Genomic DNA, 144,179 nt, shown 5'->3' with positions numbered 1-144,179 from the left:
CAGAAGTGAGCAGAGGCAAAGGACCAGTGTTAGGAGCTCTCAGAACCAAGGAGAGAGACAGGCCTCTAAGAAAGCTAATGGGGCCCCAGGAAAAGAGATAAGAGTTTGCAGGAAACAATAAAGGATTTGGACTTTAACTCTTGGCTGCATCTAGAGTGATAACTCTGAACTGAAACTAAGGATGCCTCCAGAGATCCGAAAGAAACCTGCTCCCAGAGACCATTACATGTTAGAGAAGAATATTACATATACATATACAAAATTATATATATGTGTGTGTGTGTGTGTGTGTGTGTGTGTGTGTGTGTGTGTGTGTGCGTATCTATTTGTCTATATGGTATATGCATTTATATTCAGAATAATTTCTCTTTTCTTCAAAAAATATTTTTAAAAACTAAATTAAACTAAATAGCCTTTGCTACAAACTGAAAATACTTAAAAATTCTCTTTTAGATATAACCAATTAAAAAAAAAAGTTTCTAAAGATATTTTAGGTTAATAGAAAGGATGTGATTCCTTTAGTATTTGATAATACTTCCGAAAGATCTTTATATTCATTAATTAGTAATTTATTATGAAATTCTTCAGAACCATTTATGCTGTGTCCTTCTCCTTAGGGCCCTAGCCCAATCCTGACCAATCTGATTTTACCATCTTTTACAGATATTTTAGAAATTTTCTTAATATTCCATGCATGATTTTTGTTTCTTCTATAAAATTTTCTTTGTTTGTCTTTATTTTCCATTATTCTACAAACATGTACTAGTCCATCATTTTAATCAATCCAATTTCCTTTATTAACTCCTTTAAATATCCTACTAAGGGGACAGCTAGGTGGCACAGTAGATAGGACACCAGCCCTGAATTCAGGACACTTCCTAGCTGTGTAACCCTGGGCAAGTCACTTAACCCTAGCTTCAGAAAAAAAGAAAAGAAAAGAAAAAAAAAAAACAAACCCTAATAAGTCTTATCTTTGAACCTTTGCTTATGCTATTTAAATGATATCTTTTTTTCCTACCTATTCAAATAATGTCTTTTCAGACCTAGCTCAAGGCTCATCTCTTTATAAAACCTTTATTTATAGAGAACTTCCTGTTTTTTGAGGTTTTGTGATACCTTAAAATCAAGACCATACCCTTCAGCACTCAATCCTTACATTTGTTATGTTTTTTCCCCCACTTTCATTTTAACACTAGGGTTTATTTAACATTTAAAAAGAATGTTACCCATGATAAAATTAACAAAACAAAATAAAACAAACTTCCAAATACTTTTATGAAGCTTTCCTATAGTAATTCTGTATGGGGGGAGGGGAAGAAACTCAAGCTATAGAATTTTTGGTGATATAATTGTTATTTGTTGCTTTTAATTTTACCATTAGTGACACAAAAATATGGGGTGTTAGAAACATGAGTCAGGACAAAAAAAAAAGAATAAATTAGAAATAAGGAAGTAGTATGTATATCATATGTCTTCATCTCCCTGCTTGTTGGACATCTCCATATTAAGAATTATATGGACAAATAATGCTCACTGAGATGAAGCATACATAGAGGAACTTGGATACATGATGAAAGTCTGGGGTTAAATCAGATAATATTGTGGGTAATGAGAGACCATCATTGTTAATCTGAACAAGTAAATCCTTAACATTCACACAACACCAACTAAGGCTCATTTTAAAGATCATAGTGTAGAACTAGAGAGGTTTAGGTTAACTTTGTCCCTCAGATTATTTGGGTCCCACCTACTGATCATTAGGTCAAGAACATAAAATTAGAGTTGAGAAGATAATGGTATTTTAATGGACTGAATTTATGTAAATAAAGAAAAGTGGCTAAATGCAAGAGATGTTGTTATAGAAATAACAAACTTGGCAAGTGATTGAATTTACGGAAGAAGAGCAATAGCTAGAATTGAATATAATGTAAAGATTATGAACTTGAAGTAACAGAATGATTATGCCTAGACAGATGAGTTTTTTAAAAATTATTATTATTTAAAGGGGAGGGTTTGAGGGTATAATTCATTCATAGGGGGAAAGGTCAAAAATAATTTAACTAATTAGAGACTTGAGATAATATATTTTTTTAATTTTTTTAATTTTTTTTAGAATTTTTTTCTCAGTATATATGCATGAGTAATTTTTTAATAATATTATCCCTTGTATTCATTTTTCCAAATTATCCCCCCCTTCCTCCATTCCCTCCCCCCAATGACAGGCAATCCCATACATTTTACATGTGTTACAATAAAACCTAGGTACAATATATGTGTGTAAATACCATTTTCTTGTTGCACATTAAGTATTAGATTCCGAAGGTATAAGTAACCTGGGTAGATAGACAGTAGTGCTAACAATTTACATTCACTTCCCAGTGTTCCTTCTCTGGGTGTAGTTATTTCTGTCCATCATTGATCAACTGGAAGTGGGTTGGATCTTCTTTATGTTGGAGATATCCACTTCCATCAGAATATATCTTCATACAGCATTGAAGTATATAGTGATCTTCTGGTTCTGTTCTTTTCACTCAGCATTAGTTGATTTAAGTCTCTCCAAGCCTCTCTGTATTATTCCGGCTGGTCATTTCTTACAGAGGAATAGTATTCCATAATCTTCATATACCATAATTTACCCAACCATTCCCCAATTGATGGGCATCCATTCAACTTCCAGTTTCTAGCTACAACAAAAAGAGCTGCCACAAACATTTTGGCACATACAGGTCCCTTTCCCTTCTTTGGTAATTCTTTGGGATATAAGCCCAGTAGTAGTATGGCTGGGTCAAAGGGTATGCACAGTTTGATAACTTTTTGGGCATAGTTCCAAATTGCTCTCCAGAATGGCTGGATTCTTTCACAACTCCACCAACAATGTATTAGTGTCCCAGTTTTCCCACATCCCCTCCAACATTCATCATTATTTGTTCCTGTCATCTTAGCCAATCTGACAGGTGTATAGTGGTATCTCAGAGTTGTCTTAATTTGTATTTCTCTAATCAGTAGTGATTTGGAACACTCTTTCCTATGAGTGGATATAGTTTCAATTTCATCATCTGAGAATTGTCTGTTCATATCCTTTGACCATTTATCAATTGGAGAATGGTTTGATTTCTTATAATTTATTTATTTATTTATTTATTTATTTTTTTAGCCACAGTGGGGAATAGAAGAACAATGGGGAACTCTAACCACAGACCATGGATAAGTAATCTATTTATTACTTTGTTGATATAGTTTTAGCAAATTGCCTGGGATTTACTGAATTTAAATAACCAAGATTAAATTGCTAATGAATGTCAAGCCTTAACAAGGTGAATTATAGATCACCTTAATATAAGCACAACACTCTATTACACTACATGTAAAGAACTCCAATTTTTACCAGATCATTCAAACAAAAACAATAAAACCAAATAATAATAACAAAATGTATGTGAAGCTGGAAGAAAAAACAAGCATAAATGAAATGGAAAAGATTTTCTGATAGATCTGTGAGAATTTATTCTGAGTAAGCATAATAGTGCAATATTTATATTTGCCACTTTGCTACCAGATACTAGAAAATACTAACAAAACCTAAAGGTAAGATCACAAAAATCTGTCATATCTGATAAAATATAGAATAGAAATTAATGCTTGGGAAAAAAATAAATACCCAGTAAGTAATTTTCAAGATATCTCAAAAGAGGAAAAGAGTTCAAAGAATGGAAAATATTACAGATGTTGCTTTCATTTAAGAAGTGAATTAAGTTAAATACTTATAATGGGAAATGTATTGTTCTGGGAGCTGAAAGCCAAAAATAAAACAGTTCCTACATTCAAGAAACTTACATTCTATTGGGTTGCATTATCATTTGATATAATATCATTTGGAAAGGGAGAGGGCAAAGACACTCAGGAAAACTTCAGTTAGTGCATCTTCCAGTGGTCAAAGTTGGGTAGTAAAGAAACCTACTCTGAAACAAATGGGCCTTGTTTGTCTTTATTTATTTGTTTATTATTTATTTTGTAAATAAACCCTAGTGCCTCACCAAGATTCCTAAATTATCAGAATACCCTTTCTTTGTAACATCATTTTAGTTCCAAATATCTTTCTCACTTAGTCTTAAGTCTTTCCTCACTTACCCTAGAGTAGATTTCAGGAGTTCTATAAACTTGTGTGTGTGTGTGTGTGAGAGAGAGAGAGAGAGAAAGAGAGACAGAGAGAATGAGAGACAGAGAGAGAGAGAGACAAAGAGAGAATATATTTACACACTCATACCCACATATATAAAAATATACACATATACATATGGATATATGCTTATATTAATAAATTTCTAATTAAATTTTAATATCTCCTTCAATTATTGTTGTCTCAAATCGTGCTCAAATCAGTGACATATGCTTCTACTACAAGACAACTTAAGGGAATCAGGAGAGGTCAGCACAAGCAGATTGAAGCTTACCTAGACACCAAATAATGAAACATCAGTCAATGAAACACCAGTCAGTGGACTTGGTGGTATGACCAGCAGACTCAGAATTCTCAAACCAGAGACAGTAACAGAATCTGGCAACTGATCAGAAAAAGTTTAACTGGGATACTTGTGCTAGCCCATGCAATACTGATGATATTTGGCAACCCCATTGCTTATAACAGAGGCTCTTTCTAGATAAAGCTAATGCCCAGCCCATGAGAGTGCAATACCTCTTACTTATTCCCAACATCTCAGAAGCACAGAAAACTTCCAAATCTGCAGAATTTACTCTAAAAACCACAGTGCAAAATAACCTGAAACTTGGGAACCTCATATCAGTAAGAAAACCTAATTTTAACATAACTCACAAAGTCAAGAAATAGGTTTTTAAAATGAGCAAATAATAAAAATATGTGCAAATAATAAAAAAGCTAATATGGTGATAGGGAAGATAAAAACAATACATACAAAAGAAACCAATGATTCCAAAAGAGCTAAAAGTCTCAGGACAAAAAAGTAAATTGGACATAAGACAAACATGTGTTTCTGGAGGAATCAAAAATTATTTTCAAAATCAAATAAGAGAGGTAGGTGGAAGATGGAACAATGAAATGAAACAACGGAACATCATTAAAAGATAATTAATAGCTTACTAAAAGGCAAAAAAAATGCTGGAAAAAAACTTAAAAAAAACAGAGCTGGCAAAATGATTGAAGAGGTAGAAAAATATAATCATAAATTACCTAAATGGAAAATAAAAGACATACACAATCTCACCGAAGAAAATAATTCCTTAAAAATTAGGATTGAGTAAATGGAATTTTGTGACTACATAAAACATCAAGAAGCAATAGAAGTCAAAATAATACAAGAAAACAGAAGAAAATATGAAATATATCATTGGAAAAACAATTAACTAGGAAAATGGATTGAGGAGGGATAATTTAAGAATTTTTGGACTATCTGAAATCTATGAATAACAACAACAAAAAAAACCTAGACATATTATAAGAAATTATAAAAGAAAAACTGTCCTGATATCCTAGAACTAAAGGATAAAATGAAAATTAAAAGAAACCCCCCCAGATATATGGGGATGCCAAAATGTTAGAGTGAAGTCAGGAAACTGCTTTAGTTCTCCCAGTTTCCTTCAAAAAACCACATGAAACCAAGCCTCTGAACAGTCTGATGGAATGAAATAACTCCAATTCAAGATAGATTGGAAAGACTTCAAGAAATGTGAAAGGAGTGTTCAGCTTACTTCACACAGAATCTGGAAAAATCAGTGAGAGGGTCTTAAACATAGCAGATCAGCAACTAAGATGCTCAGTTCTAACCCATATCAGAGAAAACCCCAGGGCTAGCCCCAGTGTCAGCTCCAAAGGCAAATTCTGAGAAAGCAGGCTGTTTTCTGGAAAGAGCAGGTATAAAGCTACCCACTGCTAGGAACAAGACATCAAACATGAGGTACCCCTGTGCTGAAAGCCTAGACTTAGAATGTCACAGGACGCTTCAGACAGCCTTAAGAAGAAAGACAAAAAGAAAAGGAAAAAAAAATGAGCAAGTGGAAAAGAATTTTGATCATAGGAAGCTACGAAGGTGACATCAACTGAGACAAGTACAAATTGTCCAAAAGGAAATCTCAAAAAGGGATATGAATTGGTCCCACACACAAAAAGCAAGTGATCATAAAAGATTTTAAAAGGCAAATAAGAGAAGGAGATGAACAAAATGAGAAAGAAAATGAGAGGTATGCAAGAGGGAGTCAATAGCCTGGAAAATGAAGGCTATTCTTTAAAAAATACAATTGACCACATATAAAAAAATTCCACTGAAGATAACAACATCTAGAAAAGTAGAATTAACCCAATTGAAAAAGAGATAGTAAAGTTAACTGAAGAAAATCACATATTAAAAGCAAGAATGAGACAAATGGAAGCGAATGAACCTATGAGACATCACATATCAATCAAACAAAAGAAAACGAAAGAAAAAAATGTAAGAAAATGTAAAATACTTCATTGAAACAACAGATAACCCGGAAAATATATCCAGGACAGACAATTTAAAAATCATTGTTCTACCAAAACAAAAAACAAAAAAAAAATCCTGAAAATCATTCTTCAAGAGATCATCAAGGAAAATTGTCCCCAGATTCTAGAAAGAAAGATATAGCTATTGAAAGAATCCATTTGTTACCTTTGGAAAGAGATCCAAGAAACCATAAGAAACACTGTCACAAAACTCCAGAATTACAATCTCAAAAAAATGGCTTAGGGACCTGAAGTTACAATCAAGAATTAACTAATCAGAGAGCTTGAGCATCATCTTTCAGGGGAGGAGATGGATCTTCAATAAAGTAAAATACTTTCATCACTTTTATTGCAAAAAAGAGAACTAAAGAGAAAATATAATCTTCAAACACAGTACTTAAGAGAAACATAGGTAAACAGAGGGAAAATATATATTATCAAAAGGTTAAATTGTTTATATCCTTAGATATTACTGAGAACAGTACCTGTTACAGGGGCAGTTAGAGGAGGCATCACATGGACAAAGGTATAAGGAGCTGAAATTCTTGAGTTAATACACTGAGGTCGGAAAATCACACACTTAAGGCTAATTACCAATTGGACAATATTCTATAAGAATATTCTTGGAAAATGGCCCTCCCCACTATCCTGTGCTGGCCCTATCTTTTGGTGTGTACAGAAAATTGTAGGAGGAACTAGGGGGTGGAGTAAGACTAGCCAGAGTCACTTCTGGGTGGGACACAAAAAGGTGAGGTCTTGGACATCATACGTGGCCATTCCCTTGACTTCTACTGCTAAACACCAAGAATAATGACTTTTGCTTATCTTGACTATGGCTGATTCTAAGGTATCTAGGGTGCTAACACGGTCATTACAAAAAGGTATGGTTGTAAATGGACTCTGATATGAAAATATCAAAGAAAAATATAATAAGGGGTGGGAAAAGGAATGTGCTGGAAGAAGAGAAAAAAGAGCTCTAATAGGACAAATTAGATTCCATGAAGAGGCACAAAAGACTCTTACAATAGAGGGAAAGAAAGGAAGGGGTGAGCATTATCTAAAGCTTGATTTCATCAGTATTAGCTCAAAGGAGGAATAACTTGCTCATTCAATTGAGTATGGAAATTTATCTTGTCCTTTAAAAATAGGAAGGTAAAGGGGAAAGAAAAGGGAGGAGCTAGAAGGAAGAACAGAAACAGTATCACAAAGGAGTAAGAGATGGGAGGAGGGATGATAGAAAAAGGTAGGGCAGGTAGAAGATGGGTCTGTTAAAAACAAAACTACTAAGGAGGGACAAGATGGAAAGTGGAAATAAAAATATATATAAGAGAGAAAATGGGATAGAGGGAAATACAGAGCTGGTAATCATAACTATGAATGTGAATGGTATGATCTCTTCATAAAATTAAAATGAAGAGTGGAGTGGATTAAAATACAGAATCCTACAATATATTGTTTGCAAGAAACACATTTGAAACAAAGTAAATGTTCAGGGTTGGAGCAGAGTTTGTGATGCTTCAGCTGAAGAAAAAAAATAAAAACAGGTGCAATCACTCTGATCTAAGATAAAGCAAAGTAAAAATAGATCTAATGAAAAGAGATAAGGAAGGAAATTATATCTTGTTAAAAGATATCATAAACAATGAAGTAGTGTCAGTATTCAGTGTATAAACATCAATTGATGAAGCATCCAAATTCTTAAAAAAAAAGATATAGTAAGCAAATTATAGGAAGTAAAAGAGAGCAAAACTATTTTAGTGGGAGAAGTCAACCTTCCTCTCCCAGAATCAGACAAATCAAACCATAAAATAAACAAGAAACTAGGGAGGTTAATAGAACCCTAAAAAAAAAAAAAAAAAAAAAACTAGAAATAAGAGATCTCTGAGGAAAATTAATAGGGACAGAAAGGAATATTTCTTTTTCTCAGCAGTGCATGACACCTACACAAAAAATGACCATGTATTAGGGCATAAAAATCTCACAAATGCAGAAAGTCAGAAATGGTAACTATTTCCTTTTTAGATCACAATGCAATAAAAATTATTTTCAATAAAGAGCCAAGGAGAGATACACTAAAATTCAGATGGAAATTAAATAATTTAATTCTAAATAATGAGTGGGTCTAACAACAAATTACTAAAACAATTCATAATTTCATCCAAGAGAATGAAAATAATAAGACAAATTTCCAAAACCTTTGGGATACAACCATAGAAATGTTATATCTTTAAATAGTTACATGAATAAAATAGAGAAAGGGGACATCAATGAATTGATGTGCAACTAAAACAATTAGAAAAAAAAAAAACAAACAAATTAAATACCAAATTAGAAATTCTGAAATTCAAAAGGAGATTAATAAAATTAAATTAAAAAAAAAACTACTGAACTAATTAATAAAACTAAGAGTTGGTTTTATGAAAACAAACAAAATAGATAAATCTTTGGTTAATTTGATTAGAAAAAAAAAATCACCAGCATTGGAAATGAAAAGGCTGAACTTACCTCCAATAAAAAAGAAATAAAAGCAATAATTAAGAAATGTTTTGTCCAAATGTATGGCAGTAAATCTGATAATATAAACAAAGTGAATGAATGTTATATTTAGCATATAGAAATGTTGTATTTAGCAATAAAAAAAGAAAAATAAATTCAAGAAATTAGAACAGGCAATGAGGAGATAAAACTGTCACTTTTTGCAGTTAATATGTTGATATACTTAAAGGATCCTAGAATTTCAAACAAAAATTTACATGAAACAACTAACAACTTTAGCAATCACAGGATTTAAGATAAACACACAAAAAAAATATCAGTATTTTCTATATATTGCTGACAAAGTCCAGCAGCTTTGTCACTAATGGTAAAAGAATAGTAAGAGAAATTCTATTTAAATAACTGTAGGAAAAAAAAAAATATATATATATATATATATATAGTTGTTGTTTTTTTTTTTTTTCAAGACAAACCCAGTAACTACTAAAAACTCCTTTCACAAATAAAGTCAGTTCTAAACAACTGTAAAAATATCAATTGGTCATGGGGAAGCCAAGCTAATATAATCAAAATGACAATTATACCTAAATTGATCTACTCATTCAGTGCCATAACAATGAAACTGCCAAAAATATTTTATAGAACTAGAAAAAAAGAATTTAAAAATTCATCTGGAAGAAAAAAAGGTAAGAATATGAAAGGAATTGATGCAAAAGAAAATATAAAGAATAATGGCCTAGCAGTACCACACTTATTAAGCTGCAGTCAACAAAATCATTTTGCTGCTGACTAAGAAATAGAGTTGTGTATCAATGGAATAGGTTAAATACACAGAACACAATAATCAATGGCTGCAGTAATCTAGTATTTGATAAACCCCCAAACTCCACCTTTTAAGAACTCATTATTTCATAACAATTGCTGAGAAAACAGGAAAATAATATATCAGAAATTTGGCATTGATTTATATATCTCACACTCCATGCCAAAATAAGGTCAAAATAGGTAGATAATTTGGATGTTAAAGGTGACAACTTAAGCAAATTAGGAGAGCAAGGGATAATTTATCTATCAGATCTTTGGAGAAGGGAGGAATTAATGACTGAAGAAAAGTAAAGAACATTATGAAATGCAAAATAGACAGTGCTGATTACATGAAATTAAAAAGATTTTGCACAAAGCCAACACAAACAAGATTAAAAGGGGAGTACAAGCTGGGAAAAACAAACAAACAAAAATTTGCAACCAATGTTTCTGATAAAGGTCTTATTTCTAAAATATATTTAAAAACTATCAAATTTATAAAAGTCATCCAAATAAATAAATTGTCAAAAGATCTGAACATACAATTTTCAAATGATGAAATTAAAGCCAGTTATAGTCATATGAAAAAATACTCTAAATAACCATTGATTAGAGAAATGCAAATTAAAGCAACTCTGAGGTACCACCTCACACCAATCAGATTGGCCAAGATGACAGGCAAAGATAAATTTTGGGGGTGGTTGTGACAAATCTGGCCCACATGCATTACTGTTGAAGTTGTGAAATGTTCCAATTATTATGGAGAGCAAACTGGAACTATGCCCAAAGGGTTAATCAACTATGCATGTATACTTTTTGACCCAGCCATGCCATTACTGGGTCTGTATCCCAAGGAAATTATAAAGGAGGAAAAAGGACCTACATGCCTAAAAAATGTTTGTAGCAGCTCTTTTTGTCATAGCTAAGAATTTGAAAATGAGTAGATATCCATCAACTGGGGAATGGCTGAGTAAGCTATAGTATATGATAGTAGTGAAATATAACTCTTCTATAAAAATGATGAACAAGCTAATTTTAGAAAGGCCTGAGAAGTTTTACATGAACTGATGCTGAGTGAAACAAGCAGAAGCAGGAATATAATGTGCATAGTAACAGCATGATTGTGCAATGATCTACTATGAAAGATTTGATTTTTCTCAATGTTTCATTGATCTAAGGCAATTCCAAAGAACTTAGGATAGAAACACCATTGGTGTCCAGAAAAACAACAATAGAGATTGAATGTAAATCCTTACATGCTATGTTCACTTCTTTTTTCTACATTTTTTCCTCTCATAGTTTTTCTTTTTGTCCTGATTTTTCTTTCCCAACATGATTCATAAAAACTTTAAAAAGTTAAAATATATGTATAATCAGAACAGAAAAATGAAGCAATTAAATATTAAAAATGTTTTTATATGTAGCTGGGGAGAAAATGAAATACTAAATAAAGAAAACAAAAACAGTATCTCATCTTGATGTAGCAAAGGTATAGAAAAGCAATGGGAGCCACTTAATAACAGGGGTCTTAATTAGAATAAGGCTGGAAGCTGAAATCAAGACTTTTGTTAGAAAATTTTCTGAGGTCTTCTAATTCTTTACTTAAGTGCAAAAAAATCAACTACTCTTCCCCCTAATGCATGGTTTTCTATAATAAGATGCAAGAAAATGTTACAATAAGTATTCCGAAGTAGTCTGTTCTGTATTAATCTGCCAAATTTTGGGGGGTAGGTTTTTTTTTGTGTGTGTGTGTGTGTGTGTGTGTGTGTGTGTGTGTGTGTGTGTGTGTATCTGTGCTATGAATGTCTGTTTATGATTGTCTGGGTATATACTTATTTAACCTTCTAGGAATCTTATGGAAGGCATTCTTCTCTTCATTAATTTTTTATATTTTCTTTTGCAGTTTTTATACTCTCTCTCTTTCTTGATTTTCAGTATGTATTTTGAGCTCTTCCATGGCCTGAGACCAATTCTTATTTTTCTTGATATTTTTGAATGTAGATTTAACTTTGCTATCTTCTGAATATATATTTTGATCTTCCTTGTCACCATAGCAATGTTTTGTTATCAGATTTTTTTTTTCTGTTGCTTACTCATTTTTCTAGTCTGTTTCTTAGCTTTTGACTCTTTGTTTAAATAGGGATTTGTTTCCAGGGTGGAGGACATAAAGTCCCAAACTTCAGGGATTTTGTGCAGCTGTTTTCAGAGATTCTTCTAGAGATTTGACTAAGCACTCTTTTCTGTCCTGGAACTACACTGTTGCTGTAATTTATAGTGCACTAAAGCAACAAAGCCTTTTCTCCGTGCTAGTAAATAGACTTCCTATGAGCTGAGGCCTCTCAATGCTGCCACTTCCACCACTCACTCCTGCTTTGCTATTTACTAAGGCCCTTTCATACTAGTTGAGACAAACCTTTTCTGCTGACCTTCTAAGTCCACATTGGTGTCTCTTGGCTGGGAGGTCTGGAAACTACCAGTTCTGATGCTGATTCAGAAGCCCCTGATATTTAATAGTATAATAGAATATGTTGGTGTGCAATGAAAATGAACTGAACCAGAGCAGAGCAAGTGGACATAGTTTAAAAATATGCATCATTCATAATCTAAATTCTAATACATAAATTCTAGAGTCTCTCCTTCTGTATAGTTTGCATGTTTCCATTGTATAAACACGCCCTTAAACAAGTCCAACAGTAAAATAGCATGCTGTATTGGTAAGAATACTAGAGTTTGTTCTGGAGTCTGTGTTGCCTAACTCATAGTTGGCTTAAGGAAAATAATTTTTGTTGCTTATCTTTAAAAATCCTTTCCTATCCTTTTCAAACATTTTATGATATGATTTTTCAGTAGCACTTCCCCGCTGCTACCTGGTCAATACATGAGAGGCACTGTGAAAAAAATACTCGATTGTAAATCAGAGAAGCTGAACACAAATTCATCATCTGCCAATTACCTTATCTTTGGAAAAATAATTTGATCTATCTGTGATTTAGTGTCTTCATTTGTAAATTAATATGTCTGGCATGCGATCTTTTAAAGTGAGATGATCACTAAGTTCTGTACAGCTCTAAACTTAGAAGCTTCATAGATCTCTTATGTGAATGAAGAAATCTGAGACAGTTAAAGTTAAACCCAATCTTTTATAATCACACTATCTGTTCCCATTTGTTTTTGGTTTTCTGCCCTCACTGAAGTCGTACAAGCTTCAGTCATGTATAAAAAAAAGTGATAAAATTTGGATGTACATTGAATACTATCCTTTCAAATAGGCTTGTTAACAATTGAACCATCTGGCAAAACATAATTTTTCACCAAGAAGTGAGAAACCCAACTCCACTTTTTAATGTTTTTTTTTCCTAGTTAGAATCCAGGTATTTTCATATTTTGGGAAAAGTCAAATATTCATATTTAAGAATAAAACATTAAATAGATTTTGATGACAGAAAATAATATTGAGGAGAGTGGAAATAATTTCCATTAATTTTATACTTTCCCTGAATTAGTAAATATTTAGTTTAGTGTTTCTAATGTCTAACTGGCTTACTGATATTTTAAATGAAAAGACTGTTCTTGCATAGACTGTGGTTAATATCTAATAACCATAGTTAATCAATTTTACTCACTGTTTAGCTCAATTAAATTCATTTATATTCACGCATTCAAAGAGATCCATTCAACAAACATTTCTTCAGTGTCTATTCTGTATTAGATGCTGAATGGAGGATAGCTGAATAAGAGAGAACTTAGCCTACAAAAACCATCCATTATTTTGAAGATTAACAGGACAGGTACACACTAGCACTGAGAAAGGACATTGGTGCTTTACATTAGAAAGTACATACATAGCAAAAATAATTCTTAAAATTTAAGTATATAAGGGTTGAGAGTATTATCTTTAAGTTAATTAGTATTTCCTTGCTAATAAATTTAATGTAGCACTTGGTTTTATCTTATTTAATCTAAATATAAGGGATTTTTTTTAGCTTGCTCACATTTTTACCAAATTTTATAGATGAGGAAATAGAGAGTTTTAGTCATTTAAAAAAGGTAAAATAATGTCATGATTCAAGCAGTTATTTTTAACCAAACCTAAGACATTTTCTATTGTCATAGTCTGTCATAAATGTTCTTCCTGAAACCTTCTAGCAGCATTTCCCTCAGTCTTTCTCAAGACAAATCATCCATTATAAAAATGATATATTTGGCCTTGCACAAACTACTTAGTCTCTCAGATACCATTTTCTCATTTGTAAAATGAAAAGTTGGGCTAGATGATTATTTACTAAATTTAAATTCTTGCCTTAACAATTGCAAGGGACAATAAACTATTATGTTAAATGAAATTTTCTCTTCAAATAATATCTATCAATTGATCATATTACTAAAAAGAAAAGACAAACATAAAGAAAAGAAGAAAAAAAGTAAGGAAGGAAAACTGAAAGAAGAAAAAAGAAGGGAAGAAGGGAGGTTAAAAAGAAAAAGAAGAAAAGAAACAAGAAAGAAAGGAAAGAGTCTCTGCTACACCAATACTCAAATTCTTGAAATATTTGAAAATTGTTTGCATGTAATTCTTTTCTGAAAATATTTTAATAATTTTGCCATTAAAATAATCACTTTTTAAGTTTTTAAATTATATTAATATTGATTATACATGTGAAATTATGCACAAATAATTCCATGTTGAAAAGAAAAAAAGATAAATATTGTTACCAAAAGTATACTTCAATCAACACTAAACTTATTTGTTCCCTCTAGGTGAATATCATTTTTCATCATGGATCCTTAGGAATTACCTTGGATCACTGTCTAAGTCAGAGTAGCTAAATTGTTCATAGTTGGTCATTATTGTTATAGTGTACAATGTTCTCCTGCCTTTGCTCACTTCAATTTGAATCAATTATTATGTTTCCCATATTTTTATAGTTAAAGGTTCTGATAAAGGCCTCCTCTCCAAAATATATAGATAATTGACTCTAATTTATAAGAAATCAAGCCATTTTCCAATTGATAACTGGTCAAAGGATATGAACAGACAATTTTCAGATGATGAAATTGTAACTATTTCCACTCATATGAAAGAGTGTTCCAAATCACTATTGATCAGAGAAATGCAAATTAAGAGAACTCTGAGATACCACTACACACCTGTCAGATTGGCTAAAATGACAGGAACAAATAATGATGAATGTTGGAAGGGGATGTGGGAAAACAGGGACACTGATGCATTGTTGGTGGAGTTGTGAAAGAATCCAGACATTCTGGAGAGCAATCTGGAATTATGCCCCAAAAGTTATCAAACTGTGCATACCCATTGCTACTACTGGGCTTATATCCCAAGGAAATACTAAAGAAGGGAAAGGGACCCGTATTGCCAAGATGTTTGTGGCAGCCCTTTTTGTGTTAGCTAGAACCTGGAAAATGAATGGATTCCCATCGTTTGGAGAATGGTTGGGTAAATTATGGCATATGAATGTTATGGAATATTAATGGTCTGTAAGAAATGACCAACAGGATGAATACAGAGAAGCTTGGAGAGACTTACATCAACTGATGCTGAGTGAAACGAGCAGAACTAGGAGATCATTATACACTTCAACAATGATACTTTAGGAGGATGTATTCTGATGGTAGTGGATATCTTCAACATAGAGAAGAGCTAATCCAATTCCAATTGATGGACAGAATCAGCTACACCCAGAAAAGGAACACTGGGAAATGAATGCAAACTGTTAGCATTTTTTTTTTTTTTTGTTTTTCTCCCCAGATTATTTTTACTTTCCGAATCCAATTCTTCCTTTGCAACAACAACACAATTCGGTTCTACACACATATATTGTACCTAGGATATACTGAAACATATTTAACATGTTTGGGAATGCCTGCCATCTAGGGGAGAGGGGAGAGGGAAGGAGGGGAAAAATTCAGAACAGAAGGGAGTACAAGGTATAATGTTGTAAAAAATTACCTATGCATATGTACTGTCAAAAATGTTATAATTATGAAATTAATTTTAAAAAGGAATTTCTAAATTGGTGTTTAGAAGTTTTTAATTTGTTGCTCTTCAATTTTTTCTCTGTTACATGTCTAATTTGTTTATCTGCTTTTTTCTCTTTTATTGTCATATGCATGTAATAATAAATACTGTTTTATTTAAAAATATTATTTAAAAATTGTTTCCCAAGTTTTTAAAAGTTTTTAAAAACTATCCTACTATTCATCATTTCTTATAATAAAATATAGTATTCTCTCAAATGATAGTATTCTATCAAACTGTAACGTGCTCTCCTGGCAGTTACAATTACTAGCTTAATAACCGGTAGCGCACTCAAGAACAATCATGTGTAATCTTAAAAGCCTTTATTATACCTACTCACATAATGCCCTAACTGATGCCCTGACTTGTTGGTTCCTGAGTGAACACCTGGTCAGAAGACCCATGTGTTCACTACCAAAACCCTTACCTCTTTTGGCTATCCATCTTGGCTTGGCCACCCAGGCTAGGGAGCCAGGGTGAAGAGCGCCAGATTAAAGAGGGCCGCCTGCTGCCTGCAGTGGGCTTACATAGGGCCTGTGAGGTCACACACACAGCCAATCAGCGAGAGAGTCACCCATTACGAAGCTATCTCAATATGGCCAGGATCCCGCCCAATGGCAGTCCTAATATCCACAGAAATTACTTCCGGGCCTCAATCTCCCGATGCGCTGTGGCACCCATTTAAATTGGATTTACACACATATATTTTATCTACGTTATACTGTAACACATTTAATATATATGGAATTGCCTGTCACCTAGGGGAGGGAGTAGAGGGAGGAAAGGGAAAATTTGGAAAAATGAATACAAGGGATAATGTGGTAAAAAAAAAAATACTCATGCATATGTACTGTCAAAAATTATAATTATAAAATTAATAAAAAAGAAGTGGCAGAGAAATAAAAAAGAATATGGATGCTATAATATTTGTTGTATATGTATGTACTTATAAAAATTATACCTATATTTCTTTGTTTATGGTGTCTTTTAGCTTCCTTATCTCTTTAAAGTAGGTCTATTTTTGCTTTTACTTTGTCTGAGATCATGATTTCTACTCTTGTCCTTTTTACTTCACATGAAATAGGATAGATTCTACTATTTATTTTAACTCTTGTATTTGTCTCTTTTTTGTTATGAACTATTTGTTGGATTCTGGTTTCTAATCAATTTTGCTATCAGGTTTTATTATACATAAGAATTTATCCCATTACTTTCATAGTTATGATTAATAACTGCATTTCCTTTATTCCTATTTTCTTGGAGTTTATCCTTCTCTTTTCCTTTTTATCCTGTTTCTCCTTCAAAATTTGTTTTGCTTCTAACCACTGTCATCCTTTTCCTAATCAATATTTGAATTAATTCCCTTTTTCTTTTATCCTTTTCTCACTTACTTCCCTGTTAAGAAAGATTTCTATATCTTATTGAGTATTTGTATATACACATTCATATACATACTCACTATGTTTGTGTGTGTATACCAATTTATATGAGAGTAAGTTCCAAGCATTCCCTACCCAGCTTCCAGCATTTTCTCTTTCAATGTAAAAGCTCTTCCTTTAGTGACACTTGTATGTGAGATGATTTTTCTCATCCTCCTTCTCCTTCCCTCTTCTCACCTTCATTTTTTAGATCCTTGACATATAATCAACTCAGTTCAATTTTTCTGTGTAGGATCCTTCTAAATGTCCTAATAATGAAACATTTTAAGTTACATGCATTAAAAGTTGAGTTTTAATTTTTTTTTTTTACTTTTATGTCTACCTGCTTTGTGCTTCTCCTAATCCTTATATTTGAAAGCCATATTTTCTATTCATTCCTAAGCTTTCCTTTATAAATGGTTAAAAATTCAAAATTCATTAAATATCCAATTTCCCCAAAAAGGATTGGATGCAGTTTTGCTTAATCTTTGTTCTAAATGAAGTTCATTTGACACCCTGAACATCATATTTCAAGATTTCTTATCCTTTAAATCCTTTAACATTGTGGCCTCTAAATTTTGTGTTATTCTCAAACTGGATCCATGATGATTGAATTGTTTTTCTGTCTATTTTTATACATATGTATTAATGTTTTAAATACACATTTCCTTATGAGTCCTGTTGAAAAAGAAAAATCATAATAAAAGGGAAAAGCCATGAGAGAGAAAAAAAAAGCAAACAAACAAACAAAAAGAAGTGAACATAACATATACTGATTTACAATAAATCTCCATAGTTCTTTTCCATGCAGATGTCATTTTCTATCCAAAGTCTACTGGGATTGCCTTGGGTCACTTAACCACTGAAAACAGTCAAATCTTATATAGATGATTATCCCACAATCTTGCTGATCCACTGATAATGTTACTTTATTTCTTAGCCAATACCAAATGTTTTTGTTGACTAAGATACCAAACTTTGCACTTTTAAAATTATTCCCCTTGATATTCTTGAACTTTTGTTCTTACAGATGAATTTTATTATTATTTTTTAGCTCTATAAAATAATTTTTGATGGCTTGATTGGTATGACATTGAACAACTAGATCAATTTGGCAGAATTGTCATTTTTATTTTATGCCTATCTATAAGCAATTGATATCTTTTCATTATTTAGAGCTGATTTTATTTGTGTGAGAAGTGTTTTGTAATTTTGTTCATAAAGTTCTTCAGATGTCTTGGCAGGAAGACACCCACATATTATACTTTGTCTACAATTATTTTAAGAGGAATTTCTCTTTCCCTGTCTTTCTACTAGGCATTGTCAGTAATACATAGAAATGCTGATAATTTGTGTGGGCTTATTTTATAACATGCAACTTTGCAAAAAATGTTAACTATTTAAAGTATGTTTTTATTTGGTTTTCTAGGATTCTTTAAGTATATCATCATATTTTCTACAAAGAATGACAGTTTTATCTCATTACCTATTGTAATTCTTTTAAGTTATTTTAGTACAATATTGAATAATAGTAGTGATAATGGGCTTCCTTGTTTCACTCCTGATCATATTGGGAATGGATCCAGTATCTCTCCATAGCAAATGCTTGCTAATGGTTTTAGGAAGAAACTGCAAATTATTTAAGGAAACCTCCATTTATTCCTATATTCTCTAATGTTTTTAATACAAATAGGTGTTTTTTCTGCATCTATTGAGATTATCATATGATTTTATGATCAATTATGTCAATAGTTTTTGTTTTTGTTTTTGTTTTTTTTTTTTTTTTGGTATTGAATCAGCTCTGCATTTCTGGATTTCTGGTATAAATCTCACTTGGTCATAGTATATTATCCTCCTGATAAGTTCTTTAATCTCTTTGCTAATATTTTATTTAAATGTTTAGTGTAATATTCATTAGTGAGATTGGTCTGTAATTTTTTTTTTTTTGGCTCTTCCTAGCTTAGCACAGCAAGCACAGTAAGGCAGGCAGCTCACAGCTGAGCAGACCAGAGTAGGGTGGGGTGTGATCTCAGCCTTTCTGTGAAGAGAGCTTTAACACAGTATGGGCTACTTTGTCCTGGCAGCAAGCCAGTAGACAAGAGAGAAGCTAAAACACAGGGGTAAAGACTATAACCCAGAAAAGCTAGGTTCTCTTGGGACCTGACCATACCCACCCAGAATATCTCAACACACTCTCAGAGTCTCAGAGCTCAGAGGCAGCACAGCCATTGCTGTCCTGTTACTGGCAGAACTATCAGACAAAGGAAAAAATACTTCAAGCTGCTAGAAAAAAATCAATTCAAATATAGAGAAGCCACAATAAGGATTACTCAGGATCTAGCAGCGTCCACATTAAAGGATCAAAGGGCCTGGAATATGATATTCCAAGAGGCTAAGGAACTTGGTATGCAGCCAAAAATAATTTATCCAGCCAAAATGAGCATCTTTTTCCAAGGAAGAAGATGGACATTCAACAAAATAAGTGAATTTCATCTAATTTTTTATGAAAAAAAAAAACAAACAGATGTAAACAAAAAGTTTGATCTACAAATATAAAACTCAAAAGAAACCTAAAAAGGTAAAAATAAATCTTGAGAACTATATTTCTACTATAAAGATATATAAAGAACACATGTATACTTCGTTCTAGAAACTAGAGGAGGAAAAGAAATTGTACCCAGAAAAGGGTACTTCTCACAAAGAAGTAAAGGAAACCTATTAAATCAGAGAGAAAGATTGGAGGGGGATCAACATAATGTGTATCTTATTGCCATCAGAATTGGCTTAAAGAGAAAAATATTAGACATATTCAATTTATGGTTAAACTTCTCCCACCTCATTGAAAAATGGGAGGGGAAAAGTGAAAAGGGAAGGAGTAAGCTAAGCTGAAGGAAATACAGAAATTGTGAGGAAAAGGGGCAAGATAGGGGGAGGATCTTTAAGGTGAGGGGAGGGATACTAAAAAGGGAGGGCTGTAAGAAGCAAGTGGTGCTCACAAGTTTAATACTGGGGAGGGGTTAAAGGGGAAAGAAAGGAGAAAAGCATAAGCAAGGGTTAACAAGATGGCAAGTAATACAGAATTGGACATTTTAACCATAAATGTGAATGAGGTAAACTTCCCCATAAAGAGGAAGCAGTTAGCAGACCTGATTAAAAACCAGAATCCTACAATATATTGTTTACAGGAAACATACTTGAAAAGGCACTATACAGCAGAGTAAAAGTAAAAGGGTGGAGCAGAACCTACTATGTTTCAGGTAAAGTCAAAAAAAGCAGGGGTAGCCATCCTTATCTTAGATCAAGCAAAAGTAATAATTGATCTAATTAAAAGAGATAAGGAAGGACACTATATCTTGCTAAAGGGAAGGATAGAAAATGTAGCAATATATACATAAGAGAAGATGGCGGTGTGGAGGCAGACAGCTTCTTGAGCTCCTCGTTTTCTCTCAGAACTTACTTCATGACAAGCCTCTGACTTAATGCTTGACCCAGAAAGAAATCCACAAATAATCACCAAGAGAAGAGATCCTTGAAAGTCGCCAGAAAAGGTCTGTGTTTGCTCGGGGGAGGGTCAATCAGACTGGGCGCAGACTGAGGGCAGGCAGCCAGAGCAAGACAGGCAGCTCACACAGCTCAGACCAGAGGGGGAGGGGTGTGATCTCTGCCCTTTCTGTGAAAGGGCTTTTGCCCCAGTGTGGATGCTCCGTCTTGGCAGCAAGCCAGGAGCAGCAGAGAGGTGAAGATTAGAACCCCAGAAAGCCAGCGTCTCTCAGAGCCCGGCCACCCCCAACCCCCACCTGGACTGACTCGGTGCATTCTCGGAGCCTCAGAGCGAAGACTCAGTACAGTCATTGCTGTTCTGTTAGTGGCTCTCTGCTGCCCTACCCCCAGTCTGTAGAGGAAGCCCATTAATACCATCCAGCCCCATCCCCCGCAAAACAGACCAATTGTTTCTCTTGTCAGTTTGTTTTCTTCGATTCCTACTCTGACAAAATGAACAAAAAATTCAAAAGGGCTCTAACCATTGACAGCTTTTGTATGGAGAGAGAGCAGACTTCAAACACTGAGGAGACTAAAAACAGACTGTCCCCAGAGGAATCCCCTAAGGGGGATATGAGCTGCTCCTCAATACAAAAGAACCTCATAGAGGAAATCAAAAAGGCTCTCACAAGAGAGCTGGAAGAGAAATGGGAAAAGGAAAGGGAAGCTTGGCAAGAGAGCCTGGAGAAGTCATCCCATGCATTCAAAGACAGAGTGGATAAAGAAATCAAATCATTGAGAAACAAGATTAGTGAGCTGGAAAAGGTAAACAACTCCAAGGAAAACAGGATTAGTGAGCTGGAAAAAGAAATCAGCTCTCTAAAAAATAAAATGGATAAAATGGAAAAACATTCCATAGAAGATAAAAACTCAATTGGACAATTACAAAGAGATATAAAAAAAGTAAGTGAAGAAAATACATCATTGAAAATTAGACTGGAAAAAGTAGAAATGAATGACTCAAGGAGAAACCAAGAGGTAGTTAAGCAAAACCAGAGAAATGAAACAATTGAAAAGAATGTCAAGTACCTTACCAGAAAGACAACAGACCTGGAAAACAGATCCAGGAGAGACAATTTGAGAATAATCGGACTCCCTGAAAAATGGGAGGAAAAATGAGCTTGGACACCATTTTCGAGGAAATTATCTTTTTTTTTTTTTTTTTTTTTTTTTTTTTTGAGGCTGGGGTTAAGTGACTTGCCCAGGGTCACACAGCTAGGCAGTGTTAAGTGTCTGAGACCAGATTTGAACTCCTGTCCTCCTGAATTCAAGGCTGGTGCTCTATCCACTGCGCCACCTAGCTGCCCCCTTTTTTCGAGGAAATTATCAAAGAGAACTGCCCAAACATCCTGGAAACAGAGGGTAAAATAGACATTGAAAAAATTCATCGATCACCTACTGAAAGGGACCCTAAAATCAAAACGCCAAGAAATATAGTGGCCAAGTTCAAGAACCATCAGACAAAGGAAAAGATATTGGAAGCTGCTAGAAAAAAGCAATTCATATATGGAGGATCCACAATAAGGATAACCCAGGATCTAGCAGCGTCCACATTAAAAGAACGCAGGGCCTGGAACATGATATTCCGAAAGGCTAAGGAACTTGGTATGCAGCCAAGAATAACTTACCCAGCAAGAATAAGCATCGTTTTCCAGGGAAGAAGATGGACATTTAACGAAATAAATGAATTCTATCTATTTTTGATGAAAAAAACCAGACCTACATAAAAGGTTTGATCTTCAAATACAGAACTCAAGAGATTTCTAAAAAGGTAAAAAGATATCTTGAGAACTATACTTCTGTCAAAAAAAATATGTAAAGAACATATGTACAATTTGTCTTAGAAACTAGAGGTGGAAAGGAGATTATATCATAAAAAAGTATAAAGTGGTGGTACTATATCTCATGAAGAGGCAAAGGTAACCTATTATATCTGAGAGAAAGAAAGGAGGGAGATGAACATAGTGTGCATCAATAGACAAATTCGATTTATGGTGAAACTTCTTCCACTTCATTGAAAAGTGAAAGGGAAGGAGTAAGCTAAGGGGAAGGGAATACAGTAATTTCGAGGAAAGGGGGTAAAATAAGGGGAGGATCTTTAAGGTGGGGGAGGGATCCTAAAAAGGGAGGGCTGTGAAAAGCAAGTGGTGTTCACCAGTTTAATACTGGATAGGAGGGTAAAAGGGAAGGAAAGGGGAAAAGCATAAGCAGGGGTTAATAGGATGGCAAGCCATATAGAATTAGTCCTTCTAACCATAAATGTGAATGGGGCAAACTGCCTCATAAAGAGGAAGCAGTTAGCAGACTGGATTAAAAGTCAGAATAATACTATATGTTGTTTACAGGAAACACACCTGAAACAGGGTGATACATTCAAACTAAAAGTAAAAGGGTGGAGCAGAATCTATTATGCTTCAGGCAAAACCAAAAAAGCAGGAGTAGCCATCCTCATCTCAGATCAAGCAAAAACAAAAATTGATCTAATTAAAAGAGATAAGGAAGGGCATTATATCCTGCTAAAGGGCAGCATCAATAATGAAGCAGTATCAATATTAAACATATATGCACCAAGTGGTGTAGCATCTAAGTTCTTAAAAGAGAAATTAAGAGAGCTGCAAGAGGAAATAGATAGCAAAACTATAATAGTGGGAGATCTCAACCTTGCACTCTCAGAATTAGATAAACCACAAAATAAATAAGAAAGAAGTCAAAGAGGTAAATAGAATACTAGAAAAGTTTGATATGATAGATCTTTGGAGAAAGCTAAATGGAGACAGAAAGGAATATACTTTCTTCTCAGCAGTTCATGGAACCTATACAAAAATTGATCATATACTAGGGCATAAAAACCTCAAAATCAAATGCAGTAAGGCAGAAATAGTAAATGCATCCTTTTCAGACCATAATGCAATCAAAATAACATTTAATAAAAAGCCAGGGGAAAATAGACCAAAAAATAATTGGAAATTAAATAATCTTATACTAAAGAATGATTGGGTAAAACAGCAAATCATAGACATAATTAATAACTTTACCCAAGAAAATGACAATAATGAGACATCATACCAAAATGTGTGGGATACAGCCAAAGCAGTAATAAGGGGAAGTTTTATATCTCTACAGGCCTACTTGCATAAAATAGAGAAAGAGAGGGCCAACGAATTGGGCTTACAACTAAAATTGCTAGAAAAGGAACAAATTAAAAACCCCTAGACAAACACAAAACTTGAAATTCAAAAAATAAAAGGTGAGATTAATAAAATTGAAAGTAAAAAAACTATTGAATTAATTAATAAAACTAAGAGTTGGTTTTATGAAAAAACCAACAAAATAGACAAACCCTTAGTAAACCTGATTAAAAAAAGGAAAGAGAAAAAGCAAATTGATAGTCTTGAAAATGAAAAGGGTAAACTCACCACTAATGAAGAGGAAATTAGAACAATAGTTAGGAGCTACTTTGCTCAACTTTATGCCGATAAATTTGATAACTTAAATGAAATGGAAGAATACCTTCAAAAATATAGCTTGCCCAGATTAACAGAGGAAGAAGTAAGTAGTCTAAATAGTCCCATCTCAGAAAAAGAAATAGACCAAGCTATTAACCAACTTCCTAAGAAAAAGTCCCCAGGACCAGATGGATTTACAGGTGAATTCTACCAAACATTTAAAGAACAACTAACTCCAATGCTATGTAAACTATTTGAAAAAATAGGGATTGAAGGGGTCCTACCAAATTCCTTCTATGACACAGACATGGTACTGATACCTAAACCAGGTAGATCGAAAACAGAGAAAGAAAACTATAGACCAATTTCCTTAATGAATATTGATGCTAAAATCTTAAATAAGATATTAGCAAATAGACTTCAGAAAATCATCTCCAGGATAATACACTATGACCAAGTGGGATTTATACCAGGAATGCAGGGCTGGTTTAATGTTAGGAAAACTATTAGTATAATTGACCATATTAATAATCAAATTAATAAAAACCATATGATCATCTCAATAGATGCAGAAAAGGCATTTGATAAAATCCAACATCCATTCCTACTAAAAACGCTTGAGAGTATAGGAATAAATGGACTATTCCTTAAAATAATAAGGAGCATATATTTAAAACCTTCAGTAAACATCATATGTAATGGTGATAAACTAGAACCTTTCCCTGTAAGATCAGGAGTGAAACAAGGTTGCCCACTATCACCATTACTATTCAATATAGTACTAGAAACTCTAGCCTTGGCAATAAGAGCCGAGAAAGAGATTCAAGGAATTAGAGTAGGAAATGAAGAAATCAAATTGTCACTTTTCGCAGATGACATGATGGTATACTTAGAGAATCCCAAAGACTCTGCTAAAAAGCTATTAGAAATAATTCAGAATTTTAGAAAAGTCGCAGGATACAAAATAAATCCACATAAATCCTCAGGATTTTTATACATTACCAACACAATCCAACAGCAAGAGATAGAAAGAGAAATTCCATTCAAAATAACAGTCGATAGTATAAAATATTTGGGAATATATCTACCAAAGGAGAGTCAGGAATTATATGAGCAAAATTACAAAACACTTGCCACAAAAATAAAGTCAGATTTAAATAATTGGAAAGACATTCAGTGTTCTTGGATAGGCCGAGCGAATATAATAAAGATGACAATACTCCCCAAACTAATCTATTTATTTAGTGCTATACCAATCAGACTCCCAAGAAACTATTTTAATGACCTAGAAAAAATAACAACAAAATTCATATGGAAGAATAAAAGGTCGAGAATTGCAAGGGAACTAATGAAAAAAAAAGTCAGAGGAAGGTGGTCTAAGTGTACCTGATTTAAAGCTATATTATAAAGCAACAGTCACCAAAACCATTTGGTATTGGCTAAGAAATAGACTAGTTGATCAGTGGCATAGGTTAGGTTCACAGGGCAAGATAGTGAATAAAAATAGCAATCTAATCTTTGACAAACGCAAAGATCTCAAATTTTGGGATAAGAATTCATTATTTGACAAAAACTGCTGGGAAAACTGGAAATTAGTATGGCAGAAACTAGGCATGGACCCACATTTAACATCACATACTAAGATACGATCAAAATGGGTCCAAGATTTAGGCATAAAGAACAAAACCATAAATAAATTGGAGGAACATGGGATGGTTTACCTCTCAGACTTGTGGAGGAGGAAGGAGTTTGTGTCCAAGGGAGAACTAGAGACCATTATTGATCACAAAATAGAACATTTTGATTACACCAAATTAAAAAGTTTCTGCACAAACAAAACTAATGCAAACAAAATTAGAAGGGAAGTAACAAATTGGGAAAAAATTTTTACAGTTAAAGGTTCTGATAAAGGCCTCATCTCCAAAATATACAGAGAATTGACTTTAATTTATAAGAAATCAAGCCATTCTCCAATTGATAAATGGTCAAAGGATATGAACAGACAATTTTCAGATGATGAAATTAAAACTATTTCCACTCATATGAAAGAGTGTTCCAGATCACTATTGATCAGAGAAATGCAAATTAAGACAACTCTGAGGTATCATTACACACCTGTCAGATTGGCTAAGATGACAGGAAGAAATAACGATGAATGTTGGAGGGGCTGTGGGAAAACTGGGACACTGATGCATTGTTGGTGGAGTTGTGAAAGAATCCAACCATTCTGGAGAGCAATCTGGAATTATGCCCAAAAAGTTATCAAAATGTGCATACCCTTTGACCCAGCCATACTACTACTGGGCTTATACCCCAAGGAACTACTAAAGAAGGGAAAGGGACCTGTATGTGCCAAAATGTTTGTGGCAGCCCTTTTCATAGTGGCTAGAAGCTGGAAGATGAATGGATGTCCATCAATTGGAGAATGTTTGGGTACACTATGGTATATGAATGTTATGGAATATTATTGTTCTATAAGAAATGACCAACAGGAGAAATACAGAGAGGCTTGGAGAGCCTTACATCAACTGATGCTGAGTGAAATGAGCAGAACCAGAAGATCATTATACACTTCAACAATGCTACTGTACGAGGATGTATGCTGATGGAAGTGGATTTCTTCAACATAGAGAAGAGCTAATCCAATTCCAATTGATTAATGATGGACAGAACCAGCTACATCCAGAAAAGGAACACTGGGAAATGAATGTAAACTGTTAGTTTTACCTTCTGAATCCAATTCTTCCTGTGCAACACAAAATTCGGTTCTACACACATATATTGTATCTAGAATATACTGTAATATATTTAACATATATAAGACTGCTTGCCATCTGGGGGAGGGGGTTGGGGGAGGAAGGGAAAAAATCTGAATAGAAGTAAGTGCAAGGGATAATGTTGTAAAAAATTACCCATGCATATGTACTGTCAAAAAAAATGTTATAATTATAAAATAAAATAAAAATTAAAAAAAAAATAAAATGTAGCAATATCAATACTAAACATATATGCACCAAGTGGTATAGCATCTAAATTCTTAAAAGAGAAATTAAGAAAGCTGGAAGAAGAAATAGAATGCAAAACTATAATAATAGGAGATCTTAATCTTGCACTCTTAGAATTAGATAAATCAAAAGACAAAATAAATAAGAAAGAAGTCAAAGAGATAAATAGAATACTAGAAAAGTGAGATATTATAGGTCCTTGCAGAAAACTAAATGGAGACAGAAAGGAGTTACACTTTCTTCTCAGCAGTTCATGGAACATACACAAAAATTGACTATATATTAGGACATAAAAACCTCAAAATCAAATGCAGTAAGGAAGAAATAATAAATGCATCCTTTTCAGATTATGATGGAATGAAAATTACATTCAATAAAAAGCCAGTAGAAAATAGACCAAAAAAATATTGGAAACTAAGTAATCTTATGCTAAAAAATGATTGGGTGAAAAAGCAAATCATAGTCATAATTAATAACTTCACCCAAGAAAATGACATTAATGAGATGTTAAACCAAAATGGGTGGGATGCAGCCAAAGTGGTAATAAGGAGAAATTTTATATCTCTACAGGGCTACTTGCACAAAATAGAGAAAGAAAAGGTCAATGAATTGGGCTTGCAACTAAAAATGCTAGAAAAGGAACAAATTAAAACCCCCCAGTCAAACACTAAACTTGAAATTCTAAAAATAAAAGGAGAGATTGATAAAATTGAAAGTAAAAAAAAAAAAAAAAAATTGGATTAATTAATAAAACGAAGACTTAATTCTATGAAAAAACTAGCAAAATAGATAAACCTTAAGTAAATCTGATTAAAAAAAGGAAAGAGGAAAATCAAATTGTTAGTCTTAAAAATGAAAAGGGAGAACTTGCCGCTAATAAAAAGGAAATTAGAGCAATAATTCGGGATTACTTTGCCCAGCTTTATGCCAATAAATTTGATAATTTAAGTGAAATGGAATACCTACAAAAATATAGCTTGCCCAGATTAACAGAGGAAGAAGTGCATTGGTTAAACTGTCCCATCTGAGAAAAAAAAATAGAGCAAGGCATTAATCAACTCCCTAAGAAAAAATCCCCAGGACCATATGGATTTACATGTGAATTTTACTAAACATTTAAAGAACAATTAACTCCAATGCTATAAAAACTATTTGAAAAAATAGGGATTGAAGGAGTCCTACCAAATTTCTTTTATGACACAAACATGGTAATACCTACATCAGGGAGGTTGAAAACAGAGAAAGAAAATTATAGACCAACCTACCTAATGAATATTGATGGTAAAATTGTAAATAAAATATTAGAAAAAAGATTACAGAAAATCATCCCCAGGACAATACACCATGATCAAGTAGGATTTATACCAGGAATGCAAAGCTTGTTCAACATTAGGAAAACTATTAGCATAATTGACTATATCAATAAGCTAATTAGCAAAAACCATATGATTGTTTCAATAGATGCAGAAAAATCATTTGATGTCATCCAACATCCATTCCTAATAAAAACACTTGAGAGAACAGGAATGTATGGACTTTTCCTTAAAATATTTAGGAAAATTATTTAAAACTATCAATTAAGCATCATATGTAATGGGGATAAACTGGAACCATTCCAAGTAAGATCAGAAGTGAAACAATGTTGCCCACTATTACCATTATTATTCAGTATTGTATTAGAAATGCTAGCCTTGGCAATAAGAGTTGAGAAAGACATTAAAGGAATTAGAGTAGGTAGTGAGGAAACAAAACTCTTTGCAGATGATATGATGGTATACTTAGAGAATCCCAGAGATTCTACTAAAAAGCTATTAGAAATAATTCAGAACTTTAGCAAAGTAGCATGATACAAAATAAATCCACATAAATCCTCAGCATTTTTATACCTCACCAACAAAATACAACAGCAAGAGATACAAAAAGAAATTCAATTCAAAACAGTTGGTGATAGCATAAAATATTTTGGAATCTTCCTACCAAAGGAAAGTCAGGAATTATATGAGCAAAATATACAAAACAATTTCACTACAAATAAAGTCAGATCTAACCAATTGGAAAAATATTAAATGTTCTTGGAAAGGCCAAGTGAATATAATAAAAATGACAATACTCCCTAAACTAATCTGTTTATTTAGTGCTATACCAATCAGAATCCCAAGAAACTTTTTTAATGACCTTGAATAAATAACAACAAAATTCATATTGAAGAACAAAAGGTCAAGAATTTCAAGGGAATAATGAAAAAAAAATCAAGTGAAAGTGGCCTAGCTATATTTGTTTTAAAACTATATTATAAAGCAGCAGTCACCAAAACCATTTGGTATTGGCTAAGAAATAGACCAATTGATCAGTGAAATAGATTAGATTCACAGGGCAAAATAGTCAATAACTATAGCAGTCTTTTGACAAACCCAAAGAACCCAACTTTTCAGATAAGAATTCATTGTTTGACAAAAACTGCTGGGAAAATTAGCAATTAGTAGGGCAGAAATTAGGCATGTACCCACAATTAACACCATACACGAAGATAAGATCAAAATGGGTCCATGAATTAAATAGATTAGAGGAACAGAGGATAGTCTACCTCTCAGACCTGTGGAGGAAGAAAGAATTTATAACTAGAGAAGAACTAGAGATCATTACTGATCACAAAATAGAAGATTTTGATTACCTCAAACTAAAAAGTTTCTGTACAAACAATACTAATTCAAACAAGATTAGAAGAGAAGTAACAAATTGGGAAAACATTTTTTTAGTTAAAAGTTCTGATAAAGGTCTCATTTCCAAAATATATAGAGAATTGATCCTAATTTATAAGAAATCAAGCCAATTGATAAATGGTCAAAGGATATGAACAGATAATTCTCAGATAATGAAATTGAAACTATATCAACTCATATGAAAGTGTTCCAAATCACTACTGATCAGAGAAATGCAAATTAAGACAACTCTGAGATATCACTACACACCTGTTAGATTGGCTAAGATGACAGGAACAAATAATGATGAATGTTGGAGGGGATGTGGGAAAACTGGGACACTAATACATTGTTGGTGGAGTTGTGAAAGAATCCGGCCATTTTGGAGAGCAATCTGGAACTATGCCCAAAAAGTTATCAAACTGTGCAAACCCTTTGATCCAGCAGTGCTTCTACTGGGCTTATATCCCAAAGAAATACTAAAGAGGGGAAAGGGACCTGTGTATGCCAAAATGTTTGTAAGCAGCTCTTTTCATAGTGGCTAGAAATTAGAAGATGAATGTTTGTCCATCAATTGGAGAATGGTTGGGTAAATTATGGTATATCAAGGCTATGGAATATTATTGCTCTGTAAGAAATGACCAGCAAAATGAATTCAGAAAGGCTTGGAGAGACTTGCATGAACTGATACTGAGTGAAATTAGCAAAATCAGAAGATCACTATACACTTCAACAACAATTCTGTATAAAGATGTATTCTGGTAGAAGTGGATATCTTCAATATAAAGAAGATCCAACTCACTTCCAGCTGATCAATGATGGACAGAAACAACTACACCCAGAGAAGGAACACTGAGAATTGAATGTAAAATATTACCCAGGTTACTTATACCTTCGGAATCCAATACTTAACATGCAACAAGAAAATTGGATTTACACACATATATTATATCTAGGTTATACTGTAACACACGTAAAATGTATGGGATTTCCTGTCATCTAGAGGAGAGAGTAGAGGGAGGAAGGGGGAAATCTGGAAAAATGAATGCAAGGGATAATGTTATAAAAAATTACTCATGCATATATACTGTCAAAAATGTATAATTATAAAATTAATAAAAAATGGGTCCATGATTTAGGCATAAAGAACAAGATTATAAATAAATTAGATGGACATAGTATAGTTTACCTCTCAGACTTGTGGAAGTGGAAGGAATTTGTGACCAAAGACAAACTAAAAATCATTACTGATTACAAAATAGAAAAATTTGAATATATCAAATTAAAAAGCCTTTTTACAAAGAAAACTAATGTAAACAAGATTCGAAGGGAAGCAACAAACTGGGAAAACATATATAGAGAATTGACTCAAATTTATAAGAAATCAAGCCATTCTCCAATTGATAAACGGTCAAAGGATATGGACAATTTTCAGATGATGAAATTATTTCCATTCATATGAAAGAGTGTTCCAAATTGAGAAGAGAAATGCAAATTAAGACAATTCTGAGATACCATTGTACACCTGTTAGATTGTCTACAATGACCGGAAAAAATAATGATAAATGTTGGAGGGGACGTGGGAAAACTGGGACACTGATGCATTGTTGGTGAAGTTGTGAATGAATCCAACCATTCTGGAGAGCAATCTGGAATTATGCCCAGAAAGTTATCAAACTGTGCATATCCATTGATCCAGCAGTGCTACTACTAAGATTACATCCCAAAGAAATACTTTGAAGAAGTATTATTTGAAGAAGGGAAAGGGAACTACATGTGCCAAAATGTTTGTGGCAGCCCTTTTTGTGTTAGCTAGAACTTGGAAAAGGAATGGATGCCCATAAATTGGAGCAGGGGTTCTCAAACTACGGCCCTTGGGCCAGATACAGCCCACTGAGGACAGTTATGCAGCCTGTTGGGTTATGTCAAATGGGCTGAGGGGTGGAGACAGAGTGTGAGGTTTTGCTTTTACCATAGTCCGGCCCTCCAACAGTCTGAGGGACAATGAACTGGCCCTATATTTAAAAAGTTTAAGGAACACTGAATTGGAGAATGGTTGGGTAAATTGTGGTTATGGAATATTATTGTTCTGTAAGAAATGATCAGCAGGATGAATACAGAGAGGCTTGGAAAGACTTACATGATCTGTTGCTGAGTGAAATGAGCAGAACCAGGAGATCATTATACACTTCAACAACAATTCTGTATGAGGATATATTCTGATGGAAGTGGATATCTTTAACAAAGAGAAAATCTAATTCAGTTCCAATTGATGAATGATGGAAAGAATCATCTATACCCAAAGAAGGAACACTGGGAAATGAGTGTGAACTGTTTGCATTTTTGTTTTCCTTCTCAGGTTATTTTTACCTTCTGAATCCAATTATTCCTATGCAACAAGGGAACTGTTTTATATGTATATATATATATATATATATATATATATATATATATATATATATATACAGTATCTAGGATATATTATAACATATTTAACATGTATAAGACTACCTGCCATCTAAGACAGGGTATGGAAGGAGGGAAAGGAAAAGTCAGAACAAAATTGAGTGCAAGGAATAAAATTGTAAAAAAATTACCCATGCATATGTACTGTCAATAAAAAGTTATCAAAAAAATCATACTTGCCCAGCAAGGTCTAATTCAAAAAAATAATATAATGTTGAATGCTTTAAATTAAATATTTTATTTGTGGTTGTATGTCTTATCATTATATAGATGAAATGATTCAGTTAAACATTTTACTTGAATACATGAACAATCCCATCATTAATTAGATGTATAGTTATATTTAAAATCTAAAACACTTCTTTAAAATAAGTAGAGCTTTTTAATATTTTCTGTGTGAAGCAGAAACATAGTATCATCTGATATAAAACATAAATAGGTATATTTAAAATTGACATTAAGCATTGACACTGATATTACACTTGCTAGCATGGTATTTTCCACACCATTTCATTTAATCTCTTGAATTATTATGGATGTAGATCCAGATAGCTCGAGCATCAACTATAAAAAAAAAACTTGAGATAAATGCTTTATTTATTTATCTATGCTACACTTAGTAAGAAATATGCCTTCTGTTTCAATAATATTTGCATAGCAGGTTAAGTCTCAGAAATAATCAAAATCTAACATGAACCAGTTTTGGATTGAATTCATATAGTTGGAAAATTTCATATTGAATTTATATTTTACTTTGCTAAAGCATAGTTATGTAGTTTCATAATGTATATTATTGCTTTTTTAAGCTTTTAGTTTCAATTTTATTTCATTTTACCTTTTAATTATGCAAACCTGAAACAATGCCTTATCTTTTGATTTCTAGGAGTCTTGTAGAAAATATAAACAACAAAAATTTGCTTATAAAATTAAGTAGGGTTGAATACTTCTCATAATTTGTTCTTCCAACTATGAAAATATTTTAAAAGGTATTTTATAAATGTAATTTGATTGCAATTATAAATGCTAGATTTGTCATTCTATGCCAAATTCATGTATCATAAATCACAATATTTACACACAATAAATCAGTATTGTCAATTTGGAAAAAAAATCTTTATGAGCACTTCTAAGAAGAAATTTTGGGTTTCAGATCAATTCATATTATTCTTTGAGATTTTTTCTGTGAATATTTTGTCCTTGTCTGAGCTGGTGTTTTGGTCTTCCCTATCACCATAGTAGCTTTTCCTATTTCTTACTTTTTTTTTTTTTTCTTTCATGGTCAGGTTGTGTTTGGGGGGCAAAGAGAGTGCTTTCCCAAGTTTCTTTTTTTTTTTTTTTCTTTTTTCTTTTTTTTTTTTTTTTGTGAAGCTCTGAGCCTTGCCTTTGATTACAAAGGCTTCTTTTGCTTTCAGGGGGTAGCTTTACCTGCTCCTTTCTAGAAACTTTATGATTTCCCAGAATTTGTCTTCTAAAATGGTAGTCTGGTCCATTCCTCTACTGCCTCAGGTTGAAGAGTCTTAATTGCTGCTCTGCTATGTTTAAGATCCTTTCACTTTCTTTCCAAAAGTCCATCTGAGCTGGGCTGATCACCCCTTTTATCCTAGGGATACTGACCTTTACTGAAGTCCTTTCAGTCTATTTTCAGCTAGAGAGAGGTTTCCTTACATCAGACTCTGTTCAGAGGTTTAGTTTCACAAGGTTTGTGAGGGGAAAAAAAAAAGAAAGAAAGAAAGAGCTAGAGCAGCTTCCTGTCTTCACTCTTTCATCTTGGCTCCACCCCTGGAAGTAAACTTTTTTTTTTTAAAACATTGACTTCCTGATTATCTCCCTTCCTCACTCTTTCCCTCCCAACACACTGTTCATCAAGACGACAAGAAATTAATTATAAGCTATACATTTCCATAGCAGTCATGTTGTAAAAGAAAATATAGACAAAAACCAAAAAAACAAAAACAAAAACATAGACACACACACTCTGTGTGTGTGTGTGTGTGTGTGTGTGCGCGCATGTGTGTATTTACATATAGGAGTTTTTCTTTCTAAAAAAAATCTCGTTTGAGCTATAGACCTAATAGTGGTTTTGCTAAGTCAGAGGTTATGTATGCTTCTTTTTCATATAGCTTTTTATTTACAAGATATATGCATGGGTAATTTTTTTCAGCATTGACAATTGCCAAATCTTTTGTTCCAATTTTTCCTCTCCTTTTCCTCATCCCCTCCCCCAGATGGCAAATAGACCAATACATGTTAAATAGGTTAAAGTATATGTTAAATACAATATATATATACATGTATACAATACATGTATACAATATATGTAAATACAATATATATGTATGCATGTATATATATATATATATATATATATATATATATATATATATATATATATATATATATATGTGTGTGTGTGTGTGTGTGTGTGTGCATGTATATATATATTGGATTGGAGGGATTGGAAATGCTATGTAGTGGTTCACACTCATTTCCCAGAGGTTTTTCCCTGGGTGTAGCTTGTTCTATTCATTATTGAACAATTGGAACTGATTTAATTCATCTTATTGTTGAAGAAAGCCAAATCCATCAGAATTGATCATCATATGGACAGAAATAACTACACCCAGAGAAGGAACACTGGGAAGTGAATGTAAATTGTTAGCACTACTGTCTATCTACCCAGGTTACTTATACCTTCAGAATCTAATACTTAATGTGCAACAAGAAAATGGTATTTACACACATATATTGTATCTAGGTTATATTGTAACACATGTAAAATGTATGGGATTGCCTGTCATCAGGGGGAGGGAGTGGAGGGAGGGGGGGATAATTTGGAAAAATGAATACAAGGGAATAAAAAAAATTGATCATAATATAGTATGGTGGTTGAAGTATACAATGATCTCCTGGTCCTGCTCATTTCACTCAACATCAGTTCATATAAATCTCCCCAGGCCTTTTGAAATCATCCAGCTGGTCATTTCTTACAGAACAATAATATTCCATAATGTTCATATACCAAAATTTATTCAGCCATTCTCCAATAGATGGACATCCACTCGGTTTGGCTCTATGAAGAGTGCTGCCACAAACATTTTTGCACACACAGGTCCCTTTCTGTTCTTTAAGATATTTTTTTGGATATAAGCCCAGTAGTAACACTGCTGGATGAAAGGGTATGCGCCATTTGATAATTTTTGAGCATTGTTCATAATCACTCTCCAGAATGGCTGGATGTATTCACAATTCCACCAACAATGCATCAGTCCCAAATTTCCCACATCCCTACCAACAATGAGCATTATTTTTTCCTGTCATTTTAGCCAATGTGACTATATATTTTGGAAATGAGACCTTTATCAGAACCTTTGATTTTAAAAATCTTTTCCCATTTATTGCTTCCCTTCTAATCTTGTCTGCATTAGTTTTGTTTGTGCAAAAACTTTTCAATTTGATATAATCAAAATTTTCTATTTTGTGATCAATAATGATCTCTATTTCTTCTTTAGTCATAAATTCCTTTCTCTTTCATAGTTTTGAGAGGTAAACTATCCTATGTTCTTCTAATTTATTTATAATCTCATTCTTTATGCCTAGGTCATGAACCCATTTTGACCTTATCTTGTTGTACAGTGTTAAGTGTGGGTCAATGCCTTGTTTCTGCCAAGCTAATTTCTAATTTTCCCTGTAGTTTTTATCAAACAGTGAGTTCTTATCACAAAAGTTGGGATCTTTGGGTTTGTCAAACCCTCGATTGCTATAGTTATTGGACTATTTTGTCCTTTGAACCTAACCTATTCCACTGATCAACTAGTCTATTTCTTAGCCAATACCAAAAGATTTTGGTAACCCCTGTTTTATAATATAATTTTAGATCTGGTACAGCTAGGCCACTTTCATTTGATTTTTTTTTTAATAGTTCCCTTGAAATTCTTGACCTTTTGTTTTTCCATATGAATGTTGTTGTTATTTCTTCTAGATCTTTAAAATAGTTTTTTTGGGGAGTCCGGTTGGTATAGTGCAAAATAAATAGATTAGTTTAGATAGTATGGTCATCTTTATTATATTTGCTCACCCTATCCAAGCACATTTAATATTTTTTTCCAATTGGTTAGATCTGACTTTATTTGTGTGGAATGTGTTTTGTAGTTTTGCTCATATAGTTTATGATTTTCCCTTGGTAGATAGATTTCTAAATATTTTATATTATTGGTAGTTACTTTAAATGGAATTTCTCTTTGTAACTCTAAGTATTGGATTTTATTTGTGAAATATAAGAATGCTGATGACTTATGTGGGTTTAATTTGTATCCTGCAACTTTGCTAAAGGTGTAGATTATCTCTAATAGTTTTTTAGTAGACTATCTGAGGTTCTCTGAGTATAACATCACATTATCAGCAAAAAGTGATAATTTGGTTTCCTCATTACCTACTCTAATTCCTTTAATCTCTTTCTCAATTCTTATTGCCAAAGCTAACATTTCTAGTGCAATATTAAATAGTAATGGTGATAGTGGGCAACCTTGTTTCACTCCTGATCTTATTGGGAATAGTTCCAGTTTATGCCTTTACATATGATGTTTACTGATCGTTTTAAATAGATGCTACTGGTTATTTTAAGGAAAAGTCCATTTATTCCTATACTCTCAAGTTTTTTAATAGGAATGGATTTTGGATTTTATCAAATGCTTTTTCTGCATCTATTGAGATGATCATATGGATTTTGTTAATTTGGTTATTAATATGGTTAATTATACTAATATTTTTCCTAATATTGAACCAGCTCTGTATTTCTGGTATAAGTCCTACTTGGTCGTAGTGAATTATCTTCTGGATCATTTTCTGTAATCTTTTTGCTAATATCCTATTTAAGATTTTAGCATCAATATTCATTAGGGAGATTGGTCTATAATTTTCTTTCTCTGTTTTCAAGCTATTTTTTTGGAGGTAGTCCAATCTTAACATGTCTCAAGGATTCCAAAGATTCATGAGGGTTTTCAAGTCCTACAACAGTCTTATCATGTCCAATGAGAGTAAAGTTCACTTATTCCAATTTATGTCCTTTCTCCTCCTCTGTAGAAGCTCATTTCTTTCTTTTTATGTGAGATAATAACTCAATCTTATCTCTGTATATTCCTATCTCACTACTTATTTTTATTTTTTAAAAATACCATTCTTTCACATTCAGTTCATGTGTGCCCTTTGTGTATGTGTGTGTGTGTGTGTGTATGTGTATGTGTGTGTGTGTGTGTGTGTGTGTGTGTGTGTGTGTGTGTGTGTGTGTTGTTTTTCTTGAAAGTTGTCTGAAATCTTTTTTTTTTTTTAATCATGGCTCTCTGGTAGTGCAATTTTTTTTTATTAATTTTATACTTATAATTTTTGACAGTACATATGCATGAGTATTTTTTTACAACATTGTATTCATTTTTCCAAATTTTCCCCTCCCTCCCACTACTCGCTCCCCTAGATGACAGGCAATCCCATACATATTAAATGTGTTATAGTATAACCTAGATACAATATATGTGTGTAAATTCAATTTTCTTGTTGCACGGTAAGAATTGGATTTCGAAAGTATAAGTAACCTGGGTAGAAAGACAGTAATACAAACAGTTTACCTTCAATTCCCAGTGTTCCTTCTCTGGGTGTAGTTGTTTCTGTCCATCATTGATCAACTAGAAGTGAATTGGATCTTCTTTATGTTGAAGATATCCACTTTAATCAGAATATGTCTTCATACAGTATTGTGTTGAAATGTATAATGATCTCCTGGTTCTGCTCATTTCACTCAGCATCAGTTCATGCAAGTCTCTCCAGACCTCTCTGTATTCATCCTGCTATTCATTTCTTACAGAGCTGTTTGTGGCAGCTCTTTCTGTAGTGGCTAGAAACTGGAAAATGAATGGGTCCATCAATTGGGGAATGGTTGGGTAACTTATAGTATATGAACGTTATGGAATATTATTGCTCTGTAAGAAATGAACAGGAGGATGAATACAGAGAGATCTGGTAGTCCAATGATTTTTAAATCATTTTTCCTGAATCTATTTTCTAGGTCTCCAAAGAATTCACATTATTTTCTATTTTTAGTTTAGTTTATTTTTTTCTTGATTTCTTAAAGTCATTATCATTCATCTGCTCAATTTTGAACCTCATTTTCCATTTGTCCTATTGTACTTTTTAACACGTATTGTTTTTCCTTCAGTGAATTTTTTTTGTCTCTCTTTCCATTTGGCCAGTTCTGTTTTTAAGACATTCTTATTGATTGTTTGCATTTTCTTTTTGGCTGAATTTGTTGTTAAGGTGTTTTTGTCTGTATCTTTTATGTCTCCTTTACTAAGCTATTGATTCGTTTTTCATGATTTGTTCACATAATTCTCATGGCTCTTCCTGATTTTTCCTTTGTCTCTCTTACTTGATTTTCAGAGTTGAGCACTTTCCTAGCCTGAGATTAATTCATATTTTTCCTTGAGGCTTTGGATGTAGGAGTTTTGACTTTGTTGTTTTCATAGTGTGAGTTTTGATCTTCCTTGTTAACATAGTAACTTTCTATGGTCAGAATCTTTTTCTGTTGCTTGCCTAATTTTTGACTTTTAATTCTTTGTTAAAGTAGGGCTTTGCTTCCAGGGTGGATGCTTCTCTATTCTAAACTTCAAGGATTTTGTATACCTATTTTTAGAGACACTTCTAGGAGCTAGTAAATTTTCAGTTCTTCAGAACACTATCACTTGATAGCTCATATTAGTAGTTCTAAAAGCCCAATATATTTGGGGCTTCAGTATTTCTATACCCCAAAAGTACAACACTGACATACATGATCTGCATAGGACATTGCTCCACTCTCAAGCAGGTAAGGTAGGCTTATCTTGCTGACCTTCTTAGTTGCCTTTGGAGTTTATAGGCTGAGTGATCTGGAAACTACAATGGCTGCCACTGATTTATTTGTCTCAAGGTATACTCCTGGTTGTTTTGGGCTTGCTCTATACTAAGGAGGAAGTGTTGGACTGTGTTCCATTCTCACGCTGGTGCAATGGATCTTTTCTACCAATCTTCTAAGTTGTCCTGCATGAAAAATTGTTTCACTTTGTCTTTTTGTTTAGTCTGCTCTTCTAGAATTTGTTTAGAAACATTATTAATGGTATTTGGTAAGGTTTGGGAAAGACTCTGGTGAATCTCTGACTTTACTCCACCATCTTGGCTCTACCTCCCTTGACACTTATCTGAATAAATAACATGAAAAATTCAACAAATGTAATCTATCATTTTTTTAATACACAAGTAAAAATAAAGCAAGTATGAGATTTTGATCACCCTTTTCACCTATGTGGTATTTTTTCAGCATTTTAGCTACTGGAATGTGAGCACTCCCACAGAAACTATCTATACTTAACACTTCTTTGCATGTTTGTGAAGAAGTCATCTCTAAGGACTGAATTGGAGGTCCCAGCTTTGAAAGAATATACTGATGTCTTCATTTTTCCTTTTCTCTTATTCCCTCTTCACATTCTCCAAAGTTTACCTTCAGTCAAAAATTGAACACACCCTCCTTTTATTTAAATTCAAAAGCTCATTTGGAGTAAACTTCCTCTCTTCCAAAACTGGGAAGAAGTACAACTCCCAAGGGGCTTTGCAGCCAAATTTTCTTTTTCTCTAGGTGGCTATTTTTGCATTTTGTGAAAATCTCTACATAACATCCTCAGAGTACTGATCTGGAGTTGGTTTCTTAACTTCCGAAGATGGGGAAAACTATGTGGTTGTACTTATATACTTAAGAAAATGAATTTTCAACTGCTGCCATCTAAATGAAAAATTGGTGAATAAATAAACAACCAAATTATTTGGTTGATATCTAAGAGATTAGATCATAGAATTATAGATTTTTTATCTAGAAAGAATCCTAGAAGTCTTCAATATAATCTCCTTATTTTATATATGATGAAACTTAGGCACAGTGAGATTAAAGAATTTGTTCACAGTTATATAACTAGAAAATATCTGAGAAGTCTTTCACATTTCTAAGTCCACTACTCAATCTGTTATACCATGGGGCCTCTTCTCAAGTAGTTTTCAAAATATTTATTCTCAACAACATTCTTTTTACAAATATTCTTACTGATATGTTTCAAATAGTTTTCTATACCTTCTCCAATATATACATACATATATATATATATATACACATATATATATATATATACATATATATATATACATACATATATATATACATATATACATATATATACATATATATACATATATATATATATATATATATATATATATATATATATATATATATATATATACATACATGATGTGTTTAGGGTGTGTTCCCACTCCCAAAATTCAATAATATGGAGCTATCTCCTCACTGGAAGAAAAGAGTACTCTGACCAATGTGAGAGGCAGGGCAAAGTTGGTCGGAATGGGAGAGCTGCAGTCTTCTACAGTCATCTTCAATCCCCAACTACTTTTGGAACTTCTGCTTTCTAATTTCAAGAAAGACTATATTCTCAATAGGAGACCTTCTTTAATTCTGTATTATGTGGTATATATTCTCTAAATTATGCCATCTATAATTTGCATTTGGTTCAATATGAATAAGTGAATTTCTTGATTTTTTCACTTATCTATATTCATTGTGGAAATGCTATTTAGTGGGAAAGAGACTGACTAAACCTTGAAAATAGATCTTGCCATTTTCCAGTTAATATCTTCCCAAGAATGAGAAATAGCAAACAGAAGTTAGAGGAAACAAATCATATTCCCTAAACTTATAACACCTATTGGAGCATACAGATACAATTCTGCCTAAAGCCTCTTTTTTGAGGAGAACAGGGTGGCCTTTATCCCTAACCTACAATTTCTCTTCCTGAGAGGAATGGATGAAGATATTAGAAATATCTATTTTGGCTCCCTTTGAGCCACACAATGACACCTTTGGATGAACAAATATTCTGAACACTTGAGACCTTGCCTATATTTGTGGAGGCAGCTAGATGATTCAGTGAGCAGAAAACTGGGCCTTGAAATGAGATGCAAGGGCCCAGCCTTTTTTGGATGATCTTAAAATTGCCTATAAATGCTGTCCCCACCTCAAAGCCATTGCTGATTTTCAATGATTAGGTTTTCCTGAATTTTGCTTCCTTAATCAGGGTGAAAACACATGTCTGACTCTGAATCATCTCTACCAAATCCCTAATAAATGGTCATCTAGTCTTCATGAAAATCACTAATGAAGTAAAATTTGCCAAGATAACCTTTTCTTAATGTTATTTTTTGTTTCATAACCACATCAAAGCTTTTCTTGCATAAAACTGAAATCAGCCTAAAAATTCCTTGCATTACTTTTAGTTCTGAACTCCCTCCAAAGATTCAGTTACATTGCAGATTATAAGAAAATAAAATCTCTAGTTAAAGATGAATCCCAATTAGAATTTTAGAAATATGTTTATTTTTATGACTTGATTAGAAATAGCAGTGATACATATTCTAAAAAAGGAAACTCATTTTCCCATATGTTCAATAAGAGAGCAGCAGGAACCCATAGCAATATTATGACTTGCATTTTTAAAGGAGTTGAGAAAGCAAGCCTAATAAAAACACACAACAAAAGGAAATCTCATATAATGCGTGACAAGCTAAATAGAAATTTAAGCTAATTTGGGACTTATATTGTAAAGACTTTCTTCTCCAGGTATATGCTTCTGAGTCTCTAAACATGGTCACCATATACCCAAAATTTCTACCTTCCTTTCTCTTTCTTTTTTTTTTTTTCTTTATGTATTTCTGTGTTTTTCTCCTATTAGAATGTTAACACTTTGAGAAAGGGCCTGCCTTTATATTTGATTTTATTCATATCCTCAGTGGTTGGCATGATATCTAGCACATAATAAATGATTAAAATACTTGTTGCTTTGACTAAAAGTTACTTATAAAAATAAACAAATGAATAAATATACAAAAAGTTAATATCTTCTTAAGAAGCAGAAACAAAATTATTATTACTTTTAGTATTTATTGTGATAGTTTAAAATTGTAATATTTGTTGCAAATGCTAGAAGTAATAGTCCTTATGCATTAATATCTTCAGGAAAATTTCATTTAAAATCCCACTTCCTTCCAATATTTACTGGGATGTAATCATCATTAAGTCACTTAATAACTCTGAATTTCTTGTGGTGATACCTGAGAATTTTTTTTATCATATATAGGTTTTTGTTTTTGTTTTGCTTGCTCCTCCTGCAGTAAAATAACATAATCCAATTTTGAAATGTTCTTTCATTTGGTCAGATTACCAAAAATTCAGGCCTTCATAAGTCATTTTCCTATTCCTTCTTCCCATTCTCCAACACTATCCCTGTATTTAATGTTTTTATTATAGGTATTTGAGTTTGTCAAGCTTTAAGAGTTACTAAATTGTTGAGTGTCTGGTACCAAATAAATACTATATAAGCCTCAAAGAATTAATATGGCTAATAAGCATATACTTCATAATTATTTTATTCCTTGCTGATATGATTGACAATCAGTTTGACCAAAAATGACTATTACTATTGTTGGCAAGGAACTCAACACTCCTCCTCCTCATTTAATTGGTTATGTGAAGATGGTCTGACTATATTGGGAGGAGGATGTATTTAAGAGCTGCATATTAAGAGTTAGAGAATCTGAGACTAAATCCTAAATACCTATGTGGTATTGAACACGTCATTTAATACTTTTAACACCAGTTTATTTGCATATATAATTTAAAAAGTTATTACCTTTATGATCACTAGGTCTAGGATACGACTTTCCCCTGTCAATCAGTCAATATTCAATAAATGTTTATTAAGCATTCACAATGTGTTAGGCACTGAGCTAAGTGCTGGGGATAAAAAGAAAGACAAAAGATAATTCCTACCCTCAAGAAGCTCACAATCTCAAAAAAAATAATAATACCTAAAAAGACAATGAAAAGAAGGAACAGGAGAAATTACCTAGAATGAGAGCATAATGTAGTCAAGAGAAATAGGTCACAAATAAAGAGATGTATTAATAAATTGCTTAACAGGTTTAAACTGTTTCTCCTTTCTAAGTTTAAACAGATTGTTCTAACTTCCTATAGTGACAAAATGTTAATTTGATATTGAGATAAAATAAATGGAATCTTTGAAGAATAAGTGATATATAAAGTTATATGCTTCTCAAAGTTATGGCAGTGGGGATGCCTTACTTAAGTGAATTATCTGGAAAAAAAATCTTTCCACTTTCTAACACCTACTCTCTCCAGTTAGGAGGAGAATGAGACCCATCTAGAATAATACTGACATTCCAGAGAGTAAGATAAAATATGATCAACCAGATGAGAAATTGAAGAAGCTTATATTTAATGATGCCTAAATCCCCCTTTCAAATTTAAGTCTTCTGTCTTTTCTGGTTTCTGATTTATTTTTCTATCACAGAATTTGCCAAGAAAAGTTATTATAGTTGTGGTTCCACTATTATAATTCATGCCTGACTCTTTATGACCCCATTCAGGATTTTCTTGGCAAAGATATTAGAGTATTTGCCATTTCTTTTTTTTTTTTCAGATCATTTTACAGATGAGGAAAATGATGCTAAGTGACTTGCACAAATCAAACAACTATTGAATATCTTAGATAAGATTTGAACTCTGGAAGACAAATTTTTACAAACTCCAAGCTCATCACTTTATTCACTGTAAAACATAGTTGCCTTGCCGGGAAAAATGACATACCATGCCAGTTACAATTTATTTATAAAACTCTTAGAAGCATTACTTGTATGAGTATGTATGCATATGTATAAGTATGAGAGAGAGTATGTGTAATTATTGAATAACATAGCAATTATTACCCAAATGGGGATCTAAATCTTTCTTATGTGCCATAAACAAAAATCAGCTATTTTCATCCTGAAATTGAAGAATCATATAACTTTGTCAATGGGTATTTTAAATTAATTAGTAGTAATGGAAGTAGTGGAATTTCAGGAAGCATTATTAGCAATAAGCTTTTTACCCCTCTTAGGTACTAATAGCAATGCTATTAATATCACTAATTAATATATTAATTGATATATCAAAATTAATATATTAGTAATAAATAGCAGTGACTATAATGATTGTTTTTGAAATTCATGTTTAGCTTCTGAAAGAGAATTAGAAGCTATAGTTTTAGTTATAGATAAGACAAGTAACAGACAGATGTTGAACAAGCTATGCTGCACAGCTTGGTTCTGACCTATGAACCCTTGCTGGGACTCACTAGACTAATTATGTTCACTTGGGCAGTGGTTTGGTTATTCTGAGCAATGTCTACTGAGAGTTGTGAAGTCACAGAGTTTATTTTCTGGCTGTTACTCAAAGCAGACACTGCTTTGAGAAGCATAGAGAATATTTTATATCACTTATCTTTCAAAGATTTCATTTATTTTGTTTCAATCTCAACTTCACATTTTGTCATTATAGACACTTTGAACAATCAGTTTAAACTTAAAAAAGAGAAACAGTTTAACGTTGTTGAGCAATTTACTGATACATCTTATTGCTATTGAAAATATTTCAATAAAATACATTTTGGCAGAGGAGAAATAATAGCAAATTTAGAATAAGAAGACCAAGTGAGGACAGGATTGAGGCAGATTTCTCTATTTAAATATGCTTCAGGCCAGATTTATAGCATTTTCCCATTATTTGGAACTTTCTTGAGCACAAGTTATCTGGAAAACATATGACATCAAGAAAAAGGAAATGGAAGGAATCCATTACCTCCTGAGATGAAGAAGATAGGTATCAGTACCCAAACAAGAGAGTAAAAAGGGGAAAAGACACAATCAGTACTATAATCTACCTCTTTGCTTTCCTCATGTTAATTGATAGACACAAGTTCATTTTAAAAAATTAGTAATACAGTTGTTATCAAAAATTAGCTATGATTTCTGTGAATTCAAGTATTGGAGATGTTTTAGCTCATGCCTTTTCATAGGGAAGCTTCTGGTATTTGGTAGATGAGGGCAAAAAAAGATTAGAAAAAGGCATATCCCCCCCCATATGTCTGAATATATTAAAGACATGATCCATCTTTCAATGAGCCTTGTAGGTAGTTGGTAACAACTTCAGAGACTAACTCAAAAGAAAGGCAAGAGGTCATTTATTCAATAGTATTTTGTTGTTTGATATTTTAGAGGAAAATAGCATTCAAGATTCATTTCTGATTCTTGCAACTGAGTCACAGTTTTGTGTGTGTGTGTGTGTGTGTGTGTGTGTGTGTGTGTGTATGTGTGTGTGTCTGAGTCCCAATTTCAAAATATCTGATATGGTTCATTTCTTACTTGAACTGAGATCTTGAGATGGGTACTGTAGGCTCTAGGTTGCCATGGCTACAAGTCATTATTTCCAGAAGTAATTTGACGCATTTCAAGATCGCAGCCCTCCTGTATTCCTGCACTGTGCTGTGAAGTAACAGATGTGGTTGACTTAAAAAAATATTTCTAGTGGAGACAGCAAGGGGGAAAATCATGATTTACTTCAAAGCACCTAGCCCTGAAGGGAGTTTAATTGAGATTTAAAGAAAAGTAGTCTGTGGGACTTAAGCCACATGATTGCTATTTCTTCCACTTTTAATCTTTCAAATTTGGGAGATTATATTTAGTTACATTATCTTTTGACCTCAAATAAGAATACCCAAGGTAGCTAATGCTGTATGCCTCTTCCCTAATTTTTTTTATATTGTATTTTCCCAATTAATCTAAAAACAATTTCAATATTATTCTCCCCAAAATTTTCCTCTCATTTAACCCCTCAGTGAGACAAGTTGATTATACATACACAGACATGAAAAATAAATTCCTATGTAAATCATTATGTGAAAGAAAACACAGGAAAAAAAAGGTCAAGGAAAAAAGTAAAGAAAAACTATTTTTGATCTTCATTCAGGCTTCACCAGTTCTTTCTGTGGAAATGGTCAACACCATGTATCACAAGTCCTACAAAATGATTTGGATTATTGTATTCCAGAGAATAGCTAAGTTATTCATAGTAGATAATCGTACAATATTGCTCTTACTGTGTCCAATATCCTCCTGGTTCTACTCATTTCTTGCATCAATTCACGTAAATCTTTCTATATTTTACTGAGGTCATCCTGCTCATTATTTCTTAAATCTCAATGGTACACCACAATCATATATAACAACTTGTTCAGCTATTCTCCAATTGATGGACATCCTTTCCATTTCCAATTGTTTACCACCATTAAAAAAGCTAATTGTAAATATTTTTGAAAATAAAAGTCCATTTCCTTTTTTAAATCCTAAAGGATACAGATCTAGTAGTGATATTGCTTGATCAAAGGGGATGTATACTCTTTGTATACCCTTTATCATATTCGTTATTGCCCTTTGAACATCATTCAAATTGCTCTGCAGAACTGTTAAAAATTATACAACTTCATCAATAGTATATTAGTGTCTTAATTTTCCCACATTCCCTCCTAAATTCATCATTTTCTTTTTCTGGCATATTAGTCAATATGACAGGTGTGAGCTAATATGAATTATTTAATTTTCATTTCCCTCATCAATAGTGACTTAGAACATTTTTTTTCATATAACTATAAATAGCTTTACTTTTTCTGAAAATTGTCTGTTCAAATCTTTTGACTATTCATCAATTGAGGAATGACTTTTACTTCCATAATTTTTACTCTGTTTTCTATGTTTGGGAAATGAAGTCATTATTAGAGAAACTCAGTAATTTTTTCCACAATAATATTTACCAAATAAATATTTGCCCCATTTATCTTTCACTGTCTCTCTGTCTTTTTCTCTGTCTCTCTGTCTCTGTCTCTGTTTTCTGTCTGTCTCTGTCTCTGTCTCTGTCTCTCTCTCTCACACTCTCTCTTTCTCTCTGGCTTTTATGCTGCCCTTTCTCAAAAGTATATTCTTTCTTACTGACTTTTACACCCTTCAAATTGCTTTCACTTCAATTAACTCACACTCCCCACCCTCACTTTTCTTGTGTGTGTGTGTGTGTGTGTGTGTGTGTGTGTGTGTTTTCCTTTCCTACTTTCCTATATGGTAAGGTAGCTTTCTACACCCAGCTAAATATGTATATCATTCTTTCTTTGAGCCAGTTTTGATAAGAACATATTTCCCTCCCCTGCACAATCTTTCAGGCATCTGTTATGTCAGATAATTTATCCCATTCCAATGCTTCCTTTCTTCTTCTCTCAGTGCATTCTTCTTTCTCATCCCTTTGATTTTGCTTTTTTGTTTGTTTGTTTTTTAATCATACCTTCAATGTTCACCTCTTCTTTTTATGTATACACCTTTTAGCTGTTCTAGTAATGTGAAAGTTTTTAGGAATTATAAATATCATTTTCCCATCTATGAATATAAATAGTTTAATCTAAACCAATCAATTATTTGATTTCTCTTTCTAATTTATCTTTTTAGGCTCCTTTTGCAGTTCATATTTGAAAATCAAAATTTCTATTCACCTTTGGTCTTTTCATCAGGATTGCTTGAGAGCATTCTATTTTATGTAATTTCCATTTTTTCTTCTGAAGGATTATACCATTTGAATGGGTGAATAATTCTTGGTTGTAATCCTAGCTATTTTGCCCTTTGAAATATCTGATTCAAAGACCTCCTATCCTTTAACATAGAAGCTGCTAAATCTTGTGTTTTCTTGAATGTGGCTTCATAATACTTGAATTGTTTCTTTTTGGCTGCCTGAAATATATTTTCTTGACCCTGGAGATCTATTTTTCCAAAGAGTATTTTTCAGAAAGATATTTCACATTTTCTTCTTTTTTTTCATTTTTAAAATTTTGTTTGTTTCTTGTTGTCTTACTGTCATTAGCTTCTCCTTACTCCATCTAACTTTTAAGGAATTATTTTCTTCAATGAGCTTTTGTGACTTTTTTACATTTGGCCAATTTCACTTTTTGCAGTTCTTTTCTGCAATGATTTTTATACCTCTTTATCATTTGGTCAGTTTTGTTTTTCAAGCATTCTGTTCATTGGGCTTTTGTGCCCTTTTTACCATTATGATTATTCTGTTCTTTAAAGTGTTACTTTGTTCAATATTTATGTGTGTGTTTGTATTTGTGTGTGTGTGTGTGTGTGTGTATGTGTGTGTGTGTGTGTGTGTGTGAGTGTGTGTGTGAGTATGCACTTTCCTAGGCTGCTGACTCTTTTTTTTTTTTTGTGATTTTTCTTTCATTACCCTTATTTCTCTTCCCAATTTTTCCTCTATCTCTTTTACTTGATTTTTAACATCCTTTTTAAGCTTTTTTATGGCCAGAAAATAATTTGTTGTTTTCTTCTGAGTATGTGTTTGAGTCGGTCTTCTCACAGAAGTAACTTTCTTTGGTCAGACTTTTTTTTTTTCTATATTTTACTAATTTTCCAACCTATTTCTTGATTTCTAACACTTTGCTAAAGTGGGATTTTGCTTCCCAAATGAAGGTAGAAAATTTCCAAGGTTTAATGGTGTTTGTACAGCTGGCTTTAGAGGTAATTCTAGTGACAAAAAAAAAAGTTTTTGATTTTTTGCTATTATCTAAGGAGAGCTGTTTTTATTACTCCCCTGTATGGTACAATGGTTTGTGAAGCACCAGAAGAATTCTTTTCAAACCTGTAACTGTGATCAGGGTCCCTGCTCCCCTGAAGCTACAAGTTTTGCTATTCTAGTGTTCTTCCTTGCACAAGGACTAAGACCCAGTATTGATATCCATATCCAAGTATAGGCAATGCAATAGAGTCCAAAAAGAAAAGACACTACTTTAAATCTCTTTCTGACCTGTTGTCTTATCCTTTTATAGTGAAATAAGAGTTATGGATACCACTACTGCCACTGATTCCACTGATTCAGTTGTCCCAATGCCTGCTCCTAGTTTATGTTGTGCAGCCTGTGTTGGACTGTGTTTCTCTCTCATCCTGGTGCAACAGACCTTTCCTGTTGACCTGCTAAATTGTCTTGGGATGGAAAATTGTTTTACTCTTGCCTTTTGTAGATTCTGCTGCTGTAGAATTTTAGTCTCTATTTTAAGGTATTTGGAAGGGTTTGGGGAACAGCTCAGGAGAGTCCGTGACTTTATTCTGCTACCTTCATTAATTCTCCTTCTATAGGTTTTCCTTTCAACTTAGATAACTTTTTAATGTTCTTTTAGTTTCCTGCAGTTGCTTTTACTGATTCATTTGCATGGCTTTCTTGCCATAGATACTTTTGGTTTTATCTTGTATCTTCTAATTGAAGTGGCACTGAAAAGGTCTACTGCAGGCAAAGAGCTCTTGAAACTTTTCTACTACCCTATATGTATTTATATAACCTATAGAGGATTTCCCTTCATTCAAATGCACATTTCAGATCTTTATATTTCATCTTCCTTTTAGCTACCCTTTAGATGCTATCTCCTTTGATAACTCTTCTGTGATCCTCACAGCCTACCTAGTGGGGAGTTTTTCTCTTTCCTCAGTTTATATCTTATTATACTTGTTTAACTTATTTGTTTATATGTTGTATTTCACCCATCTCTTCCTTTAAAATAACAATAAAAAATAAAATAATCTTATTGAGGTCAGGAACTGTTTTATTTTTGTCATTGTAATCACATCTCATTTTTTTACATATTTTTAACCAACATTTACTGATGTGAAGTGACTGCCTTCCTAGAGTGTCTGGAATTGTCACAATTAACCTTTCTTTAAGTTTGGCAGTAAAAATACCTACGAAAAATCAAATGTATTACATTTAAATGTTAACACAATAAGATTTTTTTTTTATCAATTGTACATTAGCAGTGTAACTTATTAATTGCCAAATTGATTAAATACCTAGGAAATCAGACATAGGGCAGATAAGCTTTGATTATCTGAAAAAAAAAAAGAAACAAAGACACAGAGTATAAGATACTGCTTATTAAGGACAGATTTTATAGTAATGGAAATTATAAGCAGCCAGCTTTTGGTCTCCCAAGATTATTAGTAATCTAGATATAAGCTTTGAACCACATCAAAGACTATAAAAAGAAAGGAAGATAATCTTGGGTCCATTTGTGTTTTTATTAAGGATTGATCCATTTGACAATAGTAATATCCGAAATTTTGGATGAAATTATTTACAAAGTCTAATTTCTTATCCACTAACGTCTTTACAAACAGTTTTTAACGGTGCCACTGTAGTTTTAATATTGAGGAATTTCAGCATAAGAAAAAAAAAAAGGACTAATTTGAGTTGTCACTCTTAAATTTATCCTGCTAATCTTCAAGCTTAATGTGCTAAATTAAGGACAAAAGGATCAAATTACAGTCTTCAGAATAGATAAGTAGAGCATTAAAGGACATAGATAAATTCAGAGACAAAATACCAGCTGCTGAATTAATAAGAGTTGACTGAAAAATAACTGGTTGTTTTGGTAGCTTGAAAGTTATAAAATATTAATCAGCAGTATGTCAAGACTGAAAAAAAAAAAACTAATGCAGTCTTAGGTAGCATTATGGGATTGAGTTTATTCAAGAATAAATAGGCACTAAATATTATATGTTCTGGAATACCTTGTACATTTCTGGGAGTCCTTATGAGAGCCATGAATAAACCAGTTCAAGAAGGACTTCAATGTTTAACTGGATGTTCAACTGGGTGAGGAAGCAAATGATGACTACTTTCAGTTGTTTGAAGATTTCTTATTTGGAAGAGATTAGAATTGCTTTGATTAGTCTTTAAAGAGAATAGCAACTGAAACTGATTTCTAAAACTTTAACTTTCTATTCTCTTTAAAGACAATAGCAAGTTAAAGTTTTAGAAATCAGTTTCAACTAAATATACAGAGAATTCTTTTTAATTTAGAGTTATTTGTAAATAGAATGGAAAGTCATGAAAAGAATTGAATTCCCCAATCATTAAAGGGAAATAAATGAAGTCAGCAGGTATTGAAGATGCTGTAAGGGTGATTCTTTTTTATGTCTAGTTTGAATTAATTAATCAATGAAAATCTTTTCCCTCTCTGAGATTTATTTAATCTATTAATGTTTCCATTATATATATATATATATGTACATATATATATGTATACACATATATATATCCCAAATATATATATATATATATATATATATATATATATATATATGATGACATATTCTACTTTTTAAATAACTTAACTAATCTTCAGTTTTTATTGGATTTCAAAAGGAAGAGGTATAGGGCTCATTTGCCAATTACTCATATAATGAAATTCACACAAAAGCACATGGTTGTTGTCAATCCTTGCTTACTTTGCACAACATATACTGAAACTTTCAAAGGAAGATTTTAGTTTTTATCCTCTTGGTGATTACTTGATTATACTAACTTGAACTCTATTTATCCTGAGCCAGTTGCTCATACTGAAATTTATACTGGGAACTTATATCTGAAATTCATCTTTTACTGATATTATAAAGTGAGAATAGCACGGTATGGTTGCAACTATAGCTCTTCTTTCTTGATTGTTTACACATATTGAAATCATCACAATAAGGCAGGTTATGACTATTACCTCCCTCTACTGACTACTCAAACTGAGTATGCTAAGGGGCAAAATATATGTAAAAGACTAATGTCAGAAAATTTTCTTTATTTTATCAGTTTGTTCACATCTTCCCTGTGGATCAGTGGGAGTCTGCAGCCCCTGATAGGTACATTTTCTAAGGAATATGGAGACTATGATTGTAACAAGAAGACTTTTCCCAGACAGAATTCTCAAAGTTATTGCTTATAAAAGTTAATTATAAATATAACTACAATAAAAATGCAGATCCAATGACTTTGAAGAAAGTCAACCTAAATATGTTTCTGTTGGATAGAATAACTAATTTTTTTAGGAATGTTAAGCATTTTTTACCCTTGGACTTTACTAGAAAATATCTGCTGAATGTCTTGTTTGTAAGTATCTTTACATTAAACAATTTAAGCATGCATGGATATATAAGATGAAATCAGGACTATTCTACTTCTAATATCCAGAAAAAATTACTACCTATTTCCTTCTATTTCTCAGATTTAAGATGCTCATTTTCTTCATTACATTTAAATTCAGTCTAACATTCATTGAGCATTTGCTGTGCCTAGAATATTTTTTTCTTGGTAGTTGGGCAAAGAGGGGAAATTTGAATTTAAAAGCAAGATAATGACTCTCACTCATGAAGTTCAAAGTCCAGAAAAGTTTTAGTACAAACCCAGATAATTGTGGCAATTAGGTAACATAGGGAATAGTTTTGGCCCTGGAGTTGAACCTCTAGACTCAGATACTTACTAGCTATGTGACATGGGCAAATCTATAAACCCTGATTTCTCTATTTTTCTGTAATAAGACATAAAGAAATTGCAAACTATTCTAGTACCTTTGCCAAGAAAATCCCAAATGAAGTCAATAAGAGTCAGACTTGAATGAAATGATTGATTAGCAAATAACTGTGGTAATTTTTTATATGCAACTATTATTTGTTATAGGGAACTTCTATTATGGAAAGTCCCTCAGTTGATAAAATTTCCCACCACAATTTCCTAGGACCCCAAGAGTTAAAATGAATTGCTCTAGTTCACACAATTAGTATGTGGCAAAAGCAGGTCTCAAAATGTAGTATCCCAGGTTCCAAAGTTGACATTCAATCCATTATTTCATATTATCTCTCAGTTAATACTTCATTTATAATGCTAAATGAAAGTTCCTAGAGGAGGTCTAGAGATGGAGAAGGTTACCTATAAGGAATAATATTTGAGTTTGATTTTAATTAAGGGGATTTCAATTGACATAGACTGAGAAAAAGGATATTGCACAGACAGGAATGACTTTTTTTTTTTTTTTTTTTTTTTTTTTGGTTTTTGTTGTTCTTATTCAAGCAATCCAGAATTCATTTTTCCCCACAAAACATAAACTTGTAAGAAACCAGTGAAGGCATCACTGCAGTGCATCTGCCTCTGGGGTTGAACTGACAACAAATTAGAAAGCGAGATTCTGGACATTCCTGGAGAAAATCAATGAAATATTTATTAAATGCAGTGTGGCAGCAGATAGAAACATTCTTTAAAATTATGGGCTTAATTTATTTCTTTTACTTTTGCTTCTGTGTGTATTATTATAAAGTGAAGAAAAGCCAAACATCACAGAGAAAAAGTAAATTCTTGCTCATAAAAAAACTGAAATACCATTTTTTCGCTACAATAGTGTTTGTTATTTATTGCAATGTTCTTAAGGTTATATCACAAAATGGTGGGTGTTAGCAATTTAAATGAACTTGAGTTAATTCAACTCAATTTGACATTTATCAAATACTTAATAAATTTGTAATATGTGCTTAAGTACTGGAAATACAAAGCCAAATATAACAACAATAAAAAAGTGTTCTACCCCTATAGGATCTGTATGGGAAGGAATGCCACATGGATGGAAAACTAAATACAGAGTGCATATGTAAAGAAAATTAATTTTGGGGGGGAGATCAGCAACAAACATAGTGATTATGAAAACACTTCTCATAGAATAAGACTTCTTAATTTAGTGGTATAGCTAATCAGATAAAATAAGACTATATAGGAGAGTTATATATAGTCATTAGTAAATACACATAGAATTTGTAAAAATATGTTGGGACTTGATATTTTGTGAATCTGATACTACTCAGAAAATTATTTAAATTAATCAGAACTACTATTCTAAAACTACTCAGAAAATTATTAACATCATAACTTTTAATAAAGGATAACCAAATTCATTTTGGGAACCATACTTCCCTATTGTGAAATTTGCCATACGCCATATTTAAAATATTTCATTTAAAGAGTATGTAAATGCCAAAAGGGCTATGTAGTTCCATCTGTTCATTTTGGAGCTACTCCTTTGAATACTGAATAACAGCTGCTATCAGCAATCTTGATCGACAAAATCAACTCTTTTATTGTCATTAGTGAAGAGGAACATTTCTGTCCAGGAGATCTGAAATGGCTATCATTTAAATTTGAGTTCCAACTGGACAAATATTTTAGACTCATATACCATCTATACTTTATTTCTTTCTAACTACCAAAGTTACTCAGATCATTTCTATTTTATAATTTCATATACTGAATTATATACAGTGAAACTATTCTATGACATTCATAAAGAAATGCTATCAGGACATTTTTAAAGTTTGTTTTCAAAATGGATGTTAGTATACTTAATCTACTGATCTTATTTTATTCAGATCTTTAAAGTAGGATTCTGATCTTAAACAGACTCTTTTTGAATAAAATGCATAGGATTTGTAAGAAGTACTTGCTTTTATCTGCATTGCTATTTTAGAATAATCCAGTTTCTATGAAGATTTAGGACTCAGAGAATTTAGCTTATCACCCATAGATTTTTTTTCTTTTTTTACCTGCAAACAAGAGTTGGAACTTATTGTCTCTACCTTTTCACTATTAATTTTCTGCTCTGTCTCTTACAATCTGCCTTTTGACCTCATAATTTTATTGAAACTGCTGTCATGACTAACCTAATTGCTAATTCCTTTACTCCTTTACTTCTTTTTATTTCCTTAATCTTTTAACCGTTATCCTTTCTGACCTTTCTACTTCTTACTAGACTATACCTTTTTCTCCCCAAGGTGTTTTGTTATAATTAGTTGATTATGCACCCAAGGGAAGAACTAATATGACTATGTGGAAGTTATTTCACTTCCTGTGGCCTTAGTTCTTCCTCCATAAAATCAGGGCATTGGTTTAGATTACCTCTAAATTTTCTTCCAATTCTGGACTTACCATTTTATCTTCTCTTTTCCAGACAAAATCCTTATTAACTCTTTAGTTTCTTATTCTCTGGACTACCTTGTCTGCTGTCTGAATGAGTTCTACTTTGTCAAAATCCTTCCTAAACTGTGGAACTATCTAAGTTCCTGAGGGCAGGCTCTGTTTCATTTTCATCTGTGTCCCTGTGCATGGAAATAGTATCTGGACCATAGTATGAACTTAGAAACACCTATTGATTGATGTTGAATAAATGAAGCAAGTAAAGAGGAATTATCCTGTTACTTATTCTGTATAAGAATGTTACACTTAGCCTAGATCAGGGATCCTCAAACTACAGCCCATGGGCCAGATGCAGCCCACTGAGGACCTTTATGAGGCCCACTAGGTTATGGCAAAATCAGACTGGAAGTGACGTTCGACCTAAACTCATTTTAGCAATGCACACTTCCAGCACTGGGCTGAGGCGGCGGAGACAGAGTGTGAGGTGATACTGAAGTGAAGTTGAGTTCCCAGGCCTGAGTGTATGATGTGGGGAAGGGAGAGAGATGAAGAAGATGGAGAACTGATGACCCACGGCCTTGTAAAGTAACAGAAGCCACCACAACAGACAGGCACATGGGATGTACAGTGCATGCTGCGCATGTCACGGCCACTGCAGGGGGAATATATGGGCTGTGTCTGGTGCGCGGGTATAGTAACAGTTAGTACTACAAGTATTGTAATGACAATGTAATGGCTTCCTCTCTAGCGCATGTTGTAGCACTGACTGCTATTGTCTCCCAGGCTCCTGGTACCAGGCTGTGTCCCTGTATCCATAGCGACCTCATGTCTGGCTGTTGTGGTCATCAGTTTTATCATTGTGTGTATGTTCTGTAGTTTCGTAAAGAGATGGAATATTGCTAATATATGTCATCACCTTATAATCACTGGGGGTCTGACCTTAGTGCCCCCCACTTATCCTGAGTATGAGGGGCTGCAGAGCTGGTGTACTGCTTCATCCCCCTCTAGATTCTTAAGGTCCCCATACACTTGTGCAGCTTCAAGTCACATGAGGACCTCCCCCAGAAGCCCCAATGTACGATTTGTTACTGAAGCTCATTCTGCACATACAATATATCGTGCAGTTATATACATATGTGCACAGTCTTGCCTGTTATTATGATAAATTATGAGTGCAGCACATATGATCATGCAGAGCTGGATCATGAGAATTGATCCCAGGATTCAAAGGAAGCCAGAGCATTTGGAAGGGCCTCCTGAGTGGTGACTTTTGTGCAGTGAAGGTCTGAAGTGGGAGAGAGAGGGTGGGAAATGGAGGCATCACAGTGCAGAGGCAGCTTGGAGGAAGTTGGGCATTGCAGTCTGTATGTCTCTGTGTGGGCAAAGTTATTGCTGGTATATTGTTTTGGTAATATTGTACATATATGTTGGTATTTTGCTAATAGCAATTTGGAATCCCTTAGAAATAATGATGTCAAGAAAAAGGAAAATTGACTTAGAGTGTAGGATATTCAAAGAACAGTGGTCTTATGATTATTTTTTTTGTGCAGTACAAGGAAAGAGCTGTATGTCTGATATGCCAGAATATAGTGCTTGTGTTCAAAGGATATAATTTGCCTCAACACTATGAAACTCAATATAAAGATAAATATTATTGTTTGGTTGGAGAAGTGAGAAAAGATACAATATTAAAACTGAAAAATACATTGACAACTCAGCAAAGTATTTTTGTGAAGCAGAAGCAGCTAAACATTTCATCACTGTGAGCAAGTTTTCAAGTTGCCAAGCTAATAGCATGCACTGGCAGACCATTCATAGAGGGAGAATTTGTTAAAAAATGCCTTCTTTCTGTTACCAAAGAGATGTGTCCAGAGAAGGCTGATTTATTTAGTGCAGTGAGTCTTTCAGGATTAAAGAAATGGGAGACAATCTGCATCAGCATTTGCAAAACTCCACAAAAAAAAAAGAAAAAAAAAAGCATATTTTTCCTTGGCACTTGACAAAAGCAATGATGTTCATGAGTTCATGATTCTGCACAACTTCTAATTTTTATTCATAGGACAAATGATTATTTTGAAGTCATAGAAGAGCTTGCTGCAGTGCAAAGCATCAAAGGAACAGCCACAGGAAAAGAAATCTATGAAAATATTTGCCAAACTATGAATGGTTTGGAGCTGGACTGGGCTAAATTAGGCAGCATGACAACTGATGGTGCCCCTAGCATGGTGGGGTCTAAGAAAGGAGTAATTGTTTTCATTAACCAAGAGATGGACAAACATAACCTATTCTCATCCAATAGTCATACACTGCCTCATCCACCAACAAGTGCTGTGTAGTAAATAACTGAAGTGGGAGTTTGTTATGAAAATTGTGATATCTTGCATTAACTTCATTAGAATTAATGCAATAAATCACAGACAATTTCAGGAATTTCTGTCTGAGATAAATATTGAGTATGAAGATATTATATATCACACAGAAGTCCATTGGCTGAGTTGAGGGAGAGTTTTGAAACGTTTCTATGACTTACTTCCACAGATTACAATTTTTCTGCTTTCAAAAAACAAAGAAGTACCAGAGCTCAATAATGCAGAATGGAAATGGCACCTTGCTTTTCTGACAGATGTACCAGAGCTACTCAACAATTTCAATATGCAGCTTCAAGGAAAGGGGAAGCTCATCTGTGATATGCAATCACATGTAAAAGCATTTGAAGAAAAATTAGGCCTCATCATCAAACATGTGAAGGAGGAAAACTTCTGCCATCTCCCCACAACTCAAAATCTGTTAGCAGAAAAACCGCTGATTGTATTCCCAAACAAATCATGTGTGGATTCATTGGAAAAATTGCAAAAGAAGTTCCAATTTAGATTTAAAGAGCTTCATCTCCATGAACAGGACATACAGCTTTTCTGTAATCCATTTTCTATTAAAAATGTGGATACAACTTACCAAATGGACCTGGCTGAACTGCAGAATTGTGACTCTCTGAAAGACGCATTCAAGTCAATCAGCCTTCTATGCATCTCTCCCCTCTGAGACATATCCTCACCTCAGGAACCATGCACTCAAAATGGCAATCCTCTTTGGCAGCTCTTATGTCTGTGAATAGACTTTTTCTAGAATAAAACATTTGCAATCTCCAACCAGATCAAGACTAACAGATGCACCCTTGCATCACTTGTTACTCCTAGCAGTGACAAATGGAACCAGACATTGACCATCTCATTAACCAAAAGTAGGCCCATAGTTCCCATTGAAATACTGGTAAGTTTGTTGATTTAACTTTACTTCATTTTAAATATTATATTTGTTCCCATTTTGTTTCTTCACTTCAAAATATGCAGCGTGCATAGAAATTTGTTCATAGTATTTGTTTTTACTATAGTCCGGCCCTCCAACAGTCTGAGGGACAGTGAACTGGCCCCTTATTTAAAAAGAAATGTGACACATAAGAAAGAACAGACAAGCAGAGGCCAAGAGAAAATGATGAAAGGAAGAAATGAACAGATCTCTACTTTCTGATATGAGTAAATGAACTAAACTACTGAAAAAAGGTTCAGAGATATGCAGGACAATTTAAATAAGAAGTGAGAACCCCTTCCCTTAGTGAGCCAGTATTATAGGCAGAACAGCAAACAGAATACTTATTATCATTCTTCTCCAAAATACTTGAATATAATTCTTTTGATAAGTCTTATCTAATAAAATTCTAAAGAGATGTCATTCAATTCTCATATTAAATTTATGAAGAAACAAAGTATTAAACAAACTACCCAAAGCCACATACCTTAGCCAGAATCAGAGTGGAGACTGAATTAATCAACACAAAAGCATGCATTAAAAATCTATTAGGTGCCAGGAACTGTATTAGGCACTGGGGATTCTAAGAAACAAAGGAACCCTATCCCAAGGACAGCACAGACTATTGACTAGAACCCAGGTTTCTGATACCAGGTTAATGTTCTTTTCATTACATCTTAATGACCCCTGTTCACAATTTCCTCCTATTTATAGGCTGATAAATATTTCCAATATCTGCAATATTTCAATCTTACAATTGAAAGGCCATTGTAAAAATTTCAGTCTTTTTCTTTTAACCTCAAAATGTCTCTTAATAGATATACCAAACCATTTTAAAAATAAATGTGCTAGGGTTTCTGGAGAATTTCTCCTTAAAGTAAAAGTCTCGTTTTAGCTTAAATGTGTTAATCTGTTTAGGCAAATAATAGTTCAAGTTTACAAAGGATCTAAATGAAAAATGGCCAGATACTGACAGCTTGAGTGCTAGCAAGTCTTAACACTCTCTCTGCTAATTGCTGCCATCACAAATTAATGGAAGGCTTTTGAATCTCTTGACAATGGTTATATAACTTTCCATGGTTAAGGGAACTCTAGGCAGTACATAACAGATGTCACAATTAATATGCAACTGCATATGCTCCAAAGCTCTGCGTTTTGAGGGTTTTTTTCTTCTCTCACCCTGTGTTATGTCTTAGCAATGAGCTCTTCAGAATTAAGTTTCTTTTATTCATTCCATACAATATAACTGAGTGCTTATGAACCTGATTTAACTCATTCCTTTCTTACTGCCATATATGAAGATATTTTAAAATGGAGTAATTACTAAAATGAAAAAAAAAACACAAAAAAAAAACAAACAAACAAAAAAAAAACTTGCTTTAATTACTTATATCAACTCACACCTTGGATTTTTGTGTGAGTTTTCCAAGTGATCAGTTCCTACTATGGTAGGATATCTACTGGTAGGATATAGTAGGGTATCTAAGCAAAGTTTAAAACATTCATGAAGTTCATGCTCTTTAGCATTTGGAGTTGTCAGTCTTTTATTAATTTCATTCTTTCATGATTACCTTGAGATTAAAAAAATAGTATCTATAAATAAAATTTTGTTTTTCCTAAGGAAGGATATGCTCTTCAAATGTGTTCTTTCAAGATGTTATACTGGCTTCAATTTGATTTCCAAAAAGCTCTTTTTCCCTCTATTTTTGTCTCTATCTCTTTCTTTGTGTCTCCATTTCTCTCTGTGTGTCTCTATCTTTCTATCTCTATCTGTCTATCTCTAATGCTGCGCTGCCTTTAAGATATTAGAAAAATACAAACACACATACAAACATAGATACACATATTGAGTCTAAAATCAGTTCTGAATTTACAAAAGTCTAATTTTCAAGTCTTGACCCTCCCTTCCTCAATAGCAAACCCTAGCCTACATTTACTCATATTTCTTTTGGCAAATATTATGTACAAATATATGTAAAACACTGTGTTAAGAATTTAGATATTTGAAAAACTTAAATGAAATTATATTAGGGAAATGTAATAAAATCAAAATGAGAACTCATTTTAAGTGTCTAAAAGAGATACATAATAATATATATTTTAACTGACACAAACTGAGAAGTGTTAATAGTTAAAGTTGTCAACATGTAGTGAAAGAGATATATATCTTCCCTTAGTTAATTGCTGCATTTTCCTAAGTAAATTAACCTCTCTAAAGGGAGGGAAATAAGCATTTATTTAGTGCATACTATGTGCTAAATAATTTTCTTAGTGCTTTACACATATTCTCATTTGAAGTTCAAATAATTTGCTCAGGCTCATTTAAATAATATCTGAGACTACATTTAAATTTTAGTCTTCCTGTCTCCAGACTTAGTGTTCTATCCAAGATGCCATCTTGCAGCTTTTTGATCTGGATTCCTCCTCTATAAAATGAAAAGTTTAGACTTGGTGGTCATAAAGGTATTTCCCAGTTGAAGATCTATGATTGAATTCACGAGTATTTAATTTCAAAAGTTTTGGTGTAATAGCTCCAGAGAAAATCTTCTGTCTATTGCTTGCTTTTTGTTTCTTTAAACTGTCCAACTTCATTTATACATCTATTCTTTCAATTCAGTTAAACATTTGGAAAGTGTTTTAGAATGAATGCTATTAAAAAAAAAAAAAACATTAAGTGATTCCTGTTTAGAATCTATCATTGTAGCTTCGTCTTCAGGAAAACATATTTCAGAAAACAGAGAGAAAAGATGGATCACATTTTTCTCAGTTCCCTACAGATAAAGTGAATCTGGAAGCAAAAGAAAAATTTACAAAACAAAATTCTAGACACAATGATAATGATAACAATGAGAAAGAAAAATGAGATTTTTTTTAGGTCCTTAAAAGATCTAAAGATTTTTTTTTCCCCAGGTTTGTACTTCCCTTTTAATCTTGTTTCTGTGGGTTTTGTTTATGCAAAAACTTTTTAACTTAATGTAATCAAAGTTGCCCATTTCACCTTCACCTTCCCATTCTCTAGCTCTTTGTTCATAAATTCCACTCTTCTCCAAAGCTCTGATAGGTAAATTATCTCTTGTTCTCCTAATTTGTTTTTGGTATCATCCTTTATGTCCAAATAATGTATCCATTTTGACCTTATTTTGATATGGAGTGTAAAATGTAAGGCTATGTTGAGTTTCTGACATTATTTTCCAGTTTTTTCTGCAATTTTTGTCAAATAGTGAGTTATTTCTTATTCCAGAAGTTGAAGTATAAAGGTTTATCAAATATTAGATTTCTATAAGCTTTGAGTATTGTATCATGTGTATTTAATCTATTCCACTGATCCACCACTTTATTTCTTAGCCAGTAACAAGTAGTTTTGATGACTGCTGCTTTATAATATTGTTTTAGGTTATGTACTACTAAGACTAATACATTTCTCCACAAAAATATTTCTCATAAACATTTTCTCCTTTATCTTATCTCTCCTTCTGTACCAAGTGTTTCTGTTTCCCTTTCCTCCCTTATGGGCTTTCTCTGTGGCTTATTTTCCTTTTACTTGTCTCAATTCTAATCAATTAGGCTTTGCACAGAGTAAAGGCTTTTACTACAACTCACTATTTTCAGGATCCTAGGGGCCTACTGATTGACCTTTCCTCATAACACTGGGGCACACAAACACCAACTGGTATAGTTTTCATTAACAAATTATCTTCTAGCACTCAATTAAATTAACTAAGATGTTTATTGATTTCCAATGCCAGGATGGTGGACTGAGGAAGGAACACTCTGAAGGTGTCCCAACCAACTCAGAATTGATGTAGGACCTGGGAAGTAGCTCACCATGGCAGAAGAGGTCTATCTTACAGGGATAGGAAGGAGTCAGGAGCCAGCATCACAGCAGGTGGGCCTTCAGCTAGGCTCCAAACCAATGCACTTCAAGCAATCCATCAGTGAGCCCCTAGTCTCCTGCAACTCAGCAGCTCCCTGGGCAAGTGAACAGTCTGTTCAGATCAGCAAGAGCATACCTCACATATCCAGTAATTCCACTCCCAGGCCCATAGTGAAGTCCCACCCTTAAGATGACCACAGGTGAGAGCCAAATCCTAAGGGCTATCAGGAAAAAAACCCTGTTACCATAACAGAAAAGTCCCATCTCTAGAGATACCTATCCAGAGAAGGCCCATAGGAAGGCCCCACCCCAAGTACTAGCCAGAAGAGAAACCTGTTTTCCAATGAAAGCAAATATCTAAGCCTTGAAGCCCAGTGAAGACCCAGAGCCCAAGCACAAAATGCTTGGAATAGTGCAGGACCAAAGCAATCACCAAAATAATGCAGTAGAAACAAATGAGCAAAAAATCCTCAAAAACAAACAAACAAAAAACAAATTACTATAGTGATAAAAAGTATCAAAGCATAAACTTAGAAGAGGACAATAGTGTTAGGATTCTTACAAGGTGTTAAGTCAATGGAATAGATATAATTATCTAATTTAGCGTAGTACTTAACAATTCTCTAGTTCAGTAATGTATTTACTAGAATTCCATGAGATTCACACCTTTATGAGAGCATATTTTTAAGGAGCTCCCACAAGCCCAGGGAGTACCCACAAGTCCATTCTCTGGGAGGATATAAAAAGCCAGGATTCAGACAAGGAGAGGACTTCCTGGGAGAATGGCAGGGGACTTTGGAGGAGAGGACTTCAGGAGATTAAGGGCCAAAGAGGACTTTGGGAGATTCAGAACTAAGATTGACTTCCAGGAGATTCACGAGGCAGAAACCCACAATCCCACCCTTTTGGAGGCAGAGTAAGCTTTCATTCCAACTTTGATGTTAATGCTGACTGGAGACACTTGGATAAGAGCTGGGGAACCAAAGAGAGAGAGAGGCCTTTAAGAAAGCTAGCTGAGCCCCAAGTAAAGGAGACAAGACTTGAAGGAGAAAATAAAAGATCTGGAGATAAGATTTGGAAAGAGACAGTAAAGGACTTTAACTGCTGGCTGCATTTTAGGATTATTGAACTGAACTGAAAGGAAGACTGCCTTCAGAAGCTCCCCAAGAGATCTGCTTCCAGAGAAGGATTAAAATTTAGAGAACAGAACATCACACAATAGTGTCAAAAATGGCTATATGTGAAGCCTCAAAGAAAAAATGTAATTTGGTCTCAGTCCCTAAATAATCCTAGAAGAGTTTAAAAAGATTGTTTAAAGCAAATTAGAGAAGTGGAAGAAAAATTAGGAAAATAAATTCAAGTAATTAATTCAAGGTTATCATGAAAAAAAAAGAGTCAATAGTATGAGAAAAGATATATAACAATTTATCAAAGAAAATGAACTTCCAAAAAACAAACAAACAAACAAATTGGCCAAATAAAAAGAAAATTAAAAAGGTCAATGAAGAAACAAAATCCTTAAAAATTAGGATTTAGCAAATGGAAACAAATGATTCTATGAGACATTAAAATGTGATAAAAGCAAAATTTTTTTAAAAGTTAAAAAATGAAAAAATTTGAACTTTTTCACTGAAGAAACAATTGACCTAAAAAAAAATAGATCAAAGCAAGAAAAAAAGATCAAGCAAGAATTATTGGACTACCTGAAGTCATGATTTAAAAAAAAAAAAAAAAGCCTAGGCAACTATAAAGCATTTTTCAAACAATTATCAAAGAAATATGATATAGTAGATGTAGTAAATAACTTGATATAGTAGAATTAGAGGGCAAAATAAAAATTGAAAGACTCCACTGATCACTACCTGAGAGATAGTGAAATGAAAACTCCAAGAAACATCTTAGTCAAATCCCAGAGCTTAACAAATCAAAGAGAAAGTATGACAAGCAGCCAAAAAGAAACAATTCAAATAGCATGGAGCTAAAGTGACAACTTCCACATACTGGCGGACTTGGAATATGTTAGGTAAAGGATATTAAAAGACTAGAGCTTAATAAAAGTTTTGACTTCCAAAAATAAGAATAAAGTAACCATTAAAAGGTAAGAAACAATAAAGAGAAAACAAAAAGGTTAGATTGTTTATATTTCTACATGACAAGATATTTGTAATTCTTAACAATTTTATTATTATAAGAGTAATTAAAAGGAGTATATGTAGAAAGAAGGTATGGATATAATATGACTTTGATAAGATGATACTGACAAAAAACAAAATAAAATGATGAGAATAAAATTGCCCTGGGAGAAGAATGATGGGGGAGATTAAATGGGGTAAAATATCCCACATAAAATAAGCCATGAAAGAACTTTTCTAATGGAGAAGATCGGGATGGGGTGGGGTCATCAAACTTTAAACTTATTCTCATTAAATTTGGTTCAAAGAGGAATTAATATGCACTCTCAATTGGATATAAAAATCAGCTTTATCCTATAAGAAAATAAAAAAGGGGCAGGGTTAACAGAAGGAGATGGGATTTATAAAAGGGAGGTCAGATTGGAGAAAGCAATGATCAAAAGTAAAACATTTATAGGAAATTAAAAACAAAAATATAATATCTGCACTTATTCCACAATCTGCCTCAATTTAATTTTCCCATCTATGCAATTAATGTTGGAAGTGAACATATTTAATATGGTAATGCATAAGAATGGGAAAGCCATACCCAGACAACTCACACACAATGACATTTATATCCTCTTTTTACCCTAGTAACTGGACACCTTAAGTTGCTGGGTCTATGTGACTTTCAAATTTACCGGATGTTTTCATTGTTAAGCTGAGCTGATCAAAGCTCAATATCAATTATATCAATTATATAGCTAGTCATCTCAGGAGTATGACTCCATCTACTGGTGCTTTTTTTTTTTTTTTTTTTTTTTTTGTTGTTGTTGTTGTTGTTGTTGTAGTATTACTTCTTCAATGTTCATCTATTAGATTGGTTCCCAATAGGAACTGAAAGAACCATCCTTTCCAGCTTCTAATTTAGATAATGTTTTGGGCTGAAATAATGTTATTATTTAATGATATAGAGAGATTTGAATACTATGGTTTTTTTGGAGGAGGTGAAAAACAACTTTTTTTTTTTTTTCTTAGCACTTTTATCTCTCAAGCAGCTATACTTGGCAAAATAGAAGCATACTTTTTTTCCTCTTTATTTCACAATATCAACCTCTGATTTAATGATATTTCTCTGTTTTCTCAGGACATTACAATTCCTCAAGTTTCACTTTCCTCTGATAGCCTTATCTACAACCAGAGAAATCATATGTCCTCCATCATTATAAATTATATAGAATTCTTAGCAAATTTTGAGATGACATTAATGAGAGCATTACAGTTAACATCCTAGTTGACAAGATTCAAGATGCAAAAAGGAGTTTAAAAGATTAGAAAGTAAGCCTGCCTCTAATATAATAAAATGTAATTAGAATCATGAATTGTGCAAGTACGCTATGGAGAAAGAGTTAACACTTCGTCTGAACGAAACCTTGGAGTTTTAATGGATTAAAGATTTAATGGATTAAAGACTCATCATAATGTTATTGTGTCAAAGAATTCAAAAATTTTAAAAATCAAATGTTATTTAAATTAATTAGGAAATAAATATTATGAAGAATATAATTTCAATGTAAAGTATCATTTTTGTAAATTGAATTAAAACCCACAAATTTCTTTGAAACACATCATTTTTCCCATGCCATTTATGTAATGAAATTAAGCAAATGAAAGATAAATGGTATTACATATTGTTAAGATGCCTAAGCCTTATGATTTATTTATTCTTCACCATACTAAATATCCTTTAGAAGTACTTCAACTCAGAGTTTTTAGAATGAATGATAATCTTATAAGAGTAGATTAAGAGAAATAAAATGAAAGGAGGTAGTAGAAAATGAGGAGATTTTTTTAAAAGTGGTGATGAGAGACTACTCTCTTGCCAAGAAGTATGAGTTTTAAATGAAGCATGAGCTTATGTATATGGAAATACAATGACATTTGGTGAGGGCTGATCCCTTATGAAGCTCTTCAACATATGGGAAAGTCTTAGTACAAATTAAATGTGTGTTCTGAGTGACAGCCTGGGTTTAAAACAGACATTTATAACAAATGATTTAATTACCAGATTTGTTGTGAATGTCATACATGGGGATATTTGAATAGGAGAAACCTAAGAAGGGATAACTATAGGGGGAAAACATTTAATTGATACCTTGTAATAACAAAAGTGATATTCAATATGAGCTTTTTTATTTATAGTCCTGGCCCACTTAATTACATGTCACATGAGATTTTCATTATATTTTTTTTTCCTTTTCCCTTCTCTAATTTTCAGTTAGGGTTCATTAATCCTAGGAAATGAAGAAGAGAACAACAAAGTTGTCAGCAAGGTTAAAGTAGATAGGCATTTTTATGTTTCCTATTTCTCTTTCTGAGAAATGTCTTTAGGCTGATGAGTCAATCTTTCCTTATTTCAAGTTCTTGGAAGAAAGATTATAAGCATATGAAGACATGGTTCTGCTAGAGGAGTAGAGATTCTATTCAAAGAAATCTATTAAGTCCCTTTGACTCTAGAATCAAATATAAACTATTTTTTTTAACTTTTATAACCAGGTATCAACTTATATTTCTAGCCTTATTGTACACTTTTTCTCTTCTGAAACGCCATGGAGTAGCTGTACTGACCTTCTGGTCTATGCCACACATGAAATTCTATTTTCTATCTTTGTGATATTTGTTTTGCTGTCCACCATTCCTTGAATATATTTTCTCTTCACCTCCACTCAAACTCATAGATCACTTTGGTATGCAAAATTCAGCTAAGTGCCACCTTATACAGAAATCTTTCCTAATTATCCTAGAGGCTGTCTTTCATCTCCTCTAATATTACTTTTTTAGTTAATAAGTAGGTAGGTATGTTTGTATTATGTATGCATATAAATATATGGAAGATATCTTTTACACATTCATAGATACAAATTTTTTTAAAAAATAACTACAATGTTATGAGGGAAAGGATATACCTGAGAAGATCAAAAGCTATCCAAAGTCATTATTATCATCATCATCATCATCATTACAATTAATATTTGTACAATGTTTTATAAGGTTTATAAAAATACCTTACAAATATCTCATTTCATCCTCACAAAACTCTAGGAAATAGATGCTATTATTATTACATATTTTTACATTTAATATTATTTTTCTCAGTTTCATGAAATAAAGCTTTTAATACTCATATTTTAAAAATTTGAGTTTCAAATTCTGTCACTTCTTCCCCATCTCTCCTGAGAATAAAAACAGTTTGATAATAAGTCTACAGGTATAGAGATTATAGATGCAGAAATGCAAGATTATTTCCAAGAATCAAAAGAAAATGCAAATTTATTTACCACCACAAAAAGAGCTGCTATATTTTGGTACTTAAAGGCTCTTTTTCTTTGTTCCTTTTGGAAGAGAGAGGGAGAAAGAAAGAAAGAGAAAGGGAGGGATGGAGGGAAGAAGGGAAGAAGAGAAGGAAAGGGAGAGAGGGAAGTAGGAAAGAAAAGAGGGAAGGGAGGGAGACATCCACTGATTAACTAGGAAAAGAAATTTCAAATTAAAACTTCAAAGAATATCATAGAAAAATGTCAGAACTATTAAGTTGAGAGAAAAAAAAATGCCACAAGAGACCAGTTTGAATTTGCACTTGTATAATCAATAGACTTAGAGCAGTTCTTCATATGACTATAGACAGCTTCGATTTCTTCATATAATTTGTCCATTTACTAATTTTAAATGTTTCATATTCTTATAAATTTGACTTCATTTTCTATGTGTTTGAGAAATGAGACTTTTATCAGAAAGACTTGCCATGAAAATTTTTCTCAGTTTTCTGACATTCCCTTTTATGTCTACACCACATGCATTTTAACATTATCTTGGTATATATTGTGAGATATTGGTCTGTACCTAATTTATTCCAAATAATTTTCTAACTGTTCCAGCCACACCTCATCTACCTCCTCAAAATAGTACCAGATGTGAGAATCTCCCCTACCCTTTTTATAAGACAGCAAGCATTTCCATATAGGTTAAACGTGCAATTCTTCTAAACATATTTCTATATTAACCAAAGCATCCATATTTTTAAAGGAGAGTAAATAAGTTACTGGAAGTAATAGGTAGCATAACTACACTTGATAAATCCAAAGAAAAGATAGACAATAAAAAACATGAATGGAAATAGAATAGTAGACATCATAAACAAATTAGAAGAGAAAGGAATAGTCTATCAGATATTTGGGAAGATGAAAAATATATAACAAAACAAGAGATAAAGTGTATTATATCATGCAAAGTAGATTATTTTTATTATATTAAATTTGAAAGCTTTTGTACAAACAAACACAATACAACCAAGATTATAAAGAGTATAGAAAGTTTGAAAACAATCCTTATAATAAGTATCTTTAATAAATGCCTCACTTCTCAAATACATGTCAAATTAAGTCAAATTTTAAAGATAAGCCCTAACTGATAAATGGTGATAAAATCTGAATAGGAAGTTTTCAGATGAAGAAATCAAAGATATCTGTAGGTATATGAAGAAGTGCTCTAAATCACTTTTGATTAGAGAAATGATTTTTTTAACTTTTAAAAAATATTTTATTTTAAAAAAAGCAAAATAGAGAAAATGAAAACAAAACAGAACAGATCAGAACATTGTCAAGTGCCTAAAAGAACATCAGGGAGGATTCTAAATGCATAAAAATAAAACCTCAGTTCAAGAAAGGCTTTTTGAATTTTTTTCTTGTTTCTTGAAATTTTTTTCTTTTTTCAGGGTGTTTTGAAATTTGGCAATAATATTTGTTTGTATTTTCCAAAAAGGATCTCTTTGAAGTAGTGATTGGTGGATTTTTTTCTATTTCTAATTTCATGTAACATTCTATCACTCCAGAATAATTTTCTTGTATTATTTCTTGTATTATCATGTGAAGGTTCTTTTTTTGGTCATATCTTTCAGGAAGTCCAATTATCCTTATATTTTCTCTTTTTGATCTGATCTCCAGATATGTTGTTTTACTTCTTAGATGTTTCACATTTTGTTCTATTTTTTCATTCTTTATATTCTGTTTTGTTATTTTGTTAAAAACAAAAAAATAAAATAAAATCCATCCCAAGAAAGAAAATTATTATATTATCATCTTCACTCAAAAATAAGGAAACTGAGTTACATAGAGGCTAATTAACTTGTTCCGTGATTTTAAAAAATTACAAATATTTGCGGTCACATTACAGTTCATGTCTTCCTTTCTCCAAGTAGTATACTGTATCTATTGTACCTCTTAATTGCTCACTACCACAACCACCACCAAAAATAAATTGTTAGAGAGATAGATAGTTAAATAATAAAGGAATAAATAGAAGTACCAAGAGTTCTCTAATGGTTTCATTTTTGTCTTTTTATTCCAATTGCCCTGACACACAGTAAGCACTCAATAAATACTTTTGAATAATGATTATGGAAAAATAGGGATAGGTAAGAATATTGAAATATTTTCTAAGTTCGGAATAGGTGGTATCAATGCTAATTACTCATATGATATTAGGAAATTCACTTAACCTCTCTGATATAGTTTGTTCATTATAAATTTGATAGTATTTAAAGTTATTTAATATTTAATACTCACTTTCTTCACTGTTTAATATTCAATGTTTGAAATATGACAAAAATTATATTTTTAAAGTATCTCATATTCTATAGCATATAAATAGCTGTGAACAATAAAGTATTTCTAATAGGTACTGAAGGGGACAAGGGAGGAATTTTATTTTACAAGAAAAATTTCTTGACAGGGAAAGTCTAAAAGATGAATAAATCAAAGAAGTTTCATTTGTAAGCAGGAACCTGAGCTAAGTGTTTAAGGAAAATGAGGAGGCTGAAGAGCAAAGGTAACGAAAGAGTACATTCTAAATATTAGGTAAAAAACTGGGCAAAGTTCCAGAGGCATGGCATATCAAATTCAGAAAAGTATCAATAATACAATTTGACTGAAAGTGATTTTGTGTGAAACTAATAAGAGAGATAAACTGATTGAAATAATAACAATGATCTAAACTATGAAAGGTTTTAAAGGCCAAGTCACAGAGATATCTTTTTTTTTCCTCTTAAAAAGAAATGGGAACCACTGACAATTTTTATTCACTGTTTAGATAGAGTAATGCCTGTGTTTTTAGATTTTTGTAGTTGGATAAAAAAAAAAAAACTGATTGTAGAGGAGAAAGATTATAGAAAATCAATTAGAAACTTATTCTAAAAAATAACTATATCAAGAGCTATCAAGCAAAGAACTAACATTTGTTCATTAAATATGAGTCTACTATGTGGCAGGCATTGTACTTGGTCAATACAAAAATAAGATAATTTTTGTCTTCATAACTTTAGAGAAAAGTAAATATGTATATATAATCAATGAATACACAGGGACTGGTTCTAACAACTGAATAAAAATAAGCAAAAGTTGATTGAACAAAATTACATGAACTGAATCTTAAGGGAAGCAGTGTTACAAAGAGGGGTAGACATGATAAGTGGATAATATTAGGAACTTTTTTGTAAATGCTGAGAAGGTAACTGATGTCATAGAGATAATGGACACAAAATCAACAAGCATCAACAAGAATTGGGAATTGACTGCAAAGGGAAAAAAAATTTAAAAACTCTGTTGCTATGATAAATATGGGGGTGGTGAAAAGTAATCTGAGCATCCTTGATGACCTGGAAAGTGAAGACATTAGAGTGAATGACAGGAAGAGCATGGTAAGCAAAACTTAAATAGAATATATTAAAATATAAACCATACTAAAAAATGCTAAATTAATCCAGGTCAAGTAAGAAAGTGAAATATATCACTCTCCTGATCTCCATTAAGGTAGAAATTAATCAAAGCTTCAAAATCTTGGGAAGGACTTAAAAATTCCAAGGTTGTTATGTCCGGGTTAGCTCTCCTGAAGGGCTCAGAATCAGCCAGAATCAGGATAAGCAAAAGTCCTTGCCCCATCCTGAGCGCCAAAATGTAATGTTCTATTGTCTTTAGATTTTTGATCATTCTCTGGGAGGAGGTTTCTTTTCTGTGAATCCTATTCTCTGTGAGCACGTTTCTTGAGAGGTTTCTGGAGCCTCCAGACAGAGGGAAGTTAGAATCTTGAATCACCTTCTTCCTGAATACTGGCTCTGAATCTCCTCCAGCTTCCCTGAAGTTCTCCTGGGAAGTCTTGTCCTTGACCCAATCCAGACTACTTGTCCAGGCTCAATGTTGCCTTCTTTCATCCTCCCAGAGAATGGGTTTGTGGGTACTCCCAGGGGCTTGTGGGAACTCCTACAACCAATGAACTTGCTCCTTTTAAAGGTGTGAAAACTCCTTTTCAGAACTCCTTTTAAAGGTGTGAACTAAAGATTTGAACCCTGAGCTAGAGAATTGTTAAGTACCAACTTAGCATATGCTATCTATGATATGCTTTTTTGAATAATATTGCATTTTTGTAGAGATAATCATAACAGGAAAAAGTCATTACATTTGGAAGTATTTTCCTTATTGATTATAGCTATATTTAAAACATTTCTATAAAATACTTAAATAGTCCCATTTAAAAAAAAAAAAGTAATTGAACATTTCATTGATAATAATAATATATTAACAGTAATCCCTAAGAAAAAATCTCCAGGGCCAGATGGATTCATCAGTGAATTCTACTAAACATTTAAAGCACAATTACTTCCAGTGCCATGTAAACTATTTGGAAAAATAGGTAAAGGAGTCTGGCCAAATTCCTTCTACTATACAAATACGGCCATATTCCTAAACCAGGAAGGGACAAAATGGAGAAAGAAAATTACAGACCAATCTTTCTAATGAATATGTATGGCAAAATTTTTTATTTTATCTTTTTAAAAATTATTTTTTTATTTTATTAAAGCTTTTTAATTCTCAAAAGATATGCATGAATAATTTTTCAAAAATACCCCTTGCAAAATCTTGTGATCCAATTCCCCTCCTTTTCCCTCCTCTCCCTCCTCCAGATAGCAATTAATCCAATATATGTTAAACATGTTAAAAATATGTCGAATCCAATAAATGCATAGATATTTATAGAATTATCTTGATGCACAAGAAAAAAAAATCAAATAGGGAAAAAATGAGAAAGAAAATAAAATGCAAGCAAACAACAACAAAAAGAGTGAAAATGCTATGTTGTGATCTACACTTAGTTCCCACAGTACACTCTCTGGGTGTAGATGTCTGCTTTCATCAAAAGATAATTAGAATTAGTCTTAATCATCTCATTGTTGGAAAGAGTAATGTCCATCAGAATTTATCATTGTATAATCTTATTACTGTGTAATGATTTTCTGGTTCTGCTCATTTCACTTAACATCAGTTCATGTAAGTCTCTCCAGGCTTCTTTGAAATCATCCTGCTGATAGTTTCTTTTAAAACAATAATATTATTTATCATTTGCACAGCATAACTTAGTCATTTTCCAACATATGGGAACTCAATTTCCAGTTTCTGATGCAAACATTTTAAATAAAATATTAGCCAAAAGATTACAGTGATTTATCAGCAGGATAATACATTATATTCAAGTGAAATTTATACCAGGAATGCAGAGCTGATTAAATATTAGGAAAACTATTGCCATCATTGACCATATCAATAATAAAACAAACAGAAATCTTAATCTCAATAGATGCAGAGAAAGCTTTTGACAAAATGCAGCACCCATTCATATTAAAAAACACTAGCAAGCATAGGGATAAAGGGAGATTTCTTTAAAAAAAAAAAAAAAGCAATATCTATCTAAAATTTGCAACAAGCATTATTTGTAATGGAGAGAAGCTGAATACATTCTCAATAAAATCATGAGTGAAATAAGGATGCTCATTATCTTTATTCAACATTGTGCTAGAAATTTTAGCTTTAGCAATAATAAAAAAATTAAAAATTAGAATAAACAATGAGGAAATAAAAGTATTACTCATTGCAGATGATATGAGGATGTACTTAGAGAATCCTCGAAAATCATCCCAAAACCTACTGGAAACAATTCACAGTTTTAGAGATATTGTAGGATATAAAATAAATCCACAAAAATCATCAGCATTTCTATATATAACTGACAAAATCCATCAGCAAGAGATAGAAGTAGAAATTCCATTTAAAACTAGTGTAAATGGGACTTCTGGGGGTGGAGTTAAGATGGCAAAGACTATACACGTTTCTCTCTGAATTTCTCTACAACCTCAGACTAATTAGCAAATCTAGCCTCTAAATTAGTTCTGGGCCAGCAGAACCCACAAATATTGGAGTGCAATAAATTATCAGCAGAAGATGATTTGCAAGATTGCAAAAAAAGGTCTGTTTCAGTTGGAAGTGGGAGGGAGGCAGCCTAACATAATTAGCTGAGCACAAACTCAAGCACAGAAAGTGGAGTCCCAGGATGCTGTGGACTCTGCTTGACTGAGAATCTATGGGAAGGAATCTACAGGAATGTACAGAGTGTTGGCCATTCTGCCCTGGTTGCTAGCCAGTAGATCAGCAGAGAATTTATAAAACATCCAACACAAACACAAAAGATCAATAGTGAACCACCAAAACATCAGAATCTCATGGGACTTGACCACGCCCACTCAGGAGGGAGTGAATCAGCACTGACCCAGCCATGGCTGCTTGAAAAATCACTACCACCCTAAAAGCAGATCTTAACTTTTTTTTTTTTTTTTTTTTTTTTTTTTTTTAATAAATGAATAAGAAAATGAAAACCACTCTGATTATACTTTTATGGTGAAAGAGAAGAACAGATTTCAAACCCTGAGGAGACTAAAGGCAGAATGTCTCCAGATGAACCCCCAAAAGGTGATATAACCGGACCCTCATAACACAAGGCTCCGCTAGAAGAAATTTTTTTAAAAAGATATTAAAATATAGCTAGAAGAAAAATAGGGAAAGGAAATGAAAACTTTGCAAGAGGATTTGGAAAAGGCATATAACTCATTAAACTATAGATTTGGTAAAATGGAAAAAGAAAGCAACTCCCAAAAAAATAGAATTTGTGAAACAGAAAAAGAAAATAACTCCTTAAAAACAGAATTTGGAAAATACAAAAAAATTCCATAGAACAAAAGAACTCATTTAAAAATTCAATTGGACAAATAAAAAAATAAATAAAAAAGCAAATGAAGAAAATCATTCACTAAAATTCAAAACGGAATAAATGTTGACTCAATGAGACAATAAGAATCAGTCAAGTAAAACCAAAAAATAAAAAGAAAAAAAAAATAGAAAAATGTATACTTAATTAGGAAAACAATTGACCTGCAAAATTGATCTAGGAGAGATTATTTAAGGATAATTGGACTCCCTGAAATACATGATGAAAAAAAAAAAAAAAAGAGTCTAGACACTATCTTTCAGGAAAGCATTAAAGAGAACTGCCGGGATATCATAGAATCAGAAGATAAAAGGACCATTGAAAGAATTCACCAAACACCTCCTGAAAAAGACCCCCAAACTAAAACTCCAAGGAATATCATGGCTAAATTTCAGAAAAATCAGACCAAGGAAAAATATTACAAGCAGCCAGAAAGACACAATTGAAATGCTGAGGAGCCACAATAAGGATGACCCAGGACCTAGCAACTTCCATATTAAAGGATCAAAGGGCCTGGAATCTGATATTCTGAAAGGCAAAGGAACTTGGAATGCAGCCAAGAATAAATTACCCTGCTAAACTGAGCATTTTTTTTTCCAGGGAAGAAAATGAATATTCAATGAAACTGGTGAATTTCATCTATTTTTGATGAAAAGACCAAAACTAAAAACAAACAAACAAACAAAAAAAAAAACTCTTGATACTGTATTTCTGTTATGGGTATACATACAGAGTATATGTATAATCTGCTATAATATAAGGATATAATATAAAAAAGAAAGTAGAGGTGGCAAAGGGGATTGTAACAGAAAAAAAGGGGAAAGTGGAGGTAAAAATGAGAGAAATTAAATTTCCAGGAAGAGGCAAAGTAAATATATAATTGATGGAAAAAAGGGAGCATGACAATTATTGTATGGATTGTATTCTCATCAGATTTAGCCCAAGGAAAGAATATTTAGATATATTTGGTTTCACAGAGAAACATCTCTCATCTTATACAAAAGTGGGAGGGGAACAGGGAAAAGGGAAGCGGTAGGCTAAATAAAAGGAAAAAGAGAAACAGTAGGGGCAGAAGAAAAGAAAGGGGGAAGGTCTCTAAAGGAAGAGGACTGCTTGTGGCAAGTAGTGCTCATAAGTAAAATACTGGGAAGGAGGGAAAGGGGAAAAGAAAATAGAAAAGTATAATTTGGGGTTAATAACCGGAAATACAGAATTAGTAGTTTTAACTGTAAATGGGAATTGAGTGAACTATTCTATAAAGCAGAGGCACATAGCAGACTGGATTAAAAGCCAGAATGCTATGTTCTTTCCATATGTTTTTTTCCAAGAAACACATTTAAAGCAGAGCAATACATAAAGAGAAAAAGGTAAAAGGCTGGAGCAGAATCTATTATGCTTCAGGTGAAGTATAAAAAAAAAAAAAAAAAAAAAAAAAAGCAGGGGTAGCCATCCTGATCTCAGATCAAGCAAAATCAAAAATTAATCTAATTAAAAGATATAAGGTAGGAAAATATATCTTGCTACAGGGTTCCATAGATAATGAAACAATATCAATATTAAACATATATGCATTAAGTGGTATACCATCTAAATTCCTAAAGGAGGTTAAGACAGTTGCAAGAAGAAATAGACAACAAAATAATAATAGTGGGAGATCTCAACCTTATTCTCTCAGAACTAGATGAATAACCTCAAAATAACCAAAAATAAATAAGAAAGAAGTTAAGAGGAAAATAGAATACTAGAGAAACTAGATATTATAGATCTTTGGAGAAAATCGAATTGAGATAGAAAGAATACTTTTTTCATGATGGCTCATGGAACTTATACAAAATTTGACCATGTATTAAGGCATAAATACCTCAAAACTAAATGCAGAAAGACAGAAATAATAAATGCATTTTTTTTCCAATCACGATGCAATAAAAATTACATTCAATAAAAGGCCATGGCAAAATAGACCACAAGAAATTGGAAACTATATAATCTCATCCTAAAGTATGAATGGGTGAAACAGCAAATCATACACACAATCAATAATTTCATCAATAATTCAAGAGAATGACAATAATGAGATAACATACCAAAATTTGTGGGATGCAGCAAAAGTGACAATAAAGGGAATTTTTTTTTATCCCTAGATGTTTACTTGCATAAAATAGAGAATGAGATCAATAAATTGGGCTTGCAATTTAAAAAGCTAGAAAAAGAAAAATAATAAAACTACTGTAAACAAAAATAAAATACTTGGGCATCTTCCTACTAACACAAGCTCAAGCACTATACAAACACAATTAAAAAACACTTCTCACAGAAATGAAATCAGATATAAACAATTGAAAAAAAACACATCAATTATTTATGGTTAGTTTGAGCTAATATAATAAAAGCTGACAATCCTGCCTAAATTAGTCTATTTGTTCAGTACCATACCAATCAAACTGCCAAAGCATTATTTTATGTAACTAAAAAATAATAATAATAATTTTCATCTGGAAAAACAAAAGGTCAAGAAAATCAAAGAAATTAATGAAAAAGAAAATCCAAAATGCTAAGTCTAAGCTAGCTCCCTGGAGGCCTCAGGATCAGCCAGAGTCAGAATAAGTAGAAGTCCTTGGTCTTTAAGAGGAGAAGTGAAAGAAGCAAGTAAACTGCCAGGAGTTTTGCCAAAGATCACTTCTAGATTCTGGAGTCCAGAATCTGTGCCTTTCTCTTCCTCCTTCTGTTGCCAAGTGACTCAGGCCTATTTCACCTCACCCTCTAATCCTTTCATATGATTATCTTAATACCAAGCATTGAGTATGCACCAAATAGAATAGCTATTTATCCAAAACATAAGTTAATAGAGTCATTGTCTCACTTAGCCTTAAGTGCTCAGCTGTCTGATTCAAGCACAATTTTTCATAGTTCCAGCCCTTTACATCTGCTACTTTCTTTTGTTTTAGAACACAGGTGGTCACACCCTCCCTGTCTTCTCAGAGAGATGAGAACCCCAAAAAGGAGATGATCACATGCTTCCTGACTTCTCAGGAAGAGAGATGAAAAACACCAAAGAGAAGTGGGGAGTCAAGCCAGATATTATTAGCAGGTTTCTGGGCTGAAGGGTCTTACTAGAAACAGGTATTCACAAACCCATCAGGATGGGAGGTATTACACAAACACATAGCAATAACGCACAGGCTATTAGTGATGACTCTCCCCACAGCCAGTGCACACTCAGTGTGGTGAAAACAAACATGAATTGTACATGCAAGTAGTGATATAACAAAAAAAATATGAATCAACTTGATGTTGTAAAAGATTTCCAGAAGTCATAGAAGGAGGGAATGTAAATAACAATCACACATACACCTCCTTCAGCAGCCAAGAGATAGTCCGAAACCATTCTATTGTCCATTATTTCATGTGTCAGGGAATGCAATGATCTCAGCAAGATTTTGAAGTCTTGCAACAGTCTTTTTATGTGTTAGGGAATCCAATGATTCCTGTAGATTTTGAAGTCTTACAATAGTCTTATCATATCTCAGAGAATCCAATGATTCCTGAGTGTTTTCAAGTCCTACAACAATTTTATCATGTCTAAGGTATTCCAATGATTCCTGAAGGTTTTTAAGTCCTGCATTAGTCTTATTAACAATTTTTGGTGTCCATGAGTCAATTGCCATAACTGTCATGCTCTTTCAGTGGTGGGCACAATCAGCAATGGGATCACTTAATATTTCTTGGGTCTTCTCCTTAATTTCAAGGGTCTGCTCTGTGTCTGATGGACAAGGCAAATACTGCTCATTGGCACTCATTTGATTCCTTCTCCATCTGTAGAGATACAAGCACACCCTCTTCCCCAAGCAGTTAACCTATCTGGTCCCTTGCATTCACCACTTTCCAGATCTCTCCACATCACCTGGTGATTCTCTAAAGATAGTGGAGTTGCTTATACTGGGCACTGCCCTTCCAGTGGGTTATAAAACCTGTCTGCTGGAGCCAGTGCATCTTTTTCAAAAATTAAGAAGTTAATTGTATAAAGAGCTAAACGTAGAAGTTCTATAGGGTTACCTGTGGTTCCCCCTTTCTTTTGTTTTTGGAGGACATTGGTGCATATCCAAATATATCATCCATGTAATTTAATAACATTACTTTTGGAAATGCTTTTCTTACTGGAGTAAGAGCAACAGCAACATACAGTTGACACATAGTAGGGCTGTTTCTCATTCCCTGTGGCAAAACTATCCATTCATATCTTTTATAAGGCTCAGCTAAGTTAATTCTGGGCACTGAAAAGGCAAATGTTTTCATATCCTCCTTATCTGGAGGGATAAGAAAGAAACAATCTTTAATGTCTATAACCCAATTGAGTAGGAGATGGAAGCCAAGGCTGAAGAGTTCCCATAGCTTCCATTTGTTCATTTACTTTTCTTAAATCAACAAATACAGTGGAATTCCAAGGACTTAGAGAAGGTTGTAAGTGTCCTTGGTCAAGTTGCTCCTGTACTATATCTAATAAGGCCTGAATTTTATTACCAGTTAAGGGCCACTCTTCTATCCACTCTGGTGTATCAGTTTTCCATTGAATCAGAACAGGTGAAAGTGTTAGCTGGTCTTCAACAGCAGCCCTGCCTAAAAAAACAAAGTACTAATTTATAATCCTAATTATTGTAAAGTGTCTCTTCCCCACAGATTAATGGGGCTTTTTTAACTACAAAAGGAGTAAAAACTGTTTCACCTTCAAATGTCCATCTCAAAGGGGTAGTACTAACTTCAGGTGCTATTGATCCTCCTATGCCAGACATGTAGGTATCTGCCTAAATCTTTAGCCAGTGACTGGGCCAGGTGGCACCTCTAATGATTGTATGATCTTTACCTGTGTCTACCAATCCTTCTAATGGTTTACCATTTATATAGATAATGAGTATAGTTTAGTCAGCTGTAACTGCTGCAGTCCAGAATATTCCTGAATTATGTTGTTTGGAGTCAGAATCTGGGTGACTATCACCAGATTGCTTTTTAGGAGTCTGTATCAGTAAATTGATGCTACTAGTTCTCCTGGTTGATAAGTCATACATTGTCTACCTGTATTCATGACTGGGATATTATCTACACATTCCCCATTTCCCACATCAGTGTATGGATGGACACTGTTTTGTAAGTACACTCACGAGGTGAATTGGTCAAGCCTACTGTGCCTGGAGGCAAGGGATCCATAGGCTGGAGAAGAACAGATTTCACCTCTCCAGGGAGTACCTCAGTAGTTCTAGCTACATACAACTCTATTCTGATGCTCAATAGAATCTTCTGTTGCATTTTGGAAATGGGTTATTAGGTCTTGTTCTCCCACCCTGTTTTCACACTCTATATCTATGCCAACATTGAGCTTTCAGATGACCTACTTTACCACATTGAAAGCTTTTATGAGTCTCTCTAGAAGTCCCTTGCCAAAAGGGACCCTGTCTTCCCATGTTGGGATCTTGGGAAGTCTGCATCTTAGCCTGGTTATAAAAGACATTTGTGCCCACTGTGGCACAGCATCATAATCTCCTCTAAAGGAGCATCCTTGTGTAGTTCTAGTATAATTCTTTTACAAACCTCATTAGCATTTTCTTTAGCAAGTTACCTTATCATAATTTCTGTTGCTTCATTTTTACCAATAGTTTGTATGACAGCTATATGCAAACATCCCACAAAATCAGCAAAGGGTTCATTTGGCCCTTGTGCTGTTTTCATGAAGGACTCTCTTCTGTCCTGTTTATCTGGAATAACACCCAATGCTTTAATAGCAGCAGAAACAATTTGCTCCTATGCTGGTATGGGGTAATTAATATGGGCTGAAGTACCTTTATAAGAACTTACACAATTAGCCACAGGTGATTGGCATATTAACTCCAGTTTGCCTATTTTCTTGGGTTTGTAGCCTACAGCACTCACTATATTCAGAGAGCCACAACAAGCTTTTTCCAGGTTCTAAGCATGTCCTTGCTTTAGATTTCCAGTCACTAGGGATTAAAATTTAATAAGCCAAATTCTGTAACAGAAGATGATGTAGCCCCATAAAGAGTGCAATCCTTTTTCAAATCTTTGAGAATTTCTAGATTAAATGGATTGTATCTTCTCCTTTCTTGACATGAAAAGTTAAGCTGTTCAAACTCAGGTCACATTTCTCTTATTATATGAGGTGTATTCTGCCCTTCCTCCTTGGCTTTAAGTAGCACATTTGCAGTGGAGTCATAGGAGGGGATGATTGCTGGGGGGAGGTGCTGGTGATATCACTGTACCTCCTACTCCTATTCTTTCCACCACTTAGGAAGGTGAAGTTGATGGGGGAGGGTAAAGGACCTGCTGGGGTATAGGTGGAGTTGAAGCTGGGCTGTGAAAGTGAGAATTGCATTCTTTGATAGTGAGAATCACATTCTTTAATTTCCCTTTGCCATCTGGTGAGATTTCCATTAATCTCTCCTTCTCTTTCTCGTTCTCCTCATACTTCCTCATCTGGCTGTTCTTAAAGCTTTTCTTTTTTTTTTTTTATAACTTGCAGAATTCTTTAAGGCCAGTTGTAGTAAGTTGTCCATATAGAATGTTTCCTTAGAAATTGAATTAGGATCTTTATAATTGTAATATTCATATAGTTGATCTCCTATTAGTTTCTAATTATCTGCCTCTATTTCTTCTTTCTTGAAGAACCAAAGGGACATACATTTTAATCTATTCACAAGTCCATCAATCTGCTCCCAAGTTACAATTAAAACTTGTCTCTTTATTAGTCTGAGTATGTTTCCTATAGATCTCCCTTGAGGTGGGGTTGGGCTTGGGGGAGAATCTTTTCCTAATATCTGTCCCATTTCAACTAGAAAATAAGAGTTACTAATTTAGCTCTTAACAAAGGAAGTTTCCTGTTTTTTTTGTTTTGTTTTTTTGTTTTTTTGTTTTTTTTTTCTATTAAAATACTCACCTTATTTCCTGGTCACTTGGATTCTTCAGTGAAATTAGGTTCCTTAGTCCACATTGGGTGCCAAAATGTTAAGTCCAAGCTACCTCCCTGGAGGCCTCAGGATCAGCCAGAGTCAGCATAAATAAAAGTCCTTGTTCTTTAGGGGGAGAAGCAGGCAAACTGCTAGGAGTTTTGCCAAAGATATCTTCTTGATTCTGGAGTCCAGAATCTCCACCTTTTTCCTCTTTGTCCTATGGCCAAGTGACTTTGTCCTGTCTCACCCCACCCTCTAACCCTTGCCTACAATTGTCTTAATACAAAACATCGAGAAAGCACCAATGGTGAGAAGAACCATTTATCTAAAACATATGGTAATAGAGTCATTGTCTCACATTGAATAGGTAATTAGGCTTAAGTGCTCAGTTGGCTGATTCAAGTACACCTTTTCATAGTTTCAGCCCTTTACAACAAAGGATGGTAGCTTAGCAGTAGCAAAACTAAAAACTATATTATAAAGCAGCATTCATCAAAATCTTTTTGGGTACTGGCAAATAATATAATGGTGGATCAGTGGAATAGATTAGATTAGATACATATGAGGCCAAAATCAAGGCCTGTAGCACTCCAGTATTTGATAAACCCCAAAACTCCTGCTTCTGGAATAAGAACACACTATTTGACAAACATTGCTGAGAAAACTGGAAAATAATTTCAGAAACCCAGCATAGACCTACATCTCATATCCCATACTAAAACAAGATCAAAATGGGGGAATTTATGAACAAAGAAGAACTAGAAAATATTACCAAAGGCAAAATGGACAAGTTTAATTACATTAAATTAAAAAGTTTTTGCACAAACAAAACCAATAGAAATAAGATTAAAAAGGAAGTACAAATCTGGGATTAAAAAGAAAGTATAAATCTGTAGGAAAAAAAAAAAAAACAAAAACAAAAACAAGAAAACCTTTACATACAGTATTTCTGATAAAGGTCTCATTTCAAAAATACATAAAGATCTGTGTCAAATTTATAAGACTACAATTTGTTCCCTATTTGATATCCCAGTTGATAAATGGCCAATGAATATAAACAGAAAATTATCAGACGGCAAAAATTAAAGTCATCTATAGTTATATTTAGAAATGCTCTAAATCACTATAAATTAGAGGCATGCAAATTAGAATAACTCTGAGGTATCACTTCACACCTCTCAGATTGGCTAAGATAACAGGAAAAAAATATCGGTAATTTTGGGAGGAGGTGTTGAGAAAACTGAGATACTAATGCATCATTGGTCAAGTTGTGAAATGAGAGAAATGTGGAACTATGCCCAAAGGTCTACACTTTAACCCAGCAATGCCATTAAAGGAAATCATAAAGGAGGTGAATCGAGCCATATGTACAAAAAATGTTTGTTGCAGCAATTTTTGTGGTAGCAAAGAATTGGAAAAGGAGTGGTTGCCCATCAATTGGGGTATGGCTGAAGAAGTTGTGGTATATAAAGGTAATGAAATATTATTATTCTATAAAAATGATCAACAATCTGAATATAGAAAGGCCTGAAAAGATTTTCATGAACTGATACTGAGTTAAAGAACCAGAACTAGGAATATGTTGCATAAAATAACAGCAAGAATGTGCAATGATCAACTATGAACAGCTTAATTCTTCTCTGGAGTTCAGTGATCCAAAGTAATCCCAATAGACTTTAGACAGAAAATGCCATCTGCATCCAGAAAAAAAGAACTATTGAGATGGATTGTAAATTACCACACTTGTTATGTTCATTTTTTTTTTTTTTTCAAATCTCTCCCATGGTTTTTCCCTTATGCTCTGATTTTTCTCTTCCAAGATGATTCATAAAACAATATATACTAAAAATAAACTTACTATAATATAAAAATAAATAAAATATTTATTTATATTCACTAAAAGCAAGTCTAATTGGATTTCAGATTTTGAATACATGCCTAATATATGTGAACTCTCATCAAAAGATAAATCTATATAAATTCAGATAATTCCATTACTAGTTTTGTTGGGTGCTGCTATATTTTATCACGGTGATTAAATTACAAAGATTTTGAGGTTTGCCTTAGTAGAAGACATTCTATTAAGAATATAATCACTGTTACTTCTAATAGTGAAACCTAATGTTCTGTTCTCTAAATTGTAATTGTTCTCTTGGGGGCAGATCTCTTGGGGAGCTTCTGGAGGCAGCCTTAGTTTCAGTTCAGTTCAATAATCCCAAAATGTAGCCAGGAGTGAAAGTCTTGATCCTTTGTTGTGTCCTTCAAAATCCTGAATCTTTTTCTAGGGCCTGGTTAGCTTTAGTAGAGCCCTGTCTCTCTTCTTGGCTCACAAGAGCTCTTGTCCAAATATTGCCAGCCAGCACAATGATGGAATCTGAAATGAATCAGACTCTGCCTCCAAGAGTGTGGAATTGTGGGTTTCTGCCTTATGAATCTCCTGGAAATCAATCCTAGTTGTGAATCTCCCAAAGTCCATGAGTGGGCATGTCCTTTTATATGCTCTCTTAAAGGTGTGAAAGGTTTAAACTCTGAACTAGAGAATTGTTAAGTACCATGCTAAATTAGACAACTTGATGTGGGTTGAGGTCCCTTTAAGATCCTTTCTAATTGCCCAACCCATGGCTGACCTTGATTTACAAATCCTGGTCAAAGGCACCCTTTGAATATCTGGGACCAGCCCCACTATATGCTCAGCTTCCCTCAACTCTCACCTGATCTGAGCTAACTGAAAAGCCTGCCAAGAATTTAGGGGTACCGCTACTCTCTATTTCTCTCGATTCACATCCTATGCCCCATACACCAATAATTAAGGGCTTCTTTTCTGAAGCGCAGCTTTAGCCACACTGTCATTTCAGAAAGGACATCTTTGTAATTTTGGCTGGGGAACAAATTCTGAATACAGGCAAATTAATTGTTAAGAGAGTGAAAATAGTTTCTTTTGATTTCTCCTTTTTTTCCCCCCCATTCTGACTGCAGGCAGGTAGGGGTGAATTAAAAAGATTAAAACTATTTAAATGCTCCTTAACTACTTTTAATTTGGTGCCTCTCTAGAGTCTTGATCTGTTTCAGTGTGCAACAGTTCTTTTTTTACTGCCTCAGTTTCCTTAAACTGTCTCTCTCTTGCCTCAATTTCTCTGGCTTCAGTCCAGGAAGTCCAGGGATATGTAATAGGAATAGACTCTCCCTCAAGCTGCCTTTTAGAGAATGGCTAAATTAACACCTGCATTCTATGTAGAGTTCCAATCTCTCTCTACTCGCCCAACCCCCAACTTGCTTCAGGAGTATCTCCAATTAGGGTCTGACTGCCCCAAACGCCCCACACCCTACTCACTAAAAGATGGGTGGGGGTAGGGTCTTTTATCTTCTGACTCAGCCACTATTCTCTGTATTAAGTACCTTGTAGCCTGAGATAAATGCTAGCTGCCTTCCCCTCCCTCTGCCTCTTCTAACAGAGTAGGGAGGGGCCACATGGGATTTCTCCACCCACCTTCCCCCCTCCCCCCCAGAAAAGGTTCTGAGTGAGATAGGCTGGCTTTCAAATTAATCCATCCATTTTTGTAAGACTCATTAAAACTGGGGGACTACTGTTTGACTATGTTCTGTATGAGAAAAAAACTTTTAATTATTGCTGTATAAACCTGATTAACTATTGCTCTGTATAAAACTGTTTAACTATTGCTGCATAAAATTGTTTCACTATTGCTGTTTCAGGAAATTCACTAGATTGTTATGCATAATCTGATAATTTCTGTAAACAGGGGAGGAAGGAAATTGAGATTTCAGCTGGTCAGGAAATTGGGAAAAACTGATGTCTTATTTCAGTTCAGGCTGAATTGGAAACAATTTTACTCTTTGCTTAAAATTTACTAGACTATGATTTGCCGAGTTATGTTTTAACTTTGAAATCCCTTATTCAGTCTTTGGGATTATTCTTTAGAAACAACCAAAAATCAGATACCTGTCCAAGGACTGGCAGCCTCTCTGATCTGTTTCTCCACTCCTGTTATCCCAATTCCTTAATTATGATTTCAGCATTTCGACATCAGGACTCTAATGGTTTGGGGTGGCCTGTCTTGGTCTAATTGCATAATTTACTCAGAAATCTGTTCTCGAGAGAGAGAGAGAGAGAGAGAGAGAGAGAGAGAGAGAGAGAGAATGAAGCTCTCAAACTCCATTTTTTGTCTTTCTCTCGTAACCCCCTGACTTGGGGTGCCACAAATCCTTGCATTTTCTAGTTTTAGTCTGGTTTGTTTATCATTGTCCTAACTCAGTTTCCCTAATTATCCTGACTCAGTCCTGCCTCAGTTTCCCTGCCTCTTAGTTCTGCAAAAAACCCCATCTGCCTCTTTATCAGAATACTTGATAAGATCTTATGTTTCAGAATAGCAGAATGTCTCTCCCATCCCAAGCTATGGGAATTTCTTATCAAGATGCTATCTCCACTGATTATGTCATCTCTCTAGAGAGCTACTCCAATATTGCTCTCGCCTCTATTTCAGTCTTCCTCTTCATGAGGTAACACAAACCCCCCACACTCTATCAGTGAGGTGACAGCTCAGTTTCCCAGAACTTGATTGACACTATCTGGAGCTCTAAGCTCAAGCCAAGCATTGCTCATTGAGATGTCATGGCACAGCTCTGGTGTAATGTTCTGTTGTCTCCAGAAACTGCCTATCGCTCTCTGGGAGGAGATCTGCTGTTTCAACTCAATCTCTGGGCCTCAACTCTGACCTACAGTAGAGACGTTTCTCCCTTGCTCAATGTTGCTTCTTTTATCCTCCCAGAGAATGGGCGTGGAATAACTCAGGGGCTTCTGGGAAAAAAATACTTAACCAATGAACTTGCTCCTCCTAAGCATGCAAGCTCCTCCCCAGAAGTTCAAAGGGGTAAAACTCCCCCCAAATGCCAGAACTAGAGAATTGTTAAGTACCGACAGCACCTAATAAGAACCTAATATCTCATTTTCTCATTAGCACTTAGTAAGAAGCTAACACTCTGGCGAAATTAAAACTTTTTGTTGTATCTCTCTCTCTTAGGGATGCCTAAAGAGTATGAAAGCTATAGAGTTGGGGTCCGGTTACTGTCTCTCAATAAACTCCACTGAACAGATTATCTAACCTTATCTCCACCCACCTTGACAGGGCTTCTACACCCAGCAAAACTAACTCCTTTGAAGCCAAAAGGTTGGGAAAGAGCAATATTCAAACTTAGCCTGAGTTTCTGTGAATGCCATCCATACTTTGGTAGGATTTATGTCTAAAAGTTTAACTGCTAACTTCTTGAATTCTCTTATGTGGAATCAGACATTCTGTATATGATTGTATTTGCATTGGGTATTTTAAAAACAAACTGATTTGTATGAATAATTTATATGAATATCATCTACTTGGATATGAGCCTATGGGGACAAATTCCTTATTGTTATATAAAATTATGATAAATATTTGTTTAGAATTTATGTTCTTGCATTTTTTCCCTCACGTATCTGATTTTAAGATCAGAGCAATAGTCAATAGAAATTGTTAATGCAATTCAATTATGTCATACCTTGCTGTTTCTAGCCTGATTATATGTAATCATTGTATCCTAAATGCTTGGCCAAATAAGTATTTAGCCTGGTCATTTGTCTGCTACTGGACAACTAATAGAGATCTGTAAGACCAAAACTGATTTCTAACACCTGTTGGTTTCCCTTTATCTCGCTAACCTGAGACTCTCAGTTCTCTTCTCAGGGCAACTCCTGCCTCCAAACACTCAGAATGAAGCAGAGATGTCCTTTTAATGCAAATGTCTTCCAGATTTAAGCCTTAAAAGACCCCAGTCTCTGCCCTGAATTCAAGGAGGAGGAACTGCCTTCTCACCACCACAGCAAACACCACAAGGGTTGACCCTGGCCCCCAGCGTCCTGCTCCCTGGTAGGAATTTGAGGTCTGGCCCTGTTTCCCTTTTATCTCAGGATAGCCCGAATCCAGGTAGGCTATGCTGATACTTTTTACCTCTCCTCTATAAAGAGTGGGGAAACTAGGAAGGAAAAGATTCAGGATCTTTGCTTATTGAATAACTAGCTCTCTTCAAGGAAAAACAGCAGTTTTTCCAACATTTCCAAGAGCTTAAACCACATTCTTATCTTGATCTGCACCTCTCACAACTGGGGATATACCCATCCCTAGACCCTGACTTACAAAAGAGCAGTGGTTCATTAAATCTACTAGATATCAAGTCCTCTTGCCTCCCCTGACTTCTGAGTCCACATCCTTTAATTCCCAACCCCAGGAGAAATTAGCTTTCCTGGAAATTAAGGGTGAAAGAGCTAGGTTACAAATAATCTTTTCTCTCAGCATTTTCTCCTATTTCTCTTTGATAATTAGATGGTTATCAGACAAGTAGCCCACAGAAGTAACCTGATGCATTTCTTGCTAAAGGCCCCATTCTCCTGAATGTCACCATCTCCACCCTGGGATGACATCCCACTTTTAATCTGTTCCTGGGATCTGTTTTCTCTAGGCTTCACGTTTTGGATTCTCAGCTGGCTTTTCAGCCTGGATAACATTGACTGGGGACAACTGACCGGGACACCCCCTCGATGCCCTGCTGCATCCCCCACACCTCATGCCTCACCTCCTGGCATGGAACCCCAAATCTCTATGATCCTTGTCAGCTTAAAGCAGTCAAAGAGGATATCAATGTCCCTTTTCCCACATGCATCTGGAGGTGATGATTTGAGGGGGGAACAATATGAGGGGACCCCACTACTCTGAAGATCTTTGGAGAAATCTTCAACCTTGCCTTAAATGGACATTGCCCCAAATTTTCTTTTTTCTTAAATGAATTTAAGTCTCAACTGTTTAAGGGGGGAACTGATGGGGGTTGAGGTCCATTTAAGAGTCCTTTCTAATTGCCCAACCCATGGCTGACTTTGATTCACAAATCCTGGTCAAAGGTACCCTTTGAATATCTGGAACCAGCCCCACCATCTGCTCAGCTTCCCCCAGCCCTCACCTGATCTGAGCTAGCTGAAAAGCCTGCCAAGAATTTAGGGGTACCGCCCATCATCTTCTAGGTATAAAAGAAATGAGCCGGAATGCTCTCTTTGCAGGAACCCTACCAGCCAACACATGGTATCCTTTCAGCCATGTAAGGGTTCCTGCCTGCCCAGCGGCCACCTCTGGCCCTGGCGTTTTTCTAACTGAGCTTTACTTCCAAATTTCTATAATAAACCTTTTATTTATCAATCTAGGTTTTCGTGCCTGTAAATTCATTTACAGGGGACACTGTGCCTCATGGGATTATCTTATTATCTATGCACCGGGAAATGGGGTTCCCCCTTTCCTTTCCCCCATTAAACTGACTTAGCACCTTGTAAGAATCCTAACAGAAACTTATTGAAATCTCAGCAATTTTAACTTTTTGCTAAGCAATAAGGACCCATCTGGAGTTTTTTACAACTTCTGGAAGATTATTTAAATAAATATTTGAAGGAAAGATTTTTGGGGGAGATAGATTAGAAGGAGGCAGGCAAATATATTGATCATTGCAATAATACAACTGAAATAGAATGCTATATACACAGTTCAGAATGAGGATCTGAAACTTCTCTCCTTCCCATTCCTGATTAAAAAAATACCATCTATATAAACTAAATTTGACAATTATCAGGGGGTAAACTATATCAGGGCTCAAGGGCAACAGTACTAGAAAGTACATTCAATCAATGTTATCCCTGAAACACAAAAGAGAATAGTAGTCAACTAATATATAGGGACACATTTTAACAGGTATAGTGGATTTTGGAAGAGTGAGTCCAAAAATGGAACTAGAGATCTCTCTAATAGCTATGAACCTAGGTGATTGAAAATGTAATGGAATAGTTATCCTGAGAATTAATATCTTAGTTATAATAATTCATGGTTCTAACATTTTGAGATACTTGTAACCCTCTACCTTGGATGTGAGGTGTTTTTTAATTACTCATTTTCTTCCCTTTTTGGTATTTTAAAGAGAAATTATATTATCTATGTCTTCATAATAGCCACAATTTAAAGAAAAGCACAATAAGTTGCAGCAATTGTGTTTCTATCACTGGAATGAAGTTTTTCAACTGAATTTGAGTCCCACTGTTTAATAAACTATTGCATTATGCTATATTATATATAGTTATACCTGAATCAAGCTATTTCTAAAATGTTGAAAAGAATATGCCAGTATTAGATTCATTATATGTTATCTGATTATAGTCTAGCTTTGTTGGAGAACATATCAGCAGAAGCTTGGCACTAAAATTATTTTTTAAAGTTATCATAGTAAAACTCATAAACTGCATATTAAGTATTGCAGAGGATGTAGTTGTTACCTAACTTCCATTGGCATAAGTTCTTTTGAAGTTTTTCAAACAAATATTAAAAACATAGTTCACATTAGAGAGAGAGAGAGAGAGAGAGAGAGAGAGAGAGAGAGAGAGAGAGAGAGAGAAATGATAACCTGTCTGACAGAATTGTTAATTGGTTAACATATTGACTTCCTTAAGAACCAAAAGTATTTCATATGATATATATTCAATAAAAGTTTGAAGATTAAGTTTTAGTTTAGGATTTGTAGATTACAGTTCAAGCATTCTCTTCCAGGACCAGAATGATTTAGATTATCATTATCTTTGAGCTGAAAGCAAGGTTTGAAGTACTAGCAAAAGGGTTTCTCTTTTGTTTTTGTTGTTTTATTTGTTTGTTTGTTTGAATTATTTTTAGAAACATGAGAGAGCAGACTGAAAGGCCTAAGGCTGCAAAAACTTAGGCAAAAGATCATTAATATCTAATTGTAAACCCACCTTTCCAGCCATACTGAGCACATAATAAACTAATGGGGAGAATAGGAATTACAAAGACAAAGGTGGAAGGGACAAATGAAGAGACTGAGAAGGACAATTAGTCTCTTTCTGTTATTTCAGAAGAGATCACAGAGAATGAAACAAACTATCAGTTACAGTTCTCAGAAAATGGATCCAAAGACTATTACAGATACATTCCTTGCAGCATAGTAGAAATAGCCCAAGTCAGGTGTATTTTCATACAAACCAATGTAATATTCATAGGTTTATCAACCATCAGCATTGGAATTCAGTTCAATAGAACCTTATTCTACTTATAGAAAGACACCTGCTTCTGTGACTGTTTTTCTTTGAAAAGTGGCTATTATGAAGGCAAAAAATAGTACTAATTCTATAGGAAACATGAAGACTCATGTTTTCCAGGACTTAGCATAGTCTGCTCCCAAATGTGGTCACCCAAAGGTCTGATTTTCTTCCCACTTCCTCTCTTGTACCTTGTTCACTAACAGGCAAAATAATGCATACTGTTTACTTTTGCTTAAACATTTTCTGTATTCTGGTTTTGCCTCAAATGGAAATTAGAGGTTAACTAGAGACACACAAAGTTTTAAAGAATGACACAATGTCAAACCTTTGAATGTTAGGAATTCTAATACTTGGAAGCTGTGAGATATTATTGATGCTAATACCTTTTTTTTCTTTTTTGATCTGAGATAAACAATATAAATCAATAGAGAAAAGGACCATAGCATCTTGAGAGACATTGTATTGCCCCTAGGCTAAAAGTAAGTTAGTTATTCTAACAAATTATGGCCAATCAAGATTCTAGCCTCCAATATGAAATAGAAAGGGTTAGGGAATAAAAACAGTCAAGATTTTAAAAAGATTGAGTCCTACTTCCTTCCCAATGGGAACAGGTAATGCATAAGATCAAAAGCTTTCTCCAGTGCCATCCAGCAGCATTACATTTAACATATACATGAGATATTATTCAATTCAATATTTATCGACTACTTTCTATTTGCAATATAGTAGAATAAACATTCTCAATACAAAGAAAAAATACAAAACAGACTCTTATCCCAAGGATATTATATTTAACTAGAACACATGACAAGTAAAATGATAAGTTAATACTTTGGGAAGTAGTGAGGTAATAGGAAACTTTCTACAAGGGAAGCAATGCCTTAAAGTGTGCTAAGAATTTGAAGGGACAGGAGTGAGCACATTTCAAGCTTGAGAGCTAAGCCAATCAATAGCTTAGAGACAAGACATGAAACATAAGCTATTTTGTAATACATATATGTATGTGTGCATGAATGTATATATAATGAAATACTTCTCTTAGCGAGGCATGTAGTACATAAGAATTCTGGGAACTCTAGGAAGACATTTATTTAAATTTGGTTTCAGATTCTTACTAGCTAGGTGAACCAGAGTAAATCATCTAATTTCTAAATTTCCTCAAATGAGGAAGATAGAGATGATAATAACAACACCAAAGAGTTTTGTGATAATAAAATGAGATAATATTTATAAAATAGGTGACACAAAGTTCTGGAAAGTAGTTGTCATTGTATCAATCAATTATCAATTGATAAATATTTATTAGGTTACTACTATGTACAAAGAACTATTTTAAGAGATGGGTGTACAAAAATAGGGAAAGTTGTTACTTTCCTTAAGGAGCTTCCACTCTAAAGGGGGATACAATATATTAATAAATGTATACAAAGTAGCTGTATACATAATGAATAGAAAATTAGCAGAGATAAGATGCATTCTGCTTTTCCTAGAATACCCTTACTACTTAAATTATTATCTCCGAGGATAATGTTTTCATGATAATGATTTCTATAGAATTGACATAGTCATAAAAAATATCTTCTGCTCTTTTGGTGCCAAACTGTATTTTTTATATATTATTTGATTATGATTCTATGTTACTATTTTTGGAGCCTATATTTTTTAAAGAAAAAAAAATTGACACTCTCAATTCATTTGTCTTTAATTTTGAGACATGAGATTTCTAACGAAAGATCTGTGATTTTTTTAAAGATATACTTTTTCTCCTTTAAACAATTCTCAAATTCTCAAATAATTCTCAAATATGAAAAAATTTAATTCTCCAGTGGTGAATAGAGATTAAGTGATTTGTGCAGCTTTACACATCTAGTTAATTCCTGAAATCAAATTTAAACTCAAGTCCTCCTGTCTTTCAGTCCACTGCTCTATCTACTAACCCATCTAACTGCCTTTAATTGCAAAAAATATTTATTCTATAGTGGTCATCTTTTTTGCCAACAATTTACTGTTACCATTAGTCTTTATTATTTGAATTTACATTGTGTTGATGTCTTTCCAATTCAAACCCCTGATAGTGGGCAGCACCTACTTCTCTACAAAACTTCAATGTAATATCAATTTAGAACAGGATTTTGCTTTGTTTAAATGCCCTCAGAAGAGGAATACATGTAGTTTTATGTATTCCTTCTGAAGCATTATTGCCCTTCTAGTCTTTTCCTTTATTCACCCCCTGATCCACAAAGAGCCAAGATCCCATTCTATGAATTGGTTGGTCAAAATTAAAACAAAAAATTCATCTTTTATGATGTGTTCAAACCGGAGTACTAGAAAAAGTTCACTATAGACAAAACTTGAAAATAATCTGTTTTGACTGAATAAACTGTGAGCACAATGAAAAGTAAGGTTAGAATTAGGACCCACTAGGATCTTTCAGTAGTTTTAACTTCTGCTGCTCTTTCAAAAAGTTTTATTGTATCTGAAGCTATTTTCATTTTTTTCTCTTTCAGTTTTTATTGCTTTAGTGTATTTCTTGCTATTTTGAGGTGATATATAGGACAATTATTGTGATGCTATCTCTATTTCTGTCTAATCATGCTACTTAATTATATATAGCTATCCATCCATGGGGGTTATGGGTGCAATATCCCTATAATCTTCAAAAGCTCCATAGAATTTTTGACTCTCTTTTTGCATCAGAGAAGAAGTCTGAATTATTACAGTATTAAAAGATAAAATATGTTGAAATCATATAACACTACACACATATTTCATGCATTTGTAAGTTTCTAAACTTTTTCTAGATGGTTTGCTGGCTTCTGCTTGTCATTTGCAACTTCTGCAAAATTCCCCTAAATCTCTTATTTAATTTTTTTCTGACTTATGACATATCAAAACCATGAAAGAAAAGTAATAATGTGGAAGGGATAATTATTTAAAAGGTCAAGTAACTGCCTAGGTAGAAGTTAGAAGGATAGCTAAGAAAACAAGTAGAAGAAATGAGAAATATTTCATTCTTATCTAATATTTCAAAAAAGTGATACTAGAACATTTGATTTCAATTAATAAGCTCATTTCAAACCCCTTGATTGATGTTAACATTGCAGCAATCTGTCAAGTGCATCAAATACTATGTTAAAGTAAGAAAATACCAAATGAAGAGCTATGTATAGTTTGCAAAGTAATATCAATGTCTAGTCCATCATTGTGACTAAAGAAAGAAATTAAGGCATTATCATATCAACCTTTACAATCATTCTTGTTGCATGACCAATCACGTATATCTGAAGTCCTAGTATTTGTAAAGAGCTTAATTAAATTATTTTTGTTCTAATAAGACAAAGAACGCTTATGAATGTATTACTCTACAAATACATTGAAATACATTTGTACTCAGCACTTTATTCATCCTCATAGCTAATAACATATACCAATGAGCATTTTTCTGTTAAATGACTAGGTGTCTCTTTTAAAATGGTGAATGAATTGGACTCAGTAGAGCAATTATTCAGAAGTTAACCTTTTTTGATAAGACTGGAAGTGAAAATAGGCAATAATTCAGTGTACAACTAAATTTTTAGAAATTCTCTAACTATAGACACTTGCAAAATTATAGCTATCAAGCAGACTAATAGATAATTTAACACAGTTGCTTAAGATAAATGATTTTTTCTGATCAAATTATATGAGGATGAACAATTTTATACTGTATAATTGGTGAGCTAGATAATTCAATAAGCCCATTTGCTATGGTCTACTTCCTTTCACAAGTAGAAATGAAGTAGCTAGCTTTGTCAAAATAGTTGCCAAATGGCAATAATATGAAAAAAATAGCAAATTAATTAAGCATTATCAATATGTAAAGCCTGCTACATACTGAGAAAATGTGAATTATCCTAACTATAAAATTTATAATAATATATCTGTTGGAAAACGATGAGAAACTGTTTCTGTATGAGAACTATATGCTAATAATTTTTTTATATAAAGACAGAGAGCAAGAAAGGATTTTGTTTTTTAAGGTGAATTGGGAGGAATGCATATAGATACATTAAGCTTTTATATTATCAAACTAATTAATGCATTCCCTTTTAATTCTCACTAAAAGTAATACCAATGCCTTATATTTTTCTAGAGGTATTGATTTGTAAAATTTTAAATATTTAAGAATATACATGAAACTACTAATACCTACTTCCTCTCTCTTAATAATTTCCTTACTTGTCAGCTTCTATTTGACTTTCTCTAGAAACCACCACTACAATGATAATAGTGTCTGACAAATATATTGGGTAACTAGGAAGCAAAGTTAAAAAATGCAATTTACAGGTTTGGAATTTGGAATACTCCTCCTTCTGAGTTCAAATATGGCTTCAGACTAGTTGTATTAACTCATTTAGTCCTGTTTGTTTAAATTCCTCATTTGTTAAAAATAAAAAAAAAAGAATTGGAGAAGGAAATGGCAAACCACTCTAGTATATTTTCCAAAAAATCCCAAATGGGAATCATGAAGAGTTAGACATGACTGAAAAACACTTGAACAACAAACAACAATATTACAGACACACACAAACAATTGAAAACATTTTACTTATATCATCATAGCAATGTTATGAATTATGTAGTATCAGTATTTTATCACACTTTTATTGGTGATGAAAGTGAGTCTCAGAGAAGTTAAATTATTGCCCATTATAACTAAGCTACTAGACTATAAGAGAGCATCTTTAAATATAGTTCTTATTGACTCCAAGTTCAATACATTATCTACAATGCCATGTTACAAAGCAGTGTGCTGTAGTGGATAAAGAGAATTGGATTCAAGGACACATACATTCAAATGTTTCCTTACACATGTATTAACCATTACCATGTAAAAATAAATTCACTTCTTTGTGCCTCAGTTTTTCATTAAGTAAAATAAGTTTGCTGCTCTTAGAAATCATTAAGGCCCCTTCTAACTCAAAATCTACCATCTTAAGTTGCATCTAGTAAAATTCTTGAAAATACCAAAAAATAATACAGTTTTACCAAAGGAAAAAAAAAAGAAATAGCCATCCAAGTTTCAAAAAGAAACTTTGTCATTGCTGCTGTTGATATTATGATAATTGTTATAAAGTTCACATAAAATTTTTGTATTCTATTTGTACATACAGATAATGAAAAGCTAAAATAAAGATATCTACAAATAACAAGTATAAGTTATATCCAAAGACACATTATAAATTTGTCTCTCCAATAACACTTAAAAGATAATTTGGATGATTATAGCAGCATGGCAAAAAAAAATGTTGCATAATAAAATATTGCAGTGGAACTTTTAATAAATAGCATTTTAACATTATTATTGCTGCCACTTTTTGTGTTGTGTGAACATTAAGACTTAAAGTGTCTCTTACCGTACTAATACTGGAAAATGGACATGAAAATCAGACAGCACATCAGAAATGATAGTAAGTCCTTGATTGAAAGTCAGAAGTAGCAAACCTGTGAATGAATGCATTGACTACCACAGAGCTCATAGATTGTTGCAACAAAGGGATCTAGCTAGAGGCAGAGACAAATGTGGAGAAAAGAGAAAAAAAGCCAATATACTGTATCAAAAATGTTATTACTTCCTCTATAACCACAGGTTGAGCTTTAATCTTGGCAATCACTTTATATCATAAAGAATATAAGATATGTAGCCAGTAGTTGGAAAATCTACTTTGATGTATCATTTGTATTATTGGGCAAAACTTGTCCTTTTGCTTAAGCCCTAAATGGTTTTCGGCTATAGAAATAAGAATTTTAAAGTAGTAAATCTTTTTTTTTCTGAACCATTTCTTTCCAAGATAATTAATAAATGCTAGGGGCATTATATCATTTTGAAGAAGATTCTCCTCACCCATCTAAACCTGGCTTTTATTCCCTTTTATTTACATCCACATATAGAAAACTTGAACAGTCTGTATGACCCCAACCCTCCTCCATGCTACTTCAAAATCACATAACAAGAATTCTATATAAGATGTCTTTGCTTTCTCATGAAGCCTATGATAGTGTTTTCCCTATAATTCCTTGGGGAATATTTTTTGGGAAAAATGGATGAAAGGTCACAAGGTTATAAGATAGGATCTGTTGTAATTTAGTTGTTTTTCAGTCATGTCTGATTTTTGTAATCCTGTTTGGGGTTTCCTTGTCAAAGATGATGGAATAGTTTGCTGTTTTCTTCTCCAACTAATTTTACAGATGAGGAAACGGAAGCAAATGGGGATAAGTGATTTGCCCAGGATCATACAGCTAGTAAGTTTCTGTGCCCAGATTTGAACTCAGGAAGAAGAGTCTTATTCAATCCAGGCATGGCACTCTATCCACTGAAATACCTAATCCTACTCATTCTTAGCTTCTCTTTGTAGGTATAAAAATAATGTTTGAAAGAATAAAGAAGAATATCAAGTGATAGAGTAGCTAAGTAGCATGCATAGACCACCAATCCTAAGGTCAGAATAACCCGAGTTGAAATTTGACCTCAGAAACTTAAAACTTACAGAATTTAATTCAACCTAAGTTGCTTTTAAGGGGAAGGGATAATATTGAGTAATAAATAAGATGAACTTTTTACTTTACTGAAGTATCTCCCCTTTCAAAATTAAAACTCTTCTAGGGTGCATTTTCATTGATAATTGGGAATAATGGAAAATAATTTATATATAGGAAGAAATGATCAGATTAATGATTTTAACATTTTTGAAGATAACAAATCATGAGCCACTTAAATCAGAATAGAATCAAGAAATAGGTCCATCATGATAGCCATTACTGACCCACAAGCATTAAATGGACATCAACTCAAAGATCTGCCAAAATTAAGCTTATGGTCTTTGGCTCTTCAACCATTTTTTCTTGCCTTCCATAAATTGCAAAGATTGGAGTTTATTTATTTCCATAAGAGAGTACTGCACAGATTTATTCCACAAGACTGCTCTATTTTCATTTCATTCATTTATTCATTCATACATTAAAGTATGTGCTTCCTATTGAAGGATACAAGGTTAGCCTCTATAATCTATGAACCTATGTACCAGTGATAATTTATCTGCTAAGTGCACAAAGAAATCATTAAAACTATCTTTTAAAAGTCTATGAATAAGTAGCAAGTTAGAAACCAATCTTCTTTTCATTGAACTTGTAATGAATCTCCATATCTACAATATGACATGAAGAGAAATACTATCTCTTTTTAAAAATCAAATACTCATTGATTAGTGTGCATTTAATTTCCAAAGAAAAACCTTATTAAAATAGTTAAGTATCTAAAATAGGTGCTGGTTGGTGCTTATCCCTCATCAGCTTCTTTTTCAGTAAATTCTGATGACACTTCATTAAAATAATTATGAGTGCTGAGCTTATTAAAGTGTCATCACCACATAGGAGGTAGTTTAATGAGTCATATTCTGTAGGAATTTAGTGTCATTTTTCTTAAGATTGATAGGGAATATTATTTTTGCTTTAAAGCTGCAAACTACATAAGACATATTGTTCATCTTCAGAAAAAACTAAAACAAAGAATCATAAATATAGAAAAGAAAGGAATCACAGAGGTCATTAATTACAACTGCTTCTTTATATATATTTTAAAGATTGAGGGTCAATCAACAAGCATTTGTTAAGTTCTTACTATGTGCCAGGTACTGTTCTAAGCACTCAGATATTAAGATATAAAAGTAATCTTAATTCTCAAGAAGTTCACATTCCAGTGTGTGTGTGTTTGTGTTTGTGTGTGCGAGCACGCAAACACATAACATATTAAAAATGAACAAAGATTAATTTGGGTCATGCAATATACTAATAATCAATTGGCTCTGTTAAAGCTTTATTTTAAGGTTAAAAACCTAAATTTGGAGAGAAATATTTCAGGTAAAGTTTGAGTTTGGAACAAATTGCAGGGTAAAGATAAGTGTGGAAGAAGAAATAAAACCACTGATTACAGATGTCTTTTTCAAGGAGTTTAGTTCAGAAAAGGAGAAGAATTTTTTTTTGATGATTGGCAGGAATTCAGTGCTCCATTGAGATTTTGTTTGTATTTTTTTGTTTGTTTTTATTTTTAAGATCAGCAGAGACATGAAAATAGAAGATAGAAAATGAATCATTAACTCAAAAGAAATTGGAAATAAGAGAGAGAATAACATTCAGAAGACGCAATAGGACACAATTAAGGATACATACATATGTGTTAGTTTTGGTTACCTCTTCAGCAAACATTAATACAGAAGAGGAAATTTGGGAGTGATGTCAAAAAGTTGTGGAATGAGGGGGTAAGAAAGAACTCTCAGAAAATGTCACCGATTAATTTAATTTAATTTAATTTTTTATTTTTATTTTATTTTACTTTTTTTTGTCATAAGAGGCAAAGACTACATGCAGGATCATTGGCAAGGAGGTATTATTTCAGTATTAAATAGTCAATAGATGTGAAACAATAATTGTAGGGAGTAGGTTAGAGACTTAATTAGGGATTATGAAAATCATTGCCTTATTATAGGGCAGTCCCAGTTATGATCAATCAGGTAAAACAAATTCATAGTGAACCAAATTGGCATAATTATTTGACTTTATTACACTCTATTAAGTAACTTGTGAATAGAAACAGAGTAGACATATCTTATAAGAAATACAAGGTTGAGGTTTAGCAAGAAATAAATCATTATATGAATACAAAATAACAAAGAATTAGAGAAGAAAGGATTATACAACTTTGTACTGTATTATAACCTGAAAAGGAAGAGGTGTATCCCATATAGGTGGAATGGACTGGCAAAATGTTGAAAAGCAAAGGGATGCAGTGAAAGAACTCTGGGAAATAACCAACAGGATGATTTCAGAAAGGCCTGGAGAGACTTACATGAACTGATGCTGAGTGAAATGAGCAGGACAAGGAGATCATTATATACTTCAACAGCAATACTATATGATGATCAATTCTGATAGACATGGCCCTCTTCAACAATGAGATGAACTAAATCAGTTCCAATAGAGCAATAATGAATTGAACCAGCTACACCCAGTGAAAGAACTTCGGGAAATGAATATGAACCCCTTCATAGAATTTCCAATCCATCTATTTTTTCTGCCTGCATTTTTTATTTCCTTCACAATTATTAAACCTGTGTATTTTGTACACTATTTCACTAGTCATAGTGTACACTATTACATTATTTCAAAGTCCAATTCTTTTTGTGCAGCAAAATAACTGTATGGACATGTATACATATATTGTATTTAACGTGTATTGATTGGCTTATCTGCCATCTGGGGGGAGAAGGTGAGGGGAAGCAGGGGGAAATTGGAACAAAAGGTTTTGCAATTGTCAATGCTGAAAAATTACCCATGCATATATCTTGTAAATAAAAAGCTATAATAAAAAAAAGAAAAGAAAAGAAAAGAAAAAGGATTGCTGGCCATGGTGAAGATGAAAATAGATTTCGCAGTTGTGATAAGGAAAAGGTTTGGAAAGTCATCATTCTGCCTTCCCAATTATAAAATGTCTAAGGCATATAACAATCAAATATCCTGAATTTTCTACAACTTTCTTGATTTCAAAAAAACATATTTAAAGATTCTTCGGTTAAAGAATAACCATACAAGATCATATCTCCTTACATACTGTTGAAAAAATATAATCACATTATATATTTTCATTGAAATGACTATAGTCATGGATAGATATGCAATCCTTTAACATAGAAAAAGCCCCTAAATTTACAAATGTCTTTCTATTTTCTAAGAAAATTGGAATTCTTGTGGCAAAGTTGTAGATAGATAGGCAATTATCTTTGTTTGGTTTAGCAGATACAGAAATAGGCAGGTGAGAGCAGAATTTATTGGCTTCTTCCATTTTTACATGACTTGTAGATTTCTCCCTATACCCTTCATTCTAGCTATACAAATTTTAATAAGAAAGTGAAATGGTCAAATTTTATTGCTTTAAAAATAATTCTAAAAGCAAAGGGCAATATCATCAAATCAAGTAAAATTAATCATACATTTATCATTTTTCTTAATTTTTTTCCTGGTAAAGAACAATTAATTCCAATATTATGCAAGCTATTTGAAAAAATAAGGAAAGAAAGAATCCTACCGAATTTTTTATGACACAAATATGGTGATGATAATTAAACAATGTAGGATTGAAACAGAAAGAATATCATAGATCAATTTATGTAATGAATATTGATATAAAAATCTTAAATAAAATAATTAGCAAAGAGGTTGCAGCAAGTTATCACCATTATAATATATCATGACCAAGTAGGATTTGTATTAGGAATGCAGGACAGGTTCAATATTAGGAAAACTAATAACATAATTGACTACATTAATAATCAAACTAACAGAAATCATATGATTATCTCAATAGATGTAGAAAAAGTATTTAACAGAATCCAACACCCATTTCTATTAAAACGCTAGCGAGCATGGGAAAAAATGGGATTTTACTAAAAATAATCAATAGCATCTATTTAAAATCTTTGCCAAGCATAATATGCAATGGGGAGAAACTAGAACCACTCCCAGTAAGCTCAGGCGTGAAAAAGGCTTGCCCACTATATTCATTGTGATTCAATATTGTATTAGAAATGTTAGCTTTATCAATTGGAGAAGGAAAAGAAATTGAAGGAATTAGAGTAGGTAATGAGGATACCAAATGAGGAAACCACTCTTTCCAGGTGGTATAATGGTATACTTAGAGAATCAACTAAATTGTTCTAGAAACAATTCACAACTTTAGCAAAGTTCCATGATACAAAAGGAATCCATATAAATCATCAGCATTTCTATATATTACTAAGAAAAGCCAGCAGCAAGAGATATAAAGAGAAATTCCATTTAAAATAACTGTAGATAATCAAAAATATTTGGTAGCATACCTGCCAAGATAAAGTCAGGAACTATGTGAACACAATTACAAAACACTATCTACACAAATAAAGTTAGATCTAAATGACTGGAAGTATATCAAAAGTTCATGGACAGACCAAGTAAATATAATAAAAATGACAATTCTACCTAAAGTAATCCTCTTATTCAGTGTCATACCAATCATACTCCCAAGAAATTACACTACAGACCTTGTAAAAATAATAACAAAGTATATCTGGAAGAAAAAAAAGGTCAAGAATTTAAAGAGAATTAATGAAAAATTCAAATGAAAGTAGCCTGGAGGGGTACCAGACCTAAAACTATGTAATAAAGCAATGGTCATCAAAACTATATGATACTGGCTAAGAAATAATGTAGTCTATCAGTGGAATAGATTAAGTTCATAAGACACAATAGTCAATGACTATACTATAGTAATCTACTGTTTGGTAAACTCAAAGAACCCAGCTTCTAGGATAGGAACTTACTCTTTGACAAAAATTGCTGGGAAATTAGAAAATAGTATGGCAGAAACTTGATATTGACCAATACCTAACATCATATATCAATATAAGGTTGAAATGGGTTCATAATTTAGACATAAAGAGTGGTATTATAAAGACATTAGAAGAACAAAGGATAGTCTACTACTCAGATCTGTGAAGAATGAAAGAAATTGTGGCCAAAGAAAACTAGAGTACATTATGAAATGCTAAATGGATAATTTTGATTATATTGAGTTAAAAAAGTTTTTTTTTTCTACAAATAAAACCAATGCTACAAGATTAGAAGGGAAGCAGAAAACTGGAAAAAATTTACATGCAAGGGTTCTGATAAAGATCTCCTTTCTAAAATATATAGAAAATTGACTCAAATCCATAAAACAAGCTATTCTCCAATTGATAAATCATCAAATAATATGAGCAATTTTCAGATGAAGAAACTGAAGATATTTCTAGTCACATGAAAAAATGCTCTAAATCATTGATTAGAGAAATGCAAATTAAGACAACTCTTAGATATCTTTACACACTTCTAAAATCAGCTAAGATCATAGAAAAAATAATGATAAATGTTGAAGGAGAAGTGGGAAAACTGGAACACTAATACTTTATTGGTGGAGATGTGAACTGATCCAAACATTCTGGAGAGCAATATGGAACTATGTCCAAGGGCTATCACATTGTGTATAAATTTTGATCTAGCAATGTCTTTACTAGGCTTGTATCCCAAAGAGATCATAAAAAAGGGAAAAGAAACCCAATGTGCAAAATGTTTCTAGCATCCTTTTTTGTATTGGCAAAGAATCAGAAATGCCTAATTATTTGAAAATTTCACTGCAATAAAATAATTTGAACTTTCATTATGAAATTAAAGTGACTGGTAAGGCACTTTAAGGTTATATCACATATAACCAATATATTTAGTCAAATCAATCAAAAACTTAGTTGTACCTGAGACTATAATAAAATGAAAATGATTGACTTTTCTACACCAGATCCTCTTTTGGTGTCACATATACACACTTTAAATTATCTAAGACTAAAAAAAAAAATTACTTTTGGTAAGGAAGTGCTAATAGGAGTTTGTTATTGCTCTATGAGGTGACCTTCTGCTATATGTGTTTACAGTCTGGCTCTTTCTTAACATTAGTTTAATATTCAACAAAAAATTTATGGGATATTTGTTTTTTTTGCATATAACTTTCTAGGCTATAATCTTGGGAAAATGTGGAACATTTGAGAAAATAAAAAAACAAAATAAACAAAAATAAAAGTCAATGAAAAATGACAAACATATGAATAAAAGCAAAAGTAATTGGTTACTGAATAGAAAGGTTTTGGTTCCACAGAGGAAAATAATGAGCTATTTTCCTTCTCCACATGGGATAGAAAAAAAATAATTTAAAATTGTTGAAGAAAAGAATTAGATATGGAAAAATACTGATTTAAATTTTTTGATATTATGATAGATAAATAAATAAGCATTCATAAAATATTAATTTAGACAGCATGGCCATTAGACCTAGAGACATAAATAAAATATATTAAATAATTCTTGGATTTAGGGAGTTTAATTCTAGTGGAGGAAGGCAAAACATGACAGGGAACTGGAAGCAGTGAAGATGTAGAGGACAGACTTAGTGTGGCATAACAGAAGACCTCCAGAGAATGTTGTAGGGGGTCTGGAATTGAGTAACATAAGGTCTAAGTAGGCTTATCAAAAACCTAGTTAAGTGCCAAGACTGAAGTCCAATGTTCCAATGATGAGAGAATAAAGTGATTGACAGTCTGGTGTAGACTGCAAGTTGGAAATATCCAAGAAGAAAACAATTGAATAATTTATTTTTTTTAAATGAGAAATAGGGAGCAGCTAGTTGGTGCAGTGGATAAACCACCAGCCCTGAAGTCAGGAGGACCTAAGTTCAAATCTGGTCTCAGATACTTAACACTTCCCTGTGTGACCTTGGGCAGGTCATTTAACTCCAATTGCCTCAGGAATAAGAAAGAAAGAAATTAAGTAAATAAAATAGATAGATAAATAAAAATGAGAAATGAAATGGGGAACATTTCTTGATTGTGCCAGATTATGCAAATATTAAGCAAATAATTTTTATTAAAGTGAAATGCATTGATTCTAGCATGATTAGATACCATCTATTCTACGGTTAGAAGATACATTTATATAAAATGTCAAGAAATTCCAGGGAATCCTTGAGGTAAAAATGAGGAGGGAGAAGATATGGACATGAGAGACAATCAGAGTAAGTACCCAGATAAAGGACTAGACCTGGAATCAGAATGACCTATTTTAAAATTTTGTTTCTAATAGCTATCTGTTCTTAGGGTACAAAAGCCTCAGTTTCCTTTTGTGTAAAAGTATAATAAGAAGACTTGTCTCACAGAACTGTTTTGAAAAGTAAATAAGACTATAAATAAAAAAAAAACATTTTGCAAACTTTAAAATGCTATTTAAATGCTAGGTTTTTATCATTATGATTATTAATTTGTTATGAGCAAGCACATAACTAATCAAAACCTGAAATTTTCTTTGATCTCACTCTGATCCATATTTTAACTTTTTGGATGTCATATCACGTGCTCATGAAACCTGAAATCCACTAAAATCCCCAACTCTGATCTTTCCAAGATTTATTATTCCTTTTCCCCGGACTTTCTTAAAAAGCAGACTTTTTTTTTTTTTTTTTATCTAAGTATAAGTTAGTAAATTCTTTGAGGAACAGTCACCTCATTCCCAATTGTCCTGATAAATTGGGTTCCCAAAATGAAGTTTATGATTTCCATTACTATATCTCCCCATAAGATTTTCAGTTCAGAATCTATTTAGTCACTCAAACTTAATCATTTTTAAAATGGATATCTATAATTGCTGAGATCTTCAAATGGCTCCTCAAGTGGTTTAGCTGAGTCATTCCCTCATTTTTCAATATTCAAATAAATTTAGTTCTGACTTAGAGTCACACTTTAGAGATAACCCTTAAGGTTTTATCTATCTATCTATCTATCTATCTATCTATCTATCTATCTATCTATCTTCTTTAGCCAGTCTAAATTCCTGTGTATAATTATTCATCCAAGCTTCACCAAAGATATCTTAATCAATCAAATAATCTTCATATTTAGATGGAATGTTCTTTGAATATTTCCCTTAATTAAGATATGCTAACTTTTGGAATACATGGAAGCCACCTGACAGTAGTTGCCTGGAAATCTACCCCAGAATGGATCTCCTCTTATGAGAGGATGATACAAGGAAACTGAGAGAGAACAGTTGCTGTTCTCTGACCTCTCTGACTGAGAGGCCGTTGAGTTGTCTGACCTCTCTCCTCTTCTCTCTGCCCCCAGTTTATCTGATTCCTAATCCAAAACCCCTGGTACAGCAAAGACTGCCCTGCAACTCCTTCAGATGTTACCACAGCTGTGGAGGCTCTCAGAGAATTGATGGCCCTTAACAGTTAACAATTTGGTTAGGGTTCACAGATAGGTGGCACTGGAGAGACAGTTGAGAAGCACAGCATGTAAATACTGATTGTGACTACCTGCCCTGTCCTAGTCCAATATCTTATGCTATATGATTGGAATGAAAATTTTCATTAAATCACCAAGAATAGGTGATACTTTTAAAAATCCAGATATTTAAAAAAGAAAGAAGATAGTTTTGACCTTTCAAAATGACTATTGCTGCTGTATTTTATGCTGGTTGGGTATTTTTTTCTAAGTTAAATGGGAAACAGTGTCCTAATTGGTCATCCTTTCTCTAGTCTGTCTCCTCTCCAGTTTATATGACACACAGCTGTCAAAATTATATTCCCAAAGCAGAAATGTCATTCTGCTGCATGTCATTCCCTTTCTCCAAAAGCTCTTGGTTCAAGAAAAAAATGTAAATCCCTTCTTTTTGCATTTAAATTTCTTCATAATTTGGCTCCACCAAATTACACATTATTCCTTTTTTACAAAGTCATAGTGATCTTTTTTTTGTTTTGTTTTTAATTCCTCACACATACCACAAAATCTCCCACGTCCATATCTTTGCATAAACTGCTCCCCTTACCTGGATGTTGTATTTAATAAACATACATTTTTAGATATACATTAAGTACTGCTGCCCCTGGTAGAATGTAATATAAAATTCATGCTATCAGGAACCATTTTATTTTTGTCTGTGAACCCCAGTACCAAGTAAAATTTTGACACAGAGAAGGCACATTTTAAATTTGTGTAATAATTGATTTAGTTCCAGTGAACTTCTTTTATTTTCTTTTTTTTCTAATATTTATATTATATGTAGTTGAAGTTTCTTTCTGTGTGTCTATGTGTGCCTGGATGTAAAAAGCACTCCTATACCAAAAGTTGAGGATGAGCAAAATAGAGTAAATTAAGTTGAATTTGAGAGGATTTTTAAGATAATGAATACCGCAAATAACATTTATTAATTGTCTGATATATATATATATATATTTGTAATTGAACACATTTTATCTCCAATATGACATAATTATCTATAATAAGTATTCATTGGATTAGATATTACCCTTTCTGGAAGAGAGGAAGAAGAAAGTAAGAAGAATAATTCAATTTTTGCTATTGTTATGCAGTCATTTCCAGTTATATCTGACTCTTCATTGCACCATTTGAGGTTTTCTTGGCAAAGATACACCTGGGTTTTGCCATTTCTTTCTTCAGATCATTTTACAGATGAAAAAACTGAGGCAGAGTGAAGTGACTGACCCAACATCATGTAGATAGTTAGTGTCATATTTGACTTAAGAAAGATGAATGTTCCACTCCAGACTTGGTGTGGTATCCACTGCAACACCTAGCTAATTTCAACACCTGTATTAATTTCTTTTTTTTTTTTTTCCTTTTTTTTTTTTAATTTTATTTTTTTATTTTTATTATATATATATATATATATTTTATAATATTATCCCTTGTATTCATTTTTCCAAATTACCCCCCCTCCCTCTATTCCCTCCCCCCGACGACAGGCAATACCATACATTTTACATGTGTTACAATATAGTCTAGGTACAATACATGTGTGTGAATATCATTTTCTTGTTGCACAATAAACATTAGAATCCGAAGGTACATGCAACCTGGGCAGACAGATATTAGTGCTAACAATTTACATTCCCCTCCCAGTGTTTCTTCTCTGGGTGTAGCTACCTCTGTCCATCATTGATCAACTGGAAGTGAGTTGGATCTTCTTTATGTTGAAGATTTCCACTTCCATCAGAATACATCCTCATACAGTATTGTTGTTGAAGTGTACAGTGATCTTCTGGTTCTGCTCATTTCACTCAGCATCAGTTGATTTAAGTCTCTCCAGGCCTCTCTATATTCCTCCTGCTGGTCATTTCTTACCGAGCAATAATATTCCATAACCTTCATATACCACAATTTACCCAACCATTCTCCAACTGATGGACAACCATTCATCTTCCAGTTTCTAGCTACAACAAAAAGAGCTGCCACAAACATTTTGGCACATATATGTTTCTTTCCGCTCTTTAGTATTTCTTTGGGATATAATCCCAGTAGTAGCGCTGCTGGGTCAAAGGGTATGAACAGTTTGATAACTTTTTGGGCATAATTCCAGATTGCTCTCCAGAATGGCTGGATTCTTTCACAACTCCACCAGCAATGTATTAGTGTCCCAATTTCCCCACATCCCCTCCAACATTTGTCATTATTTGTTCCTGTCATCTTAGCCAATTTGACAGGTGTGTAGTGGTATCTCAGAGTGGTCTTAATTTGCATTTCTCTGATCAGTAGTGATTTGGAACACTCTTTCATGTGAGTGGATATAGTTTCAATTTCTTCCTCTGAGAATTGTCTGTTCATATCCTTTGACCATTTATCAATTGGAGAATGGTTCGGTTTCTTATAAATTATGGTCAGTTCTCTATATATTTTGGAAATGAGACCTTTGTCAGAACCTTTGTTTTTAAAAATATTTTCCCAATTTGTTACTTCCCTTCTAATCTTGTTTGCATTAGTATTATTTGTACAGAAACTTTTTAGTTTGATGTAATCAAAATCTTCTATTTTGTGATCAATAATGATCTCTAGTTCTCCTCTGGTCATAAATTCCTTCCTCCTCCACAAGTCTGAGAGGTAGATTATCCTCTGTTCCTCTAATCTATTTATTATCTCCCTCTTTATGCCTAAATCATGGACCCATTTTGATCTTATCTTGGTATATGGTGTTAAGTGTGGATCCATATCTAATTTCTGCCATACTAATTTCCAGTTTTCCCAACATTTTTTTCCGAATAATGAATTTTTATCCCTAATGTTGGAATCTTTGGGTTTGTCAAAGAATAGATTGCTATAGATGTACCCTTTTTTGTCCTTTGTATCTAATCTGTTCCACTGATCTACCGGTCTATTTCTTAGCCAATACCAAATGGTTTTGGTGACTGCTGCTATATAATATAGCTTTAGATCAGGTACACTTAGACCACCTTCCTCTGAGTTTTTTTTCATTAGTTCCCTTGCAATTCTTGACCTTTTATTCTTCCATATAAATTTTGTTGTTATTTTTTCTAGGTCATTAAAATAGTTTCGTGGGAGTCTGATTGGTATAGCACTAAATAAATAGATTAGTTTGGGGAGTATTGTCATCTTTATTATATTCGCTCGGCCTATCCAAGAGCACTGAATGTCTTTCCAATTATTTAAATCTGATTTTATTTTTGTGGCAAGTGTTTTGTAATTTTTCTCATATAATTCCTGACTTTTCTTTGGTAGATGGATTCCCAAATATTTTATACTCTCAACATTTGTTTGGAATGGAATTTCTCTTTGTATCTCTTGCTGTTGCATTTTGTTAGTGATATATAAAAATGCCGAGGATTTATGTGGATTTATTTTGTATCCTGCCACTTTGCTGAAATTTTGAATTATTTCTAGTAGCTTTTTAGCAGAGTCTTTGGGGTTCTCTAAGTATACCATCATGTCATCTGCAAAAAGTGATAGTTTAATTTCCTCATTTCCTACTCTAATTCCTTGAATCTCTTTCTCGGCTCTTATTGCCGAGGCTAGCGTTTCTAGTACTATATTGAATAGTATGGTGATAGTGGGCAACCTTGTTTCACTCCTGATCTTACTGGGAAAGGTTGCAGTTTATTTCTATTGCATATTATGCTTACTGAAGGTCTTAAATATATACTCCTGATTATTCTAAGGAATAATCCATTTATTCCTATACTCTCAAGAGTTTTTAGTAGGAATGGATGTTGGATTTTGTCAAATGCTTTTTCTGCATCTATTGAGATGATCATATGGTTCTTATTAATTTGATTATTAATATGGTAAATTATATTAATAGTTTTCCTAATATTAAACCAGCCCTGCATTCCTGGAATAAATCCTATTTGATCATAGTGTATTATCTTGGAGATGATTTTCTGAAGTCTTTTTGCTAATATCTTATTTAAGATTTTAGCATCAATATTCATTAAGGAGATTGGTCTATAATTTTCTTTCTCAGTTTTCGATCTACCAGGTTTAGGTATCAGTACCATGTCTGTGTAATAAAAGGAATTTGGTAGGACTCCTTCATCCCCTATTTTTTCAAATAATTTATATAACATTGGGGCTAATTGTTCTTTAAATGTTTGGTAGAATTCACATGTGAATCCATCTGGCCCTGGGGATTTTTTCCTGGGAAGTTGATTAATAGCTTGTTCTATTTCTTTTTCTGAAATGGGACTATTTAAGCAATTTATCTCCTCCTCTGTTAATCTAGGGAGCCTATATTTTTGGAGGAAGTCATCCATTTCACTTAAGTATCAAATTTATTGGCATAAAGTTGGGCAAAGTAACTCCTTATTATTTCTCTAATTTCCTCTTCATTGGTGGAAAGATCCCCCTTTTCATTTGTAAGACAATCAATTTGATTTTCCTCTTTCTTTTTTTGATCAAATTTACCAAAGGTTTATCTATTTTATTGGCTTTTTCATAAAACCAACTCTTGGTTTTATTTATTAATTCAATAGTTTTTTTACTTTCAATTTTATTGATTTCTCCTTTTAATTTTTGTATTTCGAGTTTAATTTTTGGTTGGGGGTTTATAATTTGGTCTTTTTCTAGCCTTTTAAGTTGTAAGCCCAATTCGTTAATCTTCTATTTCTCAATTTTCTTCAAATAAGCCTCTAAAGATATAAAATTTCCCCTTATTACTGCTTTAGCTGCATCCCAAAGATTTTGATATGATGTCTCATCATTATCATTATCTTGGGTGAAATTGTTAATTGTTTCTATAATTTGCTCTTTCACCCAGTCATTCTTTAAGATGAGATTATTCAGTTTCCAATTACTTTTTGGTCTATTTACCCCTAACTTTTTACTGAATGTAGCTTTTATTGCATTGTGATCTGAGAAGAAGGCATTTATTATTTCTGCCTTCCTACATTTAATTTTGAGATCTTTATGTCCTAATATATGGTCAATTTTTGTATAGGATCCATGAACTGCTGAGAAGAAAGTATATTCCTTCCTATTGCCATTCAGTTTTCTCCAAAGGTCTATCATACCTAGTTTTTCTAATGTTCTATTTACTTTTTTAATTTCTTTCTTGTTTGTTTTGTGGTTTGATTTGTCTAAATCTGAGAGTGCAAGGTTGAGATCTCCCACTATTATAGTTTTACTGTCTATTTCTTCTTGCAGTTCTCTTAACTTTTCCTTTAGAAAGTTAGATGCTATACCACTTGGTGCATATATGTTTAGTATTGATATGGCTTCATTATTTATGCTACCTTTTAGCAGGATATAGTTTCCTTCCTTATCTTTTTTAACGAGATCTACTTCTGCTTTTGCTTGATCTGAGATAAGGATAGCTACCCCTGCTTTTTTGGCTTTACCTGAACCATAATAGGCTCTGTTCCAACCTTTTACCTTTACTCTGTATGTATCTCCCTGCTTTAAGTGTGTTTCCTGTAGGCAACATATTGTAGGGTTCTGCTTTTTGATCCAATCTGCTATCTGTCTCCGTTTGATGGGATCGTTCATCCCATTTACATTTACAGTTAAAATTACTAATTCTGTATTTCCTGCCATCGTATTATCCCCAGATTATGCTTTTTTCCCTTGACCCCCCTGATCCCCCTCCCCGATATTTAATTTACAGACCCCCCTTGTGACACGCAACCCTCCCTCTTTTTTTTTTTTTTTTTTTTTTTAGGATCCCTCCCCCCTCCCTCCAAGTCCCTTCACTTATTCTCCTTTTCCTTTTCCCTTTTCCTCTCCCCCCTTTTAATGAGGTGAGAGAAAATTCTCTGAAAAACAAATATGTTAATTATTTACTCTTTGAGCCTCTCCTGATGAGAGTAAGATTCACACAATGATTCTCCCCCTCACTAAGTTCCCTCAGATATGGTGTATTTTCTATGTCTCTTCCTGGGATGTAGTTTCCCTCTTTTTATCACTCCTTCCCCTTTTTCTGAACCGACCTCCTTCCCTTTACTACACCCCCCTTTTTTTCTTTTATATCAGTAAAATCAAATTATCCTTGAGTATTTTTTATATCCCCACAACAGAGTTACAGTTCTCAAGGGTTCTGTGTACCTTTTTCTGTTTCTCTTCAGTCTTGTGGATGTAGATCAAATTTTTTGTTTAAGTCTGGTTTTTTTCTTAGAAACATATAGAATTCCTCTGTTTCATTGAATGACCATCTTCTTCCATGGAAAAAGATGCTAAACTTAGCTGGGTAGTTCATTCTTGGTTGCAGTCCTTGATCTTTTGCCTTACGGAATATCAGGTTCCAGGCCCTTCTATCTTTTAATGTGGAGGCATCCAGATCTTGGGTGACCCTTATTGTGGCACCTTGGTATTTAAATTGTTTTTTTCTAGCTGCTTGCAGGATTTTCTCCTTTGTGTGGTAATTCTGCAGCTTAGCCACAATATTCCGTGGTGTTCTTTTTTTAGGGTCTATTTCAGAAGGAGTTCGATGAATTCTTTCCACATCTACTTTCCCTTCTGTTTCTATTATCTCTGGACAGTTCTCTTTGATAATTTCCTGTAAAATAGAATCTAGGCTCTTTTTTTGGTCATAGTTTTCTGGAAGTCCAATAATCCGCAGATTATCTCTCCTAGATCTATTTTCCAGGTCTATAGATTTTCCCAGTAAGTATTTGACGTTGTTCTCCAGCTTCTCATTTTTTTTTGTTTTGTTTGACTGATTCTTGGGTTCTCTGTGAATCATTCATTTCTATTTGTTCCATCCTGACTTTTAAGGAGTTATTTTCTTCTTTCACAGTTTTTAGTTCTTTTTGTAAATGCCCAATTTCGTTTTTAAATGAATTATTTTGCTCTATTGAATTTTTTTCCATTTCCCTAATTTTTTTTTTTTGAGAATTATTTTCTTTTTCCAATTCAGAAATTCTATTTTCTTGAGACTTTTTTATCTTTTCCAATTCAGAAATCCTACTTTCCTGTGTTTTTTTAACCTTTTCTAATTCACTAATTTTGTTTCCCTGCATCTCCTGTGAATTCTTTATTTTTTCCAACTCCAATTTCATAGCTTCCCTTTCCTTTCCCCATTTTTCTTCGATCTCCCTCAATTTTTTAAGAGTCTCTTCTAGGAGAGAGTTATGTGATGGGGGGCAGGAATCGTTCCCCTTTAGGTTGTTATCTGCTGATTCTCTGCTGTCAACTTCCTCGGGGTTGGATACCCGCTCTTTGTGTAGAAGGAATCTATAGTTTTTTTAGCTTTTTTGCTCATATTTAAAAAAATCTTTTGGGGTCTGTCCCTGGGGTAGGAAATTATTTACTTCTTTACCAGCTTCCTCCCAGACCGGATGGATGCAGCGGCTCCTGAGCCGGAGCTAAGAGAGAGCTCTGGGAGAGAGTTCCCCACCCCCTCCCTGGAAGTGCCTCAGAGGTGATTAGCACTACTGTGCTTCGAGGGCATAGAATAGTGAAGACTGCAGGAAGCCCAGGCTATGTGTCCGGGTGGGGAGTGGATGCCTGCAGCAGGTGACGTGAGAAGCCCCTGTGCTCAAACTGGAAGTGTCTGCCAGAAACCGCGGTCCCTAGTTCAAAGGTTCCGCTTCTCTGGGACTTCCTGGAGCTGAGTTCCACTCCCTCCAGCTAAGCTAGGCAGTGTGTGTTGCCTTGGGCCGTATCCACCCACTTGTCAATCTCTTAACTATTCTCAGGTGGTAGCTGAGGCCGCACCCCCTGGTGCCGATTCTCTGCTGAGTCACCCCCAGGATCGGGGAAAATCTAATTTGAGTTTTAAAATATTTTGGCTTTCTCTTCTGAACTGCTAAATAATTAGCAGAGAAGAGCTAACAGCCTGTGCCAGATTCCTTTACCTCAGTGGCTTCTCTGATCCCAGAGTCCTTCCCAGCGCAATGGGCGCAGTGTGCCCCTACCCCACCGTCTGTGCTGGTCTTTCTTATTCCTCCCCTGAGAACTGACCTTTCCTGTTGAAACTCCAGATTCTCTTCAGCTGGTAAGTCGTGCTTCCAGTCCTTGTGGTATCTATCAGTCCTGAGCTAATTCTGAGACTTAATTTATCTAATTGGTTGTGAGGGAGTGAGGACGTTCACTGAGTCCTGTGTTTCTTCTCCGCCATCTTGGCTCCGCCCTGTATTAATTTCTTAGGGGTAAAGTCAACATTAATTGGACACTCCTGTCACTCTGGACTTAGCTGTCCTGCCTGGCCACATCTTCACCTGCCCTCTCTTTCAGCCCCCATGTCCAATGTTACCAAGGCCTGTTCATTCTATTTTTTATTATTAAAGCTTTTTATTTATAAAACATAAGCATCAGTAATTTTTCAACACTGACCCTTGCAAAACTTTCAGTTTCAAATTTATATATATACACAAACACATATTTATACAGTTATCTTGCTGAACAAGAAAATTTGGATCTAGGAAGAAAAAAAAAAAACATGAGAAAGAAAACAAAATGCAAGCAAACATCAACAGAAAGCACGAAAATTCTATGTCATGGTCCACACTCAGTTCCCATAGGCCTTTCTCTGGGGGTAGATGGTTTTCTTCATCACTAAACAATTGGAACTGGTTTGAATCATCAAAGTGTCTATCAGAATTGATCATCTAACAGTCTTGCTATTGTTGTGTACAATGATCTCCTGGTTCAACTTATTTTACTCAGCATCAGTTCATGTAAGTCTTTCCAGGCCTTTCTGAAATCATCCTGTTGGTTGTTTCTTACAGAACAATAAATATTCCAAAATATTTATATTGAATAATTTATTCAGCCATTCTCCAATTGATGGGTATCCATTCAGCTTCCAGTTTCTATCCATTACAAAAAGAGCTGCCACAAACATTTTTGCACATGTGGGTCCTTTTCCTTCTTTAAAGGATATAAAGCCCAGTAGAAATTGCTGGATCAAAGAGTATGCACAGTTTGATAACTTTTCGAGTAGAGATCAATTTTACAAACAAAAACTTTTTAAACTTAATATAATCAAAATTACCTATTTTGTGATCAACAATGGGTCATAATTTCCTTCCTCCTCTACAGATATGAGAGGCAAACTATCCTATGTTCTCCAATTTATTTATAATAGCATTCTTTATGTCTAGATCATGAACCCATTTCAACCTTATCTTAGTATAAGGTGTTAGGTGTGGGTCATTGCCTACTTTCTGACATACTAGTTTGCCATTTTCCTAGCAGTTTTTAACAAATAGTAAGTTCTTATTCCAAAAGCTGGGGTCTTTGGGTTTGTCAAACACTAGATTACTTTAGTCATTGATTGTTTTGTCTTGGGAACCTAATCTATTCCACTTATCAACCACTCTGTTTCTTAATCAGCACCAAATGTTTAAATATATGTTAAATCCAATATATGTACACATATTTATACAGGTATCTTGCTGAACAAGAAAATTCAGATCTAGGAAAAAAAATACGAGAAGGAAAACAATGCCTTCTGCTTTATAATATAGTTTTAGATGTGGTACAGCTGTTGCCTGATATATACTAATTAAATAGGTACTGGGGATAAGAAGATTTTTTTTTCTAAAGTCTTCATAATCAAAGAGCTTAAATTCTATTTTGGAAATCAATATAAATCAATATAAATAAATCACAATGTACTCTTCAAGTCCTTACTTGTAACAAGCTGTCGTCTCCAGAAGCTGCTGGATCACTCTCTGGGAAGAGATCTGCTGTGTCTACTCAAATCTCTCATACAGATTCTTCTTCCTGTAGTGAACCGTTGTCTCCAGGCAGTTGCTGTTAACTCTTGTCCTTAGAAGTGACTTCCCTTCCTGCAGAGAGCCCCGTCAAGCCTGATGCAATTCAGAGTCTTCTTTCTTGAATCCTGGCTCTGAATCTCCTCCAGCTCTTATCCTTCTCCAGGCCAATCTGCTCTCTGCGCCCAGTGCTGTCTCTTTTATCCTCCCAGAGAATGGGCGTGGGATAATGCAAGGGCTTCTGGGAAGAACCACCCCAGCCAATGAGCTTGCTCCTTCTATCAAGTCAACCTGAGTTCTCACCTTGTAATTGTCCAACCTGAATTCTCACCTTGTCACTATCCAGACAACCTCAGTTCTCACTTAGTAATCCTAACATCTCCCCCTTTCATTTGATTTAGAACATAGGACAGTCATGACCTTGAAACATAAATCCATCAATATGGGAAGTATTACAGATAATTACATAAATGACCTTGAAACATAAATCCATCAATATGGGAAGTATTACAGATAATTACATAAATTACATAAGCACATAGTAACATAGTAACATAACACATGCTAGAAGTATATAACATAATCATAAATTGAAAATTTATAAATGTCCATAAGTCCATTGTCCATTAGTATCATCTTGTGTGAGGAAGTCCAATGATTCCTGCTGGTTTTAAAGTTCTTTAACAGTCTTCTTATTATCCATGCTCTTTCAGTGTCAGATGTTTCTTAGATCTTCTCCTTTATTTTGAGGTCTTTCTCTTTTTCTGTCTCTCTCTGATGGACAAGGCGAGTACGACTTGTTGGCACCCATCTGATTCCTTCTCCTGCTGAAGAAATACAAGCAAACCCTCTCCCCCAGGCAGTTAACCTATCTAATTACCTTCTATTTACCACTAAATCTCTTCTCATCATCTGACAATTACATTGGAGTTGTTTGCACTGGGCACAGCCCTGTTGGTTTAAAAGGCCTGTATTCTCCCCAAGTGTAATCCATTTTTGCAATCTGATTGCCTTTTGACTGACTTATCAGGTAATCCCTTTCTGCCATGTGATTGCTTCTCTGCTTATTGATTAAATCAGAGTCCTGGCCTTCTAAAGGTTCTTTGGGTATAACATCAGCTGCCATCATGCCCCAAGTCTTTTTTGCCTGGGGCCCTGGACCTGGGCCCCTCATCCCATTTCCCTGAATTATTCTACACTCTGATGCCCAATGGAGTCCTCTGTTGCATTTTGGACATGGGGTTTTAGGTCTTCTTTCACCCTGTCTTCTCACTGTATCTCCATATCTACACTGAGCTCTTAGATGTCCAATTTTTCCACATTGAAAACATCGCCGAGTTTCTCTAGACGTCCCTTGCCAGAAGGGACCCTGTCTTTCCACATTGATCATTGTCTGGGTGTAAAAAGCATTTGTTCCCACTGTAGCACAGCGTCTTATGATCTCCTCTAAAGGAGCATCTTTGTCTAATCCCCATATAATTCTTTTGCAAATCTCATTGGCATTTTCCTTAGCCAGATGTCTGGTCATTATTTCTGTAGCTGAATTTTCTCCAATAGTTCTTTTGACAGCAGTTTGCAAACGTCCCACAAAATCTGCAAAAGGTTCATTGGGACCTTGCTGTATTTTAGTGAAAGCCTCTCCACGATCTTTCTGTCCAGGAAGGACACCCCAAGCTTTTATTGCAGCCTTAGCAATTTGTTCATATATTGTCATGGTATAATTAATCTGTTCCGAATTCTCTCCATACTGACCTTCACCAGCTAAGTGCTCAAAAGTGAATTGTGTGTTAACTCCTATTTCCAAATTGCATCTGACTTGAATTTTACATAATTCATGAAATTCCGCAAGCCATAATAAATTTTCTCCAGGTTCCAGACATGTCCTTGCTATGGATTTCCAATCATTCGGGGTTAGGACTTCATAAGACAAACCATCTAGTAACATTTTGACATAAGCTGATGTAGCCCCATAAAGGGTACAACCTTTTTTCAAATCCTTAATTTTATTCAAATCTAAAGGTGCATATCTTCTCCTTTTTTTACCTACAGAGTCAATCTCTTCAATCACAGGATATGCATGTATAAAATCACTTATATCCTGTCCTTCTCTCTTAGCTTTAACCAATGCTTTTTCTAATCTTGTCATAGGCTTAGGCTTCTTCACAGGCAATTCTGTTTGTGTTTCTGCCTCTTCCCCTCTTTCTTCCTCCATCTCTGAAGGTGGGGTTGATGTGGGCCTGTCAATAATCTGTTCTCTAGGCAGGGTTGAAGCTTCTTCAAGAGAATCATACCATAATTCCTCATTTAAATCCTCTTGCTCTAGGGAAAGATCTTGATCTTTCCTTTTTTCCTCACACTTCCTCCTCTGTTCATTTTTAGAACTTTTCCTTCTCCTACAACTTGCTTGATAGTTTAAGGCTAATTGAACTATGTTGTAGATATAAAATACTTCTGCAGAAATTGAACGAGGCCCATTTTTTGCCTGAAATTCTTTCATTTCATATCCCACTAGCTTCCATTTATCTACATCTATCTTTTCTTCCTCTAAGAACCAAGGGGATGTGCGTCTTAATGCAGCCAAGAGTTTAGCAATCTGTACCCAGGTTACAAGTAAACTCTGCTCCTCAATTATCTTGATTATACTCTCTATAGTACCACTCCTGAATGGGGGTGGAGCTGAGGTTGCTTCTGGGGCTGGGGTTGAGTCGGCTGAGGTCCAGGGATTGAATATAGCTAACATTTGCCCCATTTCAGCTATAAGAGATTCCTGGTTTATCCCTTAACAAGTTAAGTTCCTTATTTATCTATTAGCATGCTCACTTAATCTTTAACAAAGTTTCCTTGTTACTCACGGTTCTGGGTCAGAGAGACTGAGATCTAGATCGGAAGCTTTTCCACTGGAATCAGGACCGTGTCTGTCCCTGTTCGGGCGCCAAATTGCGAAGGTCTGGTCTAGCTCCTCTTGTCAGGATAAGCAAAAGTCCTTGCCCCACGTTGGGCGCCAATTGTAGTGAGCTGTCGTCTCCAGAAGCTGCTGGATCACTCTCTGGGAAGAGATCTGCTGTGTCTACTCAAATCTTTCAGACAGATTCTTCTTCCTGTAGTGAACCGTTGTCTCCAGGCAGTTGCTGTTAACTCTTGTCCTTAGAAGTGACTTCCCTTCCTGCAGAGAGCCCCGTCAAGCCTGATGCAATTCAGAGTCTTCTTTCTTGAATCCTGGCTCTGAATCTCCTCCAGCTCTTATCCTTCTCCAGGCCAATCTGCTCTCTGCGCCCAGTGCTGTCTCTTTTATCCTCCCAGAGAATGGGCGTGGGATAATGTAAGGGCTTCTGGGAAGAACCACCCCAGCCAATGAGCTTGCTCCTTCTATCAAGTCAACCTGAGTTCTCACCTTGTAATTGTCCAACCTGAATTCTCACCTTGTCACTATCCAGACAACCTCAGTTCTCACTTAGTAATCCTAACACTATTAACCTTTGCACACATTTTGTCAATTGTTAAATCCATTATATCTCTAGTATCTTTCACATACATCTCATTCTTTCTCTTTAAAAAAAAACAAATACATATAAAAACAGTTTTTAATATTAAATTTTTTCAAAATAGTTCCCAATTATCTCCAATGTTTTCCTTTCCTTTTCCCTCAATAAAAGCAATTTTATATGGTCATACATACAGCCATGCAAAATATATTTCTATATTAGTCATTTGGTGAAATAAAATACAAGAAGACCCTGTTCCCCCCAAAATAAAAAAAAATACCAAGAAAAATAAAGCCAAAAAATGTTTCTATTTGCATGGAGACTTCAAATAGTTCTTTCTCTGGAAACTAAAACCATTTTCCATCACAAGTTCTTCAGAATTGTCTTAGATCACTGTATTGCTGAGAATAGCTATCCTATTCACAATTGATAATCATACAATACTGTTACTGTATGCACTATTCTTGTTCTGATCACTTGACTGCATCAGTTCATGAGGTCTTTGAGATTTCTCTGAATGAACCCAGTTTGCTATATTTTAAAGCATAATAATATTCCATTAAAATAATATACCACAGTTTGTTTAGCCATTTCCAAATTGATGAGCATTCCCTCAATTTCCAGTTCTATTCCACAACAAAAATAGTTATTGTAGATACTTTTGCACATAGAGCTTATGTCCCTTTTTTTAAACCTCTTTGGAAAGAAAACCTAGTACTGGTATTGCTGGATCTATGCGTATGCAATTTTTTTTTTTTTTAACATTTCCTCTTTCCCACGATCCTTTCTTTTTTTATTATAGCTTTTTTATGGACAAAACATATGCATGGGTAATTTACAACATTTACTCTTGCAAAAATTTCTGTTCCAACTTTTCCCCTCTTTCTCTCCACCTCATTCCCTAGATGGGAGGTAGTTCCATACATGTTATATATGTTAAATACAATATATGTATACATATTTGTACAGTTGTCTTGCTACACAAGAAAAATAGTATTTAGAAAGGTAAAAATAACCTGGGAAGAAAAACAAAAATACAAACAAACAATAACAGAAAGAGGGTAAATGCTATGTTGTAGGCCACACTCATTTCCCAGGATTCTTTTGCTGGGTGTAGCTGGTTCTGTTCATTACTGGTAGAATTGGTTTGGATTTTCTCATGGTTGAAGAGGGCCTCATCCATCAGAATTGATCCTCATATTGTTTTGTTCAAGTGTATAATGATCTTCTAGTTCTGCTTATTTCACTTAGCATCAGTTTATGTAAGTCTCTCCAAGACTTTCTGTATTATTCCTGTGGTCATTCCTTACAGAACAATAATATTCTATAACATTTATATACCACAATTTACCTAACCATTCTCCAATTGATGGGCATTCATTCAATTTCCAGTTTCTAGCCACTACAAAAAAGGGCTGCCACAAACATTCTTGCACATACAAGTCCCTTTCCCTTTTTTAATATCTCTTTGGGATATAAGCCCAGTAGTAACATTGCTGGATGAAAGGGTATGCACAGTTTGACGACTTTTTGAGTATAGTTCCAAATTGCTCTCCAGAATGGTTGGATCCGTTCACAACTCCATCAACAATGCATGTGTCTTAGTTTTCCCACATCCCCTCCAACATTCTTCACTATCTTTTCCTGTCATCTTTCCTTTTTTATATTACAACAGTAAACCAAATTATACATGTACTCTTTATGTACACCCATACAGAAATACAGTTCTCAAGACTTCTTTTTATTTTTTATGCTTCTCTTGAATCCCACATTTGAAGATTAAACTTTTTGTTTAACTCTATTTTGTTTTGTTTTTACATCAGAAATTTATGAAATTTACCTATTTTATTGAATGTCCATCTTTTTTCCCTGGAAGAAAATGATCAGTCACCAGGATAATTTATTCTTGGCTGCATACCTAGTTCCTTTGCCTTTCAGAATATGGGATTCCAGTCCCTTCAGTCCTTTAATGTGGAAGCTACTATATCCTTGATGATCCTTATAGTGGCTCCTCGGTATTCAAATTGTTTTTTTCTGGCTACTTGTAATATTTTTTCCCTTGGTCTAATAGTTCTGGAATTCAGTCACAATATTTCTTGGAGTTTTAATTTGGTGATCTCTTTCTTTAGGTGATTGATCAATTCTTTCAATCTCTATTTTACCTTCTGTTTCTATGACATTTGTGTAGTTCTCTGATGATTTCCTGAAAAATCTAGGCTCTTTTTTCATCATGTATTTCAGGGAGTCCGATAATCCTTAGATTGTCTCTCTTAGATCTATTATCTATGTCAGTTGTTTTCCCCATTACGTATTTTAAATCTTTTTTTTTTTTTTTTTTTTTTTTTTTGCTTGACTTATTATTGTGGCCTTATTGAGTCATTCATTTCCATTTGTTCAAGTCCAAATTTTAGTGTGTTATTTTCTTCATTTCCTTTTTTTAATTTCTTTTTTGTTTGTCTAATTGAATTTTTGAATGTGTTGTTTTGTTCTATGGATTTTTTTCCATTTCACAAATTTTGTTTTTTAAGAAGTTATTTACGTTTTCTGTTCCACAAATTCTGTTTTTCTGGGAGTTGTTTTCCAACTTATCAAATTGGTCTTTTAATGAATTATTTTTCCCATATCACTATGTCTGTTTTGTATTGCCTTTTCCATACTCTCAAGGCTTTCATTTCCATTTTCCTCTAGCTCTCTTTGAAGATCCTTTCTAAGTTCTTCTAGGAGGGCCTTGTGTAGGGGACAAGGTTATTTCACCCCTTGGAGCTTCATGTGGAGACATTCTGCCTTTAGTTTCTTCAGAGTTTGAAATCTTTTCTCTTTCATCAAAAAACCTGTCAATAGTTAGGGTCCTCTTTACTTTTTTACTCATTTTTTAAACGTTAAGTTAAGGTATGCCTTTAGGGTAGGAGAGGTTTTCCAAGCAATGGGCGGCTGTATCAATGCTGATTCATTCTTGGTGCTGGTGCTGTCATGTGGAGTCATTAGCAATACCCAAGGATTCTGTGTTGTCTGTACTGTTATGTTTGGAGGCTGCCCAGGCACCCTGAGACTGCACTGCTCCCAGACTCTGAGCTGTCTGCACTGGAGGTGGTGGTCAGCTGCCTACATTTTGCTGTTTCCCTACCACTTCCGATTGAAGCAGACCTTCTCTGGTCTACTTCCTCCCACAAGCTCTCTGCCCCACCAAAGTCATAAAGCCACAGGTCTACTGACCTGGGCCCCTGCTCTGTCTGCTGGAGTTTGTTGCCAGCTGTTTGCTTTGCTGCCTCTCTTCTGTTTCTGATTGAAACAGATCTTTTTTTTTTTTTTTTTTTTTTTTTCTCCAGAGCTAATTCAGAGGCTGGATTTCATAATTATTGTGAGGGTTGTAAAGAAGGTCAAAGAGAAATGTATTTCATCTACCATCTTGGCTCCACCCCTGGAAGTCCCTGAATATGCATACTTTTATAGTCTTTTGAGATAATATTATACTCCAAAATAGCTAGATGGTTTCTCAAATCCCGGGAAAAATGTGCTAGTGTCCCAGTTTTCCCATATAACATCCTATTTTTTGTTATATCAGCCAATCTATTAGATTTGAGGGGATATCTCAGAGTTATTTAAATTTTCATTTGTCTAATCAATAGTGAATTAGAGCATTTTTCATATAAATACAGATAGCTTTGATTTCTTCTTCTGAAAATTGCTTGTTCATGTATTTTGATGATTTATAAATTGAGGAATAATAAATAGTCTTATAAATTTGACTCAATTCTATATATATTTGAGAAATGAAGCCTTTATAGGAAAACTAAATTGGTGTCGATTACATACTTCCTCACCCCTCCTTTTTTTTTTTTTTTTTTTTTTTTTTTTGGTGCTTTCTCAATTACCTTTCCCAAAAGAAAAATAAAGGTTGATGTGGCACTCAAATTAGATAATATTTATAGTGTTTTGCAAAAGTAGATGTTATATAAATATCCTTTGATTTTGCACTTTTTTTCTCAATAAACACTCAGTGAATCCCTATTGTCACAGTATCACACATAACTTATCTGTTTAAATTTTAAAATCCTCTACAAAAAGGCCCTACCCTACTTTCCAAACATTTTGCTCATTGTTCTCCATCTCATTCTTTAGCACATAATTCAATTTCTCATCATTGCATTAAGGATAGTCTTTATAATAGCCTTTTCGCATGGCTGGAATGTACTTCCTCCTCAATTTAATTTCTTAGAATCCTTTGTTACCTTCACAACCCTTCTTAAGTGTAAACTACTACATAATGTCTCTTCTCACCCCTAAGTTATTAATATTCTCTCCCCATGAGGAAAAAATTATCTTGTATTTTATTTCAAACCAATTTTCTATATGTTTATTAATTTCTGTTTTCTAATATAAAATCATCTTCAACAATTTTGCTACAACCATTTTATTCCTAATGTCTAGCATAGTGAATAGATGGCTTTTGGTGTCATGGATTTAGCTTTTTGCTCAACCTCGGCTCTTCTTCCTGCTATCATGAATTTATGGTCTATACTTTGTTATTCAAGCTATATAGAAGTCAGAAAAGGGCCCTCCACTCTAAGCTTATCTGGATGTGAATCAACTGCTTTGTCCTCAGGAGCTTTCCATACATATGATGTTATGGTATATATAAACAGGGCATTCATGCTTATTATCTGCCTGTCTGGGAGAAATTCTAGTTGATGGTTTAAAACTGACTGTTTCTTATATCTAGTGATATATGCAAGTAAGATTTCAATAAGATTCTTGAGAACTGCTCATTTCAGTGTTCTAATAGCCAAATAAAAGTATATTTAGCACTATTTTAGCATTGAGTGTCATCAGCACAAGTCAGTTATTGAGAAGCTCCTCAGCAAGTTATCGAGATGGCAAGGAAAAATCAGAATAACTATTCATAAACCAAAAATCCAATAGTTAAAATATTATTAATAATTATTATAATAATTATAATCAGTATTACTCATGTCTCTGAAGGAATATACTCAATATCCATTTGAATCTAAATTCTAAGCTTAAAAAAAGTTAGGCATTTAATACATATTTTTAAATTATATTTTTTCCTTTTTATTTAGTTGCTTTACTATGAGAGACACTGGTTGGTTTTGTCATTAGGGATATTTCAATTCATTTCTAAGTCATTAATTAGCTATGGAATACTGGGCAAACCACTTAACTTCTTTCAATATGCTCACCTGAAAAATGGGGATAATAGCATGTGCCTTACTGGCTTGTAGTGAAGACCAAATGAGATAATGCATTTTAAATAATTTGGAAGTTTTAAGGCATTACAAAGCAAATGAACTATTATTATCATTATTGCAAAGTTGTTATTGTTGAGTTGTTCTGGTAGTGCCTGACTCTTTTTGGCCCCATATTGGATTTTTCCAGGCAAAGATACTGGAGTAGCTTGTTATTTCTTTCTCTAGCATATTTCACAAGTGAGGAACTATGCTAAACAGGGTAAAGTGACTTACAAAGAATTGCATACAGGTAGTAAGTGTCTGAGACCAGAATTGAAGTTAGGAGTTTTCCTAATTCCAAGCCCAGTACTCTTTACACTCTGCCACCTAATTGCCCTTACTGGCACGTACGTACCCCGACTCTTCTCAGCTCTTCTGCCTTGTATTAAAATATGCTGATTCCCCAAGATGCCATACTGCAGGGCCTGAGGCACCTACTGAACAGTAATCATTATGTACCCTCTATGTAAACTATTTTAAATGTAGATCAAGTAACAACACAGGACCCATATATCTCTCTATAAAATTATCTGTGAACAGTAGCAGTGACAATGAATAAAACATGCATAAGCAGCATCCTTACTGAACCATGATTTTATTAGTGATTGTGTGCATGAATAAAATAGAAAAGCTATTTCTCTGTTTATGGCAGTGAAATTTTCTATATGACATACAATATGATATATATTTTTAATTATTAGACTGCTGAAATGATACCATAATTTCCTATAATTAGGCATAATACAAGGATGTCAGGGGAATTCACCATAACTCAGAAAGTAAAGTCCAAAAGAACCATTTCCTTCCACCAGCAGTATTACTTGCATAAGCTACAACAAAAGTGAGAATAAAGGATATTTTTTTCCCCTGGGACAGGGGGTTTAGGGCATGATTCTATTCAAAGTCCTGATCCATGTAGATAGTATGAAAAAAAATTAATTGTGAAGGATTATCCCTAACTAAGGAATAATTTTTTCATCCATGAAATTACAGATCAATGGATATGTGGAAATATGCTAATGTACCTCCAACACAACATTCATGTCACTCATTAACAAGGAACTAATTTCTTAGCTTCTTTCAAAACATTTACATTAGAATACTTTAAAAATATCCATTAAAATTGTAAATAGGGAAATAGGTTATAAAAAACTTATAAGTTCTTTATAAAAATAGAAAAAAATATATCCCTGTATAGATTTTACAAGTTGTTGACATGTTAAAGAATTGAATATATTACATTTTAAAACACCCTGTATTATAATTTCTTAAGAATTCTTTTAATGAGAGATTTAGAAGACAAAAGCATAGAAAATGCTATTTAACTTGTTATGAAGTTAATTTCTAAGAAAATTGCAAAATTATGCATAACTCAGCATACTTTTATATATCATAATAATATATCATTTTGTACTTTTATAATTTATTATTTTTATCTCTTGCTTTCTTTTGTAATCTGACATTATTTTATGATTTGTAATATTTTTATGCAAAACTTATAATTAATTGAACTTTGACTAATGGGCATGTAATGCCATCTAGTTTATGGTAGACATAACGATGATAATTTCAACTCACACTTAAAGTTTTTCATTCTTTCAAAATAGGTATTCTTACTTCTACTCTTTCATTATGTAGAAAAAACATTATCTTCAACTAGAAGCCTAGATACATGTTTATTGGCCCGTTTAAAAAAAATGAACTAATACCTATACTTCCAGGATGGAGTAATTAATTTAACTGCTAACTTAAAATTAAATTATATTTACTAAAGAAACATATTTGTAAAATGTTTCATGCATCGTGTGTGCTCACTTACTGAAGCAAAAAAAAAAAAAAAATGAAGCTCACATGTATTGTCCTCCTGAACTATTCTTGCTGCCTTTCCTCAATGGTTCCTTACAGGTCATCTATATGTATTGGAAGGATACACACACAAACACAACACACACACACACACACACGTATGTATAAAGATTTCCAATGTCCTACTCAAATTGTCCAACTATTCTATTATCTCTGAAAATTTCTTCATAGTCTCGTGTTTTTTTCCTATTCAGATCACCTTTTGGAAACATGAAAAACCTGTTCATCATCAGTAATAAAGTTACCAAATATTTTGACAAATGGATAATAGAGCCTTTTCTACAATAATCTTTCTCCTATTATGTTTTTGTCACTTGAACAAGCCTAATTATTTAAATATTTTCTTTTCTATTAGAATAAAATTCCTTGAAATATGGCAATGGGTTAAGCACTAAGGATGCAAATACAAAAGGGGGGCATGGTAGAGAAGTCACTTTAAGAATATCACCCTAATGGTTGTATAGAGAACAGGTTGGAGTGAAGAGATCTGAGAGAGACAGATCTACCACTAATATAGGTTAATAGTCCATGTGTCAGGCAATAAAAGCCTTTGCCTGAATGGTAGTAGTGTTAGAGGAAAGAAAGGGACATATTAGAGAAATGTTGCCAAGGTGAGGTCTAATAGCACTGGTAAAAGACTGGAATTATGTGGTGAGAGATACTGAGGACCTGAGCCTTGCTCTGTGGTTATTGTTCTATATCTTACACCATAGAGGATATATCCTCTGAGGAACTCAGAGGATCTTTATGCTCTTTATAATAATAGGGAAAGTAAGATTCAGGGAAAGACTTTTAAGAGAAAGATAATAAATTCAGTTTGGATATATTAAGCTTTTTTTTCTGGCTTATTTGTATTAGCAAGGCAATTGGGGTTAAGTGACTTACTTATCTCGGGTCACACAGCTAGTAAGTATTAAGTGTTGTATCTGAAGCCAGAGGTCAACTCCTGATTCCAGAGTTGGTTCTCTATTCATTGGCCATCTAGGTACCCCAATTATATATTAAGTTTGAGATGTCTGAGATGTAAAAAAAAAAAAAAAAAAAAAAAGTTGGAAATTTCAGATGGGAGTCAGCTGAGGCAGAATAAGTAGATTTGAGAATCATTATCATTTAGATGATAATCAAAACCATGGGAGGGTGGAGCCAAGATGGTGAAGAGGAGCCACATATTTTCCTGAGCTCTCCCTATGACCCTCACACTAATAGCAAATCCAGTCTGTGAGCTGATTTTGGAGTGACAAAACCCATGAATATTGACAGTGTAACAAATTACCAGCAGAAGATAATTTTGAAGAACTCCAGAAAAGGTTTGTTTCAACTGGGCACAGAAGGAGATGCACCAAGCTCAGGCTGGCTGAACACAGACACCTAGTGCAGCAGTGCACAAACCTAGGGCAGCGTAGGCTCCACTGGATAATATACTAGGAGGAATCTAGAACAATATTTGTTACTCTGCCTTGGCTACAAGTTAGTAGATCAGCAGACTAGTTATAAGACATCCAACACAAATGCAAAAGGTAAAGGGTGGGCCCCTAAAAATCAGAATTTCATGGGGCCTGTCCACACCCACCCAGCTCCTGAAGTCAGTCCCCAATGACCCAGAACAACCATTACTACTTGTAGAGGAAACTTGGATAATCTCCCCTTTGCCCTAAAAGCAGACCCCAACTTTTTAAAAAATGAGCAAAAAAAGCAAAACAAAACAAAACAATAAAAAAAAAAACTCTAGTCATGTATAATTTTTATGATGAAAGAAAACAATAGATTTCAAAACCTGAGGTCACTAAAAGCAGATCATCTTCTTATGAAGCCCCAAAGGATGATATAAATTGGTCCCCATTTCACAAGGCTTTCTTGGAGGAAATTAAAAAAGGATCTTAAAAGAGAGCTAAAAGAAAAATTTGGGAAATGAAATGAGAACTTTGCAAGAAAGTTGACAAAAGAAAACACAGAAATTATCTGAAAACTTACAAAATAGATTTAGTAAAATGGAAAAAGCATAGAACTCCTTAAACAATTGATTTGACAAAATGGAAAAAGAAAACAACTCCCTGAAAAATAGAATTTGTGAAATGGAAAAAGAAAATAACTCCTTAAAAAACAGAATTTGTGAAATGGGGAAAAATCATAGTACAAAACAACTAATTTTAAAAAAATTCAGTTGGCCAGGGCAGCTAGGTGGCACAGTGGATAGAGTACCAGCCCTAAAGTCAGGGAGAACTAAGTTCATATCTGATCTTAGACACTTAACTTAATACTTTCTGGTTGTGTGACCCTGGGGAAGTGACTTAACCCCAATTGCCTCAGGGAAAAAAAAAGTACCTGAAGAAAATAATTTACTAAAAACCATAACTAAAATTTACTAAAAATCAGAACTGAACAATAAGACATCGAGAATCAGTCAAGCAAAACCATGAGAATGAAAAAAAATAGAAGAAAATGTAAAATACTTACTTGGAAATCTAGCTCTAGAAAAGAATCTAGGAGAGGCAATCCACGGATTATTGGACTTCCTGAAAAACAGCTTGATGAATAAAACAGCTTAGACATTATCTTTCAGGAAAGCATCAAGGAAAACTCCCTGATGTCCTAGAATTAGAAGGTAAAATAACCACTGAAATAATTAATTGATCATCCCCTGAAAGATACTCCAAAATAAAAACTCCAAGTAATATCATGGCTAAATTTCAGAATTATTGGACCAAGGAAAAATTATTGCAGGCAGTCAGAAAGAAACAATTCAAATGCCATGGAGCCACAATCAGGCCTACCAGCTTCCACCTTAAAGATTCCAAGGGCCATGAATAAACTACCTCATTAAAATGAGCATTTTCTTTCAGGGAAGAAGATGGACATTCAATGAAACAGGTGAATTCCATTTATTTCTGACCAAAAGACCAGAGCTGAACAAAACATTTAACCTCTAAATATAGAACTCAAGAGAAGCATGAAAAGGTAAAAAGGAAAAGAAAATTCTTGAGAATTATATCTCTAATTGGTATACATACAGACTGCAGGTATAATTTGCTTTCACTCTCATAATATGAAAAAAAGGAACTAGAGATGAATAGGGAATTGTACTGGAAAAAGGGGAAAATTGAGGTAAAATGAGGAAAATTACTTCTGATGATGAAGCAAAGAAAGCCTATTATAAATGAGGGAAAGAAGGAAGGGGGTAAACATTATGTAAATCTTACTCTCATCAGATTTGACTCAAAACGATATTAGACATATTTGGTTTAATAGAGAAAATTGTCTCACCTTATAGGGAAGTGGGAGAGGAAAGGGAAAAGGAAAGAGAGAAGTTACCAAAAGGGAAAACAGAAATAGTAGGAGGAAAGGTAAAAGAAAGGGGGCGGGGTTATAAAGGGGGAGATCTGCTTGAGATAAGTGGTGGTCAGAAGCAAAATACTTGGGGGGAAAAGGGAAATGAAAGATAAATGCATAATTTGGGGTAAATAAGAGGGTGAGAAATACAGAATTAGTCATTTTAACTGTGAATGTGAATGGGGTAAACTCTCCCATAACATTTTTGCTCCTTTTGTTATTGTTTGCTTACATTTTATTTTCTTTCTCATTATTTCCAGTTTGATTTGATTTTTCTTGTGTGTGCAAGATGATTTTATAAATACGTATGTATATATTGTAGTTAATACATATTTCTACAATGTTTAACATATATTGGACTACTTACCATCTAGGGGAGGGGGTGGGAGAAGGGAAGGGAAAATTGGAACACAAGGATTAATGTCAAAGAATTATCCATGCATATGTTTTGAAAAATAAAAAGATTTATTAAAAATAATGAAAATTATGGATGCTAATGGGATTAATGACATTGTATATAAGGGAAAAGAGAAAAGTATCTGGATAAAATCCTAGAAGACACCTACTGATAGAGAGTGTGATCTGAATCAGGATCCAGAAAAAGGGACTCAGGAGTGGTCAGATAGGTAGAAGAACGATGAGAAAGTGATGTTTTCCAACCCTGCAAAGGAGAGATTTTCATGGGGGAGACTGATAAATAGTGTTAAAGGCTACATAAAGGTTGAGGCTTGAGGATTTAGGATAAATGAAGAAACTGCATTTGGCAACAAAAAGAAAGCATTCTGTGGAATGTTAAAAAGGAGCTTTGATTTTAAGGGGTTAAGAAGAGAGTCAGAGAAAAGGACATAGAAACATTTATTGTAGACTATATTTTCAAGGAGTTTAACAAAAAGTTTAGCAGAGGAATATGGTATTTAACATGGAAAGAGAAAACAAGTAAAGATTTTTTTTCAGAATATGAGATACAGGGGCACATTTGTAGGTGGAAACAAATAAGACAATAAATATGGATAAATTGAAAATAATCCATAGAGTGATAATGAGAGGGAAAAATCTAAAAAAAAATGTGAAAGAATGGTATTGTCTGAGAAGATAGAAGGATTAGCCTTAATAAGTAGTAGTAATGCCATCTGATCTTCTGAGATGAAGTAAAAACTGATAATTCTCTCCTCCATCTACTTCTTCCTACTGTATTTCTTTTACATGATATTCTCTATTTTCTTCTAATGCTTGAATTTTCATTAATATTGAATAAAGTTCTGTTTTAAGCCTGCTGTTCTTTTCTATACTTGTTTTGTCCCTCAGGAATATCATTTGCTCATCTGAGATTCAGGAGCAGGTAAGTGTTAAAATGGAGAGTGTTCTGGACCTGGAGTCAGAAAGACTTGAATTTGAATTCTATTTCAGACATTTACTAGTTGTATGACCCTGGGCAAATCAACTAACCTCTCTACCTATCTCTGTTTCCTTAGTTGTGAATTGGAGAAAATGATAGCATCTTCCTTCCAGGACTTTAGCTACTTTTGATAATAGCAGAAAGTATTTGAGTGAAATATGAGATAAAGAAAAAAATAAGAGAGCAAAGTAAGACCATAGGGAGATCAGTGAAAATGTCCCTTTTCAATAAAATATGAAGCAAGCTTCAGGGGTGAGGGGATGAGAGAGGAAATACAATGATAGGCTTGAGAAAAGATGAAAACTTCTGGGAAAAACACTATAGAGTATGATAGTGAATTGATAAGACAGTCACAGAAGAATTACTTAACAGCAATAAGAACCCAGTTGAAATTTTGTAACATTAATTTGTAGTTTACTCAATCAGAAGAGTTGAATGATTATTTTTAGTGATGCAATTGGGATTAAGTAATTTGCCCAGGATTATACAACTAGTAAATCTTAAGTGTCTGAAGCCAGATTTGAACTTAGGTTTTCCTGAATTCAGGGTCAGTTCTCTATGCATTGTGCCATGTGGCTGCCTCAGCTGAATGTTTGTCCATACCTTTGTTCATTACATCATATGTAGAACAAAGGTGATGAATGGTGGAAGTGATCTAAGGTTAAGCCTTTGCAAGGCACAAAAGGCAAAAAAGGGGACAAGAATTCAAAAGAGGATGATAATATAGACTTGAAATAAATTCACCCAAAAGTTCAATATGGGGACAAGAGGAGTTAGTGGGTAGTGGAGAGGAGATGGCTTTGCATAAAATTGTAATGTCAATGTTATTGGGGTCACAATAAGGATTAAAAGCAAAATCTTATAAGAGAAGACAAAGATAAAAGTGAAAAGCCAATAGATTATGTTAGATAAAGGGATTTCAGGATTCTTAAACATGGAAGGTTATATTTGTGTCAAAATTATGTCAAAATCAGGGATGTGGTCATCTTTGTGTCTGAAGTAGAATGGAAGTGTAGACCATGAAGTAAATTCAAGAACTTAGTATTTTCAGTGATTGAGGGAAATTCAATATATATAGAAATTTCCTATTAAGTGTGTAGGAATAGGTGTGGAAAGAAACAAAATAAGCCATGTACCAAACTTACTGTGCATGGAAGGGTGTTAGCTATGAGTTACCATGAATCTCAATAGAGTTTACTGAATTATATCTATAGTGACAATGGAGAACAAGAATTATTCCAACTTCCCTGGCTAGACCAGAAAGCCAAGAGAAATAAGTGAAGTTGAAGCCAATATTTGAAAGGATAAAAGGAGTTTGTTTTTTTCAGTGAAGAACCAGTAATAGCTAGTAGATAGATGATGTATGAGAAGAAAAGATTTAGTCTGAATCAAAGTTGTTACATGTACAACAAGGTACATTGGAAGTTTTAGGTGGCATTTGTTTAATAATTTGGGATAGAAAGGTTAAAGACAATATTAATAATAGATAATGAGTTTGGGAAGGAGAAAGGGGGATGACCTATATGTGTTCAGAATCATTGGGATGAGAAGAATATAAACAGGTTTGTTAAGTTCATCAATCAATGGAAGGTGTCACTTCACTTCCCAAAGAAACTTGAAGATCAGACTGGAGACAAATAAAATGTGAAATGGGAGGCAAATGATCAGATGGGAGTTCTGGATTGATAAGTGATAATTATTCTACATCTACTATTTTACCTTTCTTTGAAGGGTGGGGATTAAATAGAAAAGTCAAAAGAAAATTGTTCCTCTTTGCACCAAACATTCTCCATATCTGTATTGGGGAAAACTTCACAAGTACTCTGAGAAGTAGGTATAGGAGGTACTATATTACTGTTTTCATTTTCAAGATGAGTGGATAGACTAAAGGTATTTACCTGCCAAAATAGAAAAAATATATAGTTTATCCTTTCCTCTTAATGTTATTAATATAGTGAGTGCAGTATAACATATATATACCATCCTTGATTGCATGAGGATCTTTTTTTTTCTTTTGAATACTCAAGGCTAAATATATGCATTCTACATAGTAGGCATTTGATGTGATTTAATGTTACTAGTGAAGTTAAATTTAATTTAATGAAACCATAAAGATATAATAAAATGAGTCATGAGTCACAAAAGAATTTAGAGCAATTATTTTCATTTTAAATTCTTAAATAATTCATTGAAAAATGTTATTTGAATTGGGTTTTAAAAGTAAAATTAGAATTCTCATTGGCCTAGAAGTAAAGATAAGGTATATTCGGATGATGGAGGAGGGAAGGTGGGGAATGGCAAGCATAAAAGCATGGAGATGAGAAAGCACAAGGTGTGTGTTGGAAAATATCAAAAATTTGATGCTACACAGAATTTATATAACATAAGGTCTGTGCAGGGTATATGTTTTTAGGCCTGAAATGTCACTAGTTCAAGTGGGGGGCATCCAATTTTGTTCTGCTCCAGCATTAACTTTAAGTACTTCAAGATTTCTTTTCATTAGTCTCAGAAACTCCATTATCACTGACCAATAGATTGTTATCTGACATCCAGCAATATTTGTGGGGTCAGCATCCTGGCCATGTAAAATAAACTAAGGCATGATTGCCAAAAGAGAGAAATATATTATTTATAACTACATTATTCACAAGGCCAAGTGGCCTTGGGGTTATTATACATCCTTCCTAAAAACTGCATCACATTAGTATGCCAATTTATTTTTGAAAGATACTTTTGGCAGTTTGGTGAAGTCTGAGACTTCTCACAATAATATTTTGTTATCTTCATCCATGTTTGAAAATAATGCTAAATATAGATGTGATTTCCCCACCACCACCACACATACACACATACCATCCAAATTAGTATATCTTCTGAAATCTATTCACATGTCTATGGCCCAGAGGTCAGGATAAGCTATTTGAGAAAAAGGATTGGTTCATTCTTTGAATTTGTATTTGAATTATTTAGCTTATGGTACGCAATGTACTTGATTAAATTGCAAGAGTACATTAAATCTACATTATAAAAGATTTTCCATAAAAGAAAAAGGAGTTTGCCTTTCCTCCTTCAAAGATACTCTAGTGTTTTGAGTAGTGGAAGGACACAATGCAGTATTTTAGAATGTTTAATGTAGTGTTAATTTTTAGGAGGACTTTAAGTATAATAATGTTGGCAGTAGCAAGACCTATTAGTATGCTATTGTCATAATGTAAACACAAGATAATCAAGGTATAGCCCCTGAAGGTGGCACCTGTTGTCCTCAATTTGACTGTTCAATATATCTGACTGGTATAGGACATGCTAAGAAAAAGAACAATAACATTGAAAACTATAATAAGAATACACTATGTATTCTTCTACCCCTCTTATTCTCTTTGAAGGATGGAAATTATTTAAGAAAGAGCTCAACAAAATTTCTCAAGTAAATAAAATTTTCATGGCAAATGCCTCACCAAATTTCATCTTCCTTTTCCCTCAAGGCACAGGATAGAAGATGTTTCCCTTTTAATTGTCCTTTCACCTTTCTCAACTCCATTTCCTAGGGAATATTTTTTGGTTTATTTTCAGCTAAAATATAAGGGACAAGTCTTTGACTTATATCTATTTTTAAAGCTTAAAGATTTTCTTTTCAATTAAAGGCAAATTCCAGTTTTTTCTTTCCATCCTCTAAATATGTTCACTATATTCTATCTACTTCCTTTCACTTCAGATAGAATTAAACAATCAAGATATAATAGCACTATCAAATGTTTTAGAGAGGTTTAAGATGATTAGCTACATTAATAAAATATTGAGGATGACTATATGTAAATAATTATAAAGGTATGAAAACACTCCTTTACTATGAGAAAAATGGCATACTTTTCTAATCAACTATAGTAAGGGATGATTTTGAAAAATAGATGTGATAGATACATTTCCCAATGATTTATATCACTTAAATGCTTAGAAATTCAAATTTTATTCCTAATACCTAATATGAAATTATCTTCCTTTCAGTTTTCGAAGTGAAAAAAGTTTAATTACATGGAACCATTTAGATTTGCCTTATTTTGACAGTAAACTTTTTAAATAAAAATTTCCTCCATTTTATTTATGTCAATATTTACCAATTGTCATCCAAGAAAAAAGTAAAATGCCTAAAGAGATCTATTTTTATTTATATGGATAATAATCGAATATATAAAATAAACAGATTTTCTTAATTGATATTCAATTTACCATTCTAAATAATTTTGATCTTCATTATTTCATCTTCCCTCTTACCTCTGTGTTAACCACCAATGAATATTACTCTTTTGTGGATCATTTTAGTCTTTACAGGACATTTCCTATTAGATGGCCCAATGTCACTGGAAATTCAATGTATGAAAGACAAAAGGCCTAGCCTTCTCACATGTATTTACTTTATATACTTCATAGTCCCATCTAGACTGCATTGGTATGCTATTTTTGTATTTCTAAAACCTATCCCACCTTCATATATAATGGACATTCCATTATTAAAACATGGAGTCAGTCATAGAAATTAACTGTCTTTTCCATCTATTTAATTTTTCCCTGTTGCTTAACTACTTATAACTTGGACTTCAAAAAAAGGGAACTTGTAAAAATATCTAGAACATTGAAACCAGTCTGTCCTCACTAACTTGTGACACTTGACAAAATCCTCAGGACAACGTTGGCTTGAAGGTAAAAATGAGCAAGACTAGAGCTGAACGCAGAGTAGAGAGGATCACATAATTTCTAGAAAGGAAATATTTTTTTATTACATTCTATCCAATGACAAATCTTCATCTCCTCCTTGTCTCATTCCCATGTTTTAAATATATAGAAAGGCAGAGTTAGAGATAAATGATAGATAGATAGATAGATAGATAGATGGATGGATAGGTAGATAGATATGAGCCACCTTATCCTTTCTTTTCTTTTCCTCATCTTTACTTTTAAATACATGGAATCAAAACAAATTACAAGTTGATGGGTTAGATTTTAATGCACAAATTGTATAAGTTGCTTGTATTATATTGAATAATGATACAAAGTTGCATATTACATCTTAATATTTTTTATTTGAAATACAATCCACATTTAGTTATTTTGCAATTCATTAAATATATTTGTAAAACTATAGATTCCAATTACTTTCTTATATAGAAATATTTCATGTTTTGTATTTCAACATAGTAAATACCTAATTAATGCTTATTATTTTATTTTGTATATTATAGATTGAATTGCCCTTTATGTATTGTATATGTATGTATGTATATATATATACATATATGTGTGTATATATATACATATATACACATACATATATATGTATAGATATATATGTATGTGTATATATATATATATATATATATATATATATATATATATATATATATATATATATATGTGTGTGTGTGTGTATGTTGAGGGCAGAGATTCATTCTTGACTTTGAATTGCCAATAATTAGCATGGCTCCTGGCTCATACTAGAAATTTTATGAATGCTGATTGATTGAATGATTGATTGGACATATCAATCTAAGTCCATCCAGTTTCTCCTTATACCTCTCTTAATAGTCTGTATATTTCATATACTTTGGATATATGTCTATATGCAAATAATCCCTCAATCACTTCTTCTAGTTATGTACTAGCGATGTAAGGAATTGAGTATTTTTTTTTGTTCTTTGGCTGTCTAACTTGTGTCCTAAAAGCCTGTAAATAATTGGTGTAATTCTAGTTCATAGAATGCAAGTTCTTCATATGTAGAACATTAAAAATATATGAAACATTATTGTAGTGGGTAATCCCAGTGAATAACAATTTCACTTGAATCATTACTTTGTTGGATGATAACAATTGTATTTATATTGAGTGTTTCAATATGGAGTTCCCATTGTTTATTTTTCAATCAGGTTTTCAAATCATTCCTGATGCAATAGTATTTTTTGTAAATAGGATTTTATTTTTTTCAATAATATGTAAAGATAGTTTTCATCTATCTTCCAAATTTTTCATTTTTATAAGATTTTGAGTTTCAAAATTTCTCTCTTCCTCCTTTCTCTTCCCCCTCTACAAGATGCAACGATCTGATGTGGGTTATGCACCTATAATCATATTAAGCATATTCCCACATTAGTCATGTTGTGAAAGAATCAGAACAAAAAAAGGAAAATCATGAGGAAGAAAAAACAAAATAAACTAAAAATACTAAGCTCCAGTGTGCATTCAGACTCCATAGTTCTTTCTCTGAATGGAGATAGAATTTTCCATCATGAGTCTTTCAGGGAGAAAAGCTAAATCTATTAAAATTGATTTTTGCATAATGTTGCTACTGTCATACACAATATTCTCCTGGTTCTATTCACTTTATTCAGCATTAATTCATATAAATATTTCCACATTTTTCTGAATTATTTCTGCTCATCTTTTCTTATAAAATAATATTTCATTATATTAAAATATCACAACTTGCTCTACCATTGTCCAATTTATGGACATCGCTTCAATTTTCAATTTTTTGCTACCATAAAAAGGAGTGCTATAAGTACTTTTGCACTTGTACATCTTTCCCCCCTTTTTAATGATCTCTTTAGGATTAAGACCTAGTAGTGGTATTTCTGGATAAAAGGATATACATAGTTTGGTTACACTTTGGGCATAGTTCCAAACTGTTTTCCAGAATGGTTGGATCAGTTCACAACTCCACCAATACCACATTTCCTCCAACATTTATCATTTTCCTTTTCTGTTATTTTAGCCAATATGATATTTGTAAGGTAGTACCTTAGTGTTGTTTTAATTTGTATTTCTCCAATCAATAATTATTTGGATCCTATTTTCATAGAAAGCTTTAATTTATTGATATGCAAATTTCCTGTTTATATTCTTTGACCATTTATCAATTGGGGAATGGCTTGTATTATAAATTTGACTCAGTTTTCTACATTTTTTTTTAGAAATGAGTCCTTTATCAGAAATGCTGGCTGCAAAAATTCTTTTCCAGATTTCTGCTTCCTTTAAAATCTTGATTGTAATATACTAAATATTGTACTGATATATTGAGTTACTCATTAAACTTATTTTATATTTTTCTCCAATTTACTCCAGAACAGTTTAGAAATATCCAGATGATTAGGGTATGTGTTTTAAAATACAGAAAAAGTAAAATTGATTGAGTCTTGAAATTAATAATATAATCGATTTTGCCAAGTTTTTGTGTGTATGTTATTTTACATTCTTCAGAATTTTACATGCTTCAGAAGTACCTGTAATAAATAATGTGTATATGTAATTTTAATTTATTAATTTAGTCTTCTACTATTCAATTACAATTTAATTGTCATCCTAATCAGTCATGTTCTCATCCAAAAATATCTCTAGACTTGACTCTTTGGGGTCTTGAGGAAATGAATCAAAATAATTTTCAGTGTGATTATAATTTTGCCTAAAAGTATTTTCATATATGTGAATTAACATCATAGTTACTTTTACAAATTTATTTTTTATTGTCAGCCTCAGGAAATAAATGGAAGAAGGAGCTTAAAAAATATTGAATAATTTCTTAGGTAAATGTTGATGCTGCCAGGCCAAGAAATATGGGTTCTTGAAGGATACCTTCATTCACCCTTCTTTAATCTACATTCATCTCTCAATTCTCATTCACCATCCCCAACTTCCCCCGTAATAAGGGGTATTTTTGGTGGTAACAGTGTCTGTGACCTTTGGAAGTACTACTAAAATTTTGAGAAAGCAAATGTATACTTGTGGTTGGGGCCAGAGACCAGCAGTCTCCTGGACATTGCCTAAATGCCCTTAAAATCTGACCATAACTTTGTTAATGATTTCCAGTCCTTATAAGCTTTTAGTGCTCAAAATTTCTTATATAAAGCATTAATTTACTTTTCATAATTGCTTTCTGTTCTTTAATTTTAGAGTTTAGTTGAATTCTGAATTAGAATCAAACATTGTTCTTAAAACTTACCATTTAGGGACTGCTGCTCATGGAATATTAACTTTAGTGTTTGGATATAAATATATATGTGTGTGTGTGTGTGTGTGTGTGTGTGTGTGTGTGTGTGTGTGTAATATATGTGTGTGTATACATATATATATATATATATATATATATATATATATACATATATATGCATATTACCCATCTCTTTGCTCCTCCATCCAAGTTCACTTAAAAATTTCTTAAATTTTTCTCTTTTTACTTATGTTTATCTTAGAAACTAGGTGGTACAGTGGATATAGCAGCAGCCTTGAATTCAGGAGGACCAGAGTTCATAACTGATCTCAGACACTTAACACTTCCTAGCTGTGTGACCCTGGGCAAGTCACTTAACCCCAGCCTCAGAGAAAAAAAAAAAAAAAAAGAAAAGAAAAGAAAGAAAAAAAAAAGAAAATACCATTTCATTTCTCATCTAAATGTCAGCTGAAAAGAATTCAAAAACATTTTCTTCTTTTTCTAATGTTTGTAGATAAAAGGAAGTGGACAGTTTTAATACAGGCTTTTCGCCTAATATTTCTACTTTTGGACTAGAGACTTTTATCTATGTAAATGCAGTGCCAATAAAGCTATATAAAATAATTCAAAACTTGATTTAGAGAATATTACCATTTTAAAAATTTAACAGTATTCTAGAAATGCATAAATTAGTAAGACATTTATTGTAAATGCTGTATTGTACCATTTGAAGACACATTCTGAGAAAATGGTTTACTGATGGCTAAAGAAAGTTTCCTACTCCCTAGTTGCAAGGGAAAAGATTTTCTTTGTATCTGTTGTTATACAATACATTTCTAATTAATAAGAAAAAATGAAAAAAGGCCAAAATATAGGATAAAGGGATACAGTAGAATATTGATTATCTTTAGAATACTGTAATATCCTTTCCTTTTTTCTTCTTTTTTTTTTTTTCATAGTACCAGAGCCAATGCTGAAAAACAATGATTTTAAGTGAGTTCAATACTGTATCAGTTCAGGTTTAGCTACAGAATCTTTTCATTACTCATTTTAGATGTAATTCAACAATTTAGAAATGCGATTAGTTTCAAACATGTTTTATACTATTTGTGAGGGCATCTTTAAGAGGAAGATTTGGGAGTTTTTAAAGTAATATTGATAATTGTGGTTTTGATTTAATTCATCCTCAATGGCTAATATGTGAAAGGACATAATAATAGAACCTAGTTTCCAGGCTTGATTTTAGGATTAAATGAGATAATACTTGTGAAGCCTTTTGTAAAGCTTAAAGCTTTATATAAATCGTAGTTATTATTACTCTTGTCACTAATGTGTTTCTTTATATTTAAAATACAAAAACAGTTATTTCACTGGACATGTTCCATGTACCTTGAATAGTGAATGTCTCTTCCTATAGAGTTAAAAAAGAGACAGATGGCACAGTTATCTTTCCTAGAGCAATAATAATATAACACAATTTAGTTAGCCTTTCTGTAATCAATACTTAACAACTTTTTTCAGTTTTTTTTTAAACCACTAAATATTATAGGTATGGACCTTTCCTTTTACTGTTGTACTATCAATATAATATCTGGGTCAAATAATATGGACATTTTAGTCATTTTGTTTTCAAATTTCCAAATTGCTTTTCCCATACAAAATTACATTTGCAATAATTTGAGAACAATACAAAAATACAATATGATACAAAACAATACATAGTCAAGATTTTCTGCTCAAGGTACTGAAGAGATCGTGGGTTGAACTTATTTGAGCTATCAATTTACAGAACTTTTGCTATCAAGATTCTAGTTTGAAGATCTGAACAAAGTTCACTCACCATATCCAAAAAACAAGTTTTTACATAACAATCACTATTTGATCTATAAATCATTCTATCCAGATTATTTATTAAAATGAAGAGATTTGGATATATGTGGCAAGGATGGTGAAAACATATTTGAATTTGTTGTTTCTTTGCAGAATACATAGAAAGAAAATGGCCTAGAGCAGACAAAGAACAATTAAGGAATCTTCTCAAAAAGTAGATTCCACATATCCACAGATTTCATAGATTTCACAAGTCATAAATACATTTGTGTTAATGAGATCTTTTGAAAAGCAACTATATCTGGCAGAATTTGTGCCATTCACACCTTAGTGTGATTTAATTAAGAAATTATCACATATAAAGCTAGTTGAGTCAAGTGAACACTGGGGAATGGGGATTTTGAAGAGTAATGGAGAATAGAAAGAGCATATTAAAATAACACTTGGATTAAAGTTTTAAGAGAAAGAAAAAGATAACAAGCTATTCAAGAACAAGGACTTTTGGAGAATCACTGTAAACAACAGGAAGTGAGAGGCAAAAGATTTTCCTTCAAAAATTCTTTGATACATATTACCTGTGTGATTTTGGGCAAGATTGAGCCTTACAAGCCTCAATTTTCTCATCTGTAAAAGATGATGATACCCATGACACCTTGATCAAAGGGCTGCTGTAAGACTCAGGGGAGATAATATAGCTAAATCACTTTACAAAGTTTAAAGTACAACACAAAAAGAAGGAATTACAGTTATCATAAATAATATATATTCATTTTACCCATTTTGTAGATTAGCTTCAGACCTTATTGGCGGCTAATATCTCTCTCTCTCTCTTCTCTCTCTCTCTCTCTCTCTCTCTCTCTCTCTCTCTCTCTCTCTCTCATATTTTTAATATATTAACACACACATGTCTGTGTGTATGTGTGTGCCTATGTGTGCCTTCTTAAGTAAGATATGATGTTTCAAACAATGTCGAATAGGAAATTCACAAAAGTACTTGGCCATAAAACTGAGATTATTAAGGAATTCAGAACATTAAAGTGAAGGTGTCACTGACATGAAGACTGTGTCATAGTTATAATTTTTCCAAGACCAAGCAATAGCTACAAGTACAAAAAAATATAAGTTGTTTTTTACTACTTAGGAATATTATGTAATGACATAGAAAATTTTCTCTACTTCATCTTACTAGAAAGATGAGTGTTTTTCGAAAAATGGAAAAATGTTTTTAGGTCATCAAAACAGGAACAATAAATATGAAGAAGAAAGGAATGCTAACTTGTGTTAGGTGGTGGTATGTGGTAAAGATGATAAAGGGAAGAAAAAAAAAAACAATGGAACATTAAAAGTTTACTTTTAAAAGGAAAGGTATGAAACCATTGACAGAAAAAATGTGTTCTTGTATAGAAATGTATAATAATAACAGGTGACAATGCCAGCAAAAAAGAGGCCATATAGTGTTTGGAACTGAAGAGAAAATAAGGGAATGGAAGAGAGAGGAGGCAAAAGAAAGGAAAAAGAAGGGAAGAGAAAGAAAACAAGTCAATACATGTCATGTTCAAGATTCTCTGTTAAGGGTTCTGAAGACTTCATGATTAATTTTATTTGAGTTATCAGGAAATATTCTACCTTTCTTTATTAGGTAAATATAATTTTCATATTGTAAACATGACGTTTGACTTCAGAGACTTATAAAATCTGATGATGACTATCTACTTGTTAATATCTAGGGAAAGATTTCTTGAGGAAACAGTCTAGAAAACATTTCCTGTATGCTTACAGTTGTGAAATTGTAGGAAAGAAAAGGATTTTAGGAACATCAATAGACATTATTAACAATTAAACACAGAGGCATCAAAAGAAGCAAGTCAGAAGTAAGAAGTGAAGAGCTGGATATAGATGTGATGGTGAAGAATGGAATTTGGATTTCTTATTTAGGATTTAACATATTGTTATAGTGAACTCTATTTGGATGGAAAATATATAGAATGAAATCAATAAAATATCTACATATATCTATTTTATTAAAAATATACAAATGAATATATTTGTGTGTTATGCTTATATATAACACACATACATAGTTACATTGCTACCTTGATACTTGTCATTAATTAGCTCCAGAAGGTAAGATGAGTTTCAAAATGATAAATATTGATCATATTTTTCCCATAAGGAGTACCTCTCCAGTATGTAGCCTGACCACTCTCACCCAATTCCCCAAAGGAGCAAATGGGGCTCTCAAGCTGCGAATAAACAAGGAATCCTAGCCTTGCCCAGCAAAGCTCTTCCCTTCTTGACCCAAATCACTTTTTGAGAGGAACCATGACCATTATAATCTTCTCCCACATGAAGTTCATGCTTCCTTGGGATGGAGGTTGGGACTAGATATAGAGGCAAAAATTAAGGTCCTGTACCCTCCACTACCCAGGACTTGAGGCTGAAAGGAGTCCTGCATTCTCTACTGCCACTTCCACCTGGGATCCCCTCTTCTACTGCTCATAACACTGCTGCTGCTTTTGCCCCTGCTGTTTCCCCTTCTGCCAAGCACATTACCACTCTGTGATCCTAATTCCAATATTACTCTTTTGGGAGCTGGGAAATTATACATTGCAGCCACATCATCACACACTACTGGGCTCAAACTCAGCATCATAGGCTCCAACCTGATAGTCCTTTGCACTACCACCTTCACTGAGAGTCCATGACCAATGGTAATAGCATCAATGGGGACTAGGCAATAGGACGGACCAACCTCATATCTCTACTACTAACTAACACAACAACCAAGTGTGATGAGTGCTGAGGAAGAGACAAGTGCTGAATTTTTTTTTCTTGTTGAAAATTTGGTACTCAAATGCATTAATTGGAAAAAGGAGAATATGAGAGAAGTGTAGTCTATGGCTATTTAAGCCAGATGCATATCACAGATCCTACTGCAAGAATGAAATAAGATCATCATCAGCAGAACCAAATGAAACACAAAAGTCAGTATTTAAAAATATAGAAATAAAAGTCATGCCTCAAATTCAGCCTCAGACACCTACTAGTTATCTAGACAAGTCACTTTCTCTTATTTACCCCATCTTCCTCAACCATAAAATAATCTGGAATTAAAAAAAAAAAAAAAAGCAAACCACTCCATTAACTTTGCCAGAAACACTCCAATTAAAGTCATGAAGGTTGGACATGACCAAAATTATTGAAAAATAGCAAATATTCAATATTCAAACTTCAGATATCACTGATATTTTACATAATGTGACTCAAAACTAGAATATAGCAATATAAAGTTTATTTCCAATTCCATTCAAGACATCAAAAATATGTTAAGTGAATTATTTTGATATTTTAAAAAATGTTTTGTATTTGAAAAGCATAATAAGCAAACAAAGATTTTAGAAGGAAAAAGACTCCTTAGAATATTATGAGAATATCTTTTTTCTCCCCTCAATGCTAACATAAAGCTATTTCTTTTCAAAACAGAAGGCTATGAAAATAAAAAAAAAATGTTGTGAATATATCTAATATTTGCATTATGATCGGTTTAGCTAAAGAAATTACTATTCATAATATGACTGAAATTTATGAGGAAAAATATTTTGATTTTTCATTTTTAAAACCCCAAACATTTATTAAGTATCTACCAAATGCCAGGTACTGTGCCAGGCAACGGAGATAATAAGAGAAAGAATAAAACAGTTCCTTCTCTGAAGTTTACCTCTTCAAAGTGTTGTTGTCTCCAAAGGTCCCTTTGG

The sequence above is a fragment of the Sminthopsis crassicaudata genome, chromosome 1, assembly GCF_048593235.1.
Source record: "Sminthopsis crassicaudata isolate SCR6 chromosome 1, ASM4859323v1, whole genome shotgun sequence".
NCBI lineage: Eukaryota > Metazoa > Chordata > Mammalia > Dasyuromorphia > Dasyuridae > Sminthopsis > Sminthopsis crassicaudata.
Note: the sequence above shows the minus strand (reverse complement) of the source record.